The sequence below is a fragment of the Taudactylus pleione genome, unplaced genomic scaffold (assembly GCF_031769625.1).
Source record: "Taudactylus pleione unplaced genomic scaffold, aTauple2 ptg001032l, whole genome shotgun sequence".
Lineage (NCBI taxonomy): Eukaryota > Metazoa > Chordata > Amphibia > Anura > Myobatrachidae > Taudactylus > Taudactylus pleione.
In genome coordinates, this window is record NW_028285433.1 from 12,338,370 (window position 1) to 12,482,548 (window position 144,179).

At 44.0% G+C, this 144,179-nt stretch overlaps 1 protein-coding gene and 1 long non-coding RNA gene across 7 annotated transcripts; one reads left to right on the forward strand and one right to left on the reverse strand.

Moving 5' to 3' along the window:
* Positions 1-6,610: 6,610 nt before the first annotated feature.
* Positions 6,611-13,410, reverse strand: LOC148454091 (uncharacterized). Of its 3 annotated transcripts, none has more exons than XR_015874838.1 (3): positions 13,000-13,410; positions 8,861-9,287; positions 6,611-7,456 (listed from the first exon to the last, which is right to left on the reverse strand). It is a non-coding gene; the product is annotated as an uncharacterized LOC148454091 (long non-coding RNA). The 3 variants fall into 3 exon arrangements; XR_015874837.1 differs by having other exon boundaries at positions 12,958-13,410; XR_015874839.1 differs by having other exon boundaries at positions 12,943-13,410.
* On the forward strand, positions 13,058-114,971 carry GAK (cyclin G associated kinase). Of its 4 annotated transcripts, none has more exons than XM_088461290.1 (29): positions 13,058-13,385; positions 21,559-21,620; positions 34,340-34,399; positions 39,599-39,713; positions 40,017-40,159; positions 41,019-41,144; positions 45,330-45,419; positions 46,295-46,430; positions 50,761-50,873; positions 56,769-56,850; positions 63,303-63,426; positions 67,049-67,098; positions 67,966-68,114; positions 68,906-69,028; positions 69,520-69,653; positions 80,338-80,532; positions 90,632-90,749; positions 91,058-91,137; positions 91,836-92,029; positions 92,414-92,551; positions 93,413-93,910; positions 96,112-96,201; positions 96,856-97,017; positions 97,843-97,980; positions 98,258-98,383; positions 102,037-102,234; positions 102,691-102,839; positions 106,211-106,387; positions 114,432-114,971. In XM_088461290.1, exons 1-29 carry the CDS (start codon positions 13,244-13,246, stop codon positions 114,531-114,533), a joined length of 4,014 nt encoding a protein of 1,337 aa, XP_088317416.1. In that variant the 5' UTR covers positions 13,058-13,243; the 3' UTR covers positions 114,534-114,971. The 4 variants fall into 4 exon arrangements, with proteins under 4 accessions (XP_088317416.1, XP_088317418.1, XP_088317415.1 ...); XM_088461289.1 differs by having other exon boundaries at positions 13,059-13,385; positions 102,034-102,234; XM_088461292.1 differs by lacking the exon at positions 96,112-96,201.
* The last annotated feature ends 29,208 nt before the right edge of the window (positions 114,972-144,179 follow it).

A 144,179-nucleotide genomic window follows, 5' to 3' on the forward strand; every position in this document is an offset into this window, starting at 1 on the left:
GTTAGTCTTGACCATCGCGACCATCGGACTTGCGACGGAGACCCTGCGGTAGGGTCTCCCTGCCACAAGCCCTGGAGTGATTTTGGCTCTATCAGAGCAAAAATCACTCCCACTGACATCACTAGTGATGTCAGTGGGGCCGGCTTCAGACGGTAGGCGTTCCCATGGGAACGCCTCCGTCTGGCAGGCACGCCCACCAAAGGGGGCGTGCTGTCAATCAACATCGACAGCACGCCCCCTTTGGTGCGAGACCCGGAGCGATAGAAAGCCCGTCGCTCCCCGGGTCTCGCGCATGTGCAGTGGGGAACATCGACCCGCTTGCGAGCGGGTCTGAATGACCCCCAAAGCCTTATGTGGAATTGACAAGGGGACTATGGGCTTGATTCAGGAAGGATCGCAACTGCAAAGCTGCACGCAGGCTATAGATATATGATGTATGCATACAGGTAGCTTTGCAATTTGCGATCCTTACTATTATGCAAATGCAGCAGGAAGTGTATGACACCCCTTGCTACATAGGCGATCCCAGTACTGTGACGGAGGTCACAGGCTGGGATCACCATCGATGGTCGCGACGGTAGACGGTGCCGGGCCTCCAGCCAGCTAAGTAAGCCTCAGATTACACATGCTGACCAGCTTGTGAGCACGGGACACCGCATTGATCAACACAGATCCTGGGCTGGCCTCTCCCGGAGAACGGGCGGACATTCCCCCGTTTCTGCGAATGCCGGCAAAACCCCGCACCGCTCCTTAAATGCCTCTGCCTGTCCAATCAGGCAGAGGCATTGAAGGGTCTGCGTGCGATTACACAGGACCCATTCTGCACACTCGCAGAATGGGTCCTGCGCACGTGCAGATTCCCGATAGTCAGGAATCTGCGTTCAGCAGTGCACTTGTGTGCACTGCTGAATCAGGCGCTATATCCAGGCAAGATGAGGATTTATTTTATTTATTTTCTTGCAGAAACAATAAAGCTTGAGGGTAGTGCTTGGGCATTGTTTTCAGCAGACTAAAAAGTACTCCTATTTTTTAAAAGTAGTTTTACACAAAGAGGAGTGTATAATTATTTAAACTTATTGGTCATTTGCAGTATGATATTGAAAAGTAACCAATTAAGCAGGGGAGCATTAGCTCCTTAAGCCACATATATGTCATCAGACCTCACGTGCTCCTCACATATAGCCTCCCCCACACACACATGCAACTTACATATGCCCATAAGACACGTCACCACAGCACTTGCCCATCCCCACCGTAATAAGCCCGCCGTTCCCACTTACATCCATGCTGCTGCTGTTGTATAACAGACACCTGGATCACGTGACCTGAGCCGCCCTGTGATTGGCTGCCACTAGCCGCATATTTCTCGTGAGAGCACTGTTATTTGTGTGACCCGGCCTCTTATGATCAGAAAACTAAGGGGCCCATTTATCAACTAGTTTTATCATACGCAACGAGTTTAAAACAGGTTGTGTATGATAATGGTGCTCCAGCCAATCAGCTCCTGATTGTCTGGAGCACTATTTATCATATGCAACCAGTTTTAAAACTTGTTGATAAATAGGCCCTTAAGTGCTGCTCAACAGCTGCACATGAACTCGGCAACCATAGCGCCAGTAATGTCATAGGCATCTATGAAGCCTATACACATGTAAAATTGTAAATGTGATCTATGCTTGAGGGCAAGTATAGATTTATTTGAATGATAAATTTGCTTTTCTGTATTTACTCTGTCAGAAGACATGTTGACCTCTTAGAACAAATAAAAACTCCCATTGCCCAAACAAGGCTGAGGTTAGCTTCTTATTTGTGCTCCAGCATCTTATTCAGATCATGTTATATTAAAACAATCAAATCAAGTTAGAGCACTAAAGGTGTGTATCCACTACATGATTAAAATGAGCAATTGAACAATTGTTATCGTTCATTAATCGTGCAGCAAAATGCCTGTGATGTGCGCTCCCGCTGATCGTCTGAAGGTTTCTTTTGTCGTCCCTACATGCTGGTCAATTCTCCCAATATCGCTGGTATATCACGTTGATTAATCAACAACCAAACGATAAACCACTCCCCTGACACTCCCAAACCTCCATTTTGTGATTATTCCTGCCGAAGCTGGTTGCTGCAAGTATCGGCACCACGCGGATCTGCATTTTCCAAAAAGGTAAGTACAACACCACTGACCACCAATGTTATTAGTATGTCCTACTTAGGGGCACTCTGGGGAGGTACTGCATAAGAGGCACAACTGCTGGCACTGCATAAGGGGCACTGCAAAAGGGGCACAACTGGGGGCACTGCATAAGGGGCACAAATGGGGGTACTGCATAAGGGGCACAACTGGGGGTACTGCATAAGGAGCACAACTGGGGGTACTGCATAAGGTGCACTCCAGGGGGGCTCTGCATAAGGGGCACTCCTGCTGGCACTGCATAAGGGGCACAATCGCTGTACTGCTGGGATTATGTATCCATAAAGCAGAGGATATTTTCAAAATATCCCCGCTATGTACAAAATGGAACATGCAGGGTACAGCGGTTTGGGTAACCACTGTCACTACGAGCTATACCTCTACCCTCTTGTGCTTCTCCCTACTGTAATTTAATTTATCTCTTACTCCCCACTAGGGCAACCAACACTCGGCTGCTTATGTGGGCGTAAAGGTCGCTAATATAGCAATGTTTATTATACATGTCCTGCTTTGTATTGTAAGTCACTGGTTACTTATTTGTTCATGTACTTTGTAAGGCGCTGCGGAACACTTGTGGCGCTATATAAATAAATGATTATAATAATATCTCCAGCGAATTGTAGAAGTCTTTTATGTCTGGGAAAGACTTCTCCTATAGAAGCTTACACTGCACATGCATACAATGGGCCTGATTCAGAGATGGACGGAATTGCAGAGCTGCACACAAGCAGCTTTGCAATTCCATCCATCTTAATGCAAAAGGAGGTGTCAGACACCTACTTTCTGCCTTTGCGAGCACCATCATGACCGATGGTTGCTCTTTTGGTCAGGCTGTGGGACTGCAGCATGACCGGGCGCTGGTCACTTAAGAGGCCAGGAATCTGCGTCCACCGATGTAGACCTTGGCTTCCTCGTCCCTCCTGGAAAACGGGGATGTTTCCGTGAACGGTGACTAGCCACGCCCCCGCTCTGCCCCCCCAAACGCTGCAGCATGATGGGGGGGTGTCTGCGAGCATAATCACAGGACCCATTCTGCCCATGTGCAGAACGGGACCTGTGCAGGCGCAGATCTCTAACCATCGGAGATGTACTTTCATCGTAGGATGAACATACATCTCTGAATCAGGCCCAGTGTCAGCTACTTGAGCTGGGGGCTGCGAGAGAGAAATCACAAGATCTCTCTCCTGCTCTTAAGCCTCTATAGCAGTGATTTTCAATCTTTTTCAACTAGAGGCACGTCACACAAGATCTTAAAATTGCCAAGGCACACTATCCGGCGATTTGGTGTGTGTGACCAATGAAAAAAACATACATATTGGATCCCACTTAAAAAAACACACACACATTGGGCTCCACAGGAATAAAACACACTACACTGGCCACCATGGCGCACATGACAAACGCTTGTGGCACACTAGTTGAAAAACACTGCTCTATAGGCTTAAAGCAGTGTACACTTAAGATGGTGTAAACTACCGGGACCAAACTCCGAAAAGCTTTGTCTTTTGGAGTTTGGTACATAGGAGTCAAGATTGTAGTGCCCATTGATAATAATGGGGACTGCGATCTGCAGTGCATTTTAGCACTTTGCCGAAGATTTCTGTGAATTATCCTGCATTGTGCCATTAGTTCATGGCACAATGCATAATTTAAAAAAAACGCTTGATACATAGGCCCCTATATCCCGATTTTTTATATATTAGTGTCGGTTTATAGTGTTCCTGACAGGATTTGGAGCTGACAGGGCGCGTGGGTGTGGGGGCAGTAGCACGTGTGCCCGCCGGACCGAAAAGGGGGCGCGGCAGGCCAGTGAAGACGGTGTAGCCCTGTCTTCACTGTTAGGTGCTGTGCTTCCTCCAAGCTCTCCCTTAATGTGAACAGATGCAGTGCACATGCTCACGGCATCTATTCAGGCGGCAGCATAACGGAAGTGGCCAGGCTGTTTTAGCAGTACCTTTAAACCTTTTTTTTTTTATGAAGAATTTAGGGCTCGATTTAGACACACTCGCTAGATGCGTACACTCGCACCCAGCGTATGCAAATCCAGCAAAGTGACGGCATGGCAGGCGAACACACGGCAAGGCATAAGCACGTCCACTATGTCCTGGCGTGCGATCACTCTGTGTATGTAGACGCCCACCAGCCTGTCTTAAGACGCCCACTTGCGCACATCATCTCCTGGAAGTGTATGCAACCATCGGGTGCCATCGGAACCGAACACAGCGCTTGAGGTTGACTATACCCTACCGCGAGCACTTCAGTGTGAAATACAACCAGGTGACGTTTACTATGATGCTGCCTGTTAATTATGCACACCTCTGAAACGGCGTTAAGACGCTCAGGCACACCTGCGTTCACACCTCCACTCCCCCATTTTTCATGGCCAGCCCCTGTCACCATCCACAAACGGCTTCTCCTGTCACTCACTCTGCTGGGCTGTCTATGCGCAGTGAGCGACCGCTTCCCGATCTTTCGCACTGGTTCGCGCATTGCAATGCATACGCAGAATGCGAACATTGGCCAGCTATGAGCGAACGCTTCTTAGCGTCCAGGTCTGAATCAGGTCCCTAGTTGAAAGAGACAATGTTTAAAATACCTTCACACGTATGGGACATAAAGGAAACTTCTACTTGATATTTCAGGTCAACTCTTTGTATGAAGAGCCTGTGTTATTTTTTTTTAAGAAAACCGAAGAGAGAGAGCTATAAACTAACTTGTCAACCTATATTGAAAGCTCAAAAATGATACACAACTACAGATTTTTTTTTTTTTTACAGTGTCACATATGGGACATTTCATGGAATGGACCTGTACAGTCAGCAAAATAACATGTTACACTCAATTTCTGTGGAAAACAAAACATGTGAAAGAATCTACTAACACAATTGTCATATTGTATTGTCTTATCTACTCAGGACCATTTCTGTCCAAACATGATAATACTTAATGCTCTTCACCTAAAGGTGCCCATACATAGTGTGATTTGTATACGATGCGATCTCGTATACGATTTCCTTTGAAAATTCTTCCCTTGAAATTCTTTACGATTTTTGCCAACAAATGGTGCGATTGTACATACGAGCATACGATAAGATGTATCGTAAAGCTACTGCTGCATACGCTATATCGTAAACGATTTGCAAACAACCTCACGATGCATCTGCTGGAATCCCAATAGGGGAGGGCTTATCTAGGGGGTATAAAAGGCAGCATCCATTTTAGTTCTGGGCACACTCTCGCCCTGATTCAGAGCCGGACGTTCTGACAGAGCGCTCGCTCTGAATCGGGGCATCTTTTTTTTTTTCTATGGAGCGCCTCCTGGCCGCTCGCATTGCTGTGGGCAAGCGGCCAGGATGATGGTAGCGATGGTCAAGACCATCGCGACCATCGGGCTTGCGACAAGACCCTTGTGGTAGGGTCTCGTAGCCGCAAGCCCCAGAGAGCTTTCGGCTCTAACAGAGCCGAGAGCTCTCCCACTGACATCACTTGTGATGTCAGTGGGGCCGCCACCAGGCGGTAGCCGTTCTCATGGGAACGCCTCCTTCTGGGCAGCCACCACCACCCCCCCCCTCCCGGGGCAGCCACGCAACATCGACAGCACGCCCTCTTTTGTGCGAGACCCGGAGCGACGGATTGCCCGTCGCTATCCGGGTCTCGCGCATGCGCACGACGGACCCGGCTCCGTAATGTCAGTGGGGGTGCCTTCGGCTCTGATAGAGCCGAAAGCACTCCAGGGCTTGCGGCAACGAGACCCTACCACAAGGGTCTCGTCGCAAGCCCGATGGTCGCGATGGTCTTGACCATCGCGACCATCTTCCTTGCCGCTCGCTATAGCTGGTCACCCACAGCTATACGAGCGGCCAGGAGGCGGCTCTAAAAATTAAGACGGACGGCCCTGATTCAGAGTGAGCGCTGTCAGAGCGTCCGGCTCTGAATCATTGCATCTGTACATTGCTATTGTGCTTTGCTTTGTTTCGGGCTTTATATTACATTCTGTGGTGATTGATTCCTATCGCTATAAGTTTCTGCTAACCTATGGCTATCTGAAGCTGAATGGTGATGAAGCTGAGGAGAGGAGGATGAGGTCTCGCTGGACCAAGGAGTCGCTGATGAGGGAGACTCGCTCCCATATGCCCCTGCTGATGGAAATTAGGGAGGACAACCTTCCAGGAGTTGCTGCGTCTGGTGACCCCCCCCATATCCAGAGGCAGGACACCAGCATGAGGAGGGCCATCCCTGCTGAGAGGCTGCCCTGAGACACCTGGCTATAGGAAGGTCCTTTGAAGACCTGAAGTTTGGGACCCTCATTTCCCTGAAGAGGCTTTAGGGGGCATCATCCCGGACACCTGTGATGCCATTGTCAATGTCCTGAAGTTAAGGTGAGTAAAAACACTACACTTTTTTTTTCTGGTGACAGAAAGTGTTTTTTTATTTCACACTGAGGAAAAAAAAAAAAATCAACCAACATGGCTGTAAATATCACTACACGTATTTTTACTTAAAAGCAAAACCAACATGGCTGCTTTTTAATGTTTACCAAAACCAACATGGTTTTAAATGTATAAAAACTGCTATATCCCCAAGTTTTATCTCTCCCAATAGCTAGGCAGCTGTATGTTATACGGTGTATCAAACGAAAGATTTAATAGGCCAAGAAGCACATGGCGAAAGTCAGATTGAGGCCCCGGCATTCCCCAATCTGTCCTTGCGCCATGCGTTTAGTGACCCTGTTCAATCCGCGTCCTTCAAACCGTATACCATGCAGCAGCTATTAAAAATGTCAAAATTGAGGTGGCTCCTCAATCTCCGCCAACATGGCTCTGTAAAGAACCTCAGAGGATGTGGAGGGGTTGGTGGGTTTGGGAGTAAGGTAAGTGGGATGAGGTGTAGGGTGGTATGGGGTTGGCCCCAGTTGTGTAGCCTGGTAGCTTGGTGGCGGGTAGGAATGGGATGACCCATAGCGTGGCTGCACGGTTGTCAGGGGCAGAGCCTCATCGGTCAGCCTTGTTGTGGTGCCCAGCTGCTTCAATCTTCCCCAGATCACTGTCTCGTAGATGATCTTCCCGGAGACTACTGGCTATGAGTGCCCAGGTGGTCGAATATGCCCAGGGGCTTTTGTAGGGCCTGTTCAACTTAAGGAGTGGATCTGGCTGCGCCTGAGTCTTGTGCTGATACCTACACCGTCTTGAAGCAGGCTGAGTAAATGCTCTTGCTTCGGGTGGCCAGTTGCAGACTAGTGGTGAGGTCAAGGTCTGGTGTTGTAGACTGTTGGAGGAGAGAGAGTGAAAAGATTAATGTTAATAACATGTTTTGTAATATATATTTTTTTATTTATTTATTTTAGTTAGTGGAAGGCCATTGCTGAGCAATTTGAATGTAGGTGGAAATTAAGCCATATCCACATTAACCCACCATCCCACAGCTGATCCTTTTATTACAATTATATGGTTTTTTTTTTAGAAAGAATAGTGCTCATGGCTCATGTTGATGTGGGAAAAAATTGCCATGCTTCTGATGGAGAGTCATTTAAACAAACCCTCTTCTATGAGAGACGTAACACCAACTGTCTGAATTTGCCAACTACAGCGGCAACGAAGCACGGCCTAAACTACGTTATAGTTGCTGATGAGGCGTTTGCTCTCCATGAACACTTGCTAAAGACATATGCGCAAAGGGGCCTGAGTAAAAAAAAGCGCATCTTCAATTACAGTCTATCCAGGGCACGGAGGATATTCAGAATTTTCCATACGGCTATAAATCTTCGTGTGGACAAAATAGATTGAGTCGTCTTGGCCTGCGTGCCCTCCACAATTTCCTCCGCAAAACTTTGTCTATACAACAGAGGACAGTAGATATGGCAGACGACCCGGACCATCCACAGACTTGCAAATGCGCTCTGTGGCCCCAACTGCAGTTGTTGAATCAACAGGGACATTGCGGGCTAAAGAGGTCAGGGAGCAATACCTGGCCTACTTTAATGGAGTGGTGGCAGTACCATGGCAGGAGGACAGTATTCGCTAGTGTGATATGGACAATTGTGGACTAGTGAACTTTTAAAAAACATTTGGCATGGTGTGTATGCACTATGGGCTCGATTTAGACCCGCTCGCTAGATGCGTTCACATGCAGCCAAAGCATGCAAATCCCGCGATCGCACAGCAAGGCATTAGCACGCCCACTATGTCTTGGCGTGCGATCTCGGTGTGTATTTAGACGCCCACCAGCCTGTCTTAAGACGCCCACTTTCCCACGTTATCTCCAGGAAGTGTATGCCACAATCTGTAACATCGAGTACCATCGAAAGCGTACGCAGCTTTTGTGGCTGACCAAACCCTACCGCAAGCACTGCGAGTGCTTCAGCGTGTAAAACAACCATGTGACATGTACATAGAAGCTGCGTCTTAATTAAGCACGCCTCTGAAACGGTGTTAAGACGCTCAGACATGCCTGCGTTCGCACCACCACACCCGTTTCCATCGACCATCCCCTGTCACCACCCACAGACTGCTTGTCCTGTCACTCATTCTAGAGAGCTGGCTATGTGCAGCGAGTGAACGCTTCCCGATCGCATGGACTAGTTTGCACTGCGATGCACACGCATGCGCAGATTGCAAACATCGGCAGGCTGCGTGCGAACGGGTCTGAATCGGGCCCTATGTCTGTACTTACCACATCCAAAGAGTACGGTTGTTCTGTTTTAGCGGGGTCCTCTTGCTGCTCCTCAGGGACACTCTCGACCATGAGCGCTTGAGAAGCTCTCTGCGGCTCCTACTCGTGCAGGAACTTGAGGAGGTCGAAGTACCACAAGGTACTGGTGTATACCTCATCTGCCCCGGCTCCAGATGCCCGCAAGTTCTGCTGGTTTTTATTTTCTTTGACGTACACTGTACGTAAATTCTATATTTTAGCTTTCACCCACTTCGGGGAAGCCTCGTCGTGGAATGGCTTGCTGAAGGTGACAAGCTCTTCAATTGCAGCAGCTCTCTTGTATTTATTGCTGTAGTCGGGCCCCTTTATGCGCCACAGACATTCGTGGGCGCGATAGTGCTCGAGAAAACCGGTGACAAATTGACACTCTTTTGCAATGGTCATTTCTCTGGGAATACAGAAAAAAAAAGTTTTAAAAATGTTAAAGTTTGAATGTTTTAACAGTTTATTTTAATAAGTTTATATGTTTTTAATGTGTTCTAAATACATTTTTTAACCTGTGTCAGTTTATTTTCATAATACAATTTTTTAAAAACAACTGGGGGACAACTTGCATTGTGCTACACTGTCATAACAATGGCTGGGGCAGTGGGTACATTGCGGGTGCGGTGGATATTAACCATTGATTGGCTGGTACGTTGGTGGCATAGGGTACATTGGGGGTGTAGTGGTTAATATGCATTGGTGGGTGCAGTGGTTAATACGCATTGGTGAGTGCAGTGGTTGATACGCATTGGTGGGTGCAGTGGTCAATACACATTGGGGGATCAGTGGTCAATACACATTGGTGGGGCAGTGGTAATATGCAATGGAGGTGCAAGGGTACATTGGTGGTTCAGTGTCTACATAGTAGAATACTGGCGATTACTCATTTTTACTGCAAACCTCCACAAGATACGATGCTGCTGCTTCTCTTCCCTCCTCCATTTTGTGACATACGGAGTGGAGTGGCCAGGGACATCGTAAATCGCATTGTACATCAAGCAAAATACCGTACGATGTGTGTCACACCATACACGATAGGTCGAAATCTTACTGCAGGTTCAATTGATCTGCAATGCCGATACACGACGCCGGGGACACGTATCGTCATCGTAATGGAAAACGCCACTTTTTACACAATTGATCATTACGAACAATTGAAAACGGCCAAATGGTATAAAAAAATTGCACCGTGTATGGGCACCTTTAGGCAGCCCCTTTTCATTTACAGCTGAATATGCTCACAGATACTCTGTTGCCTCTGTGAACTTTACACGTAGTTTTAGGGGGATTATTTATCAAAGCTGGGAGAGAGAGAAAATTGTGAGAGATAAAAGTACTAACCAATCGGCTTCCAATTTACATTTTGCAGGCTATATTTAAAAAATGATAGCTAGGAGCAGATTGGTTGGTAATTTATTTGTTACAATTTTATCTCTCTCCCAGCTTTGATAAATACCCCCCTTATTAGTCAGTTATCATGCAGGGTTGGAGTATATAAAAAGTTGAAGAGCCAATGTCCAATACCACAGGGTCAACGAGCAGATCTGAACTGGAATTTCCTATATTTTTGAGGATGTCATATTGTAATAATATGTTTTAACTCACACATCTAATTTGATTCTGTATAACAAATATTGAGGAGAAACTCAAGTAACTGGTCGACTGACGGGCTATATTTAATTTTCGGAGACAGTTTCCTATTCTCTGTACTAGTTAGGGATAAGGGCGGAATTACACCCTGCTGTACAGTATGCTTGAAATTAATTTAAGGAGCTCTGGCCCTGATTCAGAGCCGGACGCTCTGACAGAGCGCTCGCTCTGAATCAGGGTCGTCCTTCTTCATTTTTAGAGCGGCTTCCTGGCCGCTCGTATAGCTGTGGGTGACCACCCACAGCTATAGCGAGCGGCCAGGAAGATGGTCGCGATGGTCAAGACCATCGCGACCATCAGGCTTGCGACGAGACCCTTGTGGTAGGGTCTCGTTGCCGCAAGCCCTGGAGTGCTTTCGGCTCTATCAGAGCCGAGAGCACTCCCAGGGGCCGGCCCCAGATGGTAGGCGTTCCCATGGGAACGCCTCCGTCTGGGCAGCCACGCCCCCAGCATGCTCACCAAAGGGGACGTGCTGTCACTCACCATTGACAGCACGCCCCCTTTGTAGCGAGACCCGGAGCGACGGCTTGTCCGTCGCTATCCGGATCTCGCGCATGCGCACGTCGGAGCTGCCTCCGTCGTGCGCATGCGCACTGGGCCAACATCGACCCGCTTACGAGCGCTCAGCGCTCGCGGGCGGGTCTAAATTAGGCCCTCTGTGAGCTCAAAAAGTGTGTAACTTCTTGACCTGCTTGAAGTGTGTCATCTTGTATGCTGTAGTAGTTGTAGAACCTTTAGCTTCGGTCTTCTTTATAAAGACACTTACTTGGAGCTAAATAAACATTTTCTTGCAACCCATGACTACCAGAATAGCACAAAACACTATTCTGTTTTCCTAGTGTCTCCACCTTCAAGCCCTCTGCCTTCTACCAAGCATGAACTGGTCAATAATGAGTGACCAGTGGCAAATTAGCCGATGCTAACAAGGAAGTGTTGCAGCAGTGTGACCACACATACCCAGGAGCCGGTGTGGGATCCTGGGTGGCACAAGCGGTTCCAGGTGCCGGTGTACAATTCTGGGCAAAGTTATCTGACCATGACACAGTGTAAGGAGTCAGTAAGGGAGTTTCTATGCCCCAGGAGTGGTAAAGTAAGCCCACTCAGATTGGTCAAGGTAGAGTAACCACAATCTGTGATCTCCTGGCAGAATAAGGTCATCCAGTCACAAGTGATATTAACAAAGCAGTCCCATAACAGGGGGCCTGATTCAGAGCCGCACGCTCTGAACGAGTGCTCGCTCTGAATCGGGGCGTTTTTTTTTTTGTTCGGCCTCCTGGCCGCTCGCATAGCTGTGGATGACCACCCACAGCTATTTCGAGCGGCCAGGTTGATGGTCGCGATGGTCAAGACCATCAGGCTTGCGACGAGACCCTTGTGGTAGGGTCTCGTGGCCGCAAGCCCCAGAGAGCTTCTGGCTCTAATAGAGCCGGAAGCTCTCTCACTGACATCACTGTTGATGTCAGTGGGGCCGCCCACAAATGGCAGGCGTTCGCTTGGGAACGCCTTTGTTTGTGTAGCCACCCCCCCGTCCATGCCTACCAAACGGGGCGAGCTGTCAATCACCATCGACAGCTCGCCCCCTTTGGTGCGAGACCCGGAGCAACGGAGCACCCGTCGCTGGCCGGGTCCCGCGCATGCACACGATGCAGCCGGCTCCGTCGTACGCATGCCCAGTGGGCAAACATCGACCCGGTTGCGAGCGCTCAGCGCTCGCGACCGGGTGTGAATCAGGCCCAGAGTCCACTTATGAGTTCACTCTTCCTTGGAGGAAATAACTTGCATTGAGTTGGGATTGGTATATGAATACCCTTACAAAGAACTAAGGATCAAATAGGGTTGAGGGTACCGAAGAAAAAAAAAAAAGAGGGCAGACTAGATAGGCCAAGATGTTTTTATTCTCTGTCAAATTCTATGACTAGTACTACTGGAGAGGACATGGTGGGTTTGAAGTAGGGATGTACAGGCTCGGATAGGTTCGAGTTCACATTTTTCCCTCCAAAAATCGGATCTTGGAAAGAGGCAAAACGTCATCTTTCATGAACAAACATCATCTTCCATGGACTTCTGTCCATGGAAGATGATGTTTATCCATGGAAGATGACGTTTTGCCTCTTTCCCAAAATCCATATCGCCCAACATGACCCATTCCAGGAGGGACAAAATGCACTGTTCCTGGACTTCCCTCTTGGTATGCATAAGCAGTACATGATGAGAACTGTATTCATAGTAGGAATTGTACTGGGGATTTGGTTAATATTGAGAGACATTTCTTTCCAGGGAGACACATGTAAAACCTGTAACCAGTAAATATATCATAGTTATTTTTCCAACAAACTTTTTTTTGCTGCTCTTCCCCTCCCCCAAACAGACACCTAAACATGATGTCCTTATAGAGTAGGAACCAACACCTCAGCACGTTATACCCGTCCACTGCAGCGCTCTCTCCTCACTGCAGCCTCTCTCACCTGGGCCCCGGGCGCAGCCCTCACACTGGCACTGACTGTACACGTAATCACCGAGCAGCAGTGACTGAGCCGGGGAGCTGTACGGAAAGTACGTACGTCAGCGCGGATGACGTCACACACACGGAAGCAGGACACAGGCCGGAAGCTGGCCGCAGGGTGAGAGCCGGGCGCTGACATCTGCCTCTCCCGGGTGAGACACTCGGGGGCCGCTGAGTCCTGCGTGTCCGTCGCCCCTGGCCGGGACATGTCTCTCCTGCAGTCCGCCCTGGATTTCCTAGCCGGGCCCGGCTCCCTCGGGGCCGCCGGCCGGGATCAACATGACTTCGTAGGGCAGACGGTAGAGCTCGGGGCGATGAAACTGCGAGTTAAGCGGGTGATCGCTGAGGGTGAGTATGCTGGTTACCCCCTGAGCAGCTGACACCGGGGGGGGGGGGGGGACTGAGGGCGGCAGGTACATCCTATTCCTGTTACACCTGCTGCTGGGCCCACCACCTGCACTGCCCAGTCTCCTCCCACTCATAGTGTATATACCTGTATGCCTACGGGGGGACATATATTGTTCGGAAACATATTACCGGACATTTATATGCTCGGTAACATTTTGAAATATTTTCCAATTTTGTTCATTTACAATTGCTGCATTATTGACGTCAGTTATGGGTGTTGAGTCGACTGCTTAATGACAGGTGTGACTGATCCATGGTAAAACTAAAGAACATTTCTAACAAAAAAATAAATCCTAATTAGTAGGACAGCCAGTAGTAGTAAGTAGATACAATGAGGTGCACAGCTATGTAATAGTGTAAAAAATATTGTCCCCATTCTTTGACTGATGAAAACTAAATGCAACATCTGTGAAAAATATATTTCATTATGAAAAATGAGTGAGAGCAAGAAGTGTAGTACACAGTGCGTTGCAGCTCAGTTGATAAGTCCTGTGTTGTGTCCTTAACCGTTACATGCCCTGTATTCCTAAAGGTGGTAATATCTGGCATTACAGGCACATGGAATAGTACTGCAGGGTTATCAACTTGAACAATGGAATACTACTATAATTCTTTCCTATTGGTATAGTCAGACTGGTCTGGATAACCATTTAAAAATATACTGGTTGATTAATTGGCTCCAAACATAAAATTAACCCTAGTGTGTATGTGTGTGAGCATGTGATAGGGAACATAGATTGTAAGCTCCACTCGGGCAGGGACTGATGTGAATGGCCAAATATTCTCTGTACAGCGTTGCGGAATATGTGTACGCTATATAAATAACTGGTAATAATAATAATAATAATAATATGCTACAACTACAGGTCCCTGTAGGACGGGTAGGGAATCTTTTTTCTGCCGAGGGCCATTTTGATATATATATCATTATTTGGGGGCCCGGTGCAGGCCACGCTCCCTCTGTGTAATGTCACACGGCAGCGGGGCCACAATCGCAGGTGATTACAGCATCCAGAGCATGCTTCGGGGAGCTGTAAGGGCAGCGGTGTGACCGTCTGAAGCGTCCTAAGGACCGTCTGAAGCCTCCTCCAGGCGGCACTGCTGCATATATTCTGGCTGCAGGGTGCCATTCTAGGCACTCTGATGGCCAGATGAGGCAAGCAGGAAAAAAAAGCTCAGAGGGCCGGATAAAATGATTCTGCGGGCCTTATACGGCCCCCGGGCCTGAGGTTCCCCATCCCTGGAGAGGACTGTTAGCCGCAGCTCAACCCAGGAGAAAACATAGTGAAAGGAATAAGGAGTTGAGATGTGTTTTCCCCTTCCCTGTAAGGATACGATTATTAGGTGGCTTCTAGGAGAGTGGGGGAAGGTGCAAGAGCTGGAAAATAGGAGTTATAGACAAGAGGTTTGCAATGTATAGTTAACAAATATCTCTAATTTCCTACTTTTTGGTTTCGAAGATGTCCCTAGAAAGAAATATCCATATATTTCAATATTAACCAATTGTACAGTATATACCTTCCATGCTACTTGACTGTACTCTGTGGTTGATTCAATAAAAAGCTATGTACAGGCACTGTTAGCAACATGCTAATAAGACTGCATTTAAAGGCCAGCAAGGACACCTCCTATATCCCCTACACTGTGAATTTTACCTCACATTCCCATATTGTTGCGCAGCAAAATTCATGATGTAATCCTACAATTGTACAGGATTTGTGTGCACTGTACATCATGCCAAAACACACAATCTTATGTCACATCTAATTGAATCGTGTGAGTTAAAACAATGAATTCAGAAATTCACTCATCTTTTCTATTTCATCTACTAGTGTAAATGTATTTAGTGCAGCTATGGTGACTAATCTAATAGGATTTGTTATGGAAGTTAAAAACTTTCTTTTTACCTTATGTAGTTACAAAGACGAGAAATATTTTGATTAATTGAATTTGTACTGTTAGTGATCATTTTAAATACTGGCATTACCTGTATGTTCCCAGAACATTATATGAATAAAGGAAAAAAACAAACAAACATTAAGGACATGCCTAATTGGCTGGCTAAGAACCAATTAACCTGTTTGCCACATTTTAGACCCCAGTGTGTGTGAAGCTTACTGGTCAGTCTTTGTGTTAAGCTGGGTACACACTGGAGCGATGTCGAGCCGTTATGCCGTTCCATAATTACATATCGCCTACATCGCTCAGTGTGTACGCATGATTGCTCCCTCCTGTGGTCGCTAGCGACAGTCGGAACGTTTGATGTGCTGCATATCAAACCTAGCGATATCGCTAGTGGACAGTGCATTGTTAATGAATGACGTAACGGTGATCATTAAAGTCGGAACTAATGCCTGTCACTCCAGGGTGTACCCAGCAAGACCCTTCTATTTTCAGTAACTGATAAAAGCTAAGCTTTCATACAGAGAAAATAACCACCTATTTGTACAGTCTGGAATACATCTCAATATTTCTCAAGATGCATTATTATCTTATGGTATATTTCTATTTAGTTCCCTATAACATCTGAAGTTTCCAGTTGCCAGCATATGGTAAAGGTTGCTTTAGATCAATTACTTGTTTTGTACACTAATAACATGGCATAGTCATAGAAAGAACCAACATTTTCAATGTGGCAAGGTTTTCCATCCATGTTGTCAGTTATTATACAGCATACCATTTGAAGCCACTGCCAAAGAATGCATTTGGCTGAATGTCTCAGAGTATTAACATTGGAGCATTAAAGCATCTTCAAGTTAATATACAGCTGATTTGTTGGTGTTATGTTCAATACGTTTTAAACCTGTGTAATTGAATAAGCTTGGTGAGCAGGTGTGACAATATTCTGAATATTATTTACAATTATGGGATGTCTTACCTGGTCTTCCGTTGTGCTGGTGGTTTCATTTTTAGATATCGGATTAGATTCAATATACCGCAAGTTCCAGTGGTACCTTGTGCAATTTCACTCAGTGGTATATAAAGGGAGTAAACCATCTTATTTCTTCTTGTGCTCCATAGAGGAGTGAGCAAATATAAACAAAGTTTTATTTACCGTAATCCCTGGATGTGAGTGCAGCTGCACTTGGCACAAGAATCCAACAGCAGCATGTGAATAATTGGTGGACTTAGCTGAACTACCTGCACAGAAACAGCAAAAAAAAAAAAAAAAAGAGGCAGAAAGGTTCTGGTAAATTTGCAAAAATCAATTAAAAGCAAGGGTGGGGGACCTGGTAATGGGAGGTCCAAGGTTCCCATATTTTAGAGAAACTATTAGATGATCCCATTAGGATACTAGTCATTTGTTCCATAGAATGAATGTGCCAAATATTAGCTAAGACCTCTCCGATAGCTGGGGCCTCTGTTTTTTTTCCCATCCAAAGCAATGAGACACCTGGCTGCCAGCACCATGTGACAATTTAATTTAGGCTGATGTTGAGTTGCTTCTAGAACGCGTACTGGTAGTAGAAAATATTTGGGACTAAGAGGGATAGAGATGTCTAAGATAGAGCTGGCAAGGGCACAGATTTCTTTCCAGAAGGCAACCAGCTTTGGACAACTCCACCATATATGTACAATGTCCCTGTGTCCAACCCACAACGCCAACACAGATTAGAGGTCTCTGGGTGCATCCTGTGTAATCTAGAGGGGACATAATACCACCTGTAGAATAATTTATAGGCATTCTCTATAATACGCACGCAATTAGAGCTAGAGGCCACATTGGAATAAATGTCCTCCCAGTCTGCACTATCTAAAGTTTCCCATAGATCTGCCTCCCAAGCCCCTTCATGAGGGTCTCTCTCAGGGCACGGAGGTATGAGATCTGTGTACCCATGCCAGATTTATTTATGGTTAAAGCTGCTATACCACCTACAGAAAATATTTAGCTAATGTGTTTACTGGTTGAAAATCTGAAAGCTGGGTAGACTCTGCTTATAACTGGGCTTGCTTCTCCTCCCCTTCCCATTAAATTGATGTGCTGTTCCTGTATTGTTAGATTCAAGAATAATGTTGCATGTTTTGGTTATTACACGTTTGTTAATCTTTTATGCAATGGTAGTGCAGTTCAATGAGGGATATTGCAGAATGAGGGATATTGCAGAATGAGGGATATTTTATGTTAACCTTAATCGCTAAACTATGAGTCATATTTTGTATGCAATGTATGGTCGGGGCTTCTTAAGGGATTAGGGCATGGAATGCAAAGTGTGACAATCTCTCCTGGTTGTTTATATATGCAGATAAATGATGCTCACATATGCCAACCTTAGCTGAAAAGATTTGTTTGATTACATTTTAGGAGGTATTTATGAAACTTGGTGCTAGGCAAAAGATATTGCAACCTATTAGATTGGAGCGGTCATTTAGAAAATTAGAGTTGAGTAAGACGCAATGTGTGCTGGTTTTAATAAATGTTCCCAATTGTGAATGTTCTTACAGAGGATAATGTATATTGTCTAGCAATTCCTTAATAACAGAATACCTCCGACACACAAATGGATCAAGATCAGCTTTTAAAGCACCACTAGACATAAAATAGAAGTTTACTTTTATTAATCAAGCTACCACATTCACAAGTATGTATGTAAATGTTCATATAACTTTACAGATTTTGTTTGTCTTGGCTTCACAGGAAATGTAGGAACAATGTGCAATCTATTCCTCTGCCATCAGCCATTTTCTGCAGTTGGCTAAAAGGCTCTGTCCTTTTGTGTTACAGAAAGTAACCTTTGTGTCCTTTTGTGTTACAGAAAGTGTATTCACTCACAATTGCAGCTTAACACGATATATACTATTTGTTTCTGAAATCCTGTCATATTATAGGGTTGTTTAAGTGAAACATATACAGTATATGCATTTAGTCACCTGTTCTTTAACCATAATTAAACGTTTACACAAATCATGATGCTGTTTTTAGCTACGCTACAATAGTGGTGGGCAGCAGGTGACATGGTGAGCGCCCCCAGCTCTATGCCCTATTCCTCTCTGCCATTCTCACAAATGCTCTGTTAAAAAGCAGGCAATTAGCATGAATGGGAGAGTCCAACCTTAACGACATGTGTCCCCCTCTGCACACCATGTGGGGAAGTCACACAGCCCTCCAATCGGAGAGAGAGGGATGGGGTGTATCCTACACCTCATGCCTCCCCCCCCCCCTTCTGCCTCCTCTGTGGGCACCAGCTGTGAAGGGACGCATGTTTAGATTAGATAAGCATGTGTGTAGCACATGCAATGGCATTTGGGATGAGTGACATGGGGGTGCCAAGGTTGTTTTAGGGCGGGTTTTTTAATTAGTAAAATATAATGTAATGTGGCCATTTAAGATAGTTCGAGATCTAGAAGTATGTCAGGTTGCACATTATGTGCTACAGTGTAACTATACAGGATGCAGCCTATTGTTTTTCTAATGACTGTCAGTTAATGAGCAAAGCTGAAAGTTAAACAAGAAGAGTTGGCAACTAATGAAGTTTTCTCAGTGTTTTACTGTTTCAAGTATTTTCTCTCACACTCACATCCTACATTCCCAAAATTAGGATAAAATCTCTTTTGATTGAGTTGCATGTGTTCCATATTTGCCTTTTTTCCCTTTGGAAATCCTCTCCAGAAGATCCGAGTGATAAATGCATGTGGTGTGACAATGTTATTACATTACTGCTGCCCTTCCTTCTGCTGTACAACAATGCAATTTGCATGAATGCATGGGTCACTTTATACAGCATATGAAATCTCAGAGCAAGCACCATAGTTACATGTAAATACAGCTGCTTAGAGTTATACATAAGCCACTCTGGTATCACTCCAGCATAAGGATTGCAAAACTGAGAAACACTTGCATACACAATTAACAGATATTAAGCCCTGGACACCTGATGAATGATTTAACTTTTATAAATGTTTTGTGTGTTCTACATCATACTTAAACACATGTTTGAGCATATTAGCGAGCTGTGTGGACTGATTTGTCTGTGTTAGGGATGTGCAGGCTCGGTTCTACTCGGTTCCGTTCGGTTCTTTTTACCGAATCTTATTGGCTATCCAAAACTCGTGACAGCTGAAACCCAATAAGATCCGGTAAAAAGAACCGAACGGAACCGAGTAGAACCGAGCCTGCACATCCCTTTTAATACACTTTATTCATGTTAAATGCACTTGGATGCCAGTTTACCATAAAATAATGTAAGTTATCATACTAGTGCACTTGAGAGTGTTTGTTTTGAATAGTTTTTGACATTACCTGTAATGTTTAGAAATTCAAAGGCTGAGTAAAATACAAAGGAGTTCTGTGGGGGCTTATTAAGTAAATAGGGCCAGATTCAGACCCGCTCGCGAGCGCACAGCGCTCGCAAGCAGGTCGATGGTCCCCCATTGCGCATGCGTACTCCGGAGCCGAAGGAACGCCTGCCATTTGGGGGCGGCCCCACTGACATCACGAGTGATGTCAGTGGGTGAGCTTCCAGCTCTATTAGAGCCGAAAGCTCACTGGGCTTGCGGGAACGAGACCCTACCACAAGGGTCTCTCGTCGCAAGCCCCGATGGTCGCGATGGTCGTCACCATCGCATCCATCAACTATATTAATTTCACCGATCCTATGACTGATCGGAGAATATCGATGGCCGCCAGTCGGGTTTTCCAATCCCATCGCAGGATCGGACAATACGTTGCCTGGTATATGGGGGCCTTAAGTTGTGAATCAGAAAATGGTCTAATTAGACAGCAGCTTGAGAACTAGGAGAAGAGGGGACATTCTGTCTGGAAAGGGGTGATCAAAACGGAAAAACTTTTGCTGAAAGCTGCCATGATAGCACAAGGCAAAATTTTTAAGCAAAACAGAAAAGAAATATGCCCGCGCTCGGTTTTAACCATATTGTACATGGTACCAGCAGCGTGGCAATATTAATGCCATAAATGTATACAAAACAGAAAAAAACTTTTGCTATCGGCGCTAACAATAATATACTGCAAATCTGTATGTGTGCAGCAAATATAACCAAGGGGATTTTGTCATGATTTGATCAGTGCATTTAAGCCTGCAGCCCAGCGTCATGTTGTATCTGTATGTGGGATTTTTCCTGCAAACTACTGGATTGAATGTACTATTGTAATAGCTGAAAACTGTATGAGACACACATTGGGCTAGATTCAACAAGCTGTTCAATTCAGCGCGCTGTTAAGGATTTCTTCTCGCATCCCTCCAGGGGTGCGAGCAGAAATCTGACAAAAGTATAGGCGCAATGCTGTATTCTGCCTTTAGCACCGCGGAAGCAGCATGGCGCCAGAAAGTTTAGTTGGAGAATGTCTGTTCTCATGACTATACACCCTGTTTAAAGCTCGTGGGGGGGGGGGGGGGCAACGGGCATTCTCCGTCCTAATGGCATGCTGAGTTGAATAGCTCCGGGAGCTCCCTCCCGGCGCTATTTAATTCGCATTCAAATGAATCGAGCCCCTTGTCTTAGTAATTGTCACTAGTTTGGCACATTTGTGTCTATAATTGGCACTAGTTTACGCAGTTGTGTTTATAATTGTGCTTTAGTGTGGCATAGCTCTGTTAACAAGTGGCACAGCTTTGTTTTCTAATTGGCAATTGTGTGCCACAGTTGTGTCCTAATTGGCACAGTTTTGTTTTAGAAAAAAAACAAAAAAACACTATTTTAAAACACCATGCCACCTTGGCACCATATGCAATAGTCGCTCAGCTGAAGAGACCTGCTCTCAATTTAGCTGGATCTTACACTTAAGTCAGATTTGTCAAGCTCTATATTAAATGACATTGTGCTGCTCATCCTAAGTGTAAACTTGATTCTTACTTTGTTCTAAAATATGTCATAAATAAGAGACATTTAGTATATATAAAATATAGCCTTATTTTTGATGACTAGTTATGTCAGTCCCGTCACATACTTTTCAAATATGCTATAAGTTGTAACAATGTCACATGACTCATTTTCAAGATAAAATACATTAGTGGAAGAGGCTGGACCCCCAGAAAAGCATCATGCTTTATTTAAAATTGAAAACTGCATTACTATGAATAATGTGCCCCCTTACTGTAAGATAAGAAGAATTGTCCGCTTTTCTTTATTCATTTTGTTTTTGTTTTGTTTTTCTCAGGAGGATTTGCTTTCGTCTATGAAGCTCAAGATATAGGCACTGGGAAAGACTATGCACTGAAGGTAGTGTACCGTATCTATGTTTTATTTCTTTTCACACATTTAGCCCCATGTTATTTGTGTGCTGTTCTATTTGTTCTGCTTTTTACAAGTTTTGTGTAGGTTTTTTATTTTTTTAACTGGATAAAAGGTTACATTATATGATACACCACAAACTCATTAAGTCATCTATAAAGCCTTCACCCAGTCCTTTTCTCTATGTCTCTAACCTAATCACCCTTCATGTACCTGTATGTCCTCTTCTCTCTGCCAATGATTGCCACCTCTCCTCTCATCTGATTACCTTTTCCCACTCCTGCCTCTAGAACCCTTTTCCATGCAGCTCCTCACCACTGGAACTCACTCCCCCTCCCTATTAGACTCTCCACCTCTCTCAAAACCTACCTCCTCTCCTGCCATCCATTTTATCCCCACACACTGACTCATTCCTGTGTTATCCATGTTTGACTGCCCTTCTCCAATAGTTTGTAATCTCTCACAAGTAGAGCCATCTTCCCACATGTACAGTACTTTTCCTTTCCTTATCTTCGCCATCATCTCCTCCCCCATGATATTTATATTTTTTGCTATCAGTGGCTGGTTTGCTACCAACTGCCATCTATGTATGTATTTTTATATAATGTGATGCCTTTATTGCATTTTTGTATGTGCTTTATGTCTTGCAATGCTTGTGTTGCACTTTTGGATACACTTTGTAAGTGTTCCGCTGTGAATAAAGGAATTTTTTATATAAAAATGGCTTCTTCCAATACTCTAAAATCAGACCCTCCAACATGACCTCTTCCATCACGTAGAAAATGCTCTGCTCCTGGACTTTCCATCGAATTTATGATTGCAGTCACCTTTATTGAACTAGTTAATTGATGAGAAGGGTGTTTCATAGGTGACTGCAATCATCTATTAAGGGCGGTATTCAATTGGTTTCGCACCCGCGATAAAGTTCTGCCTGCCAAACTGTTCACCTACATCACGTATTTTAGCTGCGGAAACTTATCGTGCGCCCCCGCTATTCGCCGAAATCAATTCCAAAACACACGAAAATGGAGACACGCACAGTCAGAACAGGCGAAAAGTGGTGTCAGAATCGGGGGAAATCAGCCTGAACCCCCCCAATAAGCTGCAGAAACATTAGGGACCAATGTAGTAGTGCCCGATTAGCCCTGCTAAAACTGTTTTGGGTACTTAAGTTCGCATCATTGGCACTAATTAGCGTTTTTGCACAGGTGGTGAAGATTGGCATAAAGCAGTATTTTTTGGTGAAAATAAGTAGTCCTGTCAAATTTGGGGTACCTGAAAATGGGTGCAAGCATGTTTTTAAGTCTCTAAAGTTAACTTTTAAATAATATGAAATTCCACCCCCAAAAATGCACCTGCAATCCCTAAAACACTTGACCCCTTCTTAGTGCGCCCCCAGAACCTTATTCAGCTAGTTTGCGAACTTGTTCCCCCACTTTGCACTTTTTCGCCCCCAAATTTAAAGTACTCTTTTGGGGTGTTACGTTTTTTTTAGGAATTTTTTGACGCAGTTATCCATTGGGGGGCTGTCCCATGGGTTCTGAGTGGTTTCCCCACCTTTACACCCCCAAACAAAAATTTTTCGCTTTTCTCCACCTATTCAGAGGCAAATCTTTTTCGCCTATTACATTGCATTGCGTTTCCGCGTACGCGCAAAGCTATACTTTTCCGACAGGCTAAAAGTCGCAATCGGCGATACTTTTTTGCGGATCTCGTCATTTTTCGCTTCTAATTGAATACGGACCTAAGAGGGAAATCCAGGAGCAGAATATTTTGTACCTGATGGAATGTTGGAGGGTCTGTCAAATGCAAATATTTCACCACAAATCTGAAAGTAGAAAATGTTATTAAGTGTACCATAAACTGTAATACAATAGAGTAAAATAATAGTACAAAAATAAATGTTGTTCTGTATTGCATTGGAGATGTGTAATGTAGATGTCTCACATGACCTAAGGAAAGACATTGATATTTTAAAACTTAAACGTTCATACATTACTTTATGAAATCAATAACTGTATAACGTATTCATACTTGATTAAGAGAAAAACGTCTCCAAAGAATAACTTTAAAAAAAAACAACCATATAATGCCTTCATGCTCTAGTAAGTCATAGACTTCAATTGTTCTCCCTCCTACTATCCTCTTTCACCACTTGATGATAACTCGCTCCAGTACACCCATATAACATTCATTTCTTTCACTCCCTTATATTTGCCGTATTCTTTCACAATTTTCTATCTGTTGCATTTCAGTTTTATTCTTGTTTTCTGCCTTTTATACAAACTTAATACGGTCCTTCGCAACGAGCATCACAATTCTATTTTCTGCAAATTGTTTTCACCATCGCCCTTTTCCCCCAGGTTGCATTTGTCATGAATGCAATTAAAAGCAACATTTTTTTTAAATAAATTTGAGCAAAATAATAGTCATTAGAAATTATATATAGTTATGAGATTAGATAAAGGTTAATAATGGATGAATCATTAACATTTTGAGCTGAATGGGTATATCTTTTAGTTTCCAGAGATGGAAAAGCTCTAACGGCTTTATACAGTTTGTAGACCAGTGGGGCACTTTATTCTCCAGTTGGAAACCCAAGTTTCAGTGACCCATTTGTCTGGAGCCCTATAAAGCAGTGGCCGAATGACTCCCAGACAATGGCTCACTGTTGCTTATCTGGCAAACTGGGTATTAAGAATTAAATTCTGGGAACCCAATTGGGGTCTTGACTCAGATGTAATGTATCCAGTTCATCCATTGTATAGTGCCTGCTGTATAATGCATAATGTTTATTTGTTTTTAAATGAAATAATTTTAAATGTTGTTTATTGCTGAAAAAAATGTGTGTTCTCATGTGTATTAACAAAGTGGTCATTCCATGCCAAATCATCACAAAAAAGTAACTTTTCAACCCGAGCATCTCAGATTTTCGTGAAATTTGGTAGGATGGTAGACGGCATAAAGTAACTTTCATATGTAAAATTTTAGTGATACACAGTGTTCATGCTACAGGGTTGTTTATGTTTGCAAGGTCAACTAAAACAAGTAATAACTTTGCTTCTAATTGTGGTAGACTTTCAAGTTGGTTTTGTTTTGAAGCTAAGGGACCATAGTTTTCATAAAAAATAGTTTTATATTTAAATATTGACTTAAGGTCAATTTCAAGGTCACATGATGTGACCTTTGACCTTGAATATCTTAAAAAAAAAGTATGTTTTTAATTTTTGGACATAAAGTATGTTATACACTTAAATACAATGTCTCTTTGGTATAAGTTTTTCATTATGGAAAGCCTTTGGGAACAGGAGTAAAAAAAAAATATTAAGTACGGCAGCTGAACCGTTCTTGCACTAACCATGCGACTGACACGTTCAGTCTTGTCTTGTAGTCTCTCTCTCTCTGCCTGATTCAGAGCCGCTCGCAAAAAGTGTGCGCTCGCTCTGAATCAGGGCGTGTGCTTTTATTTTTTGTTGCGGCCTCTTGGCCGCTCGCATAGCTGTGGGTTGCCACCCACAGCTTATGCGAGCGGCCATGATGATGGTCAAGACCATCGCGACCATCGGGCTTGCGACGAGAGCCTTGCGGTAGGGTCTCGTTCCCGCAAGCCTCAGTGGACTTCCTGCACTATTAGAGCAGGAAGTCCACCTACTGACATAACTAGTGATGTCAGTAGGGCCGCCCACAAACGGCAGGCGTTCCTGCAGGAACGCCTCCATTTGCTTAGCCACCTCCCCGCCACGCCTACAAAATGGGGCGAGCTGTCGATCAATATCGACAGCCGCCCCTCTTGTAGTGAGTCCCGAAGCGAGTGCTTTTTGCGCTCGCTCCGGGGCTCGTGCACGCTATGCGTGCGCACTGGGCAACCATCGACCCGCTTGCGAGCGGGTCTGAATCAGGCCCTGTGTTCTAGAGATGGGCATCGATTGTTTTCTGTTGATGGTCAGCATAGATAGAAAACAATATATGGTGAACAATCGATGGTTTGCACCACTCGATGACAACCAGTGCCTGGCAAGCCGCGGGCTAATCAAAAAACGGGGTGGGGCTTAGCGGCCAGCCAGGATGTGCGGCTAAACTGTTTGTCATGAGAAGAACAAAAACCCATCGGTTTCCATCTTGCCATCGATGACAGAAAAGAGTTGTCCCTCTGCCATGGATGGCAAATCCATTGACCATTGGTAGTAAACCATCAATATTTGTAAACTATTGATGGTCAATTGCCATACCTACTGTGTTGTTCTTTTCAGTCTGTCTGCAGCTTCTACATTGAGAACTAGTGATACAAGGGACTGCGGGCCTGATTCAGATGTTTGGCCACTGCGCATACACACACCGGAGCCGGCTCCGACGTGCGCATGCGCGAGACCCACCAAAGCTGTCGATTTTGATTTGACAGCTTGCCCCGTTTTGGAGGCAGGCAGGGTGGTGGCTGGCCAAACAAAGGCGTTCCTGAAGGAACGCCTGCCGTTTGGGGGCAGCCCCGCTGACATCATGAGTGATGTCAGTGGTGAGCTTCCGGCTCTAATAGAGCAAAAGCTCACTGGGGCTTGCGGGAACGAGACCCTACCACAAGGGTCTCGTCACAAGCACCGATGGTCGAGACCATCGCGACCATCACCTGGTCGCTCACAATAGCTGTGGGTGGTTACCCACAGCTAAGCGAGCCACCAGGGGGCCGCACAAAAAAAAAAAACTCCCTGATTTTAGAGCGAGCGCTCTTTCAGAGGTACCGGCTCTGAATCAGGCTCTAAGGTTTAATGGATAAGAAGTACATTAAAGCTGGGTCCACACTAGACAGTAACTTCAGCGAGTTGGCTGATTCTGACGCATCGGAACGACAAATCGTTAAGTATGTATCCACTATCACAATGCTGATGCGCGCTCCTGTGGGTCATTCGTCGCATCCTCAGATTTTTTTGTACATGCAGAAATATCTGAGGATGTTGCTAACGATGCCATGCTGCCGAATGCAGCATGGCCTCCGCTACCGCTCTGTCGCTGCCGGCATCGGCAAGTGTGTATGCACTTGCCGATGCCGGCACACCCGTCGGGTCCCGTCGCGAACTATGTTTTTCTGGGTACACATAGTTTAGTGTGTACAAAACTTTAGACTGCTGCAACCCATTTGATATTAAAGAACACAGTAGCAGTAGAAAACAATGATCAGGCACAGGTTCCTTAGCTGGTATATGGAATATATCCTTTTTAATACATTTTGCAATTTTTAGAGCTTTCCTTTTGCAATGTTTTTTTTTTTTTCTTTTCATCCTTTTCCTCTTGATAGGTGATGCTCCCACACTGCTTAAACTTTAATGATATTTCATCTCTCATCCTGCCTACTGCATATATACTCTGCATAGACCTTCATGCAATCATGTGCAGTTTTTAAATGTATGTGATATTTCATCTCTTGCATAGAATTGTTTTTACATGTATAGTCTATATTGTTCAGTGAAGCACCAACTCAGAGCAAGTTATCTCCTTTGATCAGCAGAGCAATTGAGTCAGTTGTAGCCTGTCTTAATCAAGGATACCATTCCTTTATATTCAGTCTAGGGGCAGCTGGGGCTGTTTGCAGCTGGGGTTAAAAGCACCAAGTGTTAAATGCACAAAGTGTGATTACATAACAGTTAATCAAACAGTTGAACAAACATTGACCAACATCTAAGGTAATTTCAGATTAAGAAACTGATTGCTTTAAAATTTGACTAAAAATAACAAACCTAAAACTCACCATGTACTACACATTTCTTTTTATCAACTCTTTCCTTTGTATTTTCTCTAAGGATATAACATCCCTAACTTTCCCTGCATCTCACCTCTCTGGGCACACTGCCGCCCTATTGAGTCACTCACCTCCTCTAAAAACTAATGAGCTTTCTTTTCATCAAAAATTGACTATTACAGCCTCATTGTGTCACTATAAAAAACTTTTACACACCTACAACTATATCTACTTCTCCATTCTTCTGCTTTTATTATCTGGTGACATATCACCAAATCCAGGCCCCTCACACATACAGCGGATTTACTATGGAATATATATCCTGCAAACCTCACATGTCTCCCATCACCCTCCAAATCAATAAATGTGCCTTATAGAATTCACACTTGATCACAACTTATTATTTTACATCTGAACATCTCTTTACAATAACTGCTTTCACCAATTTCGACATTTACCTGAGACTGCTGGTTCACACGTTAACCAAACTCTCTAAATAGCCCTTCATGAAGTGGCTTCAGCTACACGTCAGACTTCACGTAAACTGATATAACAGCCATGGCTTTCCACAAACACCTACAAAAACTGCCTCTTAAAGTAGAATGTCAGTGGCGTAAATCTTAATTCAAATGACTTCCACACATACTGTAAAATAGGAATCCAGCCATCTGTCATCCTAACCCTCTGTCCCACGCTCACTGTCTACCCCATCTGTGTCACCCCTGTCTGTCTGCCCATCCCCTTTAGAATGTAAGCTCTCACGAGCAGGGCCCTCTATCCTCTTGTGCTTATCCTTTCTTTACTTATACTATCTGCTCTATACTCAAAAGCACCTAACCCGTGACTTTTGCCATCCTGCTTCTGTTGCAGCAGTTTATATACCATGTACTTGTCTTGTAGTGTCTTAAACTGTATGACACTGTTTTCTTGTTCTGTTCAACTGTTTATGTACTATGTTTCTGTACTATGTAAGGCGCTGCGGAACCCTTGTGGCGCCATATAAATAAAGGATAATAATAATAATAATGACTGCAAAGCTGATTCAGCCCTGCATGTTGCCACTTCTGTGTCACTTTCCTCAGCAGTTAAATTTGTTTTAATTTGTTTCCTACAATTATCACATCATTTGATCACTATTGACATGTGGCTGTATTTTAATCATCCATGGTAGCACCTTCCTTAATTTTTTTCTACTGCTGCTGTGTCCTTTAATATGAAATGGGTTGCAGCACTGAGTCCTAATGTACTTCTTATCCATTTATCACACTTTTGATCAAACTACCACTATTCACTGATAAACTGTATTAGATAAACCAGAGGTTCCCAAACACGTTAGTCAAGGCAACATGGTATCCATGGTTGAGCACAGGTGGTTAAATCAAACTGAGGTGCTAATTAAGTCACCTGTGGTCAAGCATGGATATCCTTAAAACCTGGACTGTTAGGGTAACCTGAGGACTGAGGGCCTGATTCAGATACGGATGGAATTGCAAAGCTGCTCGCAAGCAGCTTTGCATTTCCGTCTGTGCAGATATGGTGATGCAGCAGGAGGCATCACACCACCTGCTGCTTTACGTATCCGAGCTGCGTTGTCCAATGCAGCATCGGACACTCTGCGGAACATCAGCCGGCTAAGGTGACTCATGGGGTCATGCAGCCGGCCGCTGCAGATAGGAGGAAGAAGTCAGGAAATCTCCGTCAGCAGACGGAGATCCTGGCTTCTTCTCTACCTCCCCCCCATTTCGGGAAACTGAGGCCGCCGCCGTCTCCTCCCCGCCCACAATCGCCAGTCTGCTGCCAGTCTCGGTATTTCAGACCTATTCTGCACATGCGCACTGCTGAATATTGCACTGAGTTTGGGAACCTCTGGGATAAACTGACTTAGTCCCTTTTATCATACTTGTCTACTCTCCCGAAACTGCTGTGAGCCTCCTGAAAATCAGGTGATCAGATACTCCCATCTATAAAACTTTTAGTAATGAGATGTTTTCATGCATTTTGTCTCTGACTTTGGTGTAATATTCTGTTGGTGGTATCAGTAGTCTCTGCTGTGGACTGCACTAGCATCTTGTGAGTCTGAAGGCTACTAAAGCGTAAGGACCATAGTTTGGGACTGAGGAGATAGTGGGGTTTATGCAGTTACTCTTTCCAGATTTTGCTCTTTTCAGTTTGAAGTCATATGCTTTGGTTTCATCTCCTTTGACTCCTTCAAAATAACTTTTCATTGTTGTAGGTCTATTTTCATGCTAAACGATTATTAAACAACTTACTCTTATGTCTTTTTCAGTTTCCACATCTGTAGCTTACTTTTTTTTTTCTTTTAATTTGTTCACTAATGGTTACATTGAGCTACTAAGTGATGTTTGTAAACTCTTTAACAAGCTTGCTACAACTTTTAGGTGCGAGTTGCTATTTTCACTTCGAATACGCATAGCGAATTCATCTAGCAATCCAATTAGCAACTTGCTCTGAATCAGTCAGACTGAATTCGCAACTTTCCACTCGCACCTCCCTGAGGGTGAGAGATGGAAAGGAAAATCTTTATTTTAAGGTTAAAATGTGGGGACACCGTGCTGGACCCCTTGGACACAACCCCCCCCCCCCCCCCCTCTAATGACTAATTAGGCATTGCAAGTTTCCAAGTAGCTTAATTACATGTCATATTTTGGGGTAAAATAAATACCTCAAATTACTTCGAAATCAACTTTTTCATTAATTTAGGAACCCCAAAGTTAATTACAATAATTTTATGGTTGAAAAATAATTGTTTTCATAAAAAAAAAAATTTACTTTTTCATGGTGCCCTCAAAGAACCCCCAAATCACCCTTTTTCCTTCTTTTTTTTTTTTTGCATTTTTCGTTTGAGGTTAAACTAAAACTTATTTTTTTGTTTTTTTAATCATTTTCCTGCATTTAAAAACATACAGTACCTTCCTAATGCCCACAAACAGCCGTCTATACGGTTCTACTAATGAAATTATCCATTTTGGTGGGTCCAGGATGGTCTCCCCACATTTTCATGCGTTTCTCGCAAATCTCATTTGGGAGTCAATTCGCACCGCTCTGCTGCGAGTAGGCATTTTTAATTGGATTAGAGAGTTCTCGGGAGCGCGCTTCACTGCGAAGTGTACGAGTTTCAGTAACTTCCCCAGCATCTCCCCAACCTATTAGCGCGGGCGGCAGTGGCTCCTCGACCAATAAGGAGGATGCCCACCCCATCCCCAGCTTGCCCCCCCGCTAGACACAAAGAGCAGGGCCAGATGTACTACAGCATAATAGTCAGCACGGGTGGAGCATAACAGTCAGAGCCGCCATCAGGATTATTGGGATACTGACAGGCAGTTCTGCTCAGCGGGTGTCATTGGAGCCGCCTTCTCATTGCTTAGTAATGGGATTCCAGATATTAGTCTAAGCATCCTGTACTCATGATGCCGCTCAAGAAGGGGAAGGGCAGCGCCGCCACTGGGAAGGAGGGGAAACCGAGGGAACAGTCAAGAGCAGAGCTAGTGATCACAGGACAGCAAGAAATATTACCTGCTGCGCTGCAGATCCGGGACCTGGAGGGTGCAGAGGTGAGCATGGTGGGGACTCAGCAGTGGGCAGCCAGGGACTTGCAAGCTGCAGGGAATATTGGGACTTGTAGCTCCACCCAAGCACGCTGCACAGAGGGGAAACCCCTCTTAGACCCTGGTAGTAAGCAGTGGTACAGTAGCTGGCAGCACTATCATGGGATTGCAGCAATCCTCCGTGCCGCACATCATTCTAGTGAGTCTCTGTTTTCCTCTTTGTGGGGCTTCCACAGTCATGTGTGGAAATAACTCTTTGTATAACATTTGTTTTTCTGTTTTTTGCTTATGGGATAAGGGACTGTTCAGCTTAGGAGCCCAACATTGAAGGGCAAGGTTTTGAAAAAGCCCTTGCATGGAACCGTTTCTTAGGAAGCAACACATATAAAAAGGTCACACACTCTGGCTTTATGTACTGTTAGTTACTAACTTACGGGCATATCCAATTAGCCACGAAAAGTTTCGTAATTGTCGCATGCTGGAGTTTTTGCTGGTTTTCAATGCGAAAAAGTATTGTGCATGTGCCCGATTTCCCCCTAATCAATTAGAAATCACCGAAAACGGGATCTGGCGAAACTGTAACATACGAAAAGTCCTGTCAGATTTGGGGAAATCAGCCTGACACCACCTCAAATGATGCACTGACATTGGGGATCACTCTAGTTACCCCCAAATAGCCCTGCTGAAGGTATTTGGGGTACTTAAATGCTCTCAATAGCTGCTATTTTGCGTCTTTGCATAAGTGGTGAAGAATAGCATTTAGCAGTTTCTTTGGATCAAAATAAGTTGTCCCAGCAAATTTTGGGTACCTGAATATGGGTGCTAGCATATTTTTAAGTTGCTAAAGTTTAGTTTTAAAAATCATTAAAAATCCACCTGCTGCAAACTTAAAAACACCTGGGGCATACTTGGGGACATCCCTGGAGTCTATTTCGCTAGTTTTTAAGTTTGTCCCCCAACTTTGGACTTCTGCCCCCAAATCTAAAGTACTTTTTGTGGTGATCTAAAGACTTTTAAATCTTTTTTTGACGCAGTTTACCTTTGGGGGACTGTCCCAAGGGTGCAGAGTTTTTTTTTCCGAAGTTAGCACCCCAAAACCCCAATTCTGCACTTTTTTTCGGCACCTATTCATAGGCAAAACTTTTTCGCCTATTACATTGCGTTGCGTTTTGCGTTGCGAAATGACGTCACTTGCGATACTTTTCCGCAGAAACTGACTCTTCGCACCTAATTGAATATGGCCCTTAGTAATAGCTAAGGATGTCATGGTGCATCCTGCTATGCACATCCTAGGCATCTGGGCACAGCACAGGGGTATCTTAATGGGAATTTTTATTGACATGTTACACTGTGTTTGGCAAGTTGCACTGTTTATGTATTGTTTAGCATGTTACTCTTTTGTATATTGTATGCATATTGCTTGACAATACTGTATTAGATGTCTGTGGGAATTAAAATTTGCTATTATATAATGTTATGTACTATATATTATCTAATATGTTACTTGATTGTTGGGATTATTGCTATGTTGTCATGGGGCTGTACATTATGGGCCTAGAAATGTAGAATGTGAGTTTTTTAGGTTTGTATGCAAGTGTCTTCTTGTATGTATACTACATTGCACACTGTTTATATTTGATGTTGCACATGTACGACCATTAGGTCTTCATTGGCAGAATACCAGGATTGTTGCAGCTGCTGTCTGCACTTACCCCCTCCCTATCCCGCAGCACTGCCTGCCATTATTCCCGTCTACCCCCAAATCTCCCCCAACTTCTCCCTGCCTTTAGCCCCGTCTACCTCACCTGCTACCTGCCCCCAGCACTGTCCCAACTGCTGCCTGCCCTCATAATATGTGATGGGACCCAGAAACAGTGGAGTAGGACCCCACTTTTTTTAAAGTGAGGGGTCCCTGGGACCCACAATTTTTTTCGCTCATCTTGATCACTGGGAAGTGAGCGTTTGGGTGTGTTGACGGGGGTGGTCAGCGAAGCGCAGGCCTGTCTGGCTGTTTAAACGCCATTACGTGGGTGTGCATAAATTAGCCACTGCTATTGCATACGCAGCTCTGCTTGTCAGAAGAGCACCCAAGGCTGCCGCAGGTCAGACCAGCTGCAAGGGTAAGATGGCCGCCGATGTGTTTCGATGTTACCGATATTTACATAGGTATGCGCTGTCGCCGCACAAAAACGCAGCTGTGATCACATTAGCGTCCATCTCTGAATCAGGCCCAGAGTAAGAAAAAGCAAGTAACTTTGCACCTTAGTAAAACCATGCTGCGCTGCACCTGGGGCAGATTTAAAATGTGTAAAGAGATTTAGATTTAAGAGGGATGTATCCAAACTGAAATCTCAATTGCATTGTAAAGATAAAGCTGACCAGCATTTGTCAGCTACACGCAGAAGCAGACAGTATTTACCCCACTTGCAAAAAATAAATGTATTTTTTTTCCCCCTTCATTGCAACATGGTTTGTCCAGGTGCACAGTTACTTGCTCTTTTTTGCTTTACTTCCAACTCAGATTCAGGCTTAATGTTGTCAATTAAAACTCTTTTATTGCTGGAATTTTTAATTTGCATTGGGCCTAATGCAGAATTGAACTCAAATCCGCTTGTGGAACTAATCTTACGTGTTTTCACACTGCCGATGCTCTGGAACTAAGCGTACACAACAATAGGAGATGTGGATTTGTGTGCAACTTAAAGGGCATAACTGGACGTTCTTATGTATGCAAAGTTCAGAGAAGATGTGTCATTCGAACTGCAAGATTTGCAGAGTTGTGTGTGTGTATATATGTTTAAATGCGTCTAGTTTTCAGCACCAAGGATAGGGTCACTGATTATGACGGCTGTGAAACCAAGTGCATGAATGGGGCAGTACGGCCACAGAGATGGATACAGCGCTGTATATGAGCAAATATATGCATTGTGGTCCTTAGGAATAATATGGGAGCAATTATGGCCAGCTGGTATTCAACTTCGCTGCATTGTGTCTAATGAACACAGGACTTGTATATATTATTCCAGAGACCTACATCCACCTTCACTGTAATACTCACTGGGGGGAATTCAATTCAGCGTGAGGGAAAACATGCGATATCGGCCTTTCCGTAAATGGCCAATGTGAGCAGGCGGCACATCGCGTTGAATTCCCCACATTGCTTCTGCTGAAGTGCTAAGGATCTGCACACACCACACGTCTCTGTGCTTTTGGCACTCTTGTATTGGGCACAGAAATATGTATTTTGAGAACTACATCTAGCAAATGATCCTAATGTAATTACTATGTTTACCAACTATAAATGTCTATTTTAAATGTTGTAGATCTATATTCAACATTCAAGTGTCTCTGTTGCTGTATTAATTACTTGTTTTCGTTAAGCTTTACTAACCATTTTCTCTTTTTGCTTGTAGAGATTGCTTTCCAATGAAGAAGAAAAGAATAAGGCAATTATTCAGGAAATATGTTTTATGGTATCCTTTAAAAACAAGAATGAGTGTGAATGGTGTGCACATATATTTTAACAACCTCACGATGCATCTTCTGTCTCCCCGTCGGCTGGCACAAAATGGAGGAGGGGGGTGGCCAGGAAAAGTGACGACAAATCGTTAATTGTCCATGACCATCGTTCATCGTGCATACACACGGAGCAAACGATGTGTGCCAAATCGTCAGACAGGACGAAATCTTTCTGCATTTTCAAGAGATCAGCGACCACGATCAACAGCAGCAGGAGCTCATTGGCATCGTTATCATGCCCACACACGGCACTTTTTAAACAATAAGGGCCATATTCAATTAAGTGCGAAAAGCCGAGATCCGCGAAAAAGTATCGCCGATTGCGAATTCCAAAGCGTTTTCATATACGCGAAAACACAGTGCAATGTAATAGGCAAAAACGATTCGCCTATGAATAGGTGGTAAAAAAAAAGTGCAGAATTGCGGTTTTGGGGTGCAAACGTCGGGAAACCACTCAGCACCCTTCAGACAGCCCCTCAAAGCATAACTGCTTCAAAAAAATCCTTTAAAAAATTGGGGGACACCCCAAAAAATTACTTAAAAACAGGGGACGAAAGTGCAAAGTGGGGGTACAAACTTAAAAACTAGCGAAATAGACTTTAGGGGGGTCTGCAAGTAGGGGTGAGGTGTGTTTTGTTTTTGTTTTTTATTGCAGGTACTTGCTGAAGGTGTGTTTTTGGCGGCACTTAAAACTTCACTAGCAATTTTAAACCATGCTTGCACCCATTTTCAAGGACTAATTTTTTCCCCAAAAAAACTGCTTAATGCTATTCTTCACCACTTGTGCAAAGACGCTATATAGAGGCAATTGAAAGCACTTAAATACCCCAAATAGCTCCAGGGGGGCTAATCGGGGACATCGATCATCTATACTGATCCCCAATGTTAGTACATCTTTTGGGGGGTGTCAGGCTGATTTCCCCATTTCTGACACCTTTTTTTGCCTGTTTGAGTTTCGCCGGGATGCGTTTTTGCATCCTTTGGAATTGAATATGGCAAATAGCGGGGGTGCGCACAAGACGTTTCCGCGGCTAAAACACACAGTCGGCAAAGTGCGGCATGCGAAAAAATATCGCGGGTGCGAAACTAATTGATTACGGCCCTAAGTCGTTCCAATCGGTCGAAAACGGCCATATCGTTTAAAAAATTGTGCCGTGTATGGGGGGGCCTTAAGGCTGCGTACACACCTATAGATATATCTGATGGGAAGGGATATCTGTTAATGTATGGGAGCAATTAACAATCGAATTTGCTCCCAAACACTGAAAAACGGACCAGATTTTACTTCCCACCAGACAGATATATCTAAAGGTGTGTACTTAGGAGAATGTTTACTGAAGTGCAGATGTTGCCCATAGCAACCAATCAGATTCTACTTAACATTTATCTAGCACCTTCTAGAAGATAATATCTAGAATCTGATTGGTTGCTATGGGCAACATCTCCACTTCTAAAAACCCGCACTTTAGTAAATATGCCCCTTAGTCTGACCTTAAAATGTGTCAACCAACGTCATAAGCAAGTACATGAGCATCAACGTGGATACACATATTTTGTGTCAGTGTTTACCTGTGAACAATGTTCTTGCCTTTCCAAGCAGGATGTGGCTTGCCATCTTCAAGACTTCTTACTTGACAGATGTCTGCATGAGTGATCTCCAGTGCTATACATTGGATATGGTGACATTGGTGAATGTGCTAATTTCTAGCAATTACATTTCTTCTTTCAATGACTACTCTGCGGCATAGTGGAGCAAAGTATGCATTTCTTAATCTGGGTACACATTAGATGATATATCGTCCAATATATTGTTTTGATGTGGATCTGAACATTATATCGTCTGTGTACCTGCGATTGCTCGCTTCTGCGGGTCATCATAGACCTCGTCACTTCTGCTTTTCTGCACAGCAGATGTGACATTGGGCAGCTGACAGGCATGCTCCTGGATGCCACCACTGAACAATATATTGCGTGGTCACTCTGTCTTTATTAAGGTTTTATTTGTAAATATTATATACCTGACATTTCCACTTAGAACCTATGTGAATTAAAAATAAATTGCCTCTTTTGAGGAGCATGATATTCCAGCAACTTTTTGGATTGAACAAAGTGAAGCGGCTAGATGTGAATCTGTCTTTGGGCCTCTCTGTGCTGGCAGGAGTTTCCTGTGGTAGGCTTCTGGTATATTATTAAAGGTAGAAAATTAGCTATTTCCTTTATAAAGTCTTGTACTTTGGTTCTGTCGCATATTTTCTGTGTTTTGGAATGCTCTGTTATGGATCATCCATTACAGCAGTGTTTCCCATCCTCGGTACTCAAGGCACACTAACAGTCCTGGTATTAGTGATATCCATGCTTGAGAGCAGATGGTTAAATCAAAATAACTGAGGTACTAATTAAGACACCTGTGCTCTAGTATGGCTATTCTTAAAACCTGGACTGTTAGTGTGCCTTGAGGACCGTGGTTGGGATCCTCTGCATTACAGTGTATGCCTTACAATCATTGTCACATTTCAATTTTCTTACGGTCTTATGGAAATTATCATTATGCTTATCTTAGTTAAATGCTTTTTGTACCAGTTATCTCTTTTCAACTTATTTACTTTTCAGTAATACTTTCAGGTCTTCAACCTCCCAACTGTTCTATTATGTGATCAGGCAGCTGTCCAAAGTTTGCTTGTTGCTTAGGGTAAACTGAATACTGTGCAGATGTGAATGCTCTCAATTTGAATCATACAGAAATGGAGACAATCGAATTGCAGGCAAAATTTAGAAAAACCTCACGACGCAGGGATTTTCACACAGTCGTAGGGTTTTACTTATTCAGTTGCCTGGTAGAAAACCAGTTGCTGTAATTTCTATAGGAACCCATTCCAGCGCCCGGAGTCTACTGTGCATGCGTAGAATACCGGAAAAATGGCCGGGGCAGGCGTTTTCTGGTGTTCTGAGCAGCGCTGACACCCGACGTGGGACGACGGACAGGTGAGTTTAAAATAATATGTGTGCAGGGTGTTCGGTGCGGGGCCCCCCTGGACCCGGGGGCTCGTGTGCCCCACACACACTGCACCCATTATAGATATGCCACTGACACTGCACATTATCCCAATAACTATATCTGCAATGAAGCATGGTATGGAGGGTACTTCATTAGCTGAAAAATGTATCGAAAGAGATTAAAATTGATTAAGCAAAATACATCTTGGAGGAGAACATGGAAAAGTCTGCAAGAGATCTAGCACTTGAGAAAAAAATTAATTACAGCAGGATACGGACATAAAACGATAGAATAAAACACATTATAGTGACTTAAATGTATAAAAGTTTTAGTTTCCAGATGTACACTGTCTGGATACTTTGTAGACTCGCTACAACAAATGCAGTTAAAAGTGATTTTACAAATAATTTTAAATAAAGTGGTTAATACTAAAGTGAACCCCTATTCTCGTTGTTTGGAATTAGTGAAGAAAAAGGTAATGCCATTACAGATTATTTTTATCAGTGGTAAAAATTCCAGGATAAATCCATTTTGATTTCACGTTGCAAGAAAATGTCAAACGCCAAAATATTTAAAAAACACGAGGCAAGAAAATTTCAAAAACGCCCGGTATTGTCATCGCAGCAGCACAAAGATCTGAATGTCTTGTGTTGCTTGTGCATGCATGCTACTCCCTGGGCTGTGCACACACTGGCAGAGAAGTTGGTGTTTGGGTTCATATGCTACTATCTTGAAAGTGGGCAGAGGAATTCTGTACTGAGTGGGATGTATTTAGGGGGTGGATTTTATTACTAGTGAAATGTCTAAAGCTACTGGGGCCAGTTATGTTATTTCTCTTTCTTTTCTATTTTACACTCATTTTAATACCAGTCTCTTTATATATCCAGCTTTGTTTGCTTTTTTTTGTTGTTGTTCAAGAAGTTATATACAAGTACTGTAAGTCACAAATTTGTCAATGTCAAGGCGGGTATCCATTAGCCTATTTAACAGAGCGCTTGAACGATAACGACATCGTTATCGTTCAATCACTCATAAATCGGGCATGAAAATTTCGGAAACGACCTGCTGGCCGTTTCAGACATCAGTCATTGCCCGAACACACCGGTCAATCTGCCGATAACGACAGATTGGCATTGTTCAGGGATGACGGAGGGTGCCTACACTGAGCGACTAATCGTTCAGTATAGGCACTGTAGGGGATGGGGAACGACGGTACGATTACGATGTCGTAATCGTACTGTCTTCCCTGGGTCGTGTAGTGGATACGCACCTTTATGGTGCGTACACACTGGGCGATTAAAGTGGACGACTGAATGATAACAATATCGTTATCGTTCAGTCGTCCACTTTATCGTCCATTTTTAACACAAAAAAGATGAACGATGACGACGACGCGCGTTCCCGCGGGTCGTTCGTCATCCTCGTTCATCGGGCTGACATGCAGGCCAACCTGACGACCTCGTCAGGTTGCTGCATGTCAGGGAATGGGTGAGAGAGCCCGGCGCTGAACGATATCGCTAATGATATCGTTCAGCGGCTGTGCTCAATGTCATGAACGACATTGAGCACAGCCTGCCGGGGACACACTAGACGATATCGCTCAGGGAGCATATCGTCTAGTGTGTATGCACCTTTAGACTAATTAGCTGAAGTAAAGAAAAACCTTTGTATGCAAAATCAGTTAAATAACTGTGACAATTGTAACTCCGAATTGTGCTCAGCCCTGCTCACCACATTTGTACATTTTGTAAATGGTGTTTGCTAGTATTCAGATTAGTTGTTATTGCATATGGACACTAACTTAAAAAATGTCCTCCCTCTGCTTTCTTGCATCACATGTTCTGACCTTACAAGAACTGGTCACACCACCAGTAATATGTCAGACATGTCCTTTAGGCATTCAGCCACATGTCATTAGTTTGTTTTGCTCCTAAAACAAAGAGATATTCTCACAATTATCAAATATTTAGATTATGGTGTGTATATTAAACTCTTAAATATTGTATTTGTTAGCAATATCTTGTTTTCTGCATTTTGTTTACTGTATTTCATAAGCCTATTCTGCTTTATTAAAATGTATTAAATGCAGTTAAACTGTGAAAAATATTTCCAAGCATTTCACTATGGTACTAGTTTTCCTTAAGACATTTGTTTATAGAAAAAATTATCTGGCCACCCCAACGTAGTCCAGTTTTGCTCAGCAGCATCCATAGGGAAAGAGGAATCTGACACAGGCCAAGGCGAGTTCCTGCTTCTTACAGAATTATGCAAAGGTGAGATGTTTGTATATATCCACATTTCTTACTGCCTGAGTGATTGGTTTAATGAACACAGTCTTATTTAATATATATTACATAGATTATCAACCAGATATGTGATATCCGTTCTAAAATGCACTAGAATTTATTTGGTTGCTACAGGTTACAGCATTTATGCACATAGCATTGTTCCAGTAAAAAAACTAATGTTCAGTAATTATCAAAACGTTAGACTATTTAGGTCTAGATTGACCACCTCTCAACAGTTTTCCAGCAGCTACATTAATCACTTTTTTTTTTTTTTTTTTGTCATCCTAGGGCAGCTTGTAGAGTTCTTGAACAAGGCTGAAAGTAAAGGACCTCTGTCATGTGACACTGTATTGAAGATTTTCTACCAAACCTGTCGAGCAGTTCAGCATATGCACAAACAGAAGCCACCTATAATTCATAGAGATCTCAAGGTAAAATGCTTCTAAATATTGAAACTAAATAAAGCCAATTTGTTTTAAAAATCTATTATGAAAGGAAGTCATAAGTGTTTAACATTTGAAGTTGGAGAAGGTACATGTTTTACATGTGGAAAAATTGGGCTTTCAATAAAATATTTGAAATAGTTTCTTGTCAATTCAGATCATCTAAGGCCGGGATATGGGGCTTGTATATTAACCCCCTTGCTGCTGACAAGTGTGACTCATTGTCCACATACTGTATACCTTAAAACTGCAGTCCATTTGTCCTCCACAGTGACCAGGGAAGAAAAAAAACAAATTATGACTTTCACACCATTGGTCCTAATGACCAGTTTCTAGTGCGGGCATTTGGAGAGGAGGTCCAGGAAGTGATATTGTTGTGCTCATGATCTGTGTGGTCACCAGGAGGGTGTTAGGGGTAGGTTTTAGGAGGGGAGGTTAGGGTTAGGCACCCCTACGGGGAAGGGTTAGGTTTAGACACGAAGGGGGGAGACTTAGGTTTAGGCACTAACTGGGAGGGTTAGGGTGCAGGGTGGAGAGGGTTAGGGTTAGGCTACAAGAAAGGAAAGAGTAGGGGGGAGGGTAAGTATACTTACCCGACCCCTGTTGGTATACCGACCATCGGGATGCTATTGTTGGTATTTTGACAGGAGGCAGCCTGACATACATACCCATTCCCTCTAATAATTACTATGCACTACAAGCAGGCTTTGTATCTTCTTTGTATAAATCCGTGACATCCTGTAATAGGAATATGATTAAATATTAGTTTTTTATATTGGACCAAGAAGAAAGGAAAACATGACACATTGGCTTAGTGTGCCTTTTATAATCAATTGTTTTTGTACAGGTAGAAAATTTACTGGTCAGTAACCAAGGAACAATTAAGCTGTGTGACTTTGGTAGCGCAACTACTATTGCTCATTACCCAGATTATAACTGGACTGCACAGATGAGGGCAACAGTTGAAGATGAAGTAAGTAACTTTTTGGGGGCATAGCTGTCCTGTATTGTATTATAAGCTTTATAACGAAGATACAACCAACATGTTACCCTGTTATTAATATTTCTGTCCCAAAAAATAATTTGACCTTGCCCTAAACAAACAGGAAACCATGTGATACTTGTGCTTCTCTTGGCAGAAATTGTAATGTTCTTACAACGTGTCTGTTTCCTGTATTAAAAAGAATGTTAGGGAAAAAATGCTTATGACTGGAAATCGCCTAAAGGGATTCAATAGTCGAAAATGGATGAAACTTCATCTTTTATTTTTAATTTGAAAATCTTTATTGCGTTTTTCAAACAGAAATACAATCACAACAAAGAGAGAAAATATCAAGACACAACAAAGTGCTGCAACAGGCAGGTGTGAATAAAGATAAGGGGATGTGTGCATAATGGGGTCAATACAATTCAAAGCGATGCACTCGTGGGTGCGAGTCATCGCGACAACAGCCGCCCTTGATGGCAGCCTGAACTCGCTCAAAACTGTGCGCAGCCCCATAGGAACGCTGTGGCAATGACAAAATGTACCCTATTCGCACCCCTTGTGGCTTGGATTGCCTCCTGTGTGTACATTAGTAAAATATTTATCCACTGTGTCATCATCCTCATCTCCTTTGACTACTGCAACTTCCTGTTAACTGGCATTCCCCTCACCCATCTATACATACATCTGTCCATGTTAAATGCTACAACAAGACTAATCTCTCACTTTCTCCCCGCTAGCCGCCGCAGGGAGGCTGCATTTGCCGGGCGCCCGCTGATACTTGTTATCAGCAGGCACCCGGCTCCCTCCCTGTAGCGGCAGCCGAAAGCCAGAGCTCACTCCTGAGCTCAGGCTTCCGGCAGAGAGCACTATGGGAGGGACATCATGACGTCTCTCCCATAGATGCGAGGAGCCGGAGCTCACTCCTGAGCTCCTGCTCCCGCAGAGAGCACTATGGGAGGGACGTCATGGCGTAATGACGTCTTTCGCATAGATACGTGGTGGAGCTGCGGTCGGACAGCAGCGGACGCAGGAGCGGGGCTTAATTTAAGTATTGTGTTTGTATTTTAATTTTTTTTTTCCCATAAGCACCAGCACTGGGGGCATGGCTACAGGGGGGCATTACTACTAGGGGCATTACTACAGGGTGCATGGCTATAAGGGGCATGGCTACAGGGGCATGGCTATAGGGGGGAATTACAACAGGGCGCATTACTACTGGAGGAACATCTATAGGGGGGCACTACTATAGCTGACATTACCAATGGGGGCATTAACACTGTGGGCACTACTAATGCGGGCACTGCATGGGGGACACCACTACTGGGGTCATTGTGTAAGGGGCATTACTACTGTGGGCATTGTATTAGGGGCACTACTACTGTGGGCCTTGTGTATAAGGGGCACTAATTTGGGCATTGTGTAAAAGGGGCACCACTGTGTGTCATAACATGAATAAGTGACTTCTGTGTGGCATAATTCGAATTGGGGATAATGTATTATAAAGAGAATTACTGTGTGTGGCACAATGTATTATACAGGCCATTACTGTGTGTGGCATAATGTGTTATACAGGTTATTACTGTGTGTGGCATAATGTGTTATAAAGGCCATTACTGCGTGTGGTATAATGTGCTATACAGGCCATTACTGTGTGTGGCATAATGTGTTATAAAGGGCATTACTGTGTGTGGCATAATGTGTTGTACAGGGCATTACTACATGTGGCATAATGTGTTATAAAGGGCATTACTACATGTGGCATAATGTGTTATAAAGGGCATTACTGTGTAAGGTGCATTACTGCACATGCCTATTATTCGCCTTCGTAAGTGCTGGGCATGCCCCACAGTGTGATGAATCGGGGGTGTTCCGCAAGGACATGCACCCTTTCCAGAAGCGCTCGCGCTTTCAGCACTTGCAGGGGAATGCCATCTAAAAAAAAGTATTTTTAATTATTTTTTTGGGGGGGGGTGCCCAACTGGGAACTTTCGCCCTGAGATCCACAGTGTCTAGAACCGGCCCAGTCCCTGTTACCTACTCTCCCGGAAGGTGCAGGAGACTTCCTGATTTTTTTGGCTAGTACCCCCCCAACACCCATGGAAGAGTGGGTGAATATCCTGCATCCCGCCCACTTCCCAGTGGAGTGGGCAGGGCGAGAGATGATACCGGGAATCTCAGCTGCGTAGGGAGGGGGTGGAGCTAAAATGGCACATTGGATTTTGGTTGGTGGGGGCGGGGCTAATGGCATAAACAGTCCGCCCTTAAATTAATCATTTGCATCTCCTCTCCAGGATTCTCCTGGAGATGCTATATCAAAATTAGCCAAGTATGGTTTTCTGTGTCCTCCAGAAACCACAATTACTCACACCTACAAAGCACTCTACAACACCATGTGTTCATCTACCTCTGACCTCCTCTCTGTAAACCACCTCTCATTCCTGCCTACCATTTTTCTTCAGTGCTTTTGTCCACTGACCTATACGACTCACTTATTTTTTTCACATTTGTCCCAATCTCCTCTTGTTTTAGCTATGTCCTACAATTACATTGTAACCTCTCTTTTGAGCGCGGCCCTCCTTGCCTTGTTTGTCTGTCTGCAATTAGTTTTCTATATTGTGTATCTGTTTTATTAGGTCCTGTTTTTCACCACTCTCCTGTGCTGCAGAGCACTGTGGCGCTTAACAGATCTGCCATAATAAAGTATACTAAATACAGCTGTAATGCTTTTTCATTCATGCAAAATTAGCTGCATTTGGGTATGTGTAGAATTGTTTGCACCCTTATTCCTGAAAGACTTATTCGCTATGAGTATTCTGCTAGCTGTTAAGCTGGGTACACACTAGACGATGCCTTGAGTGATTTGGCCAAATCCAATGCATCGGAATGACAAATCGTTCAAATCGTCCAGTGTATACCCACTATCACGATGCCAATGCGCACTCCTGCTGGTCATCCGTCGCATCCTCAGATCTTTTGTACATGCAGAAATATCTGAGGATTTTGCTAGCGATGCCATGCTGCTGAATGTAGATTGGCCTCTCTCCCCCCCACCCCGCTGTTCCTCCATTGCTCGCCGGCTCCGTCATGCACGATAGATTGGCTGGGTACACATTGTCTAATGTGTACCCAGCTTTACTTTGCTAATTGTGCAGATTTGCCTAGCAATAGACTGTTTGTTTACTATATAACTAGAGGTTCAGAGAACCTGCTATAAATGGTTACGCCTGTAATGCACCTTGTTAAGTGTTTGGAGTTAACACTGGATTTTTCAGGAGGGGAATAAATAATTTGTATTTATTTTATTTCAATAAAATATTTAAGTTAATTTTTTTTTTTAAATTTGAATCTTTAAAGTTCCATTGGGTAAAAAACATTCAGTTACATGGTTAAAAGATAAATTCACATTTAAAACAATGTATCCTATTCCTTTTCTTTTTAAAGGGCGAGCTTCTGCCATATTACCTTTGTCATCACGCTGTCCGTAGTCTCTGTCCACTCTGACTGATGTCACATAGCCATTAAGAATATAAGAGTCCATACGCCTCTCAGTTTTATTTTTATTTTTTTTTTTATAGCACATTTCGCATATCTGTACTATCTGCTCTAGCATAGTGTAATAATATTGGCTTGTTCTTTGGTGGGAGTTGCACCGTCTGACCAAATATCAAGTATTCAGTTGAATGATTTGATATTGAGTTCTAAGAGCACTGTTCTAACCTCTTATTTATTGTGTTTCTAAGTAATCTGAAATGGAGGCAGAAAACTTGTTTAGAACCCTCTGATTCTTTCCTACAGAAATATGTGAATTGCACACAGTGATGATGACCCAAATTCAATGACATGCTTTAATGTTCACCTTCTTCTTCTCCTTTCTGACATAGCTGTCAGTCATTAGAAGCTGTGCAGTCACAGTATATTATTAAGCATGGGGAGGGATCAGTTAGTTCAGCACACAAATGTGAATTCCTTTTCTTGTTTCACATACCTACAACTACTAGGGAGCCAGTAATAATCATAGTATGGTAAAATATGGAGGTCATTTCTAGGGATGCACTAGTTCCACAAAAATAATCAGGCATAATCTTGTAAAATCTATGTAAATTTTAATAGATATTTCTATCTTTGTGAAATACTAAAATGGATAATTTTTCTATCGTTTTTTTCTTGCAGATGGCAAGAAACACAACCCCAATGTATAGAACTCCAGAAATAATAGACTTGTATTCTAACTTTCCTATTGGAGAAAAACAAGACATATGGGTAAAGTTAATGGATAATATATAGACTGTTTTATATAGTATTGTCTTTTATATTGCTGTCTTTTAAAGTGTAATTATGTTCTGAATCATTCATTTTATTTTTCATTTGTAGGGAATGTACATTTTGTAAAGTAATAAATACAGAATTAGGGTGGGGGGAGACTTGGGATGCATATGTTTTGCAGTATACATCTCAACCAATCATACTTTATCTTCCGTTAATAATTATATTTTATCTTCCATTAATCTGATTAACAGTGCATGATTATTTTTATGTTGGTTTAAAAGCATGAAACAGTTCTGCTCTTCAGAATTGTGTATTTTACATCTGTTTTATGTTTCACTGCACATAACTTTTTATTAAATGAATCTAGAATATTTTTGAGAGGTTTCTTCATTTTTGTTTTTTGCTTTTTGATATAGTATTATATGTTCATTTGTATGGTCGCTTATCTATGCAGTCTACTATAAATCTGTCTTAAAGAGGACCTGTTATCTCTATGACTGGACCTCCATTATTAAATACAGACACTTCAAAGCTTCACAGCCTTTAGGGAAAACAAAAATATGCTCCATCCCCCTAGTTTAGGAAAGATCAAAAGTTCTTTCCTATGGTATTGTACACAGTCAGAGGTCTGTCACTACGCCTCCCCACCCCCTGCCAAACCCATGGCTGCAACTAGGATGTTTAGCCTGTTAGCCAAGTTAAGTAATGCACTAAAGAGTCTAAAACAGGTGAGCCAAAGTATTGGCATGGGGTGCAACTACATTTTTTTGCCTCCTTTGTATAGTAATCTTATATCAGTGTGGTTCCTTTGCAGACAATGAAACAAACAATTGTTTAAGGAGTGCATAATTTATTAACATTTATTGCAGGCTCTTGGCTGTATTCTGTACTTATTGTGCTTCAGACAACATCCTTTTGAAGATGGGGCAAAGCTTCGCATTGTCAATGGAAAATATTCAATACCCCAAAATGAAACCAGATACATTGTCTTTCACGGCCTTATTAGTAAGTAAACGGAAAAGTGGAAAACTTAGGTGTCTATTGCAGTCACAATAGAGGGCCAATGCTTTAACCTGTATAATAAATAGTGTCTCCTTTTGCGGGATAGTCAGCGATTATAGTGCATTAATGTAAAATTCCCACACACACACACACACACATCTCTGTGGCGAGAGAGGGTCTCACACAAATATTTTTCTCTTTCATGTGACTAGCAGCATGGTTTCAGCTGTGACATTTGTGGGGCTGGCATGTTAAAATGGTGTACCTTTATTATTTGTTTAATCAGTGTATGACTTCATAAAGAGGAGTTTTATCCTATATTGCCAGATTTGTGTTCAGGTTAGAAAAATAGCCTCTTTGTTTTTCCCCAACCTAGCTCATACAGATCTGCCAAGTTGGTGTTCTAAATCTTCCTCTTGGTGCCAGGAGGAGTCACCGAGTGTCAGCCATAAAGTTATGTACTCTCCCTGTGTTGTAATCCTGTTTCTTCTTCACTCCTCCATGGAAGCCTTTACTATGTGTTAGTAATCCAATCACAGAATAAAGGCCGGAACTTCAAAAATGGACTGTCCACCTGATGTATGTAGCCTAGCTCTTATACACTGTTATTTTATGCTGTGTAGGGCTAACCTCTCGTTTTATAGCCCAGCATTGCGAAGCCGCAGTCCATGCTGAGCTGGCTCCCAGGCAGTGCAAACACAATAAAAACTGACATTAGGAAGCAGGATATGCTTCTGTATAGAGGCTCTGTGCAGGTGTTACCTATGGTGCTGAATCAAAGAACAACCCTGCAGAACAAGAGCCCGCAATAACTGAGGGCCAGGGGTCATTATATTGGCACTGCACACAGGGAAAGGGTCTGCTTTTACCCTACATCTTCCCTGCAAGTATACATATTAAATATCAAGGAAGATTGAAGTGAACAACTTCTGCGCAAAGTAACTCAGATTTACCCGTAATGCTGTGCAGTCGAACTGCACTGAACTTCCATTTTAGAACACAAGGAACTATTTATTCTGCGTCCTTTCAATTTCCAATCTGGAGGAGTAAATAGAGGGCCTGATTCAGCAAGGAACGCAGTTGCTTATATGCATGCAATTGGTCGATTCATTTGCACTGCGTATGCATCACAGTGCGTGAGCTAGGCGCTACGTTTGGAAATGCATTCGCAGTGACTACGCAGACCCATGGCAGAGTGATTAACAGGAAGGGCCATTTGTGGGTGGTGATGGGGAGAGGTGGGGGGCGAACGCTGGCGTGCCAGTACGTTTCAACACCGTTGCAAGGGCCTGCATAAATTATCCACTGCGATACCAGATGCCGTCTGAGGCGTTATAGCGAGCGCATAAATAATTAAATCCTGAGTAAGGTCTGGGCTTCTCTAACTGTCCAATGTTAGCGATTATTTCACTATGTTGGTCAAGTATACGGATGTGAGTAAAGGGAAGTGGGCGTCCTTATGTCAGGCTGCAATCGCAATGTGAATGCAGACATTTACATAGCACCGCTGATATTAGCAACACAGTTGCGTGCGTATAAGCAGAGTAGCGATCCGTAGTGAATCAGGCCCAGAGCCCGGTGTAAGCATTCTCCATTCTGATACTTGAGGAAGAGAAATCAAAATGCATCGCAGCAGGGGTCCAGCCCCTAGAGCACATCCATTAAAGACTGAAAACATGTAAAGAAGCAGTGTGTCCTGGACTTTGGCCTATCTTGTGATAAGCCCTGATCATCTCTTTCATCTAGTATGGCCATTTACTAACTGGTGCCCAAGGAGTGTATTTGTAATTTTAAATTATGCGTTCATATTTTTAATATGGTACTAGTTTATAATTCATTGGTGTGGTAAACTGTTTTTTGATTTACTTAATGGTACTGCACTATAAGAATTGTATTTTTTAATATGCTGCAACCGATTGCTGGAGAAATGGATCTTTACCAATAATTGAAAGGGATGATGAGCAATCATTTATCTACTGTCTGGTAGGCTAAATTATTCTGGTGTTGCTAGCCGAATCCTATCCATTACTAGAGGATGATGGGTCCTATGTATTAGCTCTCTGGTACGCACATTGGGCCTGATTCAGAGATGGACGCTAATGCGATCGCAACTGCGATTTTGCACAGACCGCAGCTGCAAAAATCTGCTAATAGTTCCAGAAGTAACTCGAGCATAGGGACGCCCTCCATTGTCTTATTGTCTGCATCCAACGTCTCATACCAGTGTAAATATCATCGACCAGCCATGCAGCCTTTGCAGCAGGTCTGACCTGCCTCAAATGCATCAGCTGTCCTGACACGCAGAGAGCTTTCATACTGCGTATGCGATCACAATGGATAATTTATGCATGCCCATGTAATGGCGCTGAAACGGTAAGACACGCCTGCGTTTTTCTAACCACCTCCCCGTAACTTCCAGCAAACACTGTCCACCTGTCACTCACTTTGCGAATGGGTTCTCTGTGCGTGCGGAGCCGTGAGACAATTGCTGCGCATGAGCAGTGCGATTTTGCACAATAGCAACAAATAGCGCGGTCTGTGTAAAAAAAAATATAAAAAAAAATATTCGCCATTACATACATGAGGCCCATTATACAGAGGGAAAATAGTGGAGGATCTATTTAACTTTCTTCTTGGTTTTTATCTGGAGAGGTCCTGCACAGCCTTCCAAGAACCACGTGGTGGAGTTTGTTTGCAGTATTATGCTATGTCTTTCTTATGCCGTTATGAAAAAAGCCTGTGAAGAAGGTTTTGGATTAAAGGAAGTACCAGATTGGTGAATTTACTTTTATTCTTCATGACACTTGTGGAATTATGGTGTAAAACTTTATTTCCTGAAGGAAATATCTTTGTGCTTTTTATATACACATCACATTGTTTGTCTTATTGCTTTTTGCTCTTACAAGGCCCAGCGTATAAGTAAAGATATTGTTGGACCAACTAAACGGACCAGCTCAAGATGGGTCAAGACAGCTCATTGCCTTCATCTGTAAGGAGGGGTGTAAAGTACCTGAAATTCTTAAAGCACATTTGACCAGGGCTAAGAAAGTTCAGTCATCAGTATAGGAGATCTGCGGGGCAACGGCAATTTTCTCAATGCATACATTCACAAGTTACCATGCTCCTAGATGTTTCGGATGCCTACTTTGGAGGTTGAGTACTTCAAGGGGCAATCAAATAAAAATAATTTCACTTGCATATTTAAATTCTCGGATTCTGCTTGGGTACATCCCCCAGTAAATTCTACCATGGAGGAGTGAAGAAGAAAATAGCGGATTATACTCACCAATAATTCTGTTTCTTCGAAGTACTCCATGGCAGTCTATAGATTGACCCCCTCCCCCCCTCCACAGTTGTGCTTTTCCAGAGAAGTGTTTGAGAGACACTCACAAAGACAAGAGGGAAAAGGAGGAGCTAGGCTATACAGTATGCACCAGTTGGGCGGTCCATTTCTTAACTCCCTGTCTCGATCTTGGGATTGGGTTACTAACTCATAGCTTGGGATTGGGTTACTAACTCATAGTAAAGGCTGCCATCGAGTGCTTTGAAGAAATTGAATTATTGGTGAGTATAATCCACTCTTTTATTGAGTACCAATACAGTATTTGCATAACAGGATATTTAAAACAATGACAGGTGGTACGGTTACCTTATACAAAGAAAAGTAAAACAAGACAAGACAAAGGAAAGAAAAAAAGGAAGGCAGGTCTAACAGGTATTAGGAAGACCTGATATAGCGCAGAAAAGCATCAGACAATTTATACTCCAACCAATAAACCATATCAAGGTTAATTGCATTTTTATCATCAGCTGTGTGTCCTTCATCTCCATATACAAGTAAGTCCTCTGACCCACTCCCTAATTGTGGGAGAGGTGATGGTCTTCTAGTACACCAGAATAACTGTCTTTGAGGCATTATTAATATTTCAATAGTGTTTTTATTTTTATTTCTATTTGGAGATTGGCATAGCAGTGCAATTAAAAAGCCTAAACGTAAAATCCATCAGAGTATCTGGGTCCGTCGCAGAGTGAGAAGCTGTAAATACCTGCTGCCAAAATGCAGTAATGGCAGAGCACTCGCACCAATTGTGGAGTTCTTACCCCTCTTTAATTGTGCAGGGAGCGTTGGTGCATGAGGCACTGTGAACATGTGTCACATAACTATTTCAATATCCTGTCCAAAATGTATCCACATACACAACCACAAATAATACTTCTGCAGCCCACAAATTCTGAATTGTGTGCGCTTGCCGAATGTTCTGTTCATAGCAAAAGAACAGTTTAAAGTTGTTGAGATTATTAGGAGTAACCTGTTTTTTCTTCCCTTTCTCAGCATCTTTGTTAAAGGTGAATCCCGAGGAAAGACTATCTATTACAGAAGTGGTCAGCCATCTACAGGAAATTGCTGCAGCACGAAATGTGAACCCTAAATCTCCTATCACTGAGGTATATACTGTTATGCAAAGAGCAATAGACTATAACATATAATTATGCACGTGTTCATCTAAAACAAAGCTGTAGAGATGGAAACCTATCATTTTAATTAGAGTTTTCCCTTCAGCCTAACTTCTCCTCTGCCACACCTCATGACACCCAACTTACACACATGGATCTTCCTCCAAGAAAATTACCTCAGCGATTCACATACATAGATGGCTGTTTTATACTAGACAAAGTGATATTTCTGCATTTTAATACATGATGAGATGGAACAGATGACATTTCTTAGACATTTCTATTAATATTTAATCGCCTCTTTGGTACACACCTTTGGGTGAGGTCGTGTACAAGTGATGTCCACACACAATGGCGTCGCTATGGGGGTGCAGGCCGAACCCGGGTGTCACCCTCGGAGGGGTGATGCCAAAATGCCAGCTCCTCCTCAGTGACCAGGAGCTAGGTACTGCAGTGTGACATTCACCTGTAGCACTGCTCCTGTCACAGAGGCGGAGCCAACAGTGCAGGCACTAGTTTCCGGGGGCAGGCAGGCCATTCCCGCGAGGCCACGTCCCTTTATTTTAGGCCACAACCCCTTTTTGGGAGCATGCGGCTCTGCCACTCAGAGGGGATTTAACGTGTACAACAGGTGTCACCAGACCCGGTGACGCCTCTGTCCACACAACAATGCTCTTCTTGCTATCTCTCTGTATTGGCAGTGTCTCCACCTGCATCTGTACAGGTCTCAGGGGTAATGTGGTGTTGGGGCAGAGGCTTCCTGAACTGATCCTACGGTCCGTCCACCACAGATCGGTTCAGGAAACCTCTGCCCCAACGCCACTAACCTTTTTATGCTAAACCAGTATAAACCACACAATGTTTGTTGTCAAAACCACAACGGTATATTTATCTTCTAGAAAGGTAGATGGCAACCTTTAGACAAGAGGTTCCCAAACACAGTCCTCAAAGCACCCCAACATTTCAGGTTTTAGAGATATCAATGCTTGACCACAGGTGACTTAATTAGTACCTCAGTCAATTTAATTTAACCACCTGTCCTCAACCATTGATATCTGTAAAACCTGAACTGTTGGAATGCCTTGAGGACCGTGTTTGGGAACCTCTGCTTTAGACTATCAAAAAGATAACAGAGATTAGCAGTAACAATTGTAGAAATATAGCCTTGAAACAATGTGCAATCACTTAAAATTTCAATAGGACAGTAATAGAATTTGAAATCGAATAATCTCTTCAATAGATAGAACAAAGAAAAGTAGACCATGGACAGGATATGATAAAATTGGTAAAGATCAATGTATGTCAATAGGAAAGATTACTATCGAATTAGAAAAATCGGTCAAGAAAGCAGAATATAATTTTCTGGCATAGATAATTACAATAAAATATTGATGTCTAGCATAGAATTTAGAGCAATAATGATAGCTTACAATGTAGAAAAAAAGAGAATGTAGATAAACAAGACAAAAATGATTGGAAATAGCACAGATAATCGAAAGAATCCTTGCAGTAATTGATGCACTAATCACTCAAATTGATCTCTTGACTCAATGCATTCCCTCTAGGACCAAATTACTAACTGTATAGTAATTATCCTACTTCTAGGACTCTGCCCCCTTCCACTTAATCCTCTTTAAGCTCCAACAATCTCGCTGCCCAATAATAACCACAGTCACACACCACTTTCACGGTCAGTATTTCAGCATTAAAATAAACATGACAAATATAATATCATTTGCGAGCTCGTTCTGTCGATTGGTACCTTATGCATTGGCATGCATACAATATAGACTTATGACAAACAATATCTCCTAAAGAAAAAAAAAAGTTCCTTGAATTCTCTGAAGGCACTTGCTATAGCAATCACTTCTGCAATACTGTCCCTAACTAGAAATAGCTCTCAGCGAAGATACGCAAATGTAACAAAGTCACTTGGTTGGCAAAGACCCTTAAAATAGCAATAGTCACCCCTTTCTTGATTTAAAGATGCCCTCTGCACCATTCAACCCAGGACCGAAGTCTCCCTCTTGGTCCAAGGACTAGCTTGTAAATGCCCATTTCTGTAAACTCTGGTCTGGCTCTTCCAAGGGGTCAAAGTTAGCTCCGCTCTCTGGGCCTGATTCAATACGGATCGCAACTGTGATTGCAATAGTGTTTATGCACGCAGTCTCACTGCGATGATATGCTAATCCTCTAAGGTCTGACCTTACTCGGGAATGCCCCTGCAACGGCATTCAAATACACTGGCATGCCTGCGTTTTACTGACCACCACCACCCCCAAATGATACTTCCTGTCAATCACTCTGCAGTGGGTCTGCGTAGCCATCACAGTGGTGTGTTTGCGCGCACTGCAATGCATTCGCAGAACGCAACAATCGGCCGATTGCGTGTGTAATCGCAGTTGCGATCCTTGCTGAATCAGGCCCTCTGCACGGTAGAGATGTGTGCAGCTCCTCACTACAGCCCACTGCCCAGGTAACACAGGGACCATTTGCCCTGCGCTCCAGCTCCCCAGCATCCGGTCTATGGCAGCCATGCGTTCAAGCAGGTCTGACCTAATGAGAGCTGTCAGTTTCCTGTCCGCTACTGCAGGACATCTGTTTGGCGCCAAAACACCTTCTTTTATTCCCTCTGGGGTGCAGTTTCCCACCAAAAGCTCACTACTCCTTCGTCCAGATCTCTAGCTGCCTGAGTCACTCCCAGACTAGGCAGCAGGTCCTCTAGTAACCAGGTGGAGTCCATCTTGGGGAAACCCAAACTGGAAACTGACATTTTATAAGTCCATTTGCGTATAGCTCCTGCAGTCCCCTAAATAATGCATGCCAGGAAGACCAGGGGGCTACATTTAACTAAGTTTGGAAACATTTGCTTAGAAACATTTCTTTAAAACACCCAGTTGGTCCTACCTTAGAATTTACACAGCATAATTATGCCTGTTAGGGGATAGAACAACAATTATTGTCAGCGTCTATCTGCCAGAGGGAAGGTATGGGAAATTAGTTCATACTTTGATCAAAAGATTTAAGCTTGCAGGCTAATGTCACAGCTTTCTCGTTCCTGCAAGTTCCTACACTATCATATTTGCTTTAAACATTATTGAATTGCACCTCTTATGTCTGTTCCGGACTGTAGATGGACAGTAATTAGATAGACAATGTCTAGATAGACACCAGATGTTAGATAGTCAATAGGTCGACACGGACAAAAAGTCGACACACTAAAGGACGACACGGTCAAATGGTCAAAGGCGGACATGATAATGGTCGACACAAAAATGATAGACATTATTTTTTAGTTTTTTTAGGGTTAGGCACTTACTGGAGGGTTAGGGTTAGGCACTAGAAAGTACGGTTAGGGTCAGGCACCTACCCCGACAATTAGGGTTAGGCACAAGGAGGGGCGGTTAGGGTCAGGCATCTACCTACACCAGTGGTTCCCAAACTGTGTGCCGTGGCACACTGGGGTGACTCAGGACACTTTCAGGGGTGCCTCAGGTTGGTGGTCCAGTACCAAATAGTCAATATAATGTAAATATGTGGACAAACAGAAGCACAAACCTGTCCTCCACCACATAACTAAACCTATGGATGACAGGGTAACCACAATTTATTTAATAATTTTTTTATTTTTTCTGAATTTCTCAATAACAAGCTTCTGGCTTAGGGGTGCCGTGAAAACAATTCTGATACTCTAGGGTTCCGTGATTCTAAAATGTTTGGGAACCACTGACCTAGACATTATCTAATTAATGTCTATCTCTTATACCACACCCTTATAAGTAGACTTCGGCTGGCTTGTAAGCCACACCTATAAAGGCCTTTTTATAGGCCTGAAAGCTAGCAGCCTGGGCAACATTTTGAAACCTAAACACAAACTAGTTAGAGAAGGGGTGGCCAGACCTTTGAGCTCTGTGATCTACTTTTAAATCTAAAAAGATTTGTGATCTTATAGGCGGACCTCGTAGTTTTGTCTCTCATGCCTACTTTTTTGTAATGCGGGCTCACCACCATGATGATCTGCCAGCTCTCAGAGCTAAATGGGAGGTTAATCTGGGTGCAATACAGGACGATTCATGGCAGGATGCATTGAGATGTCCACAATTAGCTACCACCTCAATTAGTTGCCAACAAATCCAGCTATTCCTATTGCACCGAGTTTATTTAACCCCTGATCGTCTGTTTAGGTTTGGTGGACGTTCATATTCAAATTGCCCTAAATGTAGTGCCCCATCGGCCAACTTTTGGCATTTGCTTTGGGATTGTCCTCAGATTATGTCATTCTGGGAAAAAATGCTCAGGGTAATCTCCTCTACAGGAGTTACGCGGGCTGTTCTTACTCCTATTGTATGTACTCTTGGAATTATAGAAGAACATTTGCTTGATAGACACACTAGTCAGTATGTACTGAATGTTTGCATGTTGGCCAAAGTTTGCATTGCCCGCTCCTGGATGGCCTCCACGGGGCGGAGTATTATGATTGGTTATCCTTAGTCTCTACCACAATTGCACTTGGAAAATATACCTATTTGGCTAGAAACGCTGAATCTAAATTTGAACACATATGGGACAAATGGCTTAATTCTGCTCATGCTCAGACCTCACATCACCAGCTCTCTGTCTCCAATGCTTAATATAGTGCTGTTATGTAATGGTACCAATGGGGGAATAATGCTACACAATCACTCAATGGTATTGGTGTGTGCGAGAAGGGAGAAAAAATAAAAAAATAAAATAAAATTGTGTGTATGTGTGTGTATATATATATATAATGTGTGTGTGTATATATATATATATATATATATATATATATATACATACACACACACATTATATATAAGTGTTATATGCTAGTCTGTTAGCATATCATTGATGTCACATTACAATGGGCAATCTCTACATCCTTTTATTTTGTTTTATGTTTGTCTATTTGTTGTTGTTTTCTTTTTTGAATATCAATAAAAAAAAAACACATAATTAAAAAAATAAAATAAAATTTGTGATCTACCAAGCCAAAAAAGGGGGCGTGGCATGCAGAATGGGGCGTCACACATAGTATCCCCAATTCATAGTACGCCATACAGCAGCACAATCTTATTCACATTTAACCACATAGTAGTGTCCCTTATTCACGTTACTACACACAGTAGTGCCCCTTATACACAATGCCCACAATAGTACCCCTTATGTCCGCTGTAGTTGTGCCCCTTATGCAGTTCCCCCTGTAGTTGTGCCCATTATGCAGTTCCCCCTGTAGTAGTGCCTCTTATACAATGCCCACTGTAGTTGTGCCCATTATGCAATTCCCCCTATAGTTGTGGCCATTATACAGTTCCTCCTGTAGTAGTGCCCCTTATGCAATGCCCCCTGTAGTAGCTCCCCCTCCCAGTGCAGAACAGTCTCATTTGCTATCATGTGCTTACATTGTGAGGGTGTTATATAGGCTCTATGTAGCGTGCATGTATGAACTTCTTGTAAATATGCTGATTGGAGAGTTTTTAAAGTATTTTCATAATGTGAAGTTAGGTCATCTATAGAAGCTACGGATGTGAAGTCATTCTTCCATAGTTTCTCTTTATTGGTACTTTTCTTCCAGCTAAGTACTCCAGGGCTTGCATCGTTCATAAGATACTATGACATGATTACCTGCTGTAGCAACCTCCAATTGTCAACAAGCATTCTGTCTGTCTTATGCTGAAACATTCTCGAGCCATTTACATCTGGTAAATAAAGGGTAGATGGGTATCTCTTGAACAGTTAAAGTCCTGGTTAGGGAATTTATGGTAGTTTTCCTTGTTGTTATGGTATTTCGTTTTCCCTATTGTAAACTTGAAATCATTATTAATGTTTAAAAAATATATCCTTACAAGTATGTTCTTGTGTTTGTAGCTGCTGGAGCAAAATGGTGGATATGGCAATAATGGAAATCTAAAACCCCTGTCACTGGGCATCAAGCCCCAAGGACACCCTGGTATGTGCTGGCACATATAAATAACTTTTTAATGCATAATTTCAAACATAACTGTTTTATTTTGGAAACTTACCATTAACCTTTCCCCCAACTAGCAGAACTATGGCGATCCCATTCCAGATCGCTTCTCAGTCACCCCTCAGCTCCTCCTGACGGTGACAGCAGAGAATGTAAACTGTTAGTGATGGGAGTGTGTGCGTTCTGTCTCTGTTACAGCCTGATACAGCAATATTTTCTCCTCCCATTCTAATTACTGAATTGGCGGGAGTTCATCCTTCTGTACTGCGGGGAGCTTTAAAACAGGATTTTGGTACTTACCGATAAATCCCTTTCTCCGATTCCACAGGGGACACTGGAGTTCAAGACAGTGGGGTATAGACGGTGGTAGAGTAGAGCCTGGCACCTTAAATAATTTAGAAGTGTGACTGGCTCCTCGCCCTCTATGCCCCATCAGCCCCAGTTTAAGAACTGAGCCCGAGAAGAGACGGAGGACAACAGGAAAACGAGGAGAAGGAGAAGACCACAGAACGGAACAAGACCGACTGAAGGAGAACAGAGGAAACCACTGCAGGGAATCATGCAGTCACACAACCATAGAAGGAACGAAACAACTGGCAGGTATGCAGCGCTGGGCGGGCGTCCAGTGTCCCCTGTGGAATCGGAGAAAGGGATTTATCGGTAAGTACCAAAATCCTGTTTTCTCCTTCATCCACTAGGGGACACTGGAGTTCAAGACAGTGGGGACGTCCCAAAGCCAACCTCCTGGGTGGGAAGCGCTGAGAACATGCCAACCCTTTGGCCAACCGAACAGGGACCGCCAAGAACCAGAGGTTCAACGGAAAGGCAAGAGCTGAGGATCAAATGTCGTGAGCCAGGAGACAATCAGAACTCCCTGCGGAACAGACACAGAAATACCACAACTTACAGCGTAAATAGAATGGAATAAGCGGCTAGCGAGAAAACACCCTCAGGTGAGAAGCATCATAACGCTGTAAGCTCAGCTGAAAACAGACCAAGCCGGACTGTTGGGAGCAGAGAACTCCAACCCGAATCCATATGAGAAGGGCAGTAACCCGAGAACAAAACTCGAGAAAACCGTACCAGATTCAGAAACAGAAAGCTGCAACAGTCGCAGATAGCAGAATACCAGCACTGTTGTACATAGTCATAAAGATACAAGTATAACGATACCAATCTACAGAAACAGAGCTGATCCTGTCCACAGACTCCTAACAGAGTATGCAGAGAGGTAAAAGTCAAGGCTGAACAGTCACCATGAACCATTCTGGAAGTCCAACTACTACAAAGTTGTAAACCAGCGGAAGGGAGAGACCATAGAAGTCTCCAACGAGTGGAGATCACACTGGGAATGAGGCCGAGGCAGCTTCGAGAGGATTGAGATTACAATACCTGTCAGAGGGTCAGACAGCAGAACAACCCATTCTGAAAACAGAGTAGAAAACAGTGAGTGAACACCTGCAGTCGAAAAGCAAATCACAGCCACAAACTTCAAAACAACAGACAACTTCCAACATGATGGAAGTGCGTAGTCAGTACCAACCGCTGGCCTGAACATAGGGTGAACAACCAGGATACCCTAGTAGTTATAGAGCACGGATGCAACAGCCACGCAGGAAGCTACCAATATAGGGAAGCATTCCATACCACAAGGCTAGAGCACTAGGACAACCCTGAAGGTACCAGTCAGGTACCCGTCAATGTGATGAAAACATCCAGAGACTGAACAGGAAATCCACCAGGCCCCCTGCGTAGGACATATTGACTGTCACACTTTAATGTAAAGATGTGCACTAGACCCTCAAAGCGCTTCAATCCATAATCCCAACAGATCTAGTAGAAGAGTGTCACTAATCTCAATGTTGAAACTATGCACCAGGGAAGCTCTAAAGTGTAGAGCCAACTGATTAAAAAAGCAGATGGCTGCTAGGACCGCAGCTAGGGTGCATAAGGGAGAAAGCGGCTATGCAATGACAGGTTGAGCATTAGTGGGGTAAGCCCGCTTACCTGTGAGCGGCCAAAAGCCCTCTGGACGCTATGTAGAATGTCACTGACCTTTTTCATCTCACAGCAACCTGCCCCGTCAGGTATAGGGAATAGCTTCAGTGGGCTAAGACCCAATGCTCTACAGCACGGACTTCAGTCTGGAGATGTTGCAGTAGAAAACACGGTATAAACTAGCAAAATGTTAGTGGAGGCAGGAAGGTCGTTCAACAGGACTCTATACCTGAGCTTGTTATATTAGGGATGTGTATCCATATAGACATTATACCTATACCACAAAACGGTCTACTAGTTTAAGTATCAGTACATTAACACTTATAATGGGGAAGTGTGTATTACGCCCATCAATCTAATAAAATCCAGGCCTGACCCTGCCTATATCGGCGGGGGCCCTAGGCCTTCATGTAATTTAACAAATGAATCCCTGATTACAGAATAGAACCTGGATTCTCTATGTACAGATAGAATGTACCTAGGGGCCCTTTAGAGACTCATGTTATTGAGATATGTGACAAGACAATAATATGGAGTACCGGAATCTATACTGAGAAGGGTACCTGTACATAGACAGAGTGCATTAGTTATTCCGAGAAAGGAAGGGACATATCTGTAGTGATAACCAATAGGGTTAAAAACCAGGTTTTGCCAATTATTAGAAAATATGCATACAAGTAATGGGAATATATCAGTATATATACACCCGTACATACAGATAAACCTAGTTGCATAAGAAGGCCATCTCTTTGAAAGGAAGAGTAGTGCCAACATAGCAAGTTAACTTGTCAGACTCCTGCATCGGGAGATCAGCATGCTATATTTATATATGTCCTGCTATATCCTGCATTCTCAGTGTCTTATAAGTTTGCTACCAAGTGCGAAGTTAAAATAATCATAGATCACCCTAAAGGGGGGCGCCATAGATAGGGACTAACAAGAAGGAACTATAACCCCAGGAGGATGTAAGTACATATCTTTATATACAAGAAGGCCCCAGTCATGTATAGGGTTCATAATAGAAGCAATGTCTATCACTATGTAAGCTGCAGAACATGACTCTAGTCTACAGAGCCACCATTTAATAAATATATATATATATATATATATATATATATATACACACATACACATGGATAAGCTGACAGCTTTGGTAATCGCAGGCGACTTCCCATCCGTGGAAATATAGGTACGTACACTCACACACATACAAATCCTTAGGGAGAGATGGTGTAAAGCGGAGTTATTGTACCAACTACTGGATGAGGAGAGTCCAGACTTCAATTGCAGAATCCTTCTTTTAAATAAGCTAGGTACCAGTCATAAAACTGATAACAGATCCTACCTCTGCCTTATAAGGATAAGAAGCGATATATATATCTCCACATATGCATATCTACATACAAGATTAGTAGGTGCGATAATATTTAAAATTAGAACATGAGCAATACACGTATATGTTCTATAGCAGGGCTTAGTATAAATACATGTGGCTTACCTCAACGCAGGGAGACTGCTCAAGTGTTGCGTGTAGCCATCAGCCTGCTACGGTGTAATGGGCAGGATATTTTATCAGCGTGCTGTCCCAGACTGGTATCGAACCTGGGACCCTTCTGTTACTGGAGTGCTCGCCTTAATCAGTTGAGCTATATATATGTGTGCAGAAGAGTAACAATCCACAAACTTAAGGGATTACTGTCCCCAAAAAGTGAGCTGTATTCTAACAGAGCCTTCCCAACATATTAAAAGGGAGACCTGTCCCTTGGGAAAAACCACATCGCAATCCCCCCATCTAAACAGGGGATAAAGGCCTGCTGTTGTTATCAACACAGCTAAAGAAGTGGCCGTCCCGGCCTCTAATGCTGGGCCACAGGGATGGTAAGCCCAATATGGGATTCTCGTTCCTGAGAATGGATGATTCGGGAGGACCTGACCCAAGGCCTGCCCCCTCAGCCAACGCTGGGTTGAGACCCAACCCAATGGAGAGTTCTCCTCACCCACAGATATCGTTTCAATATTTTTGTATATGTGCTGCCAAAGCGTGCACTGGAACACTTGTCAACCTTGCGCAGTGTGCTAATTAACCTCTCTGGAATAAGGCTTGTCCATAGACCACCCGATTAGCAGAGTAGAAAAAAGGTATACACATACATACACTATATAGATATATATAGATATATATATATATATATATATATACACACACATACATCCCTATATGGGATTACATATACATCTACATACACAACACGTACATTGTAGGCGCCGGGACACGGGGAGCGATCTGCAGAAGTGACAAAGATGACTCTTACACTGCGCTAGGGTAAAGTTATACCGCGCTGTGTGCGCAAAATGTCCATGCTAGCCTGGAAGAGTTCCGGTTAACATAAGCTGTCCCCTCAACAGAACCGCATAAAGCGGAGTCATAGTGCACCTGCTAAGCGCAAGGTTGAGGGAGGGGCAGCAAAAGGCTAGACATATCCATCAGAGCAGCAGGTGTTAGGGCAATGAGCTATACTGCTGTGGAGGGCGCCGAAGCGGCTTAAACACAAGTGCCCCGAAGTAGCTAGCACCGCCTCAGCAGACTAACAGCTACGCTGTTATAAAACACACGCAAGCACAGGGAGAATATACAAACTCCACACAGGGTCATAGTGGGAAACAAACCCATGACCTCAGTGCTGTGAGGCAGCAATGCTAACCATTACACAGTCTGTGCTGCCCTGTTAAATATATACAGGCTGCCTCAGTGCGACTGGCGCTGTACCTACAGTGAGAGCTCCAGCGCTTTTTGTAAGTGATAGCGCAGTCAGCCGTCTGTCACTTACCTGACCTACAGTTAACGGAGCTTCAATACACATCTCCCCCTTGTGGGGGGAGGGGCAGGAGACCCGGACTCAGCTGGCGGCGGGACCCTTTTCTTCCCCGAGCAGGAGTGAGTCAGCGCTGTGCTACACAACGGACCACTCTTAATAAAAGGGGGAGTTGTTTATATTGTAAGTTGTCCCCTCTCCTTAAGAGGGAAGCGCGCTCCCTTGCAGGCGCTGGTCCGCGCTGCATACTCTTAAAAGGACACCTCTCCTGCTAAGCAGGAGAGGAGAGCGTCAGCTGATGTCCACTGCTCCAGTGAAATGACTCAGCGCTGTGCTTGCCAGCTATTGCTGCTGCGGAGCAATAACGGGGAGAACCCTTACAAATGGCGCCGCTGTTGCAGGACGCGCCATAAGTGTTTGTTTAGGGCAGGTCTCGACACCGGGTCCGTGCGCTGATTAAGACAGCGGGACTTAGTAGCCACAGCAGCCCGCCTTGTGTGAGGAGGGCAAGCGCGATCGGCGCTGCTAACGAGCTCTCCTATGCAGCAGCGCCGACAGCCGCGTGGTACACACAGCGCGGCAGTGAGGAGGAAGCCCGACTATAATAGGCGCCGCTAGATTGCATGACGCGCCTCCAGCAGCCCCAGCGACGACCGGGGCTGTAATTTGCGCCCTCGTGACTATAGCACCTGGTGACTCCCTTGACCTGGTATCCGAAGTCGGGGAGAGGGTGGTGCGGGGGCAGGGGAAAGTCGGGCCCTCCTAACAGTGACAGTGTCACTGAGCCCAGCTATACTTCCACTGCTCCTGCTAATCAGGAGCAGTGGTCATACTTACAGCTGCTGCGGCCGGGATGCTGGGCTGAGGGGGCGGAGAGGAACCCGGACACATGCCGGTGTCAGCAGTGGCGGGTCTTCTCGGGGTCCGATGACTCCTTTGTGTGTGCCCCCTCCTCAGGGTCACCGGACACAGGCTGCAGTAGCCGTGTGGTGCCCTTCCCGGCGGCTCCCACGTAGCAGGCAGACTACCACAGCAAGCAGCCTGCCTGTCCTCAGTGTTATAAAAATGAAAAAATATGAAAAAGGCTGGAGACAGCCTGATGTGCGACCGGCTCTCTCAGGCACATTCTAAAAACTGGGGCTGATGGGGCATAGAGGGGGAGGAGCCAGTCACACTTCTAAATTATTTAAGGTGCCAGGCTCTACTCTACCACCGTCTATACCCCACTGTCTTGAACTCCAGTGTCCCCTAGTGGATGAAGGAGAAATCCCATGCTTTAGCTTGTTAGGCGGAGGGAACATATTAGATGTAAAATTTATATTTTGGTGCGGTTATCAGTTAAATGTAGAAGCGTACCTATGTTCAAGTAGGTACTAGGTTTACATGGTGGCTGTGTAACTTGATCAGATTATCCCCTTAAATGTATGCCTGCATTCATTCTAGCTTAAGAACTGCAATATTGAACTTAATAGAACGCTTTACATTATTATAAAGAAAAGAGTTGCATTGTATGAATATAGCAATATATAAAAAATTCCACTGAAGAAGCAACCTAGACTGATCAAAATGTTACATTTCATATTTTTACTATCATGGTCTGTGTTTGTGTTTTAAAATAAATAGGAATCCCTCTCGCTGATGATGACCAGAATTCTGGAGGGTTTTTTGACATCTTGAAAGGAGGAACTGAACGATTCCTTAGCAACATTAAAGACACGTCTTCAAAAGTTATTCAGTCCGTTACCAAGTAAGGACATGTTATTCAGTGGCAGTCCCTTAATGTAAATTAAATACAAAGTTAAAGAATGTACTGTATAATATAAGAGACTAGTGTGTATTTATATCTATATTTTTCTAAAACATGGGTTATCTGGACTTACCGAATACACTTTTGTACTCCTATATTAGAGGAATGGTAGTTCCACATATTGCAATATATGTTAAGCTGACCATCTGGGAAGTTCTACATGAGAAATTGCTCAGAAATGTAGCATGCTTTTTCCCTTACTAGATATGTTTTGAGCTTGTCAAGGTAATCGGACATTGATTTGATGCTAATGCCAGTAATAGGGCCTTCTTAACATACACTGGCTGGCAAAATTATTATGACCACTGGGTTAGTACTTTGTTGGGTCACCTTTCGCCCGTAATAAAGCTTGCCAACAGTCCACAGAAATCAAAGGGCCTAAATACTCCCATGAAAACATGTCACGAACCATAACATTGCCTTCGTCAGCCTGAGGAATTATGACGATGCGAGAAGTATCCATGCTTTCGTGCTGTTGTCTCCATATCCTACCATCTGCATGGTTTAAGTGAAGACATGATTTGTCAGACCACATGACCCGTTTCCAATCATTTACTGACCAATTCCTGTGTTCCTGCGCAAATTAGAGATATCTCATCCTGTTTACAGCAGATCATAACAGCATACGGACAGTCCTTCTGCTCTGTAGCCCATACCATCTAATGTGCAGCGTACTTTTCGTTGAGAGGCCGTTTGATTCATATTATTTGTAATTTGATGCACTGTTGGTCGTTTGGGAATGGGCAAGTCTGCCCACTCTCCATTCCGCTCTAGCATCCAGTAGCCGTTTATGACCACAGGCCTTATGCTCAGACCCAATTTTTTGTCTGCTGGTCCAATCTGTGTAACTTTAACAACTGTTACCCACAAACAATTCACCAGTGCAGCCGTTCTGCTAATGCTCGTACCATTGCTACGAGCGCCAACAATCATTCCTCATTCAAAGTTTGGCAGATCGTGTTTTTACCCATTATTTCATGAGTGACACACTTCATAAGTCTCTGCATATCCTGCCCTTTCCGTGGTTATACAGATTCATATATCCTACGTCAGCATTATCTGCGGCATTGTTACTTTGCATAAAATCGCCTGGTGGTCATAGTAATTTGGCCACTCAGTGTATATGCACTAGTATTTTGGACCCGTCATTCACCGGATCGCTAACTATTGTGGCTGATGCTGCAGGATTTCTTTTCCCCATTCCTTCAGTCCCATCCCCTCCTCTCCTCTTGCAGGCTAATTGTGCTGCAGCTCACACTGTCATCCCGGAGCTTACATTAGGAAATAACAGGCCCCCAGCTCCTCCATGTCACACTGCCGGACCAGCAATGAGCGGTGAATTGGCACATGTTGTCTCTTCCATTGCAGGGCGTGTGGGGGCATGCACTATGTAGGTAGGCGCTCTGGCCCCACTGAGCATGACTGAAATGGGACAACATTGAGTATTATATTATACATGGAGATGAACCTATAGTATACAGTTAAACTGTGAGTTTTAGTCATACAAAGAGACGTACCAGTTAGGGTGTTTTTTTATGCTTTCCTTAAATAATGTCACATTTGCATATTCCGTTCAAGCAAGCCAAAGAAAAGCCGAATCTGAAATTTTCAGTTGACGTCACATATTAATGGCTTTTAATTTTTTTGCAAATTCTTAATATCTACAGAAACATACATTTTGTTCCAGTTCCCCCCTCTCTGTTCCTCTCTTTACATTTTCAGATGCTGACTCCCTTGTATTTCCCTTCCTTCTCTTACCCTTTGATATGGTCCCCTATCCCTCCCTTTCTTCTTCTTTATATATTTTTCTCTCTCTAACCGGATGACCTCACCTTGCCAGAAGATCAGATTCTTTTTTGATCCCACTGGGTATTAGGGATTCCCTTTTACCGTCAGTAACCGCCTGTTACTGACAAGTACTGTAAGGGAAAATTGAATAGAACTTTGAAGAGAGAGTTCAAGAATATCTTGCCAGGCGATCACAGATTATTTTTTTTATGCCCACAGGATCTTGGGGTATTAGGAATTCCCTCTTACCGTCAGTAACCGCCTGTTACTGACTCTGCCCACTGCACCGGGGGTGTGTAACTTCCCTGCCACCACAAAGTTCCTTTGCAGCGCTTGGAACCGCTTATTTAAACCTGGGCTCCTACCATGGGCACATGGAATCGCTTACTTCTGGTTATGTGTGGGCACGCTGCTGCAACACTACCTGGATAGTGTCGGCTAGCTTCCAATGGTCCCTCAGCATGGGCCAGTTTCTGCAGGGTAGCTGCTAGAGGGCTTTAGCTTGGAAACACTAGGCTCGATCCAGAACAGCCAGAGAATGGAATAGCGTTTTGTTCTATTCTTTTGGTAACCAAGAAACAAGTGTCTTGAATCAAGTAGATGTTTATTCCTCAGTCTTTAAAAAGACAAATACTCCACAGCATACAGATAATCTTTAAAAGTACAGGCCTATGGCAGCGGTAAGTGTCCCAGGTATTACGAAGGGGAGAGGGCACTTACCCTCAGGTGTCTTCTCCAGCGCTGATGACTCCTCCTGTAGCTGCAGGTATCTGCTTCTACTCACTGGAGAAGCAGGACTTGAGCTGTGTCAGTTTGACTGTTTGTAAATAAAGGTTGTTGAAAAAAAAGTAACTGCTACTGCTGGCCGGAGATGGTGAGTCACACAGGGCTGTCAGGGGAAGGGAGTCTCAGCTGTTACCTCCTCTGCAGGTCTATTATTAGTAACAGCTGTGTTAGCCAGCTCCTGCATTGCAGGGGTAGCAGGTGAAGCAGGAGTGGCATTAACTCAACCATATGTGGAGTCTTAGTAAATAGACTCCTGTATCTCGTAAGTCAATGTGGCGTTTGTTTTGACATTTGTGCTATTTGTTTTACTGTTGTAGTTATACCTGTTATGTTTCTCCAACATTTAAGAGACCTATGCATGCTCCTTCAGTTTGATAGTTGTTTGCACATCTGATAGTATTCTCCAATAAAACGTGTTTGAACTGAAAAAAAACCATACATACATATTGGAAATAGTTAAATTAATTCTTATGCTACTACTTTTTTCTTTAGTTATTTTATATAAATATTTTAACATGATGTAACCTAAACTGTGGCTCCATGTTAATATTATTTCTGCCATAAATATTGCTGTTTGGTTTGTTTCAAAATGATTCCCTTCTCTCTAGGTCATATAATGTCCTAGTTTTGTTTTCAGTGAAAATCAATAGTTCTCAAGTTTTGTTCATCCTTCTCCCTGTGCTACATACCCTGCTTAACAACACATTACTATATAAAAGAACTTTGTATACTGTTATTACATTGCCATTAAGCTTAGTGCAAAGTTGCTTTTCTACGTTCGTCCATTTTATACAAAAGAGAGAGTGTGTCTGCATTGTCCTTTACATACACGCACACACCCCACATTCTCAGCTCTATATAATGAAGGAAATGTAGATTATTTATAGATGGTAATAATTTTTGTATGTAATATACTAGGTACACTGTTGCTTAAATGTGTCTATAAGTTCTAAAAGATTGAAGCTTATTTTTATCTTTTTACTTTTAGTTATGCAAAAGGGGATTTGGATTTATCTTATATCACCTCAAGAATTGTTGGTATGTTAAATACACAAGTAATTTTGTTTTACTTACTATATATTTCTATTCTAAACACAAGATATGAATATAACCCGAGAAATAGAAGCAGCATGTACAGCAAATCCTCCAAGCTTGATTCATACACACTGGGGAAAACCAGAACATTTTATTTCTGGTGCAAAATGGTATCTCTGTTCATTAGATGCATCCTATGGATGTAATATTTAAGTACAGTACATGCCTCCTTCCACATGCATAATTTTGCATATAGCACTTAGTGAATACAGTGATCTTGTTTATCCTGGAGTTCAACAATATTTCTGATCTCTGTTCAGACACTCTTGGGCTCATTGGATTTTTAGCCTAAATGATTAGTTCACCTTAGTGGATTTACATTTATATAGTTAAAAAAAACCCAATAGGCTCACTACTCCTTGTGCCTTAATATGCACGTTTGTTTCTTCCACTTGGGGGGGACATTCACTTCAGCATGGTTTGCCCTCGCAGCTGCATTATTGTGCTGAGCAGCAGGTTTAGAATGTTTGGTAAAGTGCAGATATGTACTCCCTGCACAATCACACACACAAAATGTATAAGTGGTCAAGAAAGGGACTTTATGATGGGTAGTTTGCAGAAAGTAGAATTTAATTGTAAACAGAATACAAATGAATTGTACACAGCTATCAACTTTTGTAGTTCTGATTTCAAGTTCCAACATGCACAATAAGAACCATACTTTGAACTAGAAAATATTTAACAGATTCTTACCTGTTTAAGATAGATAAATCTCATACAGTGTGTTCAGAAATGAAAATGTACCATGTCCAGATTAATCTTGTGGATAAATGCATTGTGATTTTTTTTTTTTCCTTATTTATATCCTAGTGATGTCATTTCCTGCAGAGGGTGTGGAATCTGCCATAAAAAATAACATTGAAGATGTTCGTTTGTATTTGGATGCAAAGCATCCTGGGAGTTATGCGGTTTATAACTTATGTTTGAGGAAATACAGACCTTCCAGGTTCCATAACCGGGTAAGATTACTAAATATACATCTTTAATTGCTAAATTATATTTAAATAAACAAATACATCCCTTTGTTATGTTTTTTTAATTAAGACCATTTTACAGTGTTAGTACAAGGCCATTGTGTACAAAAGTGAAAATAATATAAGCATTATTACAAATGCATTTTGTAAAGTGAACATAACAGGTGATGCTAAGAACATTCCATTGGTACAAATATCAATGCAGTAATGGGAAAAAAATAAAAATCAGGGCGTGGGGGCCCTGGTTGAAGGGGGCCCATCGACCAGATTTGTGTACTGACTCAACAGAGCAAGAATAGGTTTAATGTCATGTGTGGCCTATTTACCGGTGGATGGAGAATTGAAGTGATCAGGTCAAGACCAGATAATTTGACACTCTACAGCAGGGGTCTTCAACCTTGGCCCTCCAGCTGCTGTGGAACTACACATCCCAGCATGCACTGCCACCTTTTTGATATAACAGCATGCTAAAACTATGGCAATGCATGCTGGGATGTGTAGTTCCACAGCAGCTGGAGGGCAAAGGTTGAAGACCCCTGCTCTACAGACATCTGTAATCCAATGAACCTTCAGTCTAGGGTTTGAATGTACAATATACTGAACAGTGTTTCTGGTAACATTGCTTGTCCAACTGGCTGCATCAATAGCATCTTTCTACAGCAGTTTATATGAAACTTTTGGATAAAATGGAACATGAGCATAGAAGATGTGTGGTACAGTATAAGCAATATGGGTTTTATAAACAATGATTAAATGTCTTTATTCTCTGTGCCCAGGTGTCTGAATGTGGTTGGCCTGGAAGACGTGCCCCAAATCTCATGAATCTTTACAGCATCTGTAAAAATATGCATTTGTGGCTGAAACAAGATCAGAAGAATATTTGTATTGTTCACTGTCTTGTAAGTAAATATTTTTCTGTATCATTATATTTAGGAGACACAGGCTCAATAATATCATAATCATTTCTTGAGAGGGTCAGTGCTCCTCCCCATCTGCTTAATCTCCTTGCCTGGTGGTTGTGCTGTATAGAGGTGCTTGGTGTAATGAAAAGCCACTTTTTCAAGAAGTGGGTTCTACTGTTCATGATTGGTGTTAGAAATGAAATGTATATTAACAGGACTGTTAATATAGCAAGACTAGTGCAGTAAACAGTGGCACATGATGGAATAGTTTTATATTGACACTGGAGATGATCACTTATTAAAGAGAACACTGGATTTTTACAATTTTAGTAAATTACCTTTTAATGTTTCTAATGTGTTCTAGATCTGTACTAATACAGAGCTAATGTCTGGACATATGCATGCATGTCTTCCTTTTCTCACTATGACTGAATATTAATATGGTTCAATTTCATGTCCTATACCATTAACTATACATTGTATTTAAGGATGGAAGAGCTGCTTCAGCCGTTGTGGTGTGTTCCTTCCTTTGTTTCTGCCGACTCTTTACCACTGCTGAAGCTGCCGTGTATATGTTTAGCATGAAGAGATGTCCACCTGGCATCTGGCCTTCTCATAAAAGGTATGTTATACATTTTAAACTACTTCAATCTTGCAAAAATATGATCATGTTTTCATTTATTATGAAATCCCAAAAGTTTTGGACAACACAACATTTGTATATGCAGAGTGAGTACTACACTGAACTATGCCTTGGATTGCATGATTTTGCTCTGCGCATTCCAAGCATGCATACCTGTCCCTGCAGGTTTGCAAGATTCTCTGAATTGCGCCTGCTTGTGAATGGATAGGCAGGCCAGGGATGATCCCACGTAGGCTTGAACCATAATGGCGTGTTCACACACATTTGCATTGCAGACTGGAACAAAAAACACACATACGCCAGACTATTTTTGGGTGGCTAGGGGCAGGTGCAAATGTATTGATGACGACCGTTTCCAGCACTAACAGACCACTTGTGGATGGCTGATTGTAAATGCACCGCTGCCACTGATGGGCACTTTCATCGTTGCTTGGGCATATAATATGATTGTCTGCATGTTTTAGCATTTTTCCATACACAAGATGTAGAGTTTAGGGAACCTGTTTAAGCATCATTGATGTCTAATAGTGAATACGATTACGCAGGCAAAACAAATGTTTAGGAAACATGGATATATGTACAGCTCAGCAAATTGTTAGAAACAGGCGCGCACTTTTCTTTTTTTCTCCTTCATCCACTAGGGGACACTGGAGTTCAAGACAGTGGGGTATAGACGGTGGTAGAGCAGAGCCTGGCACTTTAAATAATTCTGAAGTGTGACTGGCTCCTCCCCCTCTATGCCCCATCAGCCCCAGTTTTTAGAATGTGCCCGAGAGAGCCGGTCACATAGGGCTGAGCTCCAGCCCACTCTTAGTATTTTTTCTTTTATTTTCAACTTTATTTTAATTTCTAGCTTTCACAAAGCATTGAGGACAGGCTGACAGACTACTGCGTCTGTCAGCCTGCTACATGGAGGCATCAGGTGACCCGCCACCACTAAAAAAGAGTGCGTGTCGGAGTCCCAGGCACCCTGGCAGTAGCTCCAGGGAGGACACGTCACAGCTTAATATAGAGGCTGTGTCCGTGCTTCCGAATGCCTAGCCGCAGCCCTGATGCCAGCAGTGGTAAGTATAGCTCTGTTCCCCTTATGGGGAACAGAGTTTAATCTGCGGCCCCTCCGCCCCCTCCCAGGCTCATGTGGTATATACTGTAGTATATCCCCTCCTGGAATCCTGTTATAACGCCGCTAGCGTTATTACAAGGGGCGGAGCTACCGCGCATAGTGCGGATACCAGGGAGACTGTTCAGACAGTCTGTAACGTTGCTGCCTAGCAGCATGCCTGAATCCCTGCACGACTGAGCGCTGTCTGACTTAATAGAGTCTGACAGCGCTCTGTTTGCTGCTCTCACGAGAGCCGAATCCTCCCTCTGCTCTATCCCCACGGGGAGGGAGCCTGCCGCGCCCCGCTACTCCCATAAGGGAGTCTACATTGTGCACCAATTGGCCGTATGGAGCTGCCCCTTAGGGAGCTGCTCAGCGCGGCTGTTCCCTGCCGCGCTGGTGCTTGTAGAAGCACTGGCGCTGGCTTCTGCACACAGCCGCCGGAGAGCGAGGCTGTTATTCACAGCGCTCTCGGCTGTGGGTTGCGGCGCCGGTGCTTGTATGAAGATTGCACTGGTGCTGTCTATTTCATTCCCGATCCCCCACTCGCATTATGCCTACTATACATTGTTTGCGCCCCGCCCGCTTATTTATAGTAGGGGCAGAGTCTAGTCCATGCTGGCGTGCACAGATGCCGCCATACTCCAGCGAGTATTATTTGCATATGCACCTGCCTTAAAAGGAGCCAGGGCTTATTGCCAGCATCTCCTGCATCCTCACTCTGGAGTTGTGGGGGGGGTGCAACCCTTAACAGGGTTGTGGGTTTTATTCCCAGTACGGCCCTAGCTGTTTGGAGTTTGTATATTCTCCCTGTGCTTGCATATGGCCTCTCCCGTTTTTTTTCTTTACTTAAACCTACAGCACCTGGTCTTATTAGGTTTAACGGCACAACTGTAGAGTTTCTACTTTAACCTGCAGTCCTTATATAGATTCTGGCTCTGCCTCATCTCGGTTATATTGCAAGTAGTTACCCTACGGAACTGGGCAGTGTACTGGTTTAATATTATATATAATAAAAAAAAGGGACCCGCCGCCACTATTATAGAGTGAGTGTCCGGGTCCCAGGCACCCTGAAGCACAGGGAGGAACATGCCACAGCCTAATATAGAGGTTGTGTCCATGCCACTTTGCCCACCACATATCTATCAGCGCCTACGGCCACACGCCCGATCTCGTCTGATCTTGGACGCTAAGCAGCGCCAGGCCTGGTTAGTATTTGGATGGGAGACCACCTGGGTATACCAGGTGCGACAGGCTTATTACATTGAACATCTGGGGCAAATATGCTTGATGTGTAACAGAATAATGCAGTGTGTTTCTTGCATCTATAGCTGCCAGAGATCACTCTGCCTAAATGTCTATAGTATGCATAGTCGGGGCCACTGTTCTGGCTGCTGCCAGAAATTACGGTTATTGCATATCTTTAACCCAGGGTTAGCACAAGGGTGCGTCCCATCCCCAGGCTTATGCCTCACATTGGCTCGCCTTAAGAATGAACCGTACTCTTCTCATGCACATATGTGGCTGCACATATGTTAAATCTCAACAGCCTTCGGTGCTTACCTTAGAAGGTATGCATCTGTGCATCTATATGGATTTATATCTTATTTATTCCCTTCGGCAGCACACACAAGAAGTAACATATGGCCGTTGTGGTGGTTGGCATTGCTGCCTCACATCACTGAGGTCATCTTTTGATTTCCATCATCTGGAGCCAGAATGGCACACCTGATAAGGCGAGTACACTGGTAATGGAAGAGTCCCAGGATCGCAATCAGTCTGGGATAGTACGTTGCTAACATTTCCTGCCCCAACGCCGTAGCAGAATGACGGCCACGCGCGGCACATGAGTAGTCTCCCTGTGTGGAGGTAAGCCACATGTTTGTATATACTTGTATTTTATACTAAACCCTGCGTTAAGACCTGGGGCTCAGTTCCTTCTAACTATTGCCCATGTTATATTTTTCAAATTATATCGTCACCTACTAATCTTGTATGTAAGTACGGGTAGGCATGTAGGGATTTACGTATGTGTTATGTATATATATGTGTTTGTGTGTGTGTATGTATATATATGTGTGTATATATATATTTCTACTTCAGGGTCCATAGGGTATCCACAGGATACCTTGGGGGTATAGGTGTGACGTCAGTCGCAGGGCACCAAAGAGTTAAGCTTTCAGCCTCCCAGGATGCACTAGGTCCCCCTCCTATACCCCGCCCCCGGGCCAAGGCACCTCAGTTTAGTTTGGTGCCCGGCCGGAGTCGGGTGCACCTGTTGGAGTGGGGGCTAGAAGAGCCCCTGAAGCTTTTTCTTCATGCAGCTGTGGCTGCACATCTGGATGAACAGCATGGACAGTCAGTCCTGACGTCCATGCTGTCTTCCCTACACCCCGCCGGTACCAGAACGCCGGTACTGATCCGGGGATGCTGGTGGGCGTCTGGGGTCACAGCTAGCGGTGACCCCAGATGCTCCGGACCATGGCCGGATTCAAGGGGGACAGAGGTAAGCAGCGGGGTCCCGCGTTGGGTCCCCGCTGATCACATGGTCCTAAGTCCCCAGGCAGGGGGCTCCCTGGGGACTGGCTGCAGCGTGGAGCCAGGCGACCAACCTGCGCTTCCACTACCCCCTGGGACAGCGGACCGCAGCAGAGCGGTAGCGCTGCGGCGTCCCAGGGGTTAAATGCATGCCAGGGGAGCGCGCCTTCCCTGTCTCACAGCCGGCGCCTCCCCCGCTGCACACAGCCCTCTCTGCATGCTGCCGACTGGTCCTGTGGCAGCGCTCCTCCCCCAGGCCAGCCTCCTCTCTGCTCCTCGGCGGCCATCTTCTCCAGAACGCATGGTGAACGCTGCTGGAAGCGCTGGACGGAAGCATCGTGGTCTGGGTCCCCCCGCATACCTCTCCTCCGCTGTGGTCAGGTCTGTGTATGCAGCGCTGTGTCCTACCAGGCCCTGTGTCTGTGTAGTTGAGTAATCAGCGCTGTTAGTGCAGGAATTGTTATTTCTCTGCATTGTATGTGACTGTGCTAGCGCTGCCTGTAACTTTTCTTCTCTAAACTGTCAGCTTTATTACTGTCCCTGTTATTCAGCCGCCCTTTGTTCCACCTGTGGCGCCTTGGGATTTGGCTGTGGTCCTGAGGGCTCTCCAAGGACCGCCGTTTGAACCACTGGGCTCAGTGGATCTTAAATGGCTAACAGCTAAGACTGTTTTCCTTCTGGCCATTGCTTCGGCCAGACGTGTTTCTGAGTTAGGGGCTCTTTCTTGTAGACCCCCTTTCTTGGTTTTTTATGGGAACAGGGCAGTGCTCCGCACTCGGCCCGAGTTTCTTCCCAAAGTTGTTTCCCAGTTTCATGTTAACGAGGAAATAGTTGTTCCGGCCTTTAACTCACCGGGTCTTTCCGTGGGTGAGGCCTCTTTGGATGTTGTGCGGGCCTTAAGGACTTATGTTGACCGCACTTCTTCGTTTAGGAAGTCGGACGCTTTGTTTGTCCTCTATGGCTTCCGTAAAAAGGGTTGGCCTGCTTCAAAGCAAACTTTGGCAGCCTGGATCCGTATGGCTATTTCTGAAGCTTATCTTCATGAAGGCCTACCGGTCCCTCCTTCTCTGAAGGCTCATTCCACTAGGTCTGTGGGTCCTTCGTGGGCAGCTCGACGTGGTGCCTCGGCAGTTCAGATCTGCAAGGCTGCTACGTGGTCTTCTGTCCATACCTTCGTGAGGTATTACAGGTTTGACACCTTCGCCTCTCAGGATGCTTCCTTCGGGCAGCGGATTCTCCTTTCTGCACAGGAGCGTCCCCACCCTTAAAGGATACTGCTTTGGGACATCCCCAAGGTATCCTGTGGATACCCTATGGACCCTGAAGTAGAAAATATGAGATATGGTAAGAACTTACCCTTGTTATCTCTATTTCTACGAAGTCCATAGGGTTCCACAGGACTCCCGCCCTGTCGCACCTGTGCTGCAGATGGGCTTTGCTCTGGTCACCGGTTTTCCGTCTCCCTCTGGTGAGAATGTGATTCTTGTATGTGTCCAGATCTTTGTTCTCTCTCTTCCTTCTCCTCCTCCGGCCTATGGCTTGGTAACTAACTGAGGTGCCTTGGCCCGGGGGCGGGGTATAGGAGGGGGACCTAGTGCATCCTGGGAGGCTGAAAGCTTAACTCTTTGGTGCCCTGCGACTGACGTCACACCTATACCCCCAAGGTATCCTGTGGAACCCTATGGACTTCGTAGAAATAGAGATAACAAGGGTAAGTTCTTACCATATCTCATATTATATATATGTGTGTGTGTGTGTATATATATATATATATATATATATATATATATAATATTGCTTCTTATCCTTACCATTAAAGCAGGGGTAGGATATGTTCTTCTCAGTTTTATGTCTGATACCTAGCATATTTAAAGAGGATGCTGCGATGGGAGGCTGGACTCTCCTGATCTGGTAGTTTGTTCTATAACTCCGCTTTACACTATCTCTCCCTAGGGATTGGGTGGTGTGTGTATATGTATATAATTATGGATATGTGTAGGTATGCCTATACTTCCACATTCATTAAGATACATATTATTCCACATCTGGAAACCTGCCAGGGTTTACCAGAAGCTGTCGGTTATATCCATACATATTATATGGTGGCTCTATAGATTAGAGTCATATTCTGCAGCTTACATAGGATAGTCACAGACTCCTACGGCATTGCTTTTAGTATGGACTCTATACATGTCCTGGGGCCTTCCTGTTTGTCCACACATGTATATAAGGATATGTACTTACACCCGCCTCGGGTTATAGTCCTATTTCCGTTAGTCTATATCTACGGCGTCCACTTCGGGGGACCTATTAATTACAACTACACTCTAGGGCGCACTTAGTAACAAACTTGTAAGACACTAGGAATGCAATGTGTGTATATATAGTTATAGCATGCTGATCTCCTGGTGCGGGATATGTGTGTGTGTGTATATATATATGTGTATATATGTATATATATATATGTATATATATATATATATATATATATATATGTGTATATATATATATATTATAATATAATGTAGCGTGCTGATCTCCTGGTGCAGGAGTTTGACAAGTGACTTACTATGTCGGTACTAACTCTTCCTTTCAAAGAGTTTGCCTTTTCATGCAGCTATGTTTATGTGTGTGTATGTGTATATATACTGATATATTCCCATTCCTTGTATGAATTTTCCTAATAATTGGAGAAATCTGTTTTTGGCCTTGACTGGCGTTATCACTACAGATATCTCTTCTTTACTTGGGATAATTAACGCATTCTATCTCTATGTACAGGTACCTTTCTCAATATAGATTCTGGTACCTTATATTATTGTCTTGTCGCATATCTCAATAAAATAGGTATCTGAAGGTCCCTTGGGTACACTTCCTATCAGTACATAGAGAATCCAGGATCTATTCCATCCTCATGGCTTATTTAGTTAATTTACATGAGGCTTAGGGCAGGGTCTGGCCTGGGTTGTATCAGATTGTGGGCGTAATACACAATTCACCATTATAAGTGTTAATGTAAGGATACACTAGCAGACCGTTTTTGGGGTATGTGTAATTTCTATATGGATACATATCCCTAATGGAACAGGCTCAGGTATAGCGTCCTGTTGTACGACCTTCTTTTCTCCATTAACAATTTGCTAGTTTCTACAGTATTTTCTTCTGCAGCATCTCCAGACTGAAGTCCGTGCTGTAGAGCATTGATCTTTGCCCACTGAGGCTACTCTCTGTACCTGACGTGGTGGTTTGCTGTGAGATGAATAAGGTCAGTGACATCCTACATAGCGTCCAGAGGGCTTCTGGGCGCTCACAGGTAAGCGGGCTTACCCCACTAATGCCTCGGAAGATGCTTTCTTTTTCATGCATCCTGACATAGCTGTTGTTCTCTCTTACGCACCCTAGCTGCTGTCCTAGCAGCCTTCAGTTCTTTTAAATCAGTTGGCTGTACACTTTAGAGCTTTCCTGGTGTGTGGGTGCATAATTGCAACATTGAGATTTGTGACCCTATTCTACTGGAATCTGTTGGGGTTATGGACTGAAGTACATCTATGGGCTAATGCACATCTTTACTATAAAGTGTGACAGTCTCTATGTTCCATACAGGGGGCCTGGTTTGTTTCCTGTTCAGTATCTGTTGATAACTTCATCTCACTGACGGGTACCTCAATGGTACCTTCATAGTTGTCCTAGTGCTTTAGCCTTGCGGATGGGATACTTCCCTATATTGGTAGCTCTCCCTGGGTGGAGGTGGCATCCGTGCTCTTTTTCTGCTAAGGGTATCCTGGGTGTTTTTATACTATGTTCAGGCCAGTAGTTGGTACTGATTACACTCTACCATCATGTAGGAAGTTGTCTGCTGTTTGACAGGATGGGTGGTACTGCCGTCTGACCCACTGGAAGGAATTGTAGTCTCAATCCTCTCGTATCCGCCTCTGCCTCATGCCCAGTGGGATCTCCACTCGTTGACAACTTCTATGGTCTAACCTTCCACTGGTTACCAACCCTTTAGTTGTTGGACCTCGAGAATGGTTCAGGGCGACTGTTAAGTCGTGACTCTTGCCTCCTTGTTTGCTTTGTTAGGAGTCTGTGGACAGGTTCAGCTCTGTCTCTGTATATTGGTCTCATTATACTTTTATCTATATGATGTCCCGCAGTGCTGGGATTCTGCTGTCTGAGACTGTTGCAGCTTCCTGTAGTTGTCGCTGGTACGGTTTTCTCGAGTTTTGTTCTCCTGTTACTGCCATTCTATGGATTCTAGTTGGGGTTTTCTGCTCCCAACGGTCTTGCTTGGTCTGTTTTTGGCTGAGCTTACGGTGTTCTGATGCTTCTCATCTGCGGGTACTCTCTCTAGCCGTATTCCATTGAATTTACGCTGTAAGTTGTGGAATGTCTGTGACTGTTCAGCGAGGAGCTCTGATTGTCTCCTGGCTCTACGACATGCCTCCAGTCTTGGGCTGTCCCTGTTTCGGTTGGCCGAAAGGTCGGCAAGTTCTCCGCGCTTCCCACCCGGGAGGTTGGCTTTGGGACGTACCCACTGTCTTGAACTCCAGTGTCCCCTAGTGGATGAAGGAGAAAACAGGATTTTGGTACTTACCGATAAATCCCATTCTCCGATTCCACAGGGGACACTGGACGCCCGCCCAGCGCTGCGTTCCTGCCGTTGTGTTGGGTCCTTATCTAGTTGTGTGACTGCATGTGTTCCCTGCAGTGGGTTCCTCTGTTCTTCTTCAGTTGGTATTGTTCCGTTCTGTGGTCTTCTCCTTCTCTTCATTTTCCTGTTGTCTACCGTCTCCTCTCGGGCTCAGTTCTTAAACTGGGGCTGATGGGGCATAGAGGGGGAGGAGCCAGTCACACTTCAGAATTATTTAAAGTGCCAGGCTCTGCTCTACCACCGTCTATACCCCACTGTCTTGAACTCCAGTGTCCCCTGTGGAATCGGAGAAAGGGATTTATCGGTAAGTACCAAAATCCTGTTTTTTTTATTAAAGTAAATTACATCCATTTTGCAACCAATCACCTCACAGGCAAATCAGTAATACAGGACTGCTGCACACAATACACAATGTCCTCATTAATCTGCTTACAACATACCTTTTAGTGCTTAGTGAATGGGTCACTTTTGCTTGTGTAATTACATATAATGTACACACACCATGTATACATATATACTCCCAAACCTTGGTTACATATTATCTAATTTGTGTATATGTGTGTAATATATATATACATGAGTATATATATATATATATACATTTTGTACATGAGTGCCGGACCAGTGTGTTAATTTGTGTGTGTAATATATATATATATATATATATATATACACACACAAATTAACACACTGGTCCGGCACTCATGTACAAAAATAACTGCGCCCGGTGCCCTCACAGCCAGAGGTAATGACAATAAACATAAGTGCGGCACTCAGAGCTATGGAAGCTGCAGTAACTACAACACAGCGGGTTGCATACAACGTTTCAATCTTTAAGATTTTCGTCAGGTATATACAGAACAAACACAGACACCTTACCTTATACTTTATCATACAACAAATGACACCCAGTGCATCGCGCTCCCGCCCAGAGCGGGTCTCTGCGCACATTCATGACGTCAGCCACAGCAGGCTGCAGTCGCTGTTAGTGAGAGACACGGCCATCACCATGGAGATATACATAAACATAAACAATGCAGTTGAAAACAGCACAGTGGATGCATTCTAGGCATTTAAACACATCAATATGTTAGCGGCTCCTGCCAGTATAATGCTGTGTGCAACCCAAACCAAACCATCTATATACATATGACATATAAGAACAGTAACATAACTCATGCTGTCGTGCCCCTGAAAATTTTTATGCTTAAAGCATCTGATATTTAGTTAAGACACGCAACTGGTAGCACCTCATTAAGACCCTTAGGAGCGATCACATCCAGGAAATGGATCCACAAAGCCTCACGTCTCAATAACATACGGCCCCTGTCACCCCCTCTTGCAGGGGCGGGCACATGGTCGATCATCCTGTATTTTAAACAAGAAAGATTGTGACCTGCCTCAATAAAGTGGCGAGCCACAGGTTGATCACTCACCCCTTTGGTGAGTGCAATACGAATAGAAGACCTATGGACACCCATGCGTTCCTTGAATTTCCTAGAGGTCTTACCTATATAGGTAAGACCACAAGGACACAAAATCTGGTAGATCACAGACATGGATTCAAATGTAAGATGATGCCTAATATGGAGAATCTTACCCGAGTGAGGATGGTAAAATGTATCGCCAGCCAACATGTATCTACACGTGACACATAGACATCTGAAACACCCCAATTTCCTAGGGGGGACATTCCTAACTACATTATCACCCATACCAGTGATGTCAGTCTTCACTAGTAAGTTTCTAAGGTTCCTACCTCTAGAATAGCAGGCACGTAATGATTGGTTCTGTAGACCCAAATCCTTATCTGTCTGCACAAGGTGCCACAATCTTTTACTGATGGTATTAATCTCAGGGGACAGAGTATTAAATTGCGTGACCCATGTAAAATTATCATTAGATTCTACTCGTATTTTTCTACATAATAAGTCACTCTGTTGAAATTGTAGCACTTTATGCTTCAGTTGTAATAAATATTGGGGTTTTCTTTTTTTGTATCACTGTGCCCAAGATATACTGATTTTCATTTAAAATGTCCCCTTTCTTTCCCCATACGCCCCCTGACATTTGTCTTCTAATGAAATGGTTTAGCATTAGTCATCTCTGTAAGAGGAGATGCTGGATCTCCATGTCTGTGATAAAATCGAGCAGTAGCAATTATTTGCCTTTTTCCTTTCTGGGTAATAGGTCTCTGTACATATACATTAAGCTGAACTATAACACTCAGCCATTGCCTGGCCACGATTATAATTTTAAAAAGAATACATTTTGCATGATTAAGATATTCCTACAGTATGAATTACCATGTAATGTAGGATATAACCTGCTTGATATGTTTAAAGAATATTGGTAATCATCTATAATTTCAGGTACATAGAATACATGTGTGACATGATGGCAGAGGAGCCAATCATACCTCATAGTAAGCCGATTCTCATCAAGGCGATAAATATGACTCCGGTGCCTCTATTCAGCAAGCTGCGCAGCGGCTGCCGACCTTTCTGTGAAGTGTATGTCGGGGATGAGAGAGTGGCTACTACATCACAAGAATATGATAAAATGAGGTAAGTGTGCATTTATGTGTTACAGAAGTAAAATTGTAGCATGATCCAATTCAGGAGGTGCAAATTTGTCTCATTTCCAGGGAGAGCTGCATGGGAGGTGTTTGTCTTTGTTCCATTTTTGTCCATCCTGTGTGCAGAGCACCGCACCTTAGAGTATTTTCAACAGTAGTACTAGCATTAGAGATTTGTTTCTTCTGTCTTTGATAAAGCTGGCCATTGATGTGGTGATTTTGTCAACCAGTTTGTCTAATTAATACCAATACTGATTATAAATCGTTTTGTAGGTCCACAAATGATCACGAAGTACTCTTGAAATCTGTTTAAAAATGCAGTCGACTGACAGCCTTTATAGCTATATTTAATTCATTGGCAAATTGTTCCAATGGTGTTCCTGGCAATCCAGCAATTTCACTTCAACACAGACCCTGACTTTCATGGATTAAGTCAAATTTCAGGAACAGCCCATGTGTCCGTGTGGCCTAAAAAGAAGCCTTTTGAACTTCTAAATTGGATCATTCTAAAGCTTGTGAGTTCTTCTGATTACTTATCGGGGCACACAAGTGCAGCTCCTGCTGAACAGTTTCTTCATCTCATTGGTTCCAGGGAACCAGAGACCTGCTTTTCTTTAACCATTTATGGGGTCCAGGATGTTGCAGGTACCTGCACTGTCTCAGATTAACATAGTCAGCTGAGCTGAACACGTTCTAATTTTTAGTATCCCTGGATTTCAAGGATTCATATTCTCATATGGAAGGATCACCAGTACTTTCTTTGCTTGATAAGGAGCTTACTCCAGTTTCAGGTAGTCCATTTGGACCTTTTGTCAGCTGAGTGAATCTTCATTAAACTTATGGCCTCTATGGAGACTTTTTTTTTTTTTTGTAGGCTTTCCTATATTTGAGGAGGGTGAGGACTTTGGCCTTGAGCCAGGAATCTGTGCCATGCACGTATTTGCACATACACTCTCTTTAAAAGGCAGTTCTGTTGTTATGATACAATGTTATCTCATAAGTTGATCTCTTGTGAGAGGTGGTGGATGGACCTCTCCAATGTAGCAGCAGGGAACGCTTCTAGGTATCTGTGTGGTAGGAAATCGCTATAGTGGTCTTCTGGATTAGGGGGCAATTTCTGTACATCTGTGCCTAAAGCATGTAGTCTCTTGAACCAGGTAAATTTAATGTCCTGCGACTCATGTCTGTCTCCATTGCCCACTGGATATGGCTTCACAGGTGCCTGGCATTTAGAATCAATCTACTGGCAGCTTATCTAAATTGCAAGCTTCCCTTTTATGGCACCAGATGCAAAGACCTAGAATGCAGTAATTGTTCCACAGTCTTTTCAGTTCATATTTTTGTTTGGCTGTCTTTCAGTTGCTCTTTATCTCTGTGTGACATGACCCTGATTCCAAATATCCTGCAGTGTGCTCCCCTTGAGTCCTTTCATTCTGTTCCATTGTGTTTCTCCTCTGAATCTACAATACCTTTGTTGATGTCATCCTTCTGCCCACACAATTCTAGCAAAGCAGCACACTTTGATGTATCAGTCCCAAACTTATAATAGTCATAGGAAGAGATGCTGTGTAGTGTATGAGTTGATTTCCAACTAGGTGAAGATGGCAATCCATAAGGTTTATTCTGTGATGGGGTACATGTTTCCCCTGGGCTGACTCAACATTCAACTATGGTGATGGGTCCTACTTAGGCAGATTGTCATGAACATTGATAACTAGATTGCAGAGCTGTCACAAAGTAGCAGTGACACCTTTGGACAGGACCTTTCTCTAGACAGCTATTCATTCTTAGACATTCCTCCCCTCCAGTTGAGGATGGCTTTTCGGCATCCTACTGTCTGTGTCTTCGGCAGTTGAAGAGGAAATGCGATTTTTGTGCTTTTCTTCAAGGCTGTTAGGGAATACTGACCAACCCGCCCAGGAATTTATTTCTCTGATCCTGGTTGGTTATCTTAAGTAGCTGTAGATGCGCCATCAGACTACTTGTGAGTTGTTCACCTGCTCTTCATAGAATTTTCTATCAGAATGCCAGTAAAACCGATTGTTATTTTAATGTTTCTTATGTTTACATCTTGTTTAAGGTAATGCTGCAAAGGAAAATTAATGGCACCTGGAAACATATGCATCTTCTTATAAAGAACTGGAATCCTGTATAGGATGTTCAATGTTCTAAGTGTGGGTTTCCAGTGGTTCAGGAGTAAATCAGTATAACGTAATCCCGCCAGTAGTGTCGGATTAACAGGGCACTGGAGCAATCATGTAGAGAGCACTGCGGATTCATATGAACTATGGGTTCTGTTACATAATATGAACTGGGGGTACTTCAGTGTGTTCAACCCATTTGTGGTGCTGGGGGTATTTTGCACGAAAGCAGCTTTGCAATTCCATCTTTGCAAATATACAAATGAAGCAAGAGGTGTCTGACACTTGCAATCGCAGCAGTATGACCGAGGTCGCAGGCTGGGATAACCATCGCGGCCTTGCCACTCCCGGGAACCGGGGGCGACACATTGTCCCCACCTCCGCACCGCCCCTTAAACGCCTGTGTCAGTTAATTAGGCAGAAGCATAGCAGGGGCTGCGTCGATCACATGAGCAGAACGGGTCCTACGCATACGCAGATTGCAGATAATCTGGAATCTACGTTCAGCATTGCATGCTATTAGCCCGTTTCTCTTCCATCAAGGCTGGGGGACACTGGACCATGGGATTGTCAGTTGGGGCTGGAGCAGGCACTTAATGACACTGTAGCTTTAACCCTAGCTCCTCCCTCCCTGCATTCACATCACGCTAGTCGTCTTTAAGTGCCTGAGGAGATGGGGCACGTTTTGGATGGGCTGCTACGCAGCCCATGTAGGTAGCTTATGTTTGTTTTAAAAAAAAAATATTTTCTTTCTATTTGAGGTACTGTGCGCTGCTTGTAGCAGTGCACAGTGTGAGTGCGACTAGCTATGGGAGCTGTGGTACATCTCAACGCTATGTAGCTGCTGCGCAGGAGGGTGCGCATCGGTGGGACCCCCCACGGAGCACTCCGGTTTTTCTGAGAGAACGTTTGGACCTGGGGACAGTGCCCGCTCACAACCTTTTAGAGGGTGCAGGGCGGCAGTGTTGTCCCAGATGGCGTCGCCATCTTGCGGGTTTCATGAGGGCGGCTCCATTACGGAAGCGTGCCCTCACAGGCAGCTCTGGTTGAGCAACACAAGTGCTTTTCCCAGACGGGAGTAGCACTTGTCAGTACAAGCCGCAGCATAGGGGGGCGGAGCCTGTAGCTGCCGGCCTTCCCTTCGCATTAAAGTGTGTTGGGCTTCTTTTTGCAGCTGCTCTCCTCACATAGGGAGCGCGTATGCCACAGTCTCCCCGAATCAGCCAGGCTTAAACGGAGTTTTCCGCTCGCAAGGGGAACTACTTTGTTCAAGGGTATAGTGGTGATTGGTGGGGGCGGAGCTTCCAACGCTAATCTCCCCTCCAGCAACGACAGCAGAAAGCCGGGATGAGTCATGCACCTGCCTGGGCTGCTGCATTCGCCTGCACAACTCCTCTCCCTTGCTACAGTGATGTGGGTCCCCTGGATGGATAAAGTACCCTTTTGTCTGTATTAACACTGTGTAACCCGGTTTTCCTTTGCTAACTATTGGGTACCTGTTTTCTTTAATACATATTGTAAATCGGGTGGTGGCTCACCAAGTTAAGCACACCACTCTGTAAGCAAATGGTCATAAGATCAAATCCCACAGATTTAACTTGGGTGTCTATATTGGTTCTTATCAGTTTAGTATCTGATACGCCCCCTCTATGTATCGCCACAGGTTTAGATTTCCCCTCTATGTATAGGTGACTGATGGCGTTGAACAGTAACCGCTACCCTAATGACATGGAGGTGATGGTTGGCGTTGCGACCTCGCCACACGGCGGTGTGGGTTTGATTCCTGCTGCGGCCCTAGCTGTGTTGAGTGGTATTTTGCTGTATCTGGGCCGCTGTTTACTCCCATGTGTGAGGTAACGAGCAGTGGCCCTTGCATGTATAGGAAGGACAGCACAGATGGTGTAATGGTTAGCATTACTGCCTCACAGCACTGAGGTCGTGGGTTCATTTTCCACTTCGGCCCTAATTGTGTGGGGTTTGTATGTTCTCCCTGTCCCTGCGTGGGTTTCCTCCGGGTGCTCCAGTTTCCACACTCCAAAAATATACTGAATCTGGTGTAGGCAGCTGGTGTACTGCGTGGGCAGAAGTGCTCAGGAGCAGAACTGCGTGGGCAGCATCGCTCAGCGGGTCGGTGTATGCCTAGTGCTGCTGGTGAAGATCAAGGGCAATTCGTTTTTCCTCATCTCTGCCAAGGGCTTTGTTCCCTCTATAGAGTTAACTTCCCAGCAAGATATGTCCCGCTCGGGTTCTGGAGTTGCAGTGTGCACCTTCACTACCTATGTCATTCATCTATTTGGAGGGAATCCTCTGCAGTGCGAAGTGCAGGTGGGGGGCCCCCATTAGCAGCTTCCGAAGGAAAGACCATGCGCAGACTTGCCCAGTCTCGAACAAATAGGATCGCCTGTCCTTTCCACCTCTTTGCTGCTGCGCACCACTTGGTTGCCGGGTTTTTAGTTGTGGATTTTCATACTGTTGCTCTGGGTCTGTCCAAGGGTCTGTCTCCAGTCTCTTCAGGGAGGCTTAGGAATCGCTATCCCTTATACTGTGGCTTTCACCAGATCGACTACCCAAGAAAAAAAACCTACCACGGTGGTCGGGGTAGTAGAAATTTAGACCGATCAGCATCCGCGGTGGATTTGCTAGCTAGACATTGCAGAGCGGTCTAAGGTCTGGTTTAATAGACTCTGAGGTCGTTATCCAGCCTTGGCAGGGTGGCGTGAGCTATGAACAATACTGTTACCGACTTAGTCACGGGGCTTTCCATTGATTCGTCCTGGGATTCCCTTCTACATTCGCACAAGCAGCTTCCGAGTTGTCAGCTGCGGCCATTTTGGCTTTTACTCTACCCTTAGCATACGTGTTCTTTGCCGGGTTGTTCCTTACACTATCAACGGTTTGGTAAGGAATTTTCTCTGTCAGTGGCCATCCCCAAGGGTGAGGTCCGCAGTGTCAAGTTTTCTCCCCTTTTACAGGGCAGTGTGTCCTTGGACGGTCAGGCTTTCTCAAGCCGCTTCTTCCCCAGCAAGTGTTCGTTTCTTGGGAGACAGACTTTCTAGTCACACTCTGTTAGGGGGGACAAGCTCCATTGAAGCCTAGGGCCTAACGGAGTGTCTCTCTAGATATAACCAGTACACTTGCGCATAGTAGAGCGGTTGCTCCTTGTCAGCAACATATTGGTAATCCCGGTCCTCAGGCCGACTGGCTAATTCCAGCCACTGTTTGCTCTTTGTGTCTTGAGCACAAGGGGATGGTTAGTTCAGTTGGATGAACTCTCTTCGTTCCGGGATCCAGAGCACAAAGACCTCCTCGCTACCGTTCGGGAACGTGTGTCTTTCGGCTTCCGTTTGAGGCAGGTCGTCCTTCTTCCATCAGTAGGTACTTGACTCTGTTCCGTGTCTTTTCCGGACCTTACTGTTTGGTAGCGCCTGGGCTCCACTTGATTGCACAGTGCTGCCACGCATAACGTGCACAGCAGGTACCACAAACTGCTGTGTAGAATACCTCTGCTTCAGAGTTACGGACCTTCTCCGGTCGCTTGTTGCAAGTGCTTTCTGATCAGGGCTGTATCCCGAGTTAGCAAGACCTTCCTGGCTTCCGTGACGGTGCCTTCAGTGCTGGGTGTAGCCCTCGACACCTCTCTCCAGTGGTGGTGTCTTGCGACGGACAATGCTTGGACCCTACCGTTCTTGGTCTCAATGGGGCAGTCGGTGCCTCGTCCAGGGACCATGTTGAACAGTTGGCGGTCGGGCGGGTTGCTCTCCACCTTGAAACCATTCAGTACACCAGGTTGTACTTATGGGAGTCCCATTGTGTTTTTCTCCAATCTTTACAGGATTGCGGGGCATTCTTCTCGTCTCTTTTCCCATTCGGTACAGCAGTACGTGTTACTCTCCATTGGTCGAAGGTTTACGTTCTCCTACAGTTCCACTCCTTGGTCCTTCCAAATGGGCTCATTGGGGCCACAGCCACGAGTCGCCTCTGCTGAGGTGACGGGAAGTTGGTTTTCTCCTCTGAGGCCTTAGGGCACCGTCCATAGTGGTTCTGCTGTCCGATGTGCTCAAGCTCCAAACCATCGTTCTAAAGGGCCCTGTCCATCCTCACTAGCTACTCGCAGTTGGTCGCATAACGACCAGGTGATGGCATAGGTAAGTTTTTCGACAGGCTGCAGTGCACTGCAGTGGTGCCGTTGGCTTCCCGGGATGGAAAAATTTTTGTTCCCATTCTGTGTCATGGTCGTGCCAGAAGTGGGACTTTGGAAGGTGGACTACCTAGGCAGAACCAGGTTTCTCTCAGGGGGTTTTCAGGGCCTCTCGGCACATTTTCAAGGCTACACAATTTTAGATGGTATCCGCAGGCTTCCGCAAGTGACTGCCTTGAGTGCTCTATAGACCATTTATCCAGAGCTTCTGGTTCCACTGTCCACACTGTTCCTTCACTCCAGGTTACGGGTTGTCCGAGTGAGTGTAATCCTGGTGGCTCCAGGCTGGTGGCGCTAGTCACCATACTCTGATATTCTCCCGAGATCAGTGGGCCCGGGGCGGTGTCTTTCAGTTGGTCCAGACTCGTTATACCTAGGCTCTTTTTTACCAGGGGACTTCCTTGGTGGACTCTCGCACCTGTGCTTCTGAGCCTGGGAGTGAGGACGCTGGGGGTGTATTCTCTCCCGGGGTGCGTTTTGGGCTACAAATCCGGACTCTGTTTCCATCTCACGCTTACCTCCGGTTTTGGAAACTCTACCTCTTGTGGGGTAACTATTTTAAGGTTTCAGGGACTTCCTTCAGAAGGGTCGGGAGACCGACGGACTCTTTTTTTTTTTTTTTTTTTGCCTCGGGACGTTACAGGTTTTAGTCCTGTCATTTTCCTTCCAGCTGCATTTGACCCTTCTTCCAAGGGTCAAAACCTGGTAGGCAGCAGGTGCGGCGTATTGGCCATCATTTCATCTGCAGGTGAAGCTGTGTTTGATTAATCTAGTCTTCTGGGACTCTCACACAGGCTCCAATTGCAGTTGTTGCAGTCCAGAAAATTTCAGTCCATTCCTTGGAAGCTGTTCTTCCTTATGGCCTTCCCTTTGGATAGCTACGTATTTGCTCGTCTTCCAGGGAAGGTTGTGCATACACATTTACGATTCTAGACAAAACTGGTTTCGGATGTTGTCCTTCCGGGACTTCCTCTTTTGTTGAATCCTCGGGACTGGGATGATCTGGCTCTGCTTGATGGCGGAGATCTGCAGTTTTCCTTGGACGTGTCTCACTGTTCTCTGCGGGTTCTTATGGTGCGTTGGAGCATGGTTGGCCAGCTACTCAGCAGACCTTTACGAGTTGAATCAGCTTGGTTATGTTTCAGTCTAGTCTGGGACGGGTTGACCATCACCAGACTGGGTGTCAGTGCATTATGTTAAGGCGGCTGCGATCTATTGGTTAACATGATGCGGGGCGTCGGAAACACAGGTTCACGGTACGGGAATCTGGTACAGCCTCCGGCGGCGCCCACTTGGCCGTACAGTTCTCCGGTCAGGCAGCCTGAGCGTTCCCTCTCCTAGGGGCGGCTTTTGAATGTCCTATGGTCCAGTGTCCCCCAGCCTTCATGGAAGAGAAGAAGGGATTTTTGGTTACTTACCATTGAATCCTTTTCTCTGAATCAGGCTGGGGGACACTGCATTCCCTCCCTCACGCTCAGCCGTGCGAGGTGTTGCTTCTTGACTGGTCTTTTCCCTACTGGATTGATTTAGTTATTCTAAAACTGTTTCATGGGGTTCCTGCTACTCAGTGGCGGACTGGGCTGGTGGGCAGGGTGCCATCTGCCCCCCGGGCCGGTACAGTGTTAGTATTTGATGGCCGCCTGACTGTGGGAGAGAATACTGCTTCATCTCTGACAGGGGCTGACCAGCTATGCTGCGAGTGAGATGCAAGTTAAAGAGGCTAATAAAAAATGGCTGCCCCCATACTAAGCTATAAAGAAATGGCCGCTGTCGACCAATGAGGAGCCAGGTGTTCATTCCCAGGATCCATAGAGGCTGGAAAGTGGAAAAAGGGGGCGGGGCTTATCGGGGAGTCTGTCAGGGAAGCTGAGATGAATAAGAAGTGTTATGGCACCCAGGGAGGAGAGAGACAGTGATGGCAGAGGTGAGGAGTGCTCCAGAGTGCAGGAGAACATGCTTCCTGTCTTCTCTACACTTTTAGAAACCAGGTAAGTAGAGGGTGGGGCTTATATAGTGTGTCTGTCTATCTCATATCTATCTATCCTATCTATTTATCTATCATATCTTGTATACAAGTTATATGTGTCAGTGTGGCATAAACTTTGTAAGGAGGGATGTTGTTTTGTACTTTATAATGTCCATGGGCGGAATTCAATTCAGTGTGATGCTGAATAGGACCTGGAGGGAGCTCGCAGTGCTATTCAGTTCAGCGCGCTGTTACGTTGGAGAATGCTGGTTCTCGCCACCTAACTTAGGTATTTAATCGCGAGAACCAGCATTCTGCGACTAAAGTGCCAGCCGGCACTTTTGTAGGATTTCTCCTCGCATCCCCAGGGGGTGCGAGAAGAAATCCTTTAGCCCGACCAAACATCGCGTTGAATAGCTTCGGGAGCTCCCTCCCGGGGCTATTCAACATCGCTTTGAATTACATTCCCCTGCATGTGTGTGGACTTAATGTGTCTGTATGTATGTATGTATATTATTAGTGTTCCCACTAGGTACTTTTAGCAGGGCACTACGCCCTGCACGGTTTGTTAACTGTGAAATTCACCCTACCCGTTTTGTGATCGATGAATTGCACCCCGCTTTGTCCGGGTCAGACACACACACTGTGGGACAGAGGACCTCATTCAGACCGCTCACAAGCGGGTCAATGTTTAGGCCCTGCGCACGCGCAGCAGCTGCACTGCGCGTGCGCAAGCCCCGGTGCGAGAGAGAAATTCTCTCGCTCCGGAACTCACTACAAAAGGGGCGGCTGTCGATGGTGATCGACAGCTCGCCTCGTTTTGTAGGCGTGGCGGGGGGGTGGTTTCACAAACAGAGGCGTTCCTTAAGGAACGCCTGTCGTTTTGTGGGCGGCCGCACTGACATCAGCAGTGATGTCAGTGAGGAGCTTCCTGCTCGATCAGAGCAGGAAGCTCCCTGGGGCTTGTGGTTGCCAAAACCCAACCTTAGGGTCTCATCGCAAGCCCCGATGGTTGCGATGGTCTTGACCATCAACCTGGTCGGTCGCTAAAGCTGTGGGTGGTAACCCACAGCTTAGCTAGCGACCAGGAGGCCGCACTTCAAAATACAAGCGGACGCCCTCATTCAGAGCGACCGCTCGCATTTTGCGAACGCCTCTGAATGAGGGCCAGAGTTTTAGAGGAAGGGGGAACAAAGGGCCGTGCACAGCTGCTCAACCCAGCCCCCAGGAGACGCACACAATAGATGGTATTTATTTATAGCTCTTTGTCATAACAATTTTACCCTCATATGCTTCATTTGCTATTTAAACCACACGCACATTACGGAAACCATGTCACGCCAAATTTTACATTGCTTTTGCTAGTAGAAAAACTGTGCCACTTGCTTGTGTCTGCCCCCCAGGCTGAAAGTTGCCAGCCAGCTCCTGCTACTACTCCTCTTCGGGCTCTTTTAAAGAAGTACTGGCATGATGGGATTGCAAGGGGCAGGAGCTAGGGTTAAAGCTACAGTGTCATTAAGTGCCTGCTCCAGCCCCAACCGACAATCCCATGGTCTAGTGTCCTGTCCCCCAGCCTGATTCAGAGAAAAGGATTCAACGCTAAGTAACCAAAAATCCCTTTATTGGCTGCAGCCCCAGAAGTCAGATTGGGCTGACATTATAGCATAATTTAATCGCCTTTCCATCCGGCAAGCTCATGAGTTTTTCCTTTTATTGAATCTTAGTAAAGCTGATTGAATGGAGAAATTTTTTTTTTTTTTTTTCTTTTTGTTATTTTTTTTAGAGACTTCAAAGTTGAAGAGGGCAGAGCTGAAATTCCTTTAGATGTTACAGTACAGGGCGATGTCTTAATAATCATTTATCATGCTAGATCTACACTGGGTGGCAGACTACAAGCTAAGGTAATTATTTTTATGCATCTATATACTGCAGTCATTTGTAAAGATTCGTTATTGGTTTAGATTTTAATGAGAAAGATAATACTACTCCACCAAGTTAATATGGGAAGTTGCAGACAAATAGTTATATAACTAATGGTTAAAATTGTGCACCATTCTAAATATATGTATGTTAATTTGACAAATATAATGGCTTTAATTTATTTTATTTTCCTTGCGTTGCTTGGCTATTTCTGTGGGTCTGTTTGATTGCATTCACTGTTTCTCTTTATTTTCTTAATTAACGTGTGACCTCATTATTTATATTTTAGATGACTTCAATGAAGATGTTCCAGATTCAGTTTCACACTGGATTTGTGCCTCGAAATGCTACAACTGTGAAGTTTGCGAAGTATGTAGTTAAATATGTAGCAATTTTTTATACAGTGACATGAGTTTACGAAGTAATGCTACATTATGGTTTATAAAACGAAAACAAAGTTTGATAGGGGATTGTCGTGAAATGAAACAAAATGGTTCTCTTTTATATATGATTGATTATTGCCATTAATTGTATCTGAAACATTTTGCTCTGGCTAAATACCACTTATCAATGTTGTGATGGTCCTTCTGTATAACGCGCAGCAGAAAATTTTCTTAATTTATGATTTACTTGAAATGAAATAGTCCTTAGAGCGTTGTTCTGATGCTGCTGTGTCACTCAGGCATTAGTTTAGAAAACTGTATTTGAGCTGATGTGGCTTTGAGTGTTCTACTCTTTTGTACTGACGTTTGCTGTTAAATATTTTCTATATTAACTCTACATGTACTCCTGACCCTGTTCTTCCCCGGAGGCTGTCTCATTTCCTGTTGTTGTGTTCTCTCTTGTATCTGACACAATCATAGTATGCATGTGTCTTTTCTTTTCTTTTTATATAGCCAGGTACTCTGTAACCTTATATGACTTTTATATGCTGTAATATAGATTAAAAAAACAGCTACTAACCACAAGCAAAACAAACCTTCATCTTGATGCACGATTGGACTTTCACCTCTTTGTAGGTAGAAACTCTCATGCCTAGCTAGTTTTAATGTTAACCCTTACTGTAGGTATGATCTGGATGCATGTGACATACAAGAAAAATACCCCGATTTGTTTCAAGTGAACCTGGATGTGGAAGTATCTTCTCGAGACCGGCCTGCACACATCACTCCACCGTGGGAAAATCTCAACACCAAGCGGTTGACTCCTAAAATACTCTTTTCAAGTCGAGAAGAACAACAGGAAATGCTGTCTAAATTTGGTAATACTATTGTGTTAAAGCTTATTGAGCAGGGTGAGTGCAGGAGGGGAGGCCAGGAGTAGGAATTTAGTGCCATAAAGCAGAGGCAGAATGTAAAAATGGCACAGAATCTGGTATAGACTGATTAAAAGGCATTAAGGGGAAAGTTTTGTCTACAAAACCACACACAAACTAGATTGATTTCCCTATGTCAGACACACAAAGCGATGTGAGTTAGAAAACAAAGTAGTAGAATTGATCCTTGTGAGTGTCCTTTTTATTGTTTTGCACAGTGCTACTGTAAAATAATATCTAAACTGACTAATCCAACATACCCTGCATTTGTTTGGGAATCACTCAAGCAAAACAAATAATTAATTATTTTATTTGACTTTTCACTTGCAGGGAAACCTGAATTACCGAGGCAGCCGGGATCCACTGCACAGTACGAGGCAGAAATCTCCCCAGCAGAACATTCCCCAGAACCACCAAACTCTGATGCAGAAGCAAAAAATAACTTCTTTCAAACTCTTGAATGGCAGGGTACTTATACAAATATTTTTAAATAGTTTTAAAACCCTGTAATTTGAGTATATTAATGCGTTGTCTAATGATTGTTCTCTTGTGAACATTTTATTTAAATTTTACCCAATACCTGTTTTCAAATATTAACAGTCAATTAGTATAGTCAGCAATAGGTTAAAATCAGCTACTGAGAATTCTATATATTCCAAATGTTGGTTTTTGATCAACACTGATCCCGTAGATTGTGCTCACATTATTTATGGACTTGGCGCTGCTTATGTTCTATAAAAAAACAAGTTTAGTCTGGTGCTTTCCCCGTTATTATCAATAACCGCAAAAATTTCTCAACTCTTAAACTAATTATTAGTATGATTCAACCAATGTCATAGAAATGGGAACCTTCTCACAACAGAACATGCGTTCTGTCATTTGAAACCCTTTAAGAGCCTCAAATATTTAGATTTTGCCCAGTAATCTATACTGATATCGAATATTTATTTTAAGGTATAGACTGATTTACCCATTGTTCTTCAGCATTAACGTGGCTATTAACAGGCAAAATTACCGCACAAGTTTTGTTTTTTTTTTCAAATTGCATGGCGCGTGAATTTGGGAGCATGCATAGCCCTGTTAATTGGAGCTTGGGCCAGTTAATTTCAGCAACAAAAATCTCGTGGACAATTGGATCTGCCCTTCACACTGTAGAATGCAAAACAGCATTAGATATAACTCCATCTTCATTTCTAATCAAGCTTACTACCTTAGCCAAATTTATAGTATCTCTGTTTCCTGTGATTTTTATTTTTATACGCTTTTTTTTTTTTTTTCTTCTCAACTTTTACCAAAATATATGAAATTTTCCCTATTCCTGATTTTCAGATCAAATGGACGGAAGGGACGTTCCAGAGTATTCTTCTAGGGAAGATCACGACGACGGCACAGGCACAAGTGACAATAGAAGTGAACCATCTGATGAGGAACACTACAACTTTTCTAAAGTGCATAATGCTCTAGAAAGTGAAGAAAAAGGGTCAGACATCATTGCAAATGAAACTGAAACTAAAGATAAAATGTTTGAAGATAATTGTGATTCAGGTGCCCCAAAGCATAATGATGAAGAAGAAGCAGATTTGCTAGGACTGAACTCAACATCTGTAACCGTAGACCACAGTACTGTATCCTCCGACATAAAGAGTACTTCCAGCAATGCAGCTTTATTAGATAATCTCTTCGCAGACAATTTGTTTACTGATGATTTAACAGCTGATTTCAAAACAGAAAACTTACTGGGATCTGAAAGGGACTATTTTTTCAGTGGCCCTACTGACCTGTCTGCGGAGTCAGGCTCATCATTTGATGCCCCACTTTCTACTTCTGGTATGCTATACTTTATGCTTGCTAATCTTGGTGTATAGTAAAAATGTAACTAACTACAAGTAAAAAGGGGAAGAGTTTAGTGTATGTGCATACTAAATATTATCTGTGTGTAGAGAAGAGCGACAAATGATATGAGCGAATATATTATGCTAACATTTTCTATCTCCTGGTCTTGTATGCTTTACTTGCACCCTGCTACTGTATAGCCACGTATGGAAAGAGTCCTTTGCAGGTTTTGTATAGAGAGTTGGTCACACAGAAGAAACCAAAGATGGAAGGGAAATCAAGATTTATATTGTTTAAAGGCATTTAAACACCTGTTAGAAGTACAGATTAGAATAATTGTAGTAGAAGAGCAGGGACATAACAATATTGTGTGCAGGGAGTGCCATTGCTATGACATGGGGCGGGCCTGGAGGTGTAAGGAGTCTGACTCTGGGCCCCACCCTACCTGGGCTTAGCTCACACTGTTATCTGTCATCCCGGTGCCGGAGCAGAACTGGATTAATATTTGGGGGAGCGGGGTACATAACCCAGGCACCCCTCATAGAGGGCCCCCACCACCTTACAATGCCAATGCAATAATCAGGGTTTATCAGGTGATGATCCACTGGCCACTGAGCTCCCCATTCACCAGTGCTCACAGAGTTCAGTAAAGGCCTGGGCAGGCTCTTTGTTGAGACAATGGCCATGCAGGGAAGTAAGGGTCGATGCCTGTGCCAACTGCTAAGACACGCTTAATTAACTCTACGTTCTTGTGTACAGGGATACTAGATTGAAGCAATAGTTTGCCTCAGCTTGATCAAGTTGCCTGAAAAATGAAGACAGTAGGGTAGTGAGTAATACTCAGCAACTATACTTTTACAATCTAACTTGGAAATAAATTGAACTGACATTTTGAAGCTGTCCAGAACCTTACGGCACTATAATTAAAGATGAGCGCTTGGTTTTACCTCGGATCTTCCCACCATTAAAAAAAGTTATGATGCCCACAAATGTCTAGTTACGTCATGTTTACTAGTAGAGGTGGCAAAATAATCTTATTAGTACTAGTAAATAGACTCTCTTCTCTTGTAAATACAGCTGATTATTTTTACAATACACAACTGTATAATCATAAATCACCTCTCCATAAATATAACTGCAGTTCAAACAGTATTCAGAAATTGTGCTCACATATAAACAATATAAATAAGCGTGATTAATAACTGAATAATAGTCAAGCGCTGTTAACAAAAACGTGAGATGTGAAAAACCAAATCAAATACGAAACAAAATCCTTCACCATCTGGTAGGGTGGAATTCTTTCACCAACACTCTTAAAAATAAAAGATATGCATGCACTACTTAGCCTATAATTTGCATCCATTTTCTCTTTTAGTACACTCCAATTGATACATGTAAGGTTTCATCAATAGATTATGCAAAAGAAAAGTGAATTGCACATAGTGTAGTACTTTGTGCATTGGACACAAATATGTTAGCTTTTTAATTGACACCACATGAGACAGTCTGGAATAAACCGCTATATCGCCACATTGTCCTACAGTCCAAGGATCCGATGCAGGGTGAAAGATTACTTCCTGATGTTTCGCTGTTCCAATAGGGGTTCACAAGAGCTGTTTACCATACTCCCACTGACGTGTTTTGAACCTAGAGTTCTTTTTCATAGCTGGAGTCTTGTGAACCCCTACATTGGTAAGCAAGCTTTCGCCATGGTTTTGTTAACAGCACTTGAATAATATTCAATTATTAATCAAGTTGAATATTTTTGTTTATATTGTTCTGAGCTCAATACTTTTTTTATTTATTGAAAATTTCTACAGCTTTAGATGCGTAGAGATCAATATAAACTAAGGTCACTTTGGTGTAATAGTTGCTAGTGTTTTTTTCAAAGGTAGATAAAAGCCATTATTTTGAATTTTAATATAGTACTGTACATTATATGGTACCTTTAGCAATGCTGTATTGTTCATGTGAGTTATTAGTATGTCCGTGGTGGTATATTTTATTTGCCTTGCCATTTTGCAGTTTTTATATTTTCAAATTTCAGTTCTGGATCAGTTAAATCATAGAGAAGAAGACAAAGTAAATAGTTTATACGTGCACAGAGTTATAATTATTGCATAGACACAAAATGTATTTTAGACCCTAGAAAATAAATATTATAAATATAAATCACTTTTCTTTACTTTCCTCAGACAATCCTAATGTTATGAATTTGAAAAACAGATCAAAGTTCACAGTGGAAAAAGATGACTTGTTTATTGGCCTGGAGTCATACATATTTTGTAAGCTTAAGGGTTTGATGATGATGATGTGTGGTATATCATGTAATTTGCATCTGGAACTCTGGAGACCTTCACTTTTACATATATGGACAAAGAAATGACTGTATAATTGGATCTGGTCTCTCTGAAGGCTTAAGGCTTTCCGCTTATTTTACTGCTTATCGTATCACTTAATTAGAAGTTTGCTCTGTGCATCAGCATCTTTCTTTTTGGGTGCTAAATGTAGTGCAAGAATATGTCCCCTGATGATTCTATTGACATAGGTAATTCATGGGTTTGTATTTCATGTATATAGAGTTGGCATTAAGCATGGTAAGTGCCTAATCCAGGAAATCACTAATTCATTTAAAAATATCTAGCTCTTAAAATGACACTTGCATAGCTTTGCTGCAAAGATCTCTTACAATGTAACACATTTCATCTTTGATGTCCCTGTTTCCGTGGTTCACTACCAGATGGATGTAATTCATTGGCTTGTACATGCCCTTTATCAACTGTTACTAACATTGCTCTTTCTTCCTGGCCTCCCTCTGTGCTTCTTTCAGCCAACAGGCAGGGTTGTTTGTCGCTGCTGTGTTCTGCACTGGATACAATTGAAGGTTTTACATTTAGGTTGTTAACTTTTGATACTTATATTGGTGTTTTTGTCAACAGATCCCTTTGATCTATTTCCAACCGCTGTATCAGAAAACAAGTCAGGCGGTCCAGATCTATTTGAAGGTTTGATCAGCCCACACTCTGCATCCACTCCCAATGTGTATCCAAGCGCACAAAGTGCTCCACCTCCTGCTTCAAATGTGGACTTCCTAAACCTTGGTAAATGTTTAAGCTATATAATATACTCTGTCTTCAATGAGTTCTTTTTATATAAAGTGCATTCTTATCTAGTGTCTCAAAGCTTATTATTATTATTGAAAATGATCATTAACTCAAAATGTAATAATGATGTGTTCTGTATACACCATGGTAGTAGTGAAGTGTTTTTTGGTATATGGAATTAGTATTTTCACACTAAAGACCTGATGCTGAATTATTAGGCAAGTCTGTTTTGTGGGTGGATCTTTTTGGCACTCCCCAACCCAGTTGCATCTTGTGGCTTTGTGGGTATAACTGGGAGACAACAGGGTGTTCTCACCTAGGCTAAGTTGAGTGAGGCAACGCTGTGGGTATGCAGGCGGATGTGCGGACTATGCTGACTTGTACGTATGCAGAGATCCGTCTGATATCTGACAGCTCTCTTACACCAGCTGTAGGGCTGGTGCTAGTGCGCTCTGATAGTGATGAGAGGCGGCCTCAATTCTACTCACGAGCGAATATCTGTATTTTGTCTTATACTCACAGTGCAAGTGCAGTTAAGTCCTACTTGCGGTTAGCCCTGAATCAGCCTGTGATTATTAAGTGTTCCCCACACACATTCACAGTAGTTGCATGCATTTTGTTGGCTATACCAATATTGATGGGATTGCAGCCTGCAAATTCATTAGGAAACTGAATATTGATTGAGCCCACAAAATGTACTTCATTTTTCACGCCTGTCAGGTGGCAGCATGGGAAGCTGTAGTATTCTGTTTGTCACTTGTAATGTGTTTCATGCTAATTAAATATATAATTCTATCTTTTTTTTTTTTTTTTTTTTTTCAGATCATTTCCCAACACCACTGTCAAAAATTGTTTCTTCTGCCAGCAACCCAGATCTGCTGGGTGGATGGAATTCATGGGAAGAGCATTCGAAAGGCAGCAATCTGTTTCTTCCAAAACCCAGTAAGCCAGCTTCTGAAGGTAAAGGGAAAATCTAAGTAGATCTACATTTTACAGCTCGTTCTCTGCGCAGAAAACACTGCTTGATAAATTGATTGGTCTGCTTTATTCAATATTATAATTTGTCCATATCATCCAACGTGCTTCTATTAGACATATCTTAATGTAATTGTTACTTTTATTTGGCAGTTTTAAGCAAAAAAATATATATATATCTGCGTAATTAGGAGTGCCACTCTTATACTCGTATCACTTGCATCGTTTTGTGATATTCCATTTCTGTTCCTTAAAATCCTAGGTCCAGCCTTTACTTCCACTAGCCAAATGAGTACATCTTCCAGTTCATCATTTAGTCAAGCAAAATCCTCCAGTTTTGACCCATTTGCTGATCTTGACAATCTCGGTTCTTCATTCCAAAATAAAGGTAATATATATTGTTTGCGTTAATGCCGCTAATGGAAACCATCTGGTCAGAGCAGGAAAAGATGTGTAACTTCACAATTAGCAGCTCTCATATAAGCAATAATGTGCGGAACTTGGCATCTTTTAGCAGCTTTGCCTAAAACACGCAACAATTGTATGACTTTTAATCAAACAAGTGTGATAAAATCAATTAATTGAATAATTTGTACACCCGGGACAATCTCAATGATAGGCCTGAGATTTTCAGCATGCTCTTGAAAGAGATTGCTTAAATATGATCACTTAGAGGCTGATAGAGTTGAGCATATGACTGCTGTTGCAGCATGTGTCCACACCGCACAAGCACCAAAATGGAGTGCTCACAAGTGCAGGTAATGCAGGGTTATACACATTTCAAATACATCTATACTTACGACTGAAGAGGCCTAAATGGATTGTAAAGGGGGATGTCTCACATAGGCAAAGTTCATTGAGGGCGTGTTATTACGTGCAATACAGAGTTGGTTGGAAGCATGAATATGCCTGTTTCCCAGTGTATCATTTACACCTAGTATAGGGTAAGTGTGTATTGGTGATGATGACTAGTAGCAAACCAGCCGTACACATAAGAGGCGGGCACCCCGGAAGGTGCATAGAATATATGGGGTCTGACTTTGGTTCTGTTTCGCTGCTCCCCTTTTTGTGTTGCTTTGCAGACTTTTTCATAGCTTGCAGTTTCTGTGCTAGATTTTGCTATTATTGTGCATGTGTTTTGTTTTTTTACAGCATTACAATTGTATTTGTGAATTATATATCTAGAAGTGCCTGTGCTTATTGTGTGTCTGTAAGCTTGCAAGTCCTGTACATATACTTCTGTTGCTATAGTTTCCCCTCCCTCCCCTTTCACCATTATGCCTGGGTAGGGCAATTCTGTGGGACAAACCCAGGACAAGAGCGGTGCTGTACAAAAGGTGTTTGCATGTGCTTAATAGAAGGCAAAATATCCAACATACATGGTCTGACTGGGGGCCCGCCTATGCTTCATCTGAAGCGGAGGGTGAGAGCATCGTGGAGCATTTGAGTGTATCCCCGTTGGTGGACATGCAGCCCTGGGTGGTGACCCTGGCTGGGGCCATGTCTAAATTGTCACAACAGATCGGCGCTAGTAGACAATAGAACTTACCCATTTCGACTCCTGTACTGGTTGTTTACGGGTGCTCATCCTCTGTGCCGGTTTCATGGGATTGTGTTCCACCTGCCTCCGGCGGCTTCCCTCTTCTTAGAACTGCTTTGGCCCCAGGGGCTGGCTTGCTTGGTCCTAGGAAAAGCTTTTGGACCCTGCATCCAAAGCTTCATGGGATGAGAGGCTATGGGGCATGCGTCAGTTGAGATAGAGTTCCGATTCGGAGGCTTCTTCTCAGGCGGAAGATGATTCTTTGTAGGACTCCATAGATCTACATAGATCTTCAGTGATGGAGGAACACTACGGACGTCCATGGTGTCAAGGCCGTGAGAGAGATCTAGCTATTCTGATTTCCCTGAGGCTCAGGAAGTTTCTCTCTTCAAGAGGAAGCATAGGCAGCCAGTTGCCTTTCTGACTTCGGATATTTTAACCATGGCTTAGTCCTTTCCGGATCGTAAGTTCCAGATATCTCTGTGCATGTCCTCTCTCTATCCTTTTCCAGTTGGGGATAGAACCAAAGTGTGAATCCCCACCACTGTTTGAGCCCTCCATTGCTAGACTTCTTTTCAAGATATCTCTGATCGTAAACTGGAGTCCACTCTGAAGAACATTTATGTTGCAGCTGGAGCTTTGCCTGGGTCAATTAAGGTGGTGGATAAATAGACAGAATTTGTTGACAATGGGCTCAGGTTTGTTACCCCGCTTTTGAAATTGATTCCCCTAGTCGAGCATATTCCGGAGTCTGCTTCTTACCTGGGCAAGGCAGCTATGAATGCGGTTTTGGTCTGTTCCAGGGTCACTGCTATGGCAGAATCTAAGCGATCTTTGGAGGCCTTTTTCCGGTGACGTTCTCTTTGATCATGAATTGGACAAAATCATTGCATTGGCCGTAGGGATGAAAGAGTTCCTTTCTTCCTTCCTCAGCTTCAAAGGCAAAGTGGCTGTCTGGTCCCTCCTTCCATTCCTTTTAGATGTGGTTCCAGCGGTCAATCTTCCTCGAGGTGGGGTGGTGTCTAGGGGCCGACAATCCTGGTCTAGCCTCTGACCAGATTCCTGCCCTTCAGAGAAGCCTCCCACCTGATGAGTGTTCCCTTAATCCCGATGTCTTTCAGGCCCTGATGGAGATGGACCGGTGGGGTTTGCGAATGTCTATTTGATTGCGCCTCGCTGTACCACAAGGTTCCACTCTATTGCTCCAGGACGCGAGACCTGCAGCCTTCTTGCTTTTTGTTGTGTATGTTCACTGACCTAGCTATTTCCCTGCTTCCCCTCTGACTGCGGATTCATCCATCAGAGAAAGAGCGGGAACCCTAGGGGTTTCCAAATCAGCTGTTTGATGCATTTTGAGAAAAAAAAAAAATTACTGGTGAGCCCGCAACACAAAAAGGCCTTGACGTCCATGGATAACAGTGGTGGATGATCACAGGATCATTCCATGATAAAGACAAACCTTTCACAACATCTAGCCAAGTGGAGAATACTCTCCAGGAGGTAGGCATATTATTATCCGACTTAACGAGCGCAAATACAGAGGGTTCACCACAAGGTGTAAACCATTCATAAGCCTCGACTATAAAGGCCAGATTAGGCCAAAAAACATATAAAAAATGCCAGCCCAGTTCTGGAACGGCATTTTTTGGACATATGAGACGAAGATAAACCTGTACCAGAGTTATGGGAAGAAAAATGTATATACAAGGCTTTGAATGGTTCATGATCCGAAACATACCACATCATCTGTAAAACACGGTGGCGTGTGATGGCGTGGGCATGCATGACTTTCAACAGCACTGGGCCACTAGTGTTTATTGACGATGTGACAGAAGACAGAATAAGCCGGATAAATTCTGAAGTGTATAGGAATATACTGACTGCTCACGTTCAGCCAAATTCAGCGAAGTTGATTGGATGGTGCTTCACAGTACAGATGGACAATGACTCAATAAATATAGTGAAAGCAAACCAGGAGTTTTTTTTATCGCAAAGAGGAATATTCTGCAATGGCCGAGCAATCACCTGTTCTCAATCCGATCGAGCATGCATTACACTTGCTGAAGAAAAAAAGGCAAAAACATCCACAAACAACAACTGAAGACAACTGCAATAAAGACCTGGCAAAGTATAACAAAGGTTGAAACCCAGCATATTTGTTGGTGTCCATGGGTTCCAGGTTCTCGACAGAGTATTAAAAATGAACATTTTATTTATGATTGTTAATTTGTCCAATTTCATTTGAGCCCCTGAAAATAGGAGGTCTGTGTATAAAAATGGTTGTAATTCCTAAACGTTTCATACAATTATTTCTGTTCAGCCACTTGAATTAATGCTTGAAGTCTGCACTTTCGTATCCTTTGTGGTGGTGTGCATAGCCAAAATTTTGAAAATTGTCAGTGTCCAAATATATTTTATTATTATTATCCTTTATAGACTTATTTACTTTATGAATCACTACAAATTCAATATAAAGTCTAGTTTTTTCTCTTTATTAGCAGCATCATCGCAGTTTTCTTCTCGGTCCAGTGACAAGCCTTACCAAAAAGGCAGCTCCAAACAAGCTCCTAAACCACAAACCACAAATTCATCTTGGCAGTCCCAGCCTAATCCTGGCATCCACAGCAAACCTAACTACACTGTAAATTTTAGTGTTATTGGTGGCAGAGAAGAAAGGGGCATCAGAGCTCCAGGTTTTGGTAAGTCAATTTAGTATTGTTTTTTTTTTTTACTGTAAACACACCATTTATAGCTACAGCCAGGGCCATAACTACGGTGGTGCGGCCTGCGCCATGGCACAGGGCACTGCAGGACAGGGGGCGCTGTTTGGGTCTGTCAATTTTCCTGTTTATTATCATTCTCACATGTACATAGCTTCCTCTTCTTTTATCCCCAGCAGCTCCTGGCCTCCCCTATCTCTTTCCTGGCCATTCCCCATGAGGCCATGGCCCTTTTTCAGGTGCACTATCTTATGTCCCTATTAAAATAATGGGGGGGAGGGTGCCAATGCTTTCTCTGGCACAGGGCACCAAAAAGTCTAGTTATGGCTCTGGCTACAGCCACTAGGCAGGATATCATAGTGTTCACATTGTTATTAATTATTATCTTTAGTTGTGTGTGCTTAATTTATAATACATTTAACTGTGTCTTTACAGGGCCAAAACCAAAAGTTTTAGAAAGTGATTTTGGGGATCTACTCTCTAACCAGGGATTTTCATCAAAAACTGACAAGAAGGGTCCAAAAACAATTGCTGAAATGAGAAGACAGGAGATGACTAAAGAAATAGATCCACTTAAATTAAAAGTAGGCATTTAACACATTGGAGCAGTAGAATGACAGTTTGGTATTTACCTATTGGTAGTATTTTTTTATTTGGCTTCATTCATATTGGCATATTCTGTATTAAAAATAAATGTTCCTTTACTTTAAATTTAGACTACAGTATAATAACTATATTGATCTTACCCTCTCATGTGAAGGAATCCCTAGCCCCCTGGAAATAGTTCTGCATGTGAGCTAATGTGCAACAGCCATTATGTGTTTTATTCCAAAATAAATTTCAAGTCTAGAAATTGCTCAGTGCAGTGGCGTAACTACTGCCCCCGCAGCGGCTTGGAGGCGCCGGGTAGCTTGGGGGCGACGGGGGCAGTGGTTACGCCACTGCAACTGTGAGCGCTGGTCTCTGAAGTGATCGGAGGCTAAGGAAGCCTCCGATCACTTCAGAGGCCAGCGTTCCCAGTAATGCAGTGCGCGGGTGACGTCATGACGTCACCCGCAACCTGGGGAACCTGCGCGGCCGCGTCTGCTGGATCTATTTAGATCTAGTCAGCGTGGCAGCGGGAGAGAGAGCCCGGATGACAGCGCGCGGAGTCAGGAAAGTACGGGGGGGGGGAGTTTTGGGGAGGCCACCACTTGAGGGGCACTACTAAAAGGGGCACAACTACAGAGGGCACTACTAAAAGGGGCACAACTACAGAGAGCACTACTAAAAGGGGCACAACTACAGAGGGCACTACTAAAAGGGGCACAACTCCAGAGGGCACTACTAAAAGGGGCACATCTATAGGGGGCACTACTAGTAGGGGCACAACTACAGAGGGCACTACTACAAGGGGCACAACTACAGGGGGCACTATTAGAAAGGGCACAACTACAGGGGGCACTGCATATGGGCACAACTACAGCGGGCACTACTTTAATGGGCACAATTACAGGGGCCCCTGCATAATGAGCACTACTACAGGGGGCACTGCATAAGGGGCACTATTACAGGGAGCATTGCATATGGGGCACTAGTATAGGGGGCATTGCATTTTGGGGCACTAGTATAGGGGGCATTGCATTTTGGGGCACAACTACAGGGGGCACTGTTTAAGGGGCACTAACTTGATACACGCAGTTTACAGGTTATAAACTATGTTCCCAATAATCTGGCTCTACACGGACATAAAAACTGTGCAACCTGTCTTGAGCTGAGGTGACAAACCAGCAGGAGCAGAGAGGAGGGTTGGTGAAGTAGATCTGTCAGGGTGGGATGTAATGGGCATTACTGTTTGGCATAATGTGTATTGCATTACTGTGTGCACAGTTTGCTATTAGGGGCATTTCTGTGTGGCATAATGTGTAAGGGGCATTACTGTGTTGCATAATGTGTTGTATGTGGCATTACAGTGTGGCATAATGTGAAATAGGGGCATTACAGCGTGGCATAAATTTGCTATAAGGGCATTACTGTATGGCATTATGGGTTATATGTGGCATTATTGTGTGGCATGTGTAACGGGCATTGCTGTTTGGCATAATGTGTTGTAAGGGGCATTCCGCTGTGGCACACTTTTATAAGTTGCATTACTTAGTGTGTCATAATGTGTAAGGCACATTACTGTATCATGTAACCACACACCTTAAATGTCGTCTTTGGCTGTGTTTGATCTTTGGGGGGGGCGCATGAAACTTTTTTGGCATGGGGGAGCAAAATTTATAGTTACGCCACTGGCTCAGTGTGACCATTAATACTTTGACCACCTTGGGAAAAAGTTACTTTTTTGCTTTTGTGAAATTTGCCAAGACAGCATATGACACGAAAATTTTGTCACAAATCTGTATCTAAAAAATTGGAATAATTTTTTAAACTATTTGTAGTTTCCTAGTATGATATATTGGCATATTACATGTCTGTGTATATTTTTGTTTGTGTGTGTGTATGCATATATTTATACAAACTGACAGTAAATCAGCATGAACAATCTTATTTCAGGTAAATCTGCTTACTTTATTGAAGGATATCACATAGCATTATGGTCCTGAGAACTGTTTCAGCCATTGAACTTACATGGGGGGTAATCACAATGCAATACATAGCTGCAGAATTTAATCATAAAATGGAGGCACCAGGAGTTAATTATGTACATAATAAAATGGTCCCTGCATAGACCAAAATGTTAAATTTAATGTTCCATCCTGTCTGTATCCCTCATTAAAAGTTACATGACTTATATTTATATCGGTCCTACTGGAAGACCATGGTCAACAGACAGTCTTGGCACTTTCTGGTAAACTGACAGGGTGCCCACCCTTTTCCACATGCCACAGTGACTTTTTTTATTATATATTTTTTTCAATCGATTAAATACAATACCTGAATATTAAGTGTGCTAACTGAGTAGTGCACAAAGCTCAGCATGCAGCTGTGTGTGTGTGTGTGTATGTATGTATATATATATGTGTATATATATATATATATATATTTATATATATTAGTGTATATAAGTTAAATAAAATGTTTAAAAAAAACTGATAATTCAGTGTTCGTTTCATGGAGAATGTCTTCATTAAGGTGTGACTGAGTACCTGCTCCATACTCCCATTCAGCGCTGTAAAAGGGCTGAAATGTGCGCTGTTCCCGACCCTCAACCTAAGCACTCAACGTCATTACATCATGCAGAGGGGACGAGGCCAGCAGCACCGGTGAGTGCAGTACTGACAGGAGCGTTCTGAGGACGCTCTGGTCGGCTGTACAGGCTGGAAGGTGCCTGTCTGGATCATCTAAAGGACTTTCCAATGGTGCAGCAGTAACGATCCTGGCTGTGGGGTGCTGTTCCAGGCACCCAGCTAGCCCTGAAGCAAGAGCCGTAGGGCAGCGATTGTTCCACCCACAGAGCCCTGCGCTATGTGAGGTTGCCCCGGTATTATACCCCTAGTTACAGCCCTGCTCCCAAGTTGCTAAGATACCCAAAGTCTTTTGCATCAGCATCCTATGCTCTAGATTCACTTACATAGGCAGCAGTGTTATCGATGCCCCTCCCCTGTTTACTTCTTGAGAGCGTGCAAACAAAACGTTTAGAAACGAGGAGCTCCTTGTAGAATAGGGTGACTATAGAACTTACAAGATGCTTTGATAACCCTGACAGATCAGTAGAATGATGCATCCCCGTAAGTGAAATGCTGGTAACACTTTTATTTTTGGGTGATATTTTTATAAAAGTTTTGTTAATTTGGAAAAAAAATCATATCAAATGCAACTGATTCATTTTGTTTAGTTAATTAGATATCTATCCGACACTTTTTTCAGTTTGCCTCTTTGGAGCTATGCATCATTGTTTTGTTTTTCTGTGTAGAATACTTGGTACATATGTGGGGATTTTTATCTATCTTGATATCATTCTTTATTTTAGATTTTAGACTGGATAGAAGGAAAAGAAAGGAATATAAGAGCATTGATATCTACACTTCATACTGTGCTTTGGGAAGGAGAAACAAAATGGAAGCCTGTCAACATGTCTGAGCTGGTAACGCCTGATCAAGTGAAAAAATATTACAGAAAAGCAGTGCTTGTGGTCCATCCTGATAAGGTAAGGCATCATGGGAGGATAGGTTGTGTCCAAATATGGTGTGACTTCACACACTTGTACCAATTGTCCATCTAGAGTACATTACAATAGTACAAATGAACAAACTTTGTGCAGTTATGAATAAGTAAATGAGATGATTTTGGGTACTTAGACCTTTTTACAACATACATTTAGAAACGCTGTTATGTATAGGCATTACTCATCATCTGATCTGGGGTCACTGCTAAACTGACGCTGTGTTAGGTGGGCTGGGCCACAGGAGTAGGCATTAGATTATTAATCTGATTGGCTCTGCCCCCCACTGAACCTCTCCCGCTTCCCCGAAGCCTCAGTTCTTTTCTAAAGCCTGTGGAGTGAGGCACTATGTTTCCGGCTCCTTACATAGCTTTATTTTATACTTTTTTTTTTTTTTTTTTAATTGACCTTTTTTGTCACCAGCCTCTGCTCCTGTTTACAGGGTTCAGGTAGTCAGAGCATGTCCCAGTATTTAGAAGGTAGGAAACCCCACTCTGACCCAGCTTTTCACCTGCGGTTAACATCTGTGAACTTAGCGCACAGATCACTGGTTCTCTCACAGAGAAAGAAAGCTTCGGAGAGGTTCTCTCCCTCATATAAACCAGCCACCTGCGAGTAGGTTCGGGCTGGCGAGATAGAAGTCCCAACAGCGCCACCTGTGAGCGGACTCTGTGTCCATATATTCCCTCTTCACAGACCAGCATTTTCAGCCGGCAGCTGTGATAAGCCCCGTCTTTTATTCCTTGGCGGTCTCTCGTCGGATGGGACACTGAGGTGCCATTGCACCAGACCACTGCTGTAGCTCTAGACAACCACAGACTGCTTAGCGGGTTTCAGTTGTTGTGGGCTATGGTGCAGTGGGGGGGTTGAGGGGCTTCTCAAAGGGATACTGTTTGTCCTTTACAGGTTGTTTATATTGCACTCTTATTGAGGGTGATCCAATTCAGCGCATTGTGAACAGCGCCGGGAAGGAGTTCTTTGAGCTATTCAATTGACCGCGCTGTTAAGTCCGACTAGAGGATTTCTGCTCGCAGCCTCCTGAGGTGCAAGCAGAAATCCGACGTAAGCGCCTGCAACGATGCGGTTTTCCCACTTAGCACGGCTCTAACAGCATCGCGGCTGGCACTTAAGTCGGAGAATGGCAGTTATCGCGGCTAAACAGGCGCCCCCATTTAGAGCAGAACTTTCTATTTCGCTGTTAGATTTTTAGTTTGAAATTAGCCTGATAACGTTGTTTTTGTCTGTGAGAATACTCCTGCACTTTTTCATTGTGAACTTAGGCAGGATATGTTGCAGGTGTACCTGGAGGAAACAGGTGTTTAGAATTTATTTATTTCAGCTGCTGTGTTTTTGTTTTAAAAAAAAGGAGGATATATGTACATATAGGTATATTTATTTATCGAATTCCACTTTGATTTGTCTAACCGCATGCCTGCAAAGTGAGAAAAGGCCTCAAAGTCTAAACAAGGCTCTTCCTCCGCACTGTTTTTTTCCTGTTACAAATGTGATTCAAAATTGTCTAAAGGTCAAACAGAGCCAGAGCCCTTTGTGCGCTCTGTGAGCCTGGCATGCATGACGAGTCATCTGGGGGCATGATGTGGGAGTCTGTTGTCCCAGTGTGGGCTAAATTTATGGCAGAGGCGATTCCAAATCTGAATAGAGCAGCCTTCTGAATTTGTTATTCCCCTCTTCCAGAGGGTCAGCGGGATCCTTTAGCGTCCCCAGGGCAGGGACCTTTATGGGTCCGTTATATTGAATGATGCCTTTTTAGAGTGTCAGCCACCATGGACAAGATTGTAGCTTCAACTGGAACGTATAGGAAGCACTCTGGATCCTAACAGATTATTTTCCATGTAGAATTTGATTTAGATTGTTAACAGGAGGAGGGAGAACTTCTAGATACCGATTGGAAAGATCAGACTGGTTGGGAGGAGGGATTCCCCAGCTAGTCTGGGAGCTCAGGATTTGAATGTTAGTCAAGCAGACCTTAAACAATCAGGAGGCAGAGAGTTCCAAGGCAGATACCTTGTATTCTCTGTTTAAGCATAAAAAGAAGTGGGTGGTCACTTTTCCATCATTTTCTCATTTTGCGGATACATTGACAGAAGCCTCGTTAAAGCCTTACAGATGGTTTCAGGTTACAAGGTGCTTTAAGTCGGTTTATCTGTTCTTAGATGAGGACTCTTCAATGTGGGAGGTGCCTCCCTGAGTAGATGCGCCAATTGCCAGGCTTTCGAAAGTTACGGTTATCCCTACTATTTAGGCTGTGTCCTTAAAGGATCAGTCTGAGAGAAAAAATTGAGCATTGCTCAAGTCTATTTTTTATTTCACAGAAACTTCTTTACATCCAGCATTGGTGATCGCTTGGGTAAACAAGGCTCTGGAATCTTGGAATGAACAGTTGGCTTTAGACATGCAATCTGATGCTGATTCCGCCGAGCTTCTAGCCTTTGTAGACCAGATTCGAGAGGCCTCAGTATATATGGGCGATGCGGCTATGGATGTAGCTTCACTATTGTCAAGCATTTCAGCTCTGGCAATCTCTGCTAGACGTTCGCTTTGGCTCCGATCTTGATAGTCTGATCCAGACCCCATGCACACTTTGGAAGCTGTTCCTTTGAGGGGCACACGCTGTTTGGTTTGAAACTCACAATAATTATTTCTCAACCAGCAGTAGGGAAAAAGCCTGTATTTGTCGGTCTTACCTCCAATATCTAAGTCTACTCATTTCCGTCCTTTTCGCATGGTTGGGCGTGGTAGATTTAATGCATTCAGAGGTCAATTTACCTCTTTTCATTTAGGCTCGCAGGTTTCACCACCACTCGACGTCCAGACAGAAAGCCTGGTGACAAGCAGGCCACATGATAGTTTGGGGCTCCCTCCCACCCTCCGGTGGTAGGGGCCTATTTACTTCAGTTTTGAGTTGTCTGGGCTCTGTCGCGGCTGGATTGTTGGGTCTGGGGCTTTCTGGACAGGGGTTACATTCTAAATCTGGCTGGTCTCAGTCCAAGCTATTTCTATGTTACAAGTCTGCCTCAAGACCTGGTGCGTCGAGACATCATCAGGACGGCAGTGCTGTTGCTGTTACATTTGAGAGCTATTGTTACCCTTCCTATAGATCAAAGGGGCCAAGGTTTCTACTCCTCACCTTTTCCTGGTGAGGAAACCAAATGGTTCATTCCAGCCTATTCTAAATTTAAAACTGCTCAATCTTCACTTATAGGTAGCACACTGCATTCCCTACATTCTGTCGTCTGCTCCATGTTAGAAGGGGAATTTTTGGTGTCTCTGTACGTCAAAGATGCCTATCTTCTTGTCCCAAATTTGCATTGTCATCAACAGTAATTCTGTTTCACAATGGGAGAATGTCACTTCCAGTTCTGAGCTCTTCTATTTATTCACGGCTCCCAGAGTGTTTGCAAAGATAATGGCCCAAATGGTAAAATTACTCAGGAAAAAGTGTATTGCCATCATACCCTATTTGGATGTTGTCCTGATAAAGGCAAGTTCAGAGTCTACGCTGGTTCAGCACTTGGTGGATAATCTTTTTAGGTCTCCTCTTAGACTCACTGCTTGCGAGTATCGATCTTCCTGCAGAGAAGGTACAGGATTTCCAGTCTCTGGTCAGGATTGTAATTCAGCTATCACAGGTTTCGATTCTCAAGGGTATGAAACTCCTGGGATAGATGGAGGCATCATTTGGGGCAGTTCCTTTTGCAGGTCCCATGCTCGTCCTACACAGAGCCAAATTCTGGCCTATTGGGACCTAAGAGAACCTTGTTTGGACAAACAGCTTTTTCATTTGGCACCTCAGACACAACAATTTCCCCAGTGGTCACAACCGACGCCAGTTTCATTGGTTAGGGACCAGTGAATCTTGGCCTTCAGCGTCGGGGCAATTGGTCCAGGTCTGAGGCACTCCACCCAATTAACTTTCTGGAGGCTGATGACGTCCTGCTCAAGAAGCCGATTTGCATTCAATCGCACAATGCCACCACTGTGGCTTTTATCAATCGCCAGAGAGGCACTTGGAGTAGCCAGGTAATTTTGGAGGAGGCTCAGATCTTTTCTTGGGCAGAGGCCTGGGTACCTGCAATATCGGCCATCCACATTCCTGAGGCGGACTTTCTAAGTCGTCACTCGGGAAAATGGAAACTCCATCAGGACATTTTTCAGGCCACAGCAGACCGTAGAGGTATGTCCGATTTATAAACCTGATGGCTTCTCGCCTCAACAAGAAATTGTTAATCTACGGAGCATGGTCCAGGGACCCTCGGGTGAGTTTGGATGCTCTGTCAGTTCCATGGTCCTTCAGACTGGGGGGTATCTTTTCTATCCATGGTGACCAGAGTGCTTCACAAGGTTCAGTGAGAGGATCTTCTGGTTATTTTCATTACCCCGTTGTCACGACCCTGTCTAGTTTTCACCTTTTTGCCTGTAGACTTACCCCTGCCAACTGTCTCATGGATATGTGTGTGTAATCTGCCTGGGAGATCTGCTCTGATCATGCTGGCTGCAGCACATCTCTGTGTGCATTCCTTTCCACAATGATTATTCACCTGGACTCTCCTCTGTCTGTGAACACTGCTAGCCTTGATTGGAATCGCAGGTGTAGTTCTGACTCTCAGTACTGCAGAGATGATTGCTCCCTCTGCATGTTGTGCTTCCACCACTCAGAGTGCTACTACCAGACCACCTGTCTGTATCCACCAATTCCTGCGAGACCCAGGGTATAAACACCCTCCTCTGATGGCATTCGGGGCCTGACCATCTCGTTACTTCTCGTGGTGTTAGTTCGTGCTACTTCAGAGTACAAGGGTATCCCAAGCTCCTGCCCCTACTGGTTCCTAGACCAGTTCATCTGGAAATCCTGCTTACAGCAATACCTGGCAAATCCAGAAATCCTGCTTACAGCAATACCTGGCAAATCCAGAAGTCCTGCTTACAGCAATACCTGGCAAATCCAGAAGTCCTGCTTACAGCAATACCTGGCAAATCCAGAAGTCCTGCTTACAGCAATACCTGGCAAATCCAGAAGTCCTGCTTACAGCAATACCTGGCAAATCCAGAAGTCCTGCTTACAGCAATATCTGGAGCATCCAGAAATCCTGCTAGTTCCCAGGCCAGTGCAACTCGTGTGTTTCAGCATCAGCTATAAGTGAGTTCCTGGGCCCCTGACCTTAGTCTTGTGCTCCACTGCCTGCCCTACTCCTGGTTGGTCCCTGGCTCCCTGCAAACCTTGCACCGTGTTACCCTGCCTTGCTTCCTGCTGTGGATCAACTCCTGCTCCCTCTACCTACCCAGTCCTCCCTGAACCTTAAATTCCCAAACCTTCCTATTCCTTCCTGAACCTGTTATTCCCAATTACCCAATCCAGCCTGCTCCTGACTTCCAGCCTTTGTCACAGCATTTCCGGATTACCCTGTTTAGCCCTCGTTTCAGCATTACCTGATTTCCCTTCAGCCTTTGTCTCATTATTCCAGTCCAGAATCAAGTTCCGAGCCCGTTCCGGACCCAATCCGGATTCTGTTCAATTTCCGTCACTCCAGTCCGGAGTCAAAGCCCAAGTTCTTCAGTTCAATCCACGTCACTCCAGTCCGGAGTCAAAGCCCAAGTTCTTCAGTTCAATCCACGTCACTCCAGTCCGGAGTCAAAGCCCAAGTTCTTCAGTTCACCAGTTCAACTCAGCAAGTCTTCCTGCCGGTCCCAGTCCGGTTCCTCCGAGTTTTCTACTGGTTCCAAGTTCCTGTCATTTATCATCAAAGGCAGTTCTCACTGCCACATAAGTCTTACAATAGAGCTACCTACCTCATCTGTGATTCCTGTCATGCCGCTGTCTGCTCAATCCAGTACATCACCTTAGTCAGGTAACTCTCAGACGCCAAACCTGACACCCGTATTGGCATCATGGAGCATGGCACTTGTCTCTGCAGGGTCTTCTGGCTGACGATCCGTGGTGTCTCCCCCTCAGAAAAGGTATACTTTGACAAGGGCCATATCTTCACCCCACTTTGTCTAGACTAACTTTGATGGTGTGGCTCTTGAGACCAAGATTTTGAGAGCATAGGGATTTTCAGAACCAGTGGTTTCTACTACAGTTTAGGCCAGGAAGCCAGTTACGTCCAAGATTTATCACAGAGTTTGGAGCCTATGTCTTCTGTCTCTCTCGTCTTTCGTCCATTTTGCAAGAAGAACTGTTAAAAAGTCTTCATCTGTCTTCTTTAAAGTGGCAGGTATCCGTCCTTTCTGTGCTTTTTCAGAAGTGTTAAGCAGTTATTCTGGATTTGCAGACATTTCTGCAGGGGGTGTTGCGCATCCACCCACCTTACATTCCTCCTACCCCTTCTTGGGATTTAAGTTTGGTCCTGGACGCTTTTCAATAACCATCTTTTGAACCTCTGGAATCGATAGTTGTGCTACCTTACCCTGAAGCTTGCTATCCTTCTAGCCATCGCTTTGGCTATTTGGGTATCTGAACTGGTGGCTCTGTCTTCTATGCCTCCCTTAATTATTTTTGATTCTGCTAGGGTGGTGTTACAGACTAAGCTGTCCTTGCCTAAGGTTGTGTCCAAGTTTCACCTGAGCCAGAACATTTTTCTTTTTTGTGGTGGTTCTTTATTTCCAATTCTTTGCTTCATCGCTTAGATGTGGTAAGGGCACTAATGATTTACATTCATCGTACCTCGGTCTCCCATCATACTGATTCTCTATTAGTGTTGGATGCTCCTAAGCATTCCTGGCCAACCTCCAAGCGTTCTATTGCTAGATCGGTGACAGCTATTCGTCAGGCATATTTCTGTCTATGGGTGTGCTGGTTCCTACTTCGCTTCAGGCCTATTCAAAGTATACATTTGGGGCCTCTTGGGCGGTTTGCCATGGTGTACGGTGGAACAGTTGTTCAGGGCAGTAACCTGGTCTTTTGTGCATAAGTTCACCAAGTTTTTACTGTTTTCATACTTTTGGTTATGCCAAGGCTGGTTTTGGCCACTGTGTGTTGGGTGCGACCTTGCCGCCCTGTAGTTAGGCTTGCTTTGGGAAATCTCAGTGTCAGCTTTGCAGTGTCCCCCAGATCAGATGATATAGGAAATTAGATTTTTTTTTTAATGTACTCACCGTAAAATCCTTTCCTGGTCATCCATCTGGGGGACACAGCGATTCTTCCCTTTCTAGTCTTTTGTTGTTTTTGTTTGGCTTATGGTTGTTAGAGGGATGCAACTTTGCTCCTCCAAGCAGCTTTGTTAGAGAGAACTGAAGCTTCAGGGAAGTGGGAGGGGTTATAAATTAACTTTTCTAGTGCCTACTCCTGTGGCCCAGCCCACCTAACTCAGCTTAGCAGTGTCCCCCAGATGGATGAGAAGAAAAGGATTTTACGGTGACTACATAAAAAAAAAATCTAATTTTTAACTATCTTTAAAAAGGGTATCCAATAGTCTTGTATGTAGCCCGGTCTAGAATGGGCTCACAAACCCACTCCTGAAACTTCTTTTTTTTTTTTTTTTTTTTAAATATGTGTCTTTTGTAGAATGCTGCTTGTTGAGTTGAGCAGTGAGTGTAGTTATTGTCCATAATTTGCTTCTCCTGACTAGACCGGTATCATTACATAGCCATTAGTAGCTGTGGGTGATATTTTAGACCCATTTGTGATTCTGCAGATGGCATGGCATGAAGAGAGGACACTATGATGGTGGTATCCCATTGTACATCTGCTACTTGTGGTGTTTGTTCTTTCCACTATGTATGGCGCTATGGAAACCTTGTGGCGCCTTAGAAGTAAAAGACATTAGTAATATTAGCCATGCAAATTACATTTTTCTCCATGTCGTCCACTAAATCAACAGAAGAACAGAAGTCTGACACCTAAGTATTTGCTTCCTACGCAAAATAAATGTCATTTACTGAGTACTTCTATGAGAATGTTTGTTTCCAGTTAATATTGTACTTTAATTTTGTTGGCCAGTTTGATAACATAGACAACCCATAAATTCTTCTAAATTAAAATTAAAAAAAATATTGTTCTTTTCTTTTGCAGGCTACTGGACAACCCTATGAACTGTATGCCAAAATGATTTTCATGGAGTTGAAAGACGCATGGTCAGAATTTGAAAGTCAAGGCTCGAAAGCCCTTTTTTAAAGTATAACCTCTTGATAGGCCTGCATTCATGGTGTAACCCATCTGTTTTGTTTTAGTCTGTTCTACTCTGGTTTTAAGCAGTTCTGCAAAGTACAACCTATTTGTACATGTGAATGAGGATAGCTTATGAAGCTATATTATTTTTCTTCAATAATGACAAGCACCTTTATTTGTGTGATGTAATTGCATTCCAGACCTTGTGTTTAGGGCATTATCCATCCCGTCATTGAGACCAAACCAGTGGACTTGCCTGCTAGTGAGCAGTGAATTGCAGTTTACATACCAAGCCTGGGACTCTATTAAATTCTATGATGGACTCTGATTTACTTGATGCATTTTTTTTTTCTAAAAATTGCTAGATGTAAATTTTGCAGTTATAGTAAATATGTAATCATTGCCATTGCATTGTGTACAGAATTAAACACTTTTCTTCAAAAACCTGTTTTTTTTTTTCTTTAGAGTTGTCTGTTTAAAAAAAAAATGAAAAGTCAAAAAGTTGTCTTTGTTATTCACTTACCATTCCATCTATAAGATCAGAGGCCATTGCACTACCTATGTTATGTATTGTGCTCCAGCAAGAAACATTTTAAGACAAAACATTTGCTACATAAGGGGAAATTCCCTTGAAAACACCAACTATAATTGTAATGTGTGGACTATATACAGTATGTGTAAGTGTATACAGATGTGTCCTCGTACACCTAGCCTCAATACGCCATGCGGTCGTGTGAGCTGCGCTGAGCGGTGTAGCATCTTTTTTGCAGCTTCACAAGACTGCACTGATTAACTTGCGACACTTGTATATCAGTATGTGACAGATCAACAATGAACTCCAAAGCGCTTCTGAACCTTTCCCAAAAATTGTAATTACTGTGTACAATTTGCTGCAGCTAAATAAAACCTCTGGTGAAGGTTTGTGTATAAACAGAATAAAGAAAAAAAACCACAGCTGCGCAATTGATTCTAAATATACCTCATATAATCCAATATAAATAATAAAAAAAATAACATCGTTCATAAAAAAATTAATTGCACATAAATATATTTAATAAGAACAATCATGATAAAAAAATGTAATTAATAGACTTCCGGTGGGCGGACCATCCAGTATGGCTGCTTTTTAATTCAGCTCCCTGTAGCAGGCACTGAATCCTATCTAATCCACCTGCTCTCTTATCCTTTTACTGACTCATCAAGGCTTCCCAAGTACTTCTCTTCACCTACAGAGTCAGGGATGCCTGTATTGCCTGGGAGCTGCAGCTTTTTCCCCAGAGTCTGGCCATCAGACGCGAAGGCCTACATGACCGCCAACCACTAATTTGGCACGAATTCACCGCAAACCCACTAGCTCACCCTGCGGAGTTCCTTCATCCATCTTGGCCCTGGAGTGTTCCTCATCGGCCACTCCTTGCTTTACTGGGATTTCATGCTGCCAAGTTTACTCTGGATCAGTGTGATCCTCCTGTTCCCAGCGGGACCTCGTGATTCGGATGGGCGCTGAAGTTACTCACCCTCCTGCTCCATCGGAGACCATCGGCAATGGCCACATAGCTGGTTTACCTTGAGCTGCATCCCGCTCGGCTCTGTGCTGCTGAGGATTCCTGGGCTGGTGCTGGCGTCGGCAGGTGACTCCCGCTGTGACTGGCCGTTTCTAACACTGTGCGGGCTGTCTGAGCTGTGTCCCCTTCTACCTGACAGTCTGGTCTGAGCCGAGCCATCGTGTGGAGAGGCAGCTGTGACCCTGCTCTTGGTCCGGAGGTGGTTGTCGGCTCCCTATTCCCTCGATGGGACCCGCTGCTCCCACACCACACGCCGTGCTCCCTGATGGCAGTCTGCTATGTGCCTCTGCTGTGCAACGCTGGTCTCGGAAGGGCTACTGTTGGTCCGTCTCTGCCCTCATCAATAGCTGCAGGAGCTGGCTGCTACTTGGATTGTCCCTGGTTGCGGTACTCTCCTCTGACAGAAGCGGCTCTGTGCAGTATTCGTGACATCAAGGAAGGTGTTGGAACCTGTGCAGTTGCTGATCTACAATAACATACCTGGTACTAACACTGTTTGTGTCACCCCCTTTTTTCGTTTCTTATTTTTTCCATTTACCTTACTAACTCCTCTCTAACCTGACCTTTATTTTCACATTTACCCTTCCTTGTTTAATCCTCCCTCTCCACCCATACCCTGTGCACCATTCCCGATCTCTTTATCCTTCTGGCCATTCGGACACTTTCTAATTGGAGGGAGTGAGCTGGAGCGTCCAGGACACTTATAATCACTGTGGGGTACTACATGTCATAATCGACAGATACAGCCCTGGTGGTTGATTTGGGACTACTAATATCTGGTCTCCAAATAGTGACATTCCTTAAAACTCTTATGGTCTCCAAATTAAAGGGGTGTCTCTACATCGGTTAGTTGGTATACTAGTCCTGCTGTTATTTCCTACTGTTTAAACAGATTTTTCTTTTGCATAGTTTCTTATGGCTGTTACACTGATGTAATTTTCATCATTTGCGGAATCCCCAACTTGGTTCTCATAGTTTAAAGGCCGCCATACACGATACGGCCGTTTTCGACTGATCGTAACGACCAATCATGTAAAAAGTAGTGTTTTCATACACTATTACGATGCCGATGCGTGTCCCCGGTGTCGTCTATCTGCATCGTAGATCAGTTGGTTTTGCAGAATGATTGCTACCTATCGTGTATGATTTGACAAGCATCAGACGCACTTTTGCTGCAGTGCGATGCGATGTACGATGGATGCTGCCTTTTATACCCCCTAGATAAGCCCTCCCCTATTGACATTCCAGCAGATGCATCGTGTGTGTATTTTCTGCATATGATTTATCGGAAACTATTTGCAATCGTTTAAGATCATCGGATCGTATGGTCATTTGTACAGTCGTACCTTTTTCAAAATACAAATCGTACAGAACGTCAAGGGAAGAATTTTCAAGGTAATTGTATGTGAGATCGGATCTGATACAAATCGCCCCGTGTATGGGGGGGTCTTTACTCTGTAATAACAATCTGTATTGATTTTTCTAACACTCTGCTACCACCTAGTGGTTAATTTGTGTACCCAAGGTTTTTTCTCTCTACTGATAGAACATTTTTATTTTACTGTTCAGCTGTATTTCACTAGTTCACTGTTCCTGACACTGCATGTTTCAATTCGTATCTATATTCAGTTTATTTATCATCTACTATGATTTTTTTTTTTGTACTGGTATATTTATCTTTGGGGTTTGTTATTTTATAACAATGTAAAGTAGCATTTTTCTGAGTAGCTCCATACTTTCTTTTTTCCATTGCACTTATTACGTAGATATTCAGATTTATTGTGGGATTTTTTTTCTTTTCATACTCCTACCATGCCATTTCAAATTAGTGTCCAGAGGGGCACGTTATGGACAAATACGTCCAAAAACATTCAGCCAATAAATCTTCAAACCCATCTGTTAACACTAGAATGAGCAAAGCCGGGAAATCCAACCCCCCCATCCCACTCCTTAGACTCTGCTCCAATAGAAGATGCCCCTCCTGGTCATCCTTCTACTACTGAAATGGCGCAGGACATTTCCAAAATCCTTATGCCTTTGATATAAAAACTTGAGATTTTTTGATATAGTTCTGTCCAAAATCTCTTCTAGATTGAATTCCCTAGAGCAAAGGGTTAGTGATTCGGAGGACCAGGTCCAAACAATTCAACAAGCCTCTGACTCCCAGACTGTGTCTATCCAGACCTTACAAGCCAAAATAGATGATCTAGAAAACAGACACAGGAGGAGTAACTTGCGCTTCTTTGGTATCCAGGAGGCTGTTATCAGAATTTCTTTCCGTTAACATTTTAGGGGCTCTTGATGGACACGATGACTCACTGCTCCCACATATTGAACGCGCTGATCGTCCTGATGTAAACGCTAGGCCGGTCATAGCAAAGTTCCTTGATTTTCACATGAACACATTTTTGCGGGCATATAGGAGGCTCTCACATCTTACTGTTAATGGCTCCCACATCCTGATATTCCAGGACTTCGCCTCTGTGTCCCAAAAATGCAGGGAGTTTTCTGATGTGTGCAAATTGCTCCATGATAACACTCTGTTTGCCCTAATGTACCCTGCTAAGCTTTGATTGATATTTGAAAAAATGAGAAAAGTAGTTTTTGTGTTTTTATTCGCTCCTCTCTCTCCCTCACATGGTTTTATCATTGTTCCAAAACAGATTTCACGACACCCATTCCCCCCCGCTTGCTGGGACCGGGGGGTTGTTAATTGAAGAATTCAAGTCATTCTATTTATGTCACTCCCGCACAGGGGAATTGGCTGACATTCCTACACATTCTTCTAATTTAACTGCCCTCCTTCAAACACACATTTTAAACTTCTCTTTTGGAACGTGGGAGGTCTCAATTCACCGATAAAGGGAAAACAAGTAATTACCCATTTAAAGCGATTTCGGCCAAAATAATTTTTCTTCAAGGATCTGGATTCTAGACAGCGGGTCCTCTCTCCGGGCACTGTGGTTGGGTCAATGTATTTCAGCTGATTTTCAAGCCAGAGGGGTAGCAATCCTGTTTTATAGAGATCTTCATTACTCTATTCTACACTCGGAGGTTGACCCCCAATAGCTGGTACTTGCTCCATGATGTAGAAGTGTGGGGCTCCCGTTATACCTTGGTAAACCTCTATGCTCCCACTGTTGCAACTTCTGACTTTTTGCTAGATCTTGCCCACCTCCTGGCACAGCAAACTAACTTTCCCCTGATCTTGGGTGGGGATTTAGACTCCGTAGATGGCCATCAACTTGATAGGCAGCCTCCCCCTAGACTTTTTAGCCCTTCCTCATAGTCCAGTTCAATCCCTCAAAACCACTCTACGGCTCACGGACATCTGGCGTCTTCTTAATCCCACAGATAAAACATTTACTTTTCTTTCTGGAGTACACCATTCTTGGTCCTGAATTGACACTATTTTACTCAGTGATTCCTTAGTAGCGTCTGTTCACCACACAGATATTCACAATATTTTAATTTCAGACCATGATGCAGTTTTGCTATCTTTTACTCATTCTGTGCAGGCAAGTGGTTCACGTCTCTGGCACTTCCCAAACTATCTTTACCAATTACTGAGTTTAGGGATTTCCTTACCACACAGTGGACCAAACTATTTAGGCGATAATTTGGAATGCTGGGATAGACCAACAATATTTTAGGAGGCATCTAAAATAGTTCTACGGGGTCATATTATTAACTTCGTATCTAGACAAAACAAAAAATCTGCTAAACCGTACACATCCTTGCACGCTGCCTTATCTCAATCGTGACGGATTCATTTAGCTTTACCGTCTGATGATTCTCCGCATCATTATACACAAGCTAAAATTCTAAATGAATTTCTCTTATCTCAGGCCAAAAGGGACTTGGTGTTTTCCAAGTTCAAATATTTTCATTGGGGTAACAAAACTGGTCGACTGTTGGCGACTATGGCTAAATCAAGTAAACGTCATTGCTGTAATAAATCTATTAGACACCCACCTTTAGTGTAGCGGAAAAGCTAATTTCACATCAGGATAGGCATAACTGCAAATTATATTGTGTTGGTAAAAACATGTAATTTTCCCTTATACATTTGTATGTAGCATCCATTGTGTGTGGAAAGATGAAGTTGGGCAAGAGAGGTTATACGAAGGTCTGTCTTCCTTCAGCCATAAACCTGTCATAATGTAGATGACATAAAATAAATGTCTGTGGAAATTATAGGACAGCTGGCCAGTCCCTTGATAAAACAGTCATTAAGACCCCTGTGTTCGGTTTGGGTACAGTGATCAAAAAATAGTGGTTTACACAGGGAGACACTCTGTCTCAGTAGGTGTGAATATCTTCACCTGGTCACTGAGCACGCTTATGGACCCCAGCCTGCTTCCAAAACTTCAAAGAGAGCTGAATGTGTAATTAAAGAACCCCTGCTGGACAATCCACTCTGAGCTGAAAAGGGTTAAAATCACCCCAGGGAGGAGGTGAGGGGGTGCCTGGAAAAGCAGGCATAAATATGTGAGTCAACCCAGGCCCATGGTTCATTCTGCATGAGGCTATCAAAGGATACAGATGATCCCTAATTCTCACTGGGAAGGCCTCATCCCAGAACCATTTAATCCAACGTGATCTGATGGTTTGTTTCTCACTTTTATTATTTTATTTTGCTTTTCTGGAAATTGTAAGTAACGGTGTGATTCTTTTTAACATTGTATTCTTTGTAAATTTTTGTACATAAGCTTTGAAGATATTCTTGAATTAAAAATAATTCCAGTTCTGGATCTGTGTTTTTATGACCCAAGGCCTCATATGGCTTATGTTACCTATTTTTGCTAAGTGTGCAGAATTGTATGGCAGGTAAGGGCAAAGGCTTACCGGGTTTTTAACACTAAAGTTCTCCTTTGCTGGTGGCAGTTACCAGGTTTAGTTAACCAGATGTGCTGAGGTAACCTGTAAAAGTCACGGACGGCGATTCTCAGATTGGCGTATCTGGAGGGTCGGCCCGCAGGACCGTGACGTTCAGGATCCCCAATTACTAGTTCACCAGATTTTAAAAAATCTTTGAATCTTATTTAGCGATCTATACTCTTCTCCCTCTTTTGATGCAGCCACGCACGATACACTTATGCAAGAGGCGAATTTACCTCCTCTTTCTTCATCTCAATCGGACAGGTTGAGTGAGGACATCACACTAGACGATGTTACTGTGGCCATTTCTCAGCTTCAACTTCACAAAACGCCGGGCCCTGATGGCCTGTCCAACGAATATTACAAAATTCTAAAACCTCATGTTGCCCCCGCTTTGGTTGAATTATTCAATGATATTCTCAATAACCACACACCTTTCCCACATTTCAATTCAGCCCACACTATTTTCTTCCTAAACCTCATCGAGACCCTCAGCTCCTTGATTCTTACCGCCCTATAACTGCTCAACACAGACATTAAATTGTTAGCCAAGATTGTCGGACAGACTCCAACTTATTCTTCCTCAGTTTTTACTACCCACCAACTAGGTTTTGTGCATAAGCATCACTCTGTCAGGGGAGTGAGGACTGTTTTTGCCGCTGTGGTCGCTTCTTTTCAAGATGCACGTACTGAAAACGCTCTAATTAGTTTAGGCACAACTAAAGCATTTGACACTGTTCTATGGCCTCATCTGTTCTCTATTCTTTGTCATCAAAATTTCCACCCTACTTTTATAAATCTTATACGATATCTTTACATGTCCCCATCCACCTCCCTACTCCTTAATGGTTGTTGTGGTGAACCTTTACCTATGTCCTGTGGTACCCGACATGGGTGTCCACTTTCTCTGCTCCTTTTTAATATCGATCCCCTGCTACGTGTATTAGAAAATGACACTATCATTAAGGGCATCTCCTTTGGCTCTAAAAAAATAAAACTAACTGCGTTTGCGGATAACATTCTATTATATATAGCCAACCCCTCAGACTCCCTAAACTATTTAATTGAAAAACTGCATTTATATGGAGAGGTATCTGGGTTCACAGTTAACTGGTCTAAATCAATGGCACTTTGTTTGGGTCGTAACTTACCCCTATCTGTGGGATCAGATTCTGTCTCACTATGCTGGCGCTCAGACCACTTTACTTACTTGGGGGAAAAAATTAAGAGGAAACCAGGTCTTCTCTATAACCTTAATTTTACCCATCAGTTGCGTGGGATGGCCACTGAGCTGGAGAACTGGAAATCCCTCCCATCTCCTACATTGGCAGGGCCAATCATCAAAATGATCATTTTTCCCCGTCTTATGTATTTGATACAAGTTTTACCGTTGTCCCTCACTCCCAAAGATATTACTCATTAATTTTCTTTTTCGATGTTTTATTTGGCAAGGAAAAAAAAACGCGCATTGGCTTATTGAAACTACAGCAACCTAAATCGAATGGTGGTATTAATTTCCCTAATGTACAGTGGAACTCCGAATCTGCTTTATTATGTTACCTTAAAGATTGGTTTCATGGCCAAGAAGTTTATACAAATACTTCCTTAGAGAGGGAATTTTTGGAAGGAATAGATCTGTTGTCATTTCTAAATCTTCATGATCAGGAGATCCCGACTCATTTGAGAGAGAACCCGTTGCTCCTGCCCCCCAGGAGACTCTGGCACATTCTGCGACATAAGCATAATTTAAATTCTCATAAATCTCTCTCTTCCTTTTATGTCCAATCCTGATTTCCAAGATGGCACAGCTAGGCATGGCACCCTTTCAATATTTGAAGTGTGTGGGGAGGTAGTTAACATTGGCTGCTTGGTGGATACGTCTGCTAGGTGGCCCCTCATGTTCCAAGAGGCAGCTAAGAAAATTCCCTTGGCTGTATATCCTGTGGCCTTCCTCCTGGCTCAACATTGTTAGCCAGACCACTCTCCATTTTTTCCAAGCTGACTGATTGAACTCATTGGATGCTTTTCTTCAACAAACACCGGCAAAGAGAAAAGCGATCTCTATAGCCTATGGACACTTCCAACATGTTCTAGACTATTCTACTTCTCAGGGAGGATCCCATAGATCTCACAACTTTCCTGGTGTGCAACTGGCAGATTTATTAATAGCTCATCATAGGTCATGTTACATGCTCTTCTCCTACCATGTAAACATATGGTTTCAATATCCTATTTGTCCCCACATAGGAGGTTTATGTTACGAATTCCGATGCCTACTCCATGTGAGACCACAAGAACCCAGCTAGAGAGATCTTCCACCAATAACAACCGCCCGTTGTTCCCTTAGAACAAGGATATGTTCACCGGTACTTAGGCGGCCGCCTGGACTTATGATCGAGGTAGTAGCGGCTCACATGGAGATACAAGGGATTTCAATAGGTAAAAATGTGCAGTTAGGACTGACAGTTGATGGTGATAAGCATATAGATGGTGCGGCTATAGCCGTTAGAGTACTGTTTGGATTTACAATGGCTTGGGAGCCAATGGTGCGGCAATGGTGCCGATTGTGCGACTCTAGCCGTGAGAGTAGTTTGTTTTTTAGACAATGGCTTGGGAGCCGATAGTGCGGCAATGGTGCCGATGGTGCGGCAATAGCCGTGAGAGTAGTTTTGGTTTTTTTGGACAATGGCTTGGGAGCCGATGGTGCGGCAATAGCCATTGGTGCAGCTATAGACGTGAGAGTACAGTTTGTTTTTTGGACAATTGCTTGGGAGCTGATGGTGCGGCAATAGCCATTGGTGCGGCTATAGACGTGAGAGTACAGTTTGTTTTTTGGACAATAGCTTGGGAGCCGATGGTGCGGCAATAGCCATGAGAGTACAGTTTGATTTTGTAGAACAGATGGCAGTACAGGGGCTGATTGGTGTGGCTGGAAACCGTATGGAGATGGCAGCATCGGGGCTGCTAGGTGCGGGTAGGAAGCCGTATGGAAGTTCAGTGAACAGATGGCAGCACAGGGCTGCTTGATGCGGCTAGGAAACTGAATGAGGATTAGCTGAACAGAAGGCAGCCCGGAGGCTGCTTGGTGCGGCTAGGAAGCCGAATAGGTGGTTGTTTCAACAGGAGAACAGGAACAACCTGATTATGCAGCCAGGCCGAGGGAACTCAGACACTCTATAGTTGGCACAGCTGCAACAGTCCAGTGTGTATAAATAGGCTGAAGTCCCAATCAGGTTTGCACTTGTCGCTTGAGGGTTAGTTTTCTTCCATCTGCTGTGCGCATGTTGAACGCTATGATTGTATCTCTTTAGTTAATTTTAATTTTATTATTTTTGTGAAATTGTTTGTGATAACCTTTACCATGGATTGCTATTCACTGTTTTAAAAAAGTGCAATGTAATTTCGTCTGTCAAACTTGTTTTGCTGATGACAACAATAAATACAATACAATACTTGTGGAATACACATCACTTCCTTAGGCGTGCCGATCGCCTAGCAACAGGAAGAACTGGAGTAATCCCATCCTTTCTGGGCATACTGTCAGTCTCAAGTCGTGACCGCGACTTGTAACAGTTTATTATTGGGCTCTCAACTTCTCACTCTTGTTTCAAGTGTGGTCAGTCTCAGACTGATCTATTCCATTGTCTATGGTCATGACCATTAATTTGCAGATTTTGGTTGCAAGTATTGAATTACTCCAAAGAGCATTTATTTAATTACATGTTACTGACCCCCGAATGGGCTTTGTTTGGCATTCTTCCAAGAGAGCTTCAAATTACAAAATGTAGCAGACTACTACTATTAGCGGTCAGCGCTGCTGCTCGTAAATTTATTTTGCAGGTGTGGATACATCCAGTGCCCTCCCACCTTCTCTCTTTAAAACAAAGTTATTTTATTAGTGTTTTATGGCTTGGATGGAGGTGGTGCAGGAGAAGGAAACTAAACCTGAAAAAAAAATTTAAGATGTGGCAGAGTTTTATTGCAACTCTTTCCACGAGTATTGAAAACCAAATTTGAGACTCCCTATGCAATACCTCCTGGTATCTTCTGCAAATGATTGAGGGTATCCCATCGATTTCTAACCCGGTGTGATTGTGGGGGGAAGAGAGAGGTGCAGGCAAATTTTATTTTACTTTTTTTAAATATTTGTTATATTTAATTTATTATGATGTCATTTTGATACTTGTGTGTTTTACCACTTAAATGGACCTATTCGCTGTAAGATTTATTTTCTAATTGACGGCATAATGTATATTTGTTATTGGTAATTATACAAGTATTTGGCCTTATATAATTTTGTGCTGGGTTTGTCTGTTTATGAACCAATACAGATAACTTTTGCTTTATGTTATACATTTACGGCTTATATACATTGCTTCAATAAAGATATATTTAAAAAAAATTAAAAATTCTAGTATTGTAGCATCAAAGATACAAAACAAATGTCAACATACTTAAAAAAAAAACTCATTAAATAATTGCACCGGTATATTATTGCACATATGGTCCTGTTACACTTTTAAAAATCCAGTGTGGCTTTTAATCCATTTGTTGTAATCCAAAATATAAAAAAAAAAGTATCCAGAGTCTACTAGTAGAGACAACTTGTGAATGTGTCGATATTCATTAGCCAAGTGGCGTAAAATATGAGATAGGGTAAGAACTTACCCTTGTTATCTCTATTTCTACGAAGTCCATAGGGTTCCACAGGATACCTTGGGGTATAGCCGATGGCGGCAGACATCCAGGCACCACAGAGTTAAAAATCTTCCATCCTCCCAGGATGCACTGGGGTCCCTCTCCTATACCCCGCCCCCGAGCCTCAGGCACTCAGTTTCGTCACAAGACATAGGCCGGAGGAGGATAAAGAAAGAGAGAAGAAAGTCTGGAACACACAAGAAATCACATTCTCACCAGAGGGAGATGGAAAAAACGGTGACCAGAGCAAAGCCCATCTGCAGTACAGGTGCGACAGGGCGGGAGTCCTGTGGAACCTTATGGACTTCGTAGAAATAGAGATAACAAGGGTAAGTTCTTACCATATCTCATATTTTCTACTTCAGTTTCCATAGGGTATCCACAGGATACCTTGGGGATGTCCCAAAGCAGTATCCTTTAAGGGTGGGGATGCTCCTGTGCTGGGAGGAGAATTCGCCGCCCGAAGGAAGCATCCTGAGAGGCGTAGGTATCGAAAGCATAATACCGTACGAAAGTATGGACAGATGACCACGTGGCTGCCTTGCAAAGCTGAACCGCTGAGGCGCCACGTCGAGCCGTCCACGAAGGACCCACAGACCTAGTGTTTAGTGGCTGGCCAACCTCTTATGGAAGCCATAAAGGACAAACAAAAAGTCAGACTTCCTAAAAGCAGAAGTGCGGTCCACATAGATTTTCAAGGCCCGCACCACATCCAAGGTGGCCTCACCAACCGAAAGGTCCGGTGAAGTAAACGATGGTGCAATAATTTCCTCATTGATATGGAAACTAGATACCACCTTTGGAAGAAACCCAGGATGAGTGCGCAGCACAGCCCTGTTTCTATGAAAAATTAGAAATGGAGGTCTACATGAGAGAGCTCCCAATTCCGAAACCCTTCTGGCCGAAGCAATAGTCTTAATGGTTGGCCATTTCAAATCCACTGAGCCCAGTGGTTCAAATGGCGGCCCTTTAAAGAGTCTTCAAAACCACAGCCAGATCCCATGGTGCCACAGATGGAACAAAGGGATGCTGAATAAGAAGCACCCTTTGCATAAAGGTGCGGACATCAGGAAGCATAGCAATCCTACGATGAAACCACACTGAAAGTGCAGACACCTGTACCTTCAGGGAAGCTAGGCGAAGACCCTGGTCTAAACCCGCCTGTAGGAAGGCCAGAACTCTGGACAATCTGAACACCTGAGGAGCATAATCTCTAGTGTGACACCACTGGAAGAAAGCCCGCCACACTCTATGGTAGATGTTGGCAAATGAAGGCTTCCGAGCTCTCAGCATGGTGTTGACCACCGAGCTGGAGAAACCTCTGGACCTTAAGAGGGCAGTCTCAATAGCCAAGCCGTCAAAGACAGCCGACTCAGGTCCGGATGAAGGCAAGGACCCTGAGATAGCAGGTCCTGACGTTAAGGCAACAACAGCGGAGTGTCCACTGACAGACTCTGAAGATCCGTGTACCAGTGCCGCCTGGGCCACGCTGGTGCATTCAGCAGTAGCGTGCCGCCTTCTTGCTTGAATTTGTGTATCACTCAAGGAAGAAGGGAGAACGGAGGGAAGAGGTACGCATACTGGAAGGTCCACTTGACCGCCAGAGCGTCCACTAGACAAGCCTTTGCATCACTTGTTCTTGACCCGAACATTGGCAGTTTGTTGTTGTGTCGTGAGGCCATGAGAGCCGTCTCTGGAAGGCCCCACTTGTTCACCAGTAGCTGACACACCTCCTGGTGAGGAGACCACTCTCCTGGATGCACGTCTTGACGGCTGAGAAAGTCTGCTGGTATGAACACTAGTGATATTGCGGTGAGATGCTTTTCCGCACATACTAGAATGCAGGACATCTCTGTCAGAGCCGCCTGACTGTGAGTCCCTCCTTGGTGGTTTATGTATGCCATCATGGTGGTGTTATCCGACTGTACCTGCAAAGGTTTTCCCTGCAGGACCTGTCTTGCTTGCTGGAGAGCCTTGAATACTGCCCGCAGTTCCAATATGTTCATTGGAGGAGCAGCTTCTACCGATGTCCACCTTCCCTGAAAGAAGTGTGGACCCATCACCGCTCTCCAGCCTCGGAGACTGGCATCTGTCATCAGAAGGGCCCAGTCTGCATTCCAAAAGGGGCGCCCCTTGTTCAGGTGAGCCGTCTGTAGCCACCAGGCCAGAGATAATCGCACCTCCGGGGAAAGCACCATAGTCTGTGTCTTTATCCTTTGGGGCGACCAATTCCATCCGGAGAGGATCAGCTTCAGCAGAGGTCTTGAGTGAAACTTTGCAAACTATACCATGTCGAACATGGATACCATGGATCCCAGTAACATCATTGTCGAGTGAATAGACATCCGGCAACTCTGCAGGCAAAGACGTACCTTTGCCTGTAACGCAGAGATCTTTTCTCCCGTCTCTAAGATCCTCTGATGTTGGGAATACAACAGAGCTCCTAGATGGAGCATCCTCTGTGATGGTACCAGGGAGGACCAATTTATCAGCCAGCCGAGAGACTGCAATACAGAGACTGATAGTTGCAGATGGAGCTGAAGTTTCTCTGAGGACTCCGCCAGTAACAGGAGATCATCCAGATAAGGTAATAGGCGGACTCCCTGCAACTGCAGGTTGGCTGCCATAACGGCCATAACTTTGGTGAACACCCGAGGTGCTGTAGCCAGACCGAAGGGCAGAGTCTGAAACTATAAGTGGTCCTTGACCACTGCAAATCTGAGGAAGCACTGGTGTGCTGGGACAATAGGGATATGCAGGTAAGCATCCTGAATATCCAGCGACACCATGAAATCCCCAGGTTCCATTGCTAAAATAATGGAACGCAGGGTCTCCATCCTGAACCGAGGAACCCTCAGAAATTTGTTGAGGGATTTGAGGTTGAGTATTGGCCGGTAGGACCCATTGGGTTTCTGCACCAGTAATACCCCAATCCCTTCTGAGACAAAGGAACTGGCACTATAACTCCATTCTGGAGCATCGAGTGCAATACCTTCTTGAGTTCCCGGGCCTTGTCCTGATTGGACGGAAGGCCCGTGGTGAAAAAACGTCTGGGAGGCCTCCTGCGGAAGGAGAGAGCGTACCCCTGAGAGACCACTTCTCTGACCCATGTGTCTGAAGTGGTCAGACACGAGCTCCGGGCGAATTTCAGAAGTCAGTCTCCCCCTCTGGGGTCCCCCAAAGATAGGCCCGTCCTGTCAGGCTGAAGGTTTGTCATCGGACTTGGGAGGAGGACGTCTGGTACTCCAAGCCTGCTTCTTATGCTTTGCAGGTTTCTTAGCGGCAGTCCTTCTTGGGAAGGACCGTACCCTGGACTTATTCTGCGTTCTGGAGGGCCGAAAGGACGAAGAACCCGACCCTGATGGGACTGTAGCTGATGGCAAGCACGCAGACTTAGCTGCTGCTAGAGTGGCCACAATTTTGTCCAGGTCAGGGCTAAATAGTACTTCTCCATTGAAGGGTAAACCCTCCAAACCCTTTTTGGAATCAGCATCCGCCTTCCAAGACCACAGCCACAGGATATGACAAGCCTGTCGAGGAGATCCTAGACGGAAGCAAGCCCATATCTAACGCTGCCTCATTAATGTAGGTAGCTGAGTCCCTTAAATTACCCACCAACTTCACCTGCTCAGGTGACAAGTTTGGGTCCAGGGATGCCTCCAGGGTATCAGCCCACTGTTCCATGGCTCTAGCCACCCAGCACACGGCCATAGCTGGTGTGGACACACCTGCTGCAAGGGAATACATAGATTTTAGACATATTTCACCTTGCGATCTGTGGGATCCTTTAAGGAGGACATGGAGGGTAGTGGCAATGTAGCACTTCTTACTAGACATGTCACGTGGGAATCCACTCGTGGTGGGGTCTCCCATTTTGAAAAATAAATTTTCTGCAAAAAGGGTATGCCACCGCCATACATCTAGGGGACTGGTAACGTTTACCGGGCGTTTTCCACGCCTCCTCTAAATTATCCACTAGCTGACCAGATAGGGGAAACACCGTAGCATCACCTTTAATATCCCTGAAAAAGGCATATTTTGATTTGGCTACAGGAGGTACGTCATCCTCAATAATCACACCGCACGTATGAGGCCTGGTATAGAGACCTTAGACTCCGTCTCTTTATTACGGGAAGTGTCTGGGTCCGACAGGTCCAATATCTCACCGTCACTTGTCGACACATCATCCTCATCACTCTGATCATGCTGAGGTTGCAGCTGACGCTTCTGCGGCCGCAATGACGACTCCCCTTGTAAAACATCCGACAGATGTTGCACAGAGGTAGACAATGAGCTAACCCCCGCAGGTTCATGGATGACCTGAGGGGGCGATATTGTAAAACTCTGAGGTACTACCAACTGTCTGGGGAACCCCTGAATAGGGGACGACACCATAGACTGCTGTGAGACCCCCATCTGGGAAAACGCAGGGGGTGTCGCCAGCTGGCCCATTAGGGTTGTAAGTGCCTAGCAAAACAAGCCCACAGTAGCTCCTGTACAGGTGCAGTGACAGAAATTGTCCGTGCCTGTCTAAGACACGCCGTACATAACCCATCAGAGTTACCATCACCCTTTGCCAGTGGTACGAAGCATATAGTACACTTAGGCTGAGTGGAGAACTCAAGCTCACTGTCAGACATCCTGTGTGACCCGGAGCTGTATGTGACAACCGCATTTACAATAAACTGTATAGTGAGGTAATAACTCCCTTGCAACACCGCACCGCAAGGGCTTTAGCAGAGAAGAAAGGGATAGTTAAAAAAAACAACAACTGACAGTTGTGAAAGTGAAAGTAACAGGCTGCAGCTAGCATTAAGTCACATACAATGCAGAATACAAAATACCCTGCACCAGGGCCGCCATCAGGGAAGGACTGCCGGGCCTCGAGTCGTGGGCCCGGAGAGAGCATAGACAGAGGGGGGCCCAGGAGGCTGCGGTGCTGCACCGGCAGCCATGGACTACAGTTAATACAGGGACTGCCTGACAGTCCCTGCATTACATTAACAAATATGGTGCCGGCCGCGAGCCAGCTAAGGCTCGCAGACCGGCAGCCAATCAGGAGCGCCCGTTCCTGATTGGCTGGCGTCTAGCACCATCCAATCAAAGCTCCCAGACCGGCAGCCAATCAGGAGCATCCGCTCCTGATTGGCTGCCGATCCGCGAGCTTTGATTGGCTCGGGCCCGGCAGCCTATGTGAAATGCCGATGTGTGCAGCAGCAGTGGACACTACAGCTCTTCCAGTCACGATTCTGATATGCCATCAGCGCGCCTCTGTTTCCGGCTGCCAACTGAAGAAGCGCACACCAGGTACAGATATAGTGCCTGACTTTGCCCTGTGCTCCCCCTCCTGTTCCAGCCAACCCTCCCTACCATGTCCCCCCACTCTGCTCTGAGCCTCCCCAACTAGTCCAGCCAGCCTTCCCTGTCCCTCTCCTAGTCTAGACAGACTTCCCTATCTCTGACTCCCTTTCCCCTATAGTATCTCTGTCCCCCTCTCCCCCTCTAGTATCTCTGTCTCTCTCTCCCCCTTCCATCTCCCTCTCCCCCCTCCCATCTCTGTCTCCCCCTCCCCCTCACTCTCCCCCTCTAGTATCTCTGTCTCCCTCTCCCCCTCCCGTTTCCCTCTCCGCCTCTCCCCCCTTCCTGTCCCTATCTCCCTCTCCCGTCTCTGTCTCCCGCCTCCCCCATCTCCCCCTCTTCTGTCTCCCATCTCACTCTCCCCCTCCCTCTCCCCCCCTTCCTCCCCACCCCTCCTCTCTCCCTCTACCCCCCTTCCTCTCTCCATCTACCCCCTTCCTCTCTCTCTCCCCCTCTCTGCCCCTCTCTCTCTCCCCCTATCCCATCTCTGTCTCCCTCTTTCCCTCTCCCTCTTCCCCTCTCCCGTCTCTGTCTCCCTCTCCATCTCTCCTGTCCCCCTCTCCCCCTCCATCTCTCCCTTCTCCCCCTCTCCTATGTCTCCCTCTATTCCTCTTCTCTCTCCCAGCTTCCCCTTTCTTCTATGTCTCTCTAGTCTCCCCCTATTCCTCTTCTCTCTCCCAGCTTCCCCTTTCTTCTATGTCTCTCTCGTCTCCCCCTATTCCTCTTCTCTCTCCCAGCTTCCCCTTTCTTCTATGTCTCTCTCGTCTCCCCCTATTCCTCTTCTCTCTCCCAGCTTCCCCTTTCTCCTATGTCTCTCTCGTCTCCCCCTATTCCTCTTCTCTTTCCCAGCTTCCCCTTTCTTCTATGTCTGTCCTGTCTCCCCCTATTCCTCCTCGCTCTCTCGTCTTTCCCTATTCCTTCCTACTCTCACCCAGCTCCTATGTCTTTCATGGCCTCCCCAATTCCTTCTCTCTCTCCCAGCTTCCCCTATTCCTTCTCTCTCTCCCAGCTCACCCTATTTCTCCTATGTCTCTCTAGCTTCCCCAGTCCCTCCTCCCTTTCTCTCGGCTCAACCTGTTCCTTCACTCTCTCGTGGCTCTCCCTATTTCTTCTCTCTCTTCCCACTCCCCATATTTCTCCTATGTCTCTCCTGGCTCCCCATATTCTCTCTCTCTACCCCAGTTCCTCCTATTCCTCCTCTCTCTCTCCTGGCTCTCACTAATTCTCCTTAGTTGGGTCCCCTCTTTCCTTCTCTCTCCCCAGCTGCCCAAATTCCTCCTCTCTTTTTCTCCTGGCTCCCCCCTTTCCTCCTCTCTTTTTCCTGTGTCTCTGGGCCTGATTCAGAGCCGGACGCTTTGACAGAGTGCTCGCTCTGAATCAGGGCCGGCCTTCTGCTTTTTTCGAACGGCCTCCTGGCCGCTCGCATAGCTGTGGGTGACCACCCACAGCTATAGCGAGCGGCCATGACGATGGTCGCGATGGTCAAGCCCATCGGGCTTGCGACGTGACCCTTGTGGTAGGGTCTCGTTGCCGCAAGCCCCAGAGAGGTTTCGGCTCTAACAGAGAATAAAGCTCTCCCACTGGCATCACTTGTGATGTCAGTGGGGCCGGCCCCAGACGGTGGTCATTCCCATGCGAACGCCTCCATTTGGGCAGCCACTCCCCCGGCCCGCTTACCAAAGGTGGCGTGCTGTCACTCAACATCGACAGCACGCCCCCTTTGGTATGAGACCCGGAGCTACGGATTGCCTGTCGCTATCCGGGTCTCGCGCATGTGCACGACGGAGCCGGCTCCGTCGTGCACATGCGCACAGGGCCACCATCGACCCGCTCGTGAGCGGGTCTGAATCAGGCCCTCTATTCCTTTTAGTTTGTTGCTATTTCAAACCTGCAGATCCATGTAGTATTAATATTAATTGTATACAATATATTGTTTATTATATTTCTATTTTATAATATTTGTTATGTGCAAATATTCATATATGTGAATAAGGGACACTATGGTGTGACATAACGTGACTATGGAGCACTACTGTGTGACGTAATGTGAAAAAGAGACACTACTGTGTGACATAACTTGACTATGGGGCATTACTGTGTGACGTAATGTGAAAAAGAAACACTACTGTGTGTCGTAACTTGAAAAGGGACACTACTATCTGACAAAAGGTGAAAAAGGGCACTACTGTGTGATGTAACATGAATAAGGGACACTACTGTGCAGTGTAGTGTGATGAAGGGACATTACCGTGTGGTGTAGTGTGACTAAGGGACACTATTGTTTGACATAACGTGACTATGGGGCACTACCGTGTGACGTAATGTGAAAAAGGGACACTACTGTGTGACGTAACATGAAAAATTAGGTGGCTACGCCCCTTCCCAGCAAAACTACACACGCGCTCTCCCTGCTTTCCCTATAGTTGGCGGCACAAATGCTCTTTTGTTAAAATGTGTAGTTATGGCTCTGCTTTGGTGCGCACAGAGGTGTACTCTGCATTCAGCACCCCTGCCCTAAAAAAGTCCTACAGTGAACACTATCTAATCTTCTAGAACTGCTAAACTATCGCTTGGGAAAATGCTTTCTCCTTTCTTTGTATATGACCTACACCAGTGAAGTGCCAGCTTTACCTATAGATATCTGTCCAATCTGTCTGGTGGGAAAGAAAATCTGGTCCATTTTTCAGCATCTGGGAGCAAATTTCTATTGTTATTTGCTACCATACATTCCCAGATTTTCTGTCCCGCCAGAATTGGACAGATATATCTATAGGTGTCTGCACAACTTAACAGAACCAACACAATACCAAATGTTTGACTCCCATGCAGGATGTGCTCTGTTGTATGTATTTTAATAGAGAATGATGTGTACTTGTCTGTTGTTCTAATATTAATTATATTTTGTAAGAGCAAAGACAAAGAAGTGGGAGGGGTCAGGAATAGTTAGGGGAGGAGTCTATGCCAGGAGACAGATGCTGACGCGAGGTGGGCCTGTGTGCTCTTTAAATGCCAGGGCCTATTTTTAGTCCCAGTCCGGCCCTGGACCTCAGTGCATCCTGGGAGGATGGAAGATTTTTAACTCTGTGGTGCCTGGATGTCTGCCGCCATCACCTATACCCCAAGATATCCTGTGGATACCCTATGGAACCTGAAGTAGAAGAAAGGATATCAAAAGTCTACTAATAGAGACAACTGGTAACCATGTAGCAATATTCATTTAATCATACCGTCCTCCTTGTATATTGTATAGGCTGTATAAATTAAGCAAAGGAGTTTCTTATAACAGGCGGATATAAACAGGCGCCCCCTTTCAATACATGTATTATTACTGCCTCTAGTAATAAGAGGTTCAGCATAACCTCTAGTTCTCAAATTTTGTTTTGTATCTCTGATGCTACTAGACTAATTTATTAATTTAATTTTTTTTATTAAATGATTGTTCATATTAAATTTATGTGCAATTCATTTTTTATAAATGTTATTTTTTATTATATTGGATTATATGCTGTATATTTAGAATCAATTGCGCAGCTCTGTTTTTTTTCTTTATTCAGTATGTGACAGAGTAAGAATCTGTACAATGTAACTTTTTGTGAAAAACGCTGTGGCCTCCGCACCGTAGCACTTCGTATATAGATTCAGACTACGGCGCACACAGATGTACAAGTGTCGTATATCAAATGAATCAGTGCAGTTTTGTGAAGCAGTTTTGTCACATTGCGTTGCGACTAGGACACACATTCAAGAGAAAAAACGATTGGCGAACTCGAATCACACAGGACCTTGCACTGGAGACGGTATGTTTGTCGCAACTTCAGCAATAATGTATGAGGACACATCTGTGATATATATATATATATATATATATATATATATATATGATAAATTAAACAAATGAAGGATAGTACTATATCATGAAAGTAATAAAAGGGGATGTTGCTGATATAAAAAATACAAAATGCATTTAGAATAAGATTTTGTAGTTCAAAACAAAAATCAGATCAGGTTTATTTTGTAAAAGCAATCAGAGTGCACGTAAAACCATCATTATGTGTCATTTTTACTACTTAAGTTAAAAGTGCATATGTAGGTAGTGTGAAACCAATGGCAATTGAATTCTAATATCAAAGACTGTGAAATAGACAGCTACAGTCCACAGTTGGCATTGGGTTATGTATGACATTATATGGCCACTGAGCCATCATCCCATTCAGTTTTCATCAACCTTTCTTCTTCATGGTCCATAGGGATCCACAGGGATACCATGGGGATATTATGGTTGGAAGACCAGGCACCAAACGGTTAAAGCTTCTGCTCCCAGAATGCCTCAGGTCCTCCTCCATATATACCCCGCCTCTAGCCATAGGACTTCAGTTGTTCGTTTGGTGTGGCAGAATCAAGATGCACCTTTGTAACGTGGACTGCTCAGAGCAGTCCTAAGCTTTTATTTTAGGTTTTAGTTTGTTATCTGAGGTGGCAGTACCAAGCGTCTGAATTAAGACATACGTACTGCCACTCCATCTACCTTAACCGGGCCGCAACATCAGTAATTGTGCTGGTGATTTTGGTGGTTTGCGGCTGAGTTTAGGTAGCAGCAATGCTGCGACCTGGACTGCTCCGGATCCTCGGAGATGTCAGTTAAGGCGATTCCTCACTTACGAGGAATCGCGCATGGCAGTCCTTGCTTTTGGTGTCAGAGACGCTCCAGAAGCCGCTGCTGTCAGGTTCCTGGGATTGTCCGCGTCCTTACTACACCAGCCGGGGCCTTATCATCTGACGCCAGGGATCGGCAGCAGATGCTATCTGCTACCACAAGGCCAGCGTACCTGGCTGGCTAATGTAGCTATGGGGAGGTAGGCGGTCCCCTGGCAGCTCCTCCCCCGACTCCAATGGTTTTGCGCATCTGGGTTGCTCCACCTACCCTCCACGTGTATATGAGACGCTCACAGTCCACGCTCAGTGCGCCCTGTAGCTGTTGGTCTCAAGAGGGTCTGGGTCAGTCGCCTGTATACCTCTTTCTTGGTTAGGGTATGCGGTGCTCCATGTCCAATCATTCCTTAGAGCCGATTGTAATTATATTACATATGCTTTGTATGTGACTGTTTGCTAGCTGCTGTATTGACACAGTCTTTCATTTCTGTAATTTATAACAATCACTCTTTTCTCTCCATCCTCTTGGGGTGGGGGTTTCTTTTTGAGTACTTCACATTCATTAAGATATTTGTGAAGGTGGTCACATTGCATTGTTACCTTTATACGTATATATGTTAAGGGAAACAGGAGTTCAGGCAGGTTTAATTTATGACTCAGTTATAACTATCACTGCTATTGCTCCATTTGATCCTTAACTACCAGGATGTGTAGGGGTTAATTTGTACTTCACATTAAAGCTGCATACAGACAACGATTTTGTTGCCAACGATTTTCTGTCAGATTATCTGTCTGATTTTTTAAAGTGTAATGAACGATTTTCTTTTTTCCTTAATGAAAATAGTTCAGTTGGTCAGTCAGAATGAACTACAAACGGGAACGCGCATGAACGATAATCATTCATCGCTATAACTCAAACTGAACAATTTTTTCAACGATTGAACGATAACGTTGTTATAGTTAAATTGTTCAAAAAATCGTTACGTGTGTGTGCACCTTTACTTGTGAAGACTGAGCTGCCCATCTCCCTCTCTCCTAATTAATTGGAGACTATCCGCTGCAATTGATCATAGAAATGTTTGCTAAAGGTAGATTTGGTTTCGCTCTCAGAGTATACCTTTCTACTAGGACCAAGGTAAATAGCACTGGAATCCTACCAACTTTTTTGCTTGTATAAGGTGATTCAGTGCTGATTTGTAAGTACTGTATATTTGTATGCATTGCACTGATATCCTAACAATGTGAGTTGCAATTTAGTGCCCATTAGCAAATATATTTATATGCATGTAGATTCCTATAAAACTTGTGTTTAGGTAGTTGATTTTAATGCCCTTTTGCAAATATATTATATGCATTTTATGTGACTTATGCTAACTGTAAAGAAAAAAGTTTGTTTTCTCTTGTTTTTTTCCAAACCCCCAACTACATGGTGTATAGGGATTATATATTATTATTTATTACCAGTTATTTTATATAGCGCCAACATATTCCGCAGCGCTTTGCAGAGAATATTTGTCCATTCGCATCAGTAAGCACAAATGCCGAATGTACAGCTGAGAACACAAAATGTGGGATTTTGACAAGGTACACTGATGTGTTGGCACTGTTTGTACAGTGCGTAGCATGCAATGAGGTACACTGATGTGTTGGCACTGTTTGTACAGTGCGTAGCATGCAATGAGGTACACTGATGTGTTGGTACTGTTCAAACAGCATGCAGCGTGCAATAGGATATATGGAGGGCTTTGCACTGTTTGGACACATGTAATGAGCTACACGTTTGTGCTGGCACTATTGGAAAAGCACGTAGCATGCAATTAGATACACAGATGAGTATATTGCAATAACGCTGGAGCTCAAAGCAGACAGCAAGTGTATCAGAGTACAGACACACACAGATGATAAATGCAAACAGGTGGAATTGGCGCAACCAAATACCCTGGCGCGGAGTTTAAGATCCTCACCAGACTTCACCAGCAATCCCCGCAAATGGATATAAAGTTTACTCAGTGGCCATGGTCGCTGTCCAGTGTAGTTGGTTCCAAACACAAAAGCCAAGGGTACTTAGCTGGTATGAGTACCCTGCCTGAAATCACCACAGATGGATTGCGGGTATGGATGTGCTAGTGTAGAGGAAACTGAACACCGGAGTTTAAATAACACTGGAAGAAACCTATACCGGAAAGTATATGTTCTAGAGCAGGAGCACCTATGTAGAACACAATTGATGCGCTGGAGGAGTGCACTGAGCAGGTTCTTATAGTGGCTGACTGATGGGTGTTTCCCCGCATGAATCATTGGTGCTGAAGGTTAGTGTTAACACCAGAGAGAGGTGTTATGTATTCTCTAGCCCAGAGGTTCCCAAACTCAGAACCTGATTCGGACCCGGTCGCTAAAGGCGCACATCCATTAAGCGACTAGGGAAAGACAGTACAATTACAACATCGTAATCGTACCATCGTTCCCCATCCCCTGTGTAGGCTCTCCATCATCCCCGAACATGGCCAATCTGTCATTATCGGCAGATTGACCGGAATGTTCGGGCGATGATTGATGTCAGAAAAGACCAGCGGGAGTGTGCATCGCTGGTCAGTACCAATATTGTAGTGCACATTTTGTGCACGATTAATGAGCAATTACAATGTCGTAATCGTGCACTCACACATTAATATCGCCTAATGGATGTGCGCCTTAAGCTTTCGCTCGTAGATGGCCAATTTTCACATTCTACGTATGCATTGCAGTGCGCGTGCACTAGGGCTGTAGCTAGGGTAGTGCAGCCGGTGCCATCGCACAGGGCACCACAGGTCAGGGGTCGCTGTTTGTGCCTGTCAAATTTCGGCTTATTATCATTCTCACTTGTAGCTTCCTCTAATTTCATCCCCAGCATCTCCTGGCCTCTCCTATCTCTTGAAATATAATATAGAGGGATGGCCTGGGCACAGGTACCTAACCCGTTATATCAATAAAGTAATTCAGTATAAACCGGCGATTTGTCCGTTTCTTAATATGATAAATATTTCACTTAAACGGAAATAATTATTCCTATGACCGGTGGTGCTCCCCTTAGAGTCATTGAGTTACATAACAAGCAAGAGAAGAGGAAGAAGACTCTCTACGTGGGGGCACTCAAACAAATTAATATAAAACTTAACTTTTATTGGATCTATCTCAAAGACTAACACAGTTACTCACAACATATAACATATATACATACTCGAATACACAAATATGTTAAAATCAACAAATTGTTCCAACAACCTGCTGCAAGAATATATACTCAAGCACAAGAGCTTTTGTATATCCACCCTCTTTGATATTAGCTGCCTAAAGGCAGTCTAATAACGTCAAATATCCTTATCCTTCAGAAATTCCAGAGTATCAATGGACTTATTGCAAGAAATTATAACCTTAGATCACCATCATAAGCTTATTTATACATGTACTCATCACAGTTCAATAGCCGCTTTGAATCATGTTATAACTCTTGATAAAAATTGCGGCTGATGAACAACACATGATCATATCATCTGAATTAATGGTTTGCTCTTGAAGATAACCACATACGATTATTTATGCCAAAAGTGTTTTATATGCACATATTTCCAAATCACATGGCTGAGATCTACACAGAGGGAATCCTCCAAAAAAGATTTTTTCTCTCAGCTCATCAGTATGATTTATTAGTATGTGTGTTAATAGAGCAACACAGACGGCTCTATATGTTGATAGATTAGTTCTGAAAAGTGCCTACATTCACATGAAGAGATAATCTGCTTTTGGTCACATACCCGTCGATAGAGGTGATCAATGAGAGTTACCAACCCCAAATGTAGGTGATCTACAAGGTTCCCTGCATCTGCTGTCAGCTTCCAGAGATTGAAGCTGATGAGAGTACACGTATTGGATATATCAGAAAGCAGGTTGTAAGGACAAGGGTGACAATATTATGTAACCTGAAAAATACATTGTATATCTGTTAGGCAATCCAATAGTATCAATTACATAGAATAATCATTGCCCTATACAAATGCATAATGAAATAGCAGCTTTTATATTGTAGCCTTAGATTCCATTAATCGTTTAATCCACTGAACACTATACCAAAGAAATAATGTACATCTTTTTTTTATTAAAGAAAGAATAGAAAAAATATTGATAATAAATGAGAATAAGATGTGGAGGAAGAACAAGAAAAACCTCTTTTCTATGCAGAGCCAGCAAAATTCATGCAGCATGTGCAAATCCAGAAGGATTGCAGTGAATGCTTAACAGATAAAGCTGGATGCCCTACTGGGAGGAAAAGATAAATAGCACCCCTTTTGCAGATATGGGGGTGGGATTCCCTTGGTGAGGATAACCCTCACTATCTGCTGAGTGCTATATGGAAAGAGAGTAAAGTGGATAAGTGTTACCAATAGTGTGATGCTGAATGGATCTGGTAAATCGGCTGCTGCACATGCAGGGGTCCGGAGTGTGCACTCCGGTATTCCCTCTATCAGACCAACGCGTGTTTCACCCTGAGGGCTTCCTCCTGGGTCCGTGGAGCTAATATCAAAGAGAGTGGATATACAAAAGCTCTTGTGCTTGAGTATATATTCTTGCAGCAGGTTGTTGGAACAATTTGTTGATTTTAACATATTTGTGTATTCGAGTATGTATATATGTTATATGTTGTGAGTAACTGTGTTAGTCTTTGAGATAGATCCAATAAAAGTTAAGTTTTATATTAATTTGTTTGAGTGCCCCCACGTAGAGAGTCTTCTTCCTCTTCTCTCCTATCTCTTCCCTGGCCCTTCCCCATGAGGCCATTCCCCTGTTTTGGGTGCATTATGTCCCTTTGAAAAATGAGGGGGGCGCCAATGCTCTTTCTGGCACAGGGCACCAAAAAGTCTAGCTACGGCTCTGGCGTGCGCGAACCAGTGTGAGAGATTGGGAAGCGGTCGCTCGCTGCGCATAGACTGCCCAGCAGAGTGAGTGAGAGGAGAAGTCATTTGTGGGTGGTAGCATGGGCAAGCCACTAGAAACTGGGTAGTGGAGGTGCGAACGCAGGTGTGCCCGAGTGTTTTAACGCCATTTCAGAGGCGTGCATAATTAACAGGCACCGTCATAGTACACGTCACCTGGTTGTATTTCACACTGAAGTGGTCGCAGTACTTGCTGTAGGGTAGTCAACCTCAAGCGCTGTGTTCGCTTCTGATGGTACCCGATGTGCCGATGGTTACATACACTTCCTGGAGATGATGTGCGCAAGTGGGCGTCTACAAACACAAACCGATCACACTCCAGGACGTAGTGGGCCTGCTTATGCCTTGCGATCGCCTGCCATGCTGTCACTTAGCCGAATTTACATACGCTGGGTGCGAGGGTACGTATCTAGCGAGTGGCTCTGAATCAAGCCCTCAGTCCTCAAGGCACTCTTAACCATGAATATCTCTAAAACCTAAACTGTTGGGGTGCCCTGAGGAGAGCGTTTAGGAACCTCTGCTCTAGCCTAAGGCTGAGCCCAGCTGGGTTCTGTTAAGGATTCAAATTGCGAATGCAAGAAATCAGTGCCCTGCTAAATGTTGGAGGCAGGCCTGTCGACATCAGGCTAACCCTATTTCTTCTTCAGGGTCCATAGGAACACAGGGATAACCATGGGGTGTAGGTGGTTGGAGATAACCGGGCACCAGTCAAAAGCTTTAGCTCCCAGGATGCATAGGTCCTCCTCCACATATATCCCACCCCAGCCAAACTGTTTGCGTTTGGTGCCGGCATGAGCCGGTTGCACCTTTAGACGGGGACTGCAATAGGCATCTCCAAGCTTTATTTTTATTATTTCTTCTTTTTTTTTTTTTTTTTTTTAGAGCAAGCAGCACTGGGCGTCCTAGTGGGCGCCTGTGCTACTGCTCCATCTACCCCCACTGGTGCCGCAACACGGTGAGTGGTCTGGTCATTATGGCGGGTGACCGCGGGACTCAGCTAGCCGCTCCATTGGAGACCCAGGGCTGCAGCCGGACAAACGGGGAGGCAGTTAAGGCGATTCCTTCGCTTATGTTGCAGTCCTTACCTCCAGCTGTGGAAACCAGCTGGAGGATGCTGAGATGGGGCGTCCGATTCGTCCACACCACTAGACCACAGGGGCACTTAAGTCTGGCATTGGGGACATGTGCAGAGGCCAGCGGCCCCAGCGGTTGATACAGCAGTGGGGAGGTAAGCTCTCCCCTGGTAGCCCCTCCCCCAGCTCAAAGCGTGATCCCTCATCGAGGTTTCCCACCTCTGAGCTGCTCCTCCTCACCCTCTTCTCACTGTGAAATGCTCAGCAGCCATTTCTCAGGGAATTACTGAAGCTACAGGTCTCGGGAGAATCTGGTCCAGTCTCCCTGTATACCTCTACTCAGGCCCAGGTTATACAGCGCTCAATCCTACAAGCCTATTAAGGCTTGAGTAGTTGATTTAGTGCCCATTGCAAGTATATATATGTAGTGATATACTGTCTTAAGCTTTCTGACTGTCGGTTATATCTATCCCTGCTGCTCTTTTTTAACCCTCAACTATCAGTTGTGATGGGGTTTATTATTGCTTCACACTTACTTGTATATGTGAAGGGTGTCATATTGCATTACTTGCTATACATTTTTTTGTGTACTACTTGCTGTCTATTACAATGGCTCTAAAGGCAAGGCTAATAAGGAGGCTGCGGCCTCTGTGCTGGTTACATGCAGATCCTGTTCAGCGGGCTTGACACCTCAGGATTCTGTGAGGGATGGTCTGTGTGCTAATTGTTATGCACCACCTCACCAGCCCCTGTACAGGAGCCACCTTGGGTGTCCTCCTTATCCCAGGTTCTGACTCAGTTAGTGGACCGCTTATCAGCCCCCATGCTGCCTCCCACCATGGGGTACCCACAAGTGTTACATCCTGCTATGTCTGTACCCCCCTATGCATCCTCCTTGAATGGATGTTTTTGCTCACTCAGCTCAGAATATGGCTCAAACGTCTGCCGCCTATAAGCAAATGTTACAGCCGGACAGACCGTTAGCCGCCAAAGCACATAGGCGGACTGTATAATCCTCTCAATCCCAGCTTTCGGATTCTAACGTATCATCTGAGGAGGCAGATGATGCACATTTTTCTCCCCCTGGGTGAGGAGGACCATCATTTGACAGTGGATGTCCCTGCTCTAGTGAGGGCGGTTAAATCGATCCTGAACATAGAGGATGAGGAATCGGCCCCTAAACCTAAAACCCTGGTGTTTAAATGCCAAAAGGTGGTTAAGGCTGAATTCCCTCAATTGGGCCAACTCACTGAGCTCATGAGGGAGGCATGGAGTACACTGGGTAAACAGTTCCAGTTTCCAAACAAATACTAGCGTCTTTTTACCCTTTCCCACCTGGCGAATACTAAGTGGGAAGCTCACCCTACTGTTCATTCTCCCGTGGCACGCTTAGTGAGAAGCTCTATGCTGCCTATACCATCCACATCTTCCCTTAAAGATGCCATGGATAGAAAACTTATCTCAAGTCCGTTTTTCGCCTTCTGATGCTATTGCTCGATTGGCTATAGCTGCGGCCTGGGTATCTAAGGCTATCGAAGGATGGATGGATGCGCTTGCAGACAGCCTGCCATCAGACACTACCAGGGAGCAACTGGCCTACATCTCCCATACCCGGGAAGCGGGCTCTTATTTGGGAGAAGCTACGTTGGATACTGGACTCCTTGCTTTTTTTTTTAATTTGTTTATTGAGCAGCAAAATAAAAGGTACAACATACATGTCGAGAATTAAATAAAGTACAATAAAACATTGAAATTGTAGTCTGCAGTATTGCTTGACATAAAATAGTGATAGAGGTTGCTGTTTCGATTTTTTTTTTTTTATCTACAACTTGCTTTTAAGGCATCTACGACCTTGGTAGTGCTCGCCGGGTCCTTTGGCTATGATCCTGGAAAGCAGACACGGAATCCAAGAAGGTCCTAGAATCCTTACTTTTCTCTGGAAACATACTGTTCGCCGCACAGTTGGACAAAATCGTGGCTACCGTGGCAGCCTCAAAATATGCCTTTCTGCCATCAGCAGCTGCCCCTAAGCCTCAATAGGGTAAGGCAAAAGGACAGTCATTCCCAGGCAACCTAGTTCTCACAAAACCGCCAAGCTGTGATCCAAGCAGCCTTGGTCAGACAGACGTCCAGCTTCCAAATCTGATGGGGCAGGCCTTCTCCTGGGGGATCCCAGGGTGGGAGGCCGACTTTCATTTGCCGACTCCTGGCGTCAAACAACAATGGACGTCTGGGTCCGAGAAGTAGTCTCTCAAGGGTACGCCCTAATCTTCCTGAGGTGTCATCCCCAGCTATTTTTTTGTACAGGTCCCCCATCAAGGCCCTGGCCCTCCAGGAAGCCATTCACTCCCTGCTGCATTCAGGTGTGATAATACCAGTTCCTTCGGCTCGGTGAGGAACTGGTTTTTATTCTACTCTTTTTTTGGTTCAGAAGCCCAAAAGGTCTTATCGGCCTATTCT

Coding starts and splice junctions, on each gene's coding strand:
- GAK (XM_088461289.1), top strand. CDS start 13,244: ATGTCTCTCCTGCAGTCCGCCCTGGATTTCCTAGCCGGGCCCGGCTCC. Junction 34,400..39,598: donor TTCAGGAAATATGTTTTATG/GTATCCTTTAAA, acceptor ATTTGTTTATAG/AAAAAATTATCTGGCCACCC. Junction 46,431..50,760: donor TGTCTTTCACGGCCTTATTA/GTAAGTAAACGG, acceptor TCCCTTTCTCAG/CATCTTTGTTAAAGGTGAAT.